The sequence below is a fragment of the Pseudonaja textilis genome, chromosome 1 (assembly GCF_049901715.1).
Source record: "Pseudonaja textilis isolate UNSWEBS1 chromosome 1, rPseTex1.2, whole genome shotgun sequence".
Lineage (NCBI taxonomy): Eukaryota > Metazoa > Chordata > Lepidosauria > Squamata > Elapidae > Pseudonaja > Pseudonaja textilis.
Window position 1 is genome coordinate 218,980,318 of NC_141990.1, and position 144,179 is coordinate 219,124,496.

The 144,179-nt window shown below is 40.5% G+C and overlaps 1 long non-coding RNA gene across 1 annotated transcript; it reads left to right on the top strand.

Moving 5' to 3' along the window:
* The first annotated feature begins 28,872 nt into the window (after positions 1-28,872).
* LOC148128024 (uncharacterized) lies at positions 28,873-90,013 on the top strand. The gene is made up of 4 exons (XR_015741312.1): positions 28,873-28,952; positions 41,030-41,159; positions 89,807-89,868; positions 89,954-90,013. It is a non-coding gene; the product is annotated as an uncharacterized LOC148128024 (long non-coding RNA).
* Positions 90,014-144,179: the final 54,166 nt, after the last annotated feature.

The window sequence follows — 144,179 nt, forward strand, 5'->3', positions numbered from 1 at the left end:
AAAAACCAACAAAAACCAACCGTTTGCTGCCTGTTCCACTCCACCTAATGGCAGGACCAGCCTACGTCAACCCTTCAAGGTTATTCAAGCTCCACAAGAAGACCCAGAACTAAGCTTTATTGAAATAGGCTACATCAACAGAAGCTTGCAAGTCTGATCGTGTCCCGCACACCAACCCCCTATTTTATTCCCCATTGAATCAGACTGAATCTCTTCTTAATATTGCCTTCTTTTTGAGGATTCAAAGAATGCTTCTGCCCTTTTTTGTTTTTGCAACAGCTCTGGATGTTTTCTCTTTCTTGCCCATCCATTCTTTCCTCCTGATTCTCACCCATCCTTTGGCTTGTACATCTTTTCTTACAGATAGTCCTCGACTTACAAGCATTCATTTAGTGGCTGTTTGAAGTTACAATGACACTGAAAAAAGTGACTTACAACCATTTTTTTTTTCATACATACGACTGTTGCAGTATCCCCGTGGTCACATGATCAAAATTCAGGCACTTGGCAACTGGCATCTATTTATGATGTGTCCAGAGGTGGTATTCAGCAGGTTCTGACCAGTTCTGGAGAACCAGTAGTAGAAATTTTGAGCAGTTTGGAGAACTGGCAAATACTACCTCTGACTGGAGATTTTACAGTATCCTTCCCCGCCATGCCCACCAAACCATGTCCATGGAACCAGTAGTTAATTTTTTTTGAATTCCACCACTGGATGTGTCCTGCGATCATGGGATTATCATTTGTAACCTTCCCAGCCAACTTCCAACAAGCAAAGTCAATGGAAGAAGATTTGCTTAATGATCGCATGATTCATTTAACACAACTGCAATGATTAGGTTAACAACTGTGGCAAAGGGTCATAAAACAGGACAAAACTCATTTAAAAACTGCCTCACTTAGCAACAGACATTTTTGACTCAAGTTTGGTTGTAAGTTAAGGACTACCTATATTTGGAATACTGTTTAAGTTTCCTAAGTGCTCTCATAATTATGATATGGTGCTTGATTATTATTCATCACACTTGTCATTGATCTGGACTGACATGAGATATAATGTAAGCTAGAGGCCCCTCCTTGATATCCCCTATGATCTTTCTATCACATTACATTTTTATTCCTATCTCCATTTTCTTTCTCTTAATATTCCTTACTGTACACTTATTTTATTACAGTGCCTTGCTCTCCATTGGAGAAACATCAGAAGATTGAACTTTATACTGGATTTTCCCCCTCAAAAATAAATGAAGGAATTGATTACTGCATGGTTTTTTGAACAATCTAAAACTTCCATTTTTTTCCTTTTAACAACCTTGTAATCCTGTCATGCCCCTGTTAGAACCTGACTCCAAGGGTGTGGAGGAACAGCTGACAGGGAATGGGAGTGTGGTTCTGGAGGTTGTGGAGGAAACTGGGGAAGGGCACTGGCTGGCTGGGCATTCAGAGGAAGACCCAGGCCCATCCACTCTTCATCCTAAGGCACGCAGAGAGGGGCGGATAAAGGAGAAACATGAATGGCGTGGTCTATGGGGGAGGAAAGGGCCTTGATCCCCTTCATGGGCTGCAGCTGTGAGGACTGTTTAAAAGGACAAACTGCACATGGGCCAGTGCTGGAAGCAAAGCGTGAAAATATTTCTAGTCTGTCAGTTCTTATCTGAGTTCTGGCATCCTTCCCAGTGTGTGTATTTCAAAATCTGTGGATGTCTTCAAGCCCTTGTCCTGCCTTGTCTCATTAATTGCTTCAGTGTGGTTTGTGTTGTTTTTCTTTTCTATTTATAATTTATATGTATTTTGAGCGAAGTTCTTCCTTTTCACAACTGTTTGTGGGGGAGTTTTTTCTCCAAACAATGATAATTGGACTTTTAAAGCCACGTTGAAGGAATTAAAGGGACTTCACCTGTTTTTTGTGGCTTTGTTGCTTTTGTATCCCACCGTGGGTTATCACAAATCCCTTGCATTGGGGTGGAGTTGGGGCAACTGAAGGGAGCTGAGCATGTACTGATCAGATGCCCTTCCTGATGCCTATGTGAAGTTCGCAGCACATATCTTTTTGTACCAGAGAGAGGAATATCTATCACTACCTATAATTGAATTCACAACCTCCTGATTGTGAGGTGAGAGCTTCACCTCTAGGCTACCATGCTGCTTACAATCTAAAACTTCCATGAAACTTGTATTTTAATCAATTAATTAAAAGATGCTTCTTTTTCCAATCAGTTGTGAAGCACTGGCTTGGTACAGAGACTTCAGTCTCAGGTCTGCCCTTTTACGCACAACCTTCTTCCACCAAAGCATTTTTTGTATGGCTGGGAATTCTGGGATGTATAGGTCCAAATAAAGTTCTAGGAACCATCCCTTTAAGGAAGGTTGATCACAACTTTACACAAATAGCCTGGATTGAGTTGGCAATGGAGCAATAGGCAGCTACAAGAGGCATAGGAAACATTAACTTGTAAAACATTTTGAGACATACTGATGGCATAGCTGAGATGTGCAACCTGATACTTTGCATGTTTACTTAGAAGTAAATCCCAATATTTGACAACACATTGTCTCCGTTGTGTGGGCAAAGATTCACAGCTACAGGGTGCTTCCAGATGGCGCTATCCATCAAAAGATGTTGTGAAGGTTTTCTGCCTTCCCCTCGTAAAATATTTTTCTCATGGAAAATGATGAGAAAATATGGTAGTCTCCCAAGTAGAAAACCATGCTACCTGAATCATACATGCATTCATAAAAAAGCTGCCATTGTAGCAAGATGACAGCACAACAAATCAATGCCTGGAAATGCCCTGAAAGGAAATTCAGATTTCCATACCGATCCCCCTAGTGAAAAGTCCAGTCACCAAATACATCTTGTATCAAACGAAACAGCTCATTTATTTAGGAATTGCTTGATGAATCAGGGATTCAGTGGGGAAATATTGGGAAACGAACATAGTTTTGCCTGCTAACTTTTCTCCTGGAGTCCTTGTTCATGGTGCCTGGAGCCTCATATCTTTACATAGTGTGCACCTCATGGTAAGAGGGAGCTGCAAGCATGGCCCTCTCTTGCTTGTCTTCATAAAGGTCAGTTAGTGGATGAGTCTTTTTTCTTTCTTTCAAGGCATTTGGTCCCATGAGTTTTAACGCTGACTCCCTTGAAAATGGAAGTCAGGAAATAGATGCATACATCCTACTAGACAAAATGCTGCTTGTTTGGTTCCGATCGAGTTAGCATGGGATTTGAACCTAGCCCTTGTGGTTTGTAAGCCATAGTTTACAAATTAGCACATAGTACAAACCCAGACAGTTGTGGATTATTTCATAAATCATGGCTGAACAAACAAAGACTTAGTGCAATGTGCAGTATAAGACAATATACCCCATTTCCTATCAAACTGTCATGGCCAGCGTATGTCCCCTATCCCCATGGCAGTAATGTGAGCCAGCAATTTGGAAGATCCACAAGGTGCTTGCAGATTTACAGAATGAAGAGGACCTGTGTGGTCATATGGTAAGTTCAAAGGTCCTTGATTCTGTTGGGCTTCTGAGGTTTGGGATTGGCTTGGCTTTGTGGAATCATAACAGCCTTCGAGACACTAGGCAGAGAGCCAGATGCCTGTAATGTCAACCTGTCATAAAACTGTTTATAGCTACAATCTTTCTTTACTGTAAACCTGCCATGAAGGCTCAGCAATTTGGCAGGGTAACAAGTGTAGAGGCAGATGTGAAACATCTGGAGCTGCATGCATGAGCATAATGTATATGTCTGGTGTTCTGCACTTGCTGAGGAATTTGGGGAGCTGACTTCTGAATGGACACATATACAAGTAAATGGAGAGAGATGACATGATGGAAACAGAGAAAAGGCCTGGATTAAAGGAAATCTGAGCAGAGATGGCATTTAGAGTTTAGGTCAGAGGTGAACAACTCCCCCAGTGTTGTTGTTGTTGTTGTTATTATTATTATTGTTGTTGTTATTTTGCAGCCAGCAGAAATGGTGAATTCATAAATGAAATTCTGGGCACAGCTGCCATGGAATGGACACATGGCTTGTTACATAGAAGAAGGAGAAGGAGAAGGAGGAGGAGGAGGAGGAGAAAGAGGAGGAGGAGGAGGAGGAGGAGGAGGAGGAGAAGAAGAAGAAGAAGAAGAAGAAGAAGAAGAAGAAGAAGAAGAAGAAGAAGAAGAAGAAGAAGAAGAAGAACAAGAACTTTATTGTCATTGTACAAGTACAACGAAACTGTGGATGCACACCAGCAACTGTTCGCAATACAATAAAACCAACGCACTTAAAGATGAAAATAATAAAAATAGAGTACCCGCGTCTCCATTTGCAATTAGAGAGTACAATATCTACGGATAGAGACAAATATAAGGAAACTTATAAGGAAATATAAAGAAAGGAAAAGAAAAGACATATTAACAATTGGCATATTTAACAACTCTCTTATACTGCTATAAATGACTAAAACAAGGTAGAGACAGCTTGCAGAGCGTCTGGGTCACATGAGCAGAAGGAGGAAGGAGGGGCTTTAAAGTGGAGTAGTTGGCATCATTCCAAGCAATTGCCCATCTGCCGCTTCCAAAGCTATGGCTGGTGGGTGAGTGTTTTCTGCATTATCCCCCCGCCCCCTCACTCTGCAGCCCTGGGTATGATCCAGCCTGTTTTCCAACCTGATCTTTCTTTAGCTAGCTTCTCCCTGCAACACCAAGTTTGGTCCTGTTCTATTCTGTTTTCAGAGACTTATCCTGCTGACAGACAAAGAGCTGAGCGCCTTTACATAATTTCTTTCTAACATTCCATGAGATTGGAAAGAACTGCTAAAAAGTACCTAGGGTAGTCATTTTTATTTAGGATGCACTTCTAAGCCTAAGTGTTGCACAGTACCAGAAAGCCAGTGTCTGTAATAAAGCGATATAATAGTGTCAGTACTATAGCACCTTTCCTAAAGCACACCAACACAACCGCAGTATAAAGTGATATGGAATAACAACGAAAGAAGCTACCATGCCCCCCTGATATCCTATTGCTGCTCTGCCTGCTGTAGGCTTGGAGATTAATTTAAAAAAAAAAAAAACACGCTGAACCAACTCTTGATTGCAAAATGATTAGCTACTGTTGGTTTATTGGAATATTGAAGGAAAGGCAAATGAATTTGCTGATATCCAGTGGCGGGAAAAGAAGAGGGAGTATCCTAACCAAGTATTACCCCTCAAACATTTTTTTTAACTTAAGTTATCAAGTATTATAAAATACAAAATACAAAAGTAAATAAAAGAGCAATGAGGAAGGAAGGGAAAGGGGAAAGAGAAGTGAGGAAAGGTAGGGAAAAGAAAAATTGACTTCCAACTCTCTCTCTGCAGTAAAATAAGGCATTGGCATCAAATCACAGCTTCTTGTTTTTCCATAATAATATGAACAAGTCATTTCTATAAAGATCTATCAATCTAATCTATAAAACCCAAAGTCAAAATTATATTCTTTTCCACATCAAGTATGAAATTTAGAAGCGGGTTCCATGTGGAAACAAAAGTACCTATGTTATTTTCTTTAATCAGAGTGGTCAGTTTTGCCATTTCAGCCAACTCGATCAACTTCTGCAACCATTGTTCTGTGGTAGGTATCAAAATGTCTGTCCATTTTTGCGCATACAAAAGTCTTGCTGCTGTCAACATGTATAGTAACAAAGTTCCAGGTATTACCAATGTTCTCTGAATGTCTTTTGTCCATCCTTATCACCCATCCCCTCCCACTTGTGACTGTATGACTATAACTTTGTCGCTTGTATCCTTACGATTTATACTGACTGTTTCCTAGTATGATTAGATTGCTTATTGTACCCTATGACTATGATTAAGTGTTGTACTTTATGATTCTTGACTCTTGATAAATGTATCTTTTCTTTTATGTACACTGAGAGCATTTGCACCAAGACAAATTCCTTGTGTGTCCAATCGCACTTGGCCAATAAAGAATTCTATTCTATTCTGCTAAAGTGAAACCTTTCCTCTTTTTCAGGTTTATGGTGTCTCTCCAGCCTACTATGTCTCCTATAGGATGTACCGAGGTGGGAAAGTCAGGACTACATTAAAATACAGTTACCAATGGAGTTGAACTGTTTAGCACTAAAGGTAGCCTTTGCTTACCAACCACTTATTCAATGGCTGTTTAGAGTTACAACAGTGGTGGACGAAGAGACTTACAGCAGGTCCTCAAAGGTGTGCATCCCCACAGCCACACGATCACAATTCGAGCACTTGGCAGCGGGCATGCAAGCTATGTAATCACCATTTGCAACCTTCCTTAGTGGTTTAGTGACAGAATTCCCATTCTTAATTATGGTCATTAACTGAGGACCATCTGGCTTCTGCTTTTGCAATAATGCTGCTAGCAAACCATATCCTGTGGAAAGTGCAGGCCAGCTACTAAAAATATGTATTGCATTCCAAATGAAAGAGGATAGAAGTCACAGACTGAAAAATTCTAAGAAAGATAAAAAGGAAGAAAAAAAGCAATCCATGCTAGACAGAGGGCCAGTGTACCGTTAAATGTATAACAGTCTCTCTAGTTCCAAAACACTCAGCACATATCAAAAAACTGAGGTCTCAACCCCCGCTACCCACATTACATAGTCCTATATGTAAAAACATATTCCTAAGATTTTTGAATTCTGAAGTTGTAATTTCTTGGGTGAACTAATAATTGCTAACACTGAAAGAATCAACAAAGGAGAATATTTGTAGCTCAGGTTTGACATGAGGGGTCCTTGGTGCTCTCTGAGCTTGCTTGTTTTCTTGCAGATGTTTCATTACTCAAACTACTGTAGGTAACATCATCAGTGCTAGTAAGAAGTGGTGTTTGCTATCAGTTTATATTCTGGTGTCTTGCCTGTCTGTATGGGTGGGGGCGGTCTTAGAGATTCTTTAGTTGGGCTATTTACTAATAATGGTTCTTTAGCAATTTCTTGATTGGGGTATTGCTTACTTGATTGTTGGTCTGAAGTTAACAGACAGGCAAGACATCAGAATATAAACTGATGTTATCTAGTTAGGGTAATGAAACGTTTGCAAGAAAACAAGCAAGCTCAGAGAGCACCAAGGATCCCTCACAGAAAGAATCAGATCAGAACAGAACATGTGGAATCAACAGTAATGTGTAGGCGAAATCTCTATGCAAAAGCAACCTCTTTCTATATGTTTGTATAAGAAAGTCCTGCAACTGTGACTTTCTTTCTTTCTTTCTTTCTTTCTTTCTTTCTTTCTTTCTTTCTTTCTTTCTTTCTTTCTTTCTTTCTTTCTTTCTTTCTTTCTTTCTTTCTTTCTTTCGCGACTGCGGGGTAATTTTGCTACCAGGAGCAGCAGTCGCAAAGCTTTAGAAAAGTGGATGTGTTGGAACGTGCCTCACAGCAGACTATTTACTAGCTGTGCTTAAATCTCAGTTTTCCTCCAGGGGCTCATTGGTCTCCCTCGACTATATATTATCGTTACAACCCTGGAAGGTAAGTTAACCCCAGAGATAGTGGTTGCCCCCAAGTCACCAGGTGAGTTTCACATCTGAGGGGAGGGGAGAATTTAAATACGGTTCTTTCCGGCTTTAGTTCAACACTCCAACCGCTACATCACACTGGACAATTTTCTGCTGGTGTGCTTTGCATTAACTGCAGGGGAAACAGCTTGCCATGTAATGAAGTTATAATGTCCAGATGCTGAAAAGAATGGAAAGGAAGGGGAAGGGGGGCATCAGTATGACAGAAGAGGGAGCCTCCAAGGTGCACTGAAAATGTGTACTTTATTAGGCTCCGTAGATTTGGAGTACAGAATTTTTGTCCAGGATACCACATTTTATAGTCTTACAATGACTTTGCAACTAAGGGTGCCTTGACAAGGAATCTTCCTTCAAACCACTCATTTTCAGTGCCCCCCCCCTTGGGGACCTTTGTTGCAGATGCAACACACCTGTAAAACCATCCCTGCAGAAGAGGGAAGTTGGGCTAATGTAACTTACAGTACAGGAGAATGCTGCTACTTAGATAAACAGAAACAAGACACCAGCTCTTTTCTACATAAGGGAGTCTTATGGGCAGGATTGGCAAAAATTGAACCTGTGGCATTACTAAAGGTATAAGGGTGTTTTCTTGTATGTCTGGTTATTGATTTATTTTTATTTGTTGGCTCTCCTTAAGTAATCCACTTGCCTTTTTGTTCTATATTAACATACTCCAAACCCTGAATCCTGATTGGTCCACACGGACCGCAACCTGATGGACAACTAAGCGGCGTGATTGGCGCTAAGAATCAACCGCGATTGGCTGAGCCGATCGCGGAGAGATTCAAAGCCCTGACATTGGCCGCCAAGCCGCGAGCAATCCCTATATGAAGGGTTGCCGTGGATCGCAGGTCCTGTACAGAACTGTATACTGAATAAAGAGCTGAATGATCACTTTTGGTCCCGCGTCTCTGTGGGGACCAATCTACCTGATCTAACACTTTTAATCAGGCTTAATGAAAAGGCTAAGTAGATTTGTTTTAAATATAAGCCCAGCAGTTGGCTATTAGATGGCGTTTGGCCAAATGTAAAGTATATCCTTTTTCAGATTTCTTGCATCTTTGATGGCAGTTAAATCTTTATTGTATGATGAGACATCAGCTGCCACATTCCCATTTATAACAAATGATTTTTTTTTAAAGGAATGGGGAACTAGCCAACAATGAGAAGTACAATATCAGCCCATTCATACAACTAGTTCACCCCAAATGATAGATTCAATGCATGCTACAGCTGAACAAATACACAAAAAGCCTCTATAATCTTGTGTCCCAAAAGATTGCCAAAAAGGCTTGCTTTCTCAGGCTTTGTGTCCCTCTGAAAAAGAAAGTTTTGTTTGATATTTATTCTCGGGCTACTTGAGAATCTTTTTCCATTTTTCTTGGTGGTGTGATTCTCTCATGTCTATTTTAAAACCAGTCTGCAGCAGAGGTGGTATTCAGCAGGTTCTGACCAGTTCTGGAGAACTGGTAGTAGAAATTTTGAGTAGTTTGGAGAACTGACAAATACCACCTCTCATTGGCCCTGCCCTCATCTATTCTCTGCCTCCCAAGTCCCACCTGATCGGCTGGGTCTTCTTTTGTTGCCCTGCACGAGAGAATGGAGCTGGAAAGCAGGTTAGTGGGGTGGGAAGGGAATGGGATTTTGCACCAACCTTCCTCCAGGAGTGGGGAGGGAATGAAGAGTTTACAGTATCTTTCCCCTGCCACGCCCACCAGGCCATGCCATCAAGCCACGCCCACCAAGCCATGCCCACAGAACCGGTAGTAAAAATCTTTGAATTCCACCACTGGTCTGCAGCTTCCTTGGCTGTTTCCCTTTTCCAAACCTTGGGTTTTCACTGGAGTGGGGGAAACCAGAGAGGCAGCAGAGGACATGATTGTATAATGATAATACAATGAAAAGCAGAACTATCACATGTCCCCAGGGCCCTTTTGTTGCTAAATTAGTACAGAGACATTCCATTCTACCCATGAGAGCCTCACCAAAGTTCTCTTTTCTTCTAAAAGAAATTTCAAAATTCTTTTTCATGACATTGAATGGAAATTGAAAGAAAAAAAAAAGGACACCATTTTTCTGCAGAACATTAATTCCTGCACTCGGATTGCTGCTGTTTGATACGTGATGAGATGGTGTGATGTGTTCAAAAGAAGACCAAGCTAAGACTGAGCTAACTAAAAAGTGGAGATGCAAAATCCAATCTGGGTCAGTCACTGGGATCAGAGGTTTAATTTTCTGAATTTTCATACTCATACTGGAGCCCATCCTCAGGGAATTTCTCTACCGGAATGTGTGTTTTGGGCTATTCTATGCTTCATATTTATGTGGTGCCTTCCTATTGATTGATTTGGTATGTTGATGGCCAGCAATTGGCTGTTGTTTTCTTGTGTTGCCAATTCCTTGGCTTATGCAATCATTTTGTTAGAGTCACATGCCATGGTTGTATTGTACCGAAAGCTTCATATATGAGATGTGATTCAGCCTTGACAATTTAACATTGAGGTCGGCAAACTCAGGGTGGGGTTAAGGAGAGGGGAAAGAAAGACTTTCTGTGCCTGGGGGGAGAAAGAACAATATAAGATGTTTGTCACAATGGATTAGTAATGAAGAAAAATTTATGTGCTGAAACTGGTATCATGCCTTTGCTTTATGATACATCATGCACACAGAGATCATGGCATAAGACTCTCCCAAATTAATGAAATATGTTGAATCCGTTGAATGCTTCCATGGTGTGCACTTCATATTTTGGGATCACTGTCATAGTTGCACTTTTTTTTTGGCATTCTTCCCCCCCCCCCCCAAAGGATTGGTGACACAATACAATGAGTCCCATCAAAATGAAAAACACATGAGGAGTTAAGAAAAGAATGTAGGTGTATTTCTTCCTGCCAGAGGATAGATTAACAAGATTAAGGTGATGGAACCAAGGATGAATTCTTTCTGATGTTGAAAACAAACTACTACATATAATATGGCAGAGTTTAAGAGACAAGGGACAGGGTTGCCACTAATTGAACAGAAGACAATTTTGTCCTACACCTCAAACCCAGAAATTTCCTTCAGGGTTTCTTTTCCTGGCATAGAGTTAAGGTTTTACCAGATAGAACATTATTAAGACCAGACAGTGTGAACAATGACATGATGTATTTATTTTAATGAAAAGCATGAACAGAAATGGGGTAATCCGGACCAGGACTACAACATTAACTCTTTGGCCTGTTCGCAGTTCTCCTATAAACTGGCATATTTCACACTTGTGATGCTAGGGCTATGCCTCTATCCACCCACATACAAAGTCAAATAAGGATGCTTGAAAAAAATTGGCATAGACTTTGTTCATAATTTTCGAAGAGTAGCCACTATCAGGAAAGTAACAAACAGTGAATTTTTGGCATGTTTCATTTTTTTCCCCTTTGATTTCATTGTTTTCTATCTACCTGCCTCTTAGCCATGTATATAATTATGCTCCTATTTTTGGGTGGTAATTCTGCATCTGATGAAATGACAAAATGTGTTCATTGTTAGGAGAAATGTTTGTTTGGTTTTATGTAAGAGGGGACATAACCTAATGCCAAGGCTCACATTCTCTTTTCTTGGTATATTGCATGCAGTGATAATACTGCATATACCAGCCAGTAGTGGGATTCAATTTTTTTTTACTACCGGTGGGCGTGGCTTGGTGGAGGTGGCAGGGTAAGGATACTGTAAAATCTCCAGTCAGAGGTGGTATTTGCTGGTTCTCTGAATGTTTCAAAATTTCCACTACTGGTTCTCCAGAACTGGTCAGAACCTGCTGAATATCACCTCTGATACCAGCATATTAAAGTGGAGAATGGTGCTGTTGCTGAGACAGCACTGTTGTCTCAGAAGCTGCATGCCTTCCTTCTTCACAGGATAAGTCAGAAACAAAGAAATTGGGCCTTCCTTCCTTCCTTCCTTCCTTCCTTCCCTGATTATCCTCCTCCTCCTCCTCCTCCTCCTCCTTCTTCTCCTCCTCCTCCTCCTCCTTGTCCTCCTCCTCCTCCTCGTCCTCCTCCTCGTCCTCCTCCTCCTCCTCCTCCTCCTCCCCCTTCCCCCTCCAAAGATAATACTACCTTGACAAATCTCTCCTGACTATGTGGCATTATGAGTTCACTATAGTTATTATGACATCCCTGAATGGGATTGTACACTACACAGAAAAGAAGACCTTTTTAAAAAGATACCAAAGCAGAGCATCTTGGATTAAAAAACAGACATACAAAGTAAAAAATTATACAGGGAAGACAGTTTTATCTCCCCAAAGATCAGATTTTACCTTAAATTGTACTTTGAGAATTTGGTATAGAGCTAATAAATATTTGCAACACCGGTAGTATAGTTTCACTTGTAAAAATGTTCAAAGAAAAACCAGGTCTTGCATAAGAATTGTTGCTCCTAAATCTTTTATCTTAGGTGATTGAGTGGTGAACCTGTGAAGTGGTTTTGATCTTCCTGGGGACTGATGCAAGGGCAGCAAAAAATAAAAATAAAAAATGGGATAACCAGATTCCACCCTTTGATGATGACTTTAACTATGTTCCAAAGTAGTACTATAGGGAAGGAGAAAGGAGTGCAAATGGGAATGGATACTGGAGTCCCAGTGTATGTTTACTTGAATATGAGCCAGCAGTGTATGGCAGTAGCCAAAAAAAGCTAATACAATTCAGAAATCATGGGCATTTTATCACTGGAGGTTTTAAAGGAGAAACTGGCCAGCCACTTGTCTGAAATGGTATAGGGTCTCATGCTTGAGCAGGGGGCTGGACTAGAAGACCTCCATGGTCCCTTCCAGCTCTATTCTATTCTATTCTATTCTATTCTATTCTGTCTGATGGAAGATATTAATAAGCCAACCACTCTCTTTAGTACAGGAATCCAAATTAAAGCAACTCTAGTAATTTGCCAGCCAGAATTTGCTTGTGTAAATCCAAGAAAGAGGAGCTGATGACATCTTTGAACAACTGGTTCTAATAATGAATTGGTCTTACTGTTAAGAAACTTTTTTAAACGTTTTATTAGAATGTCCCTTCTTGTGCTTTTAATCTCTGAATTGGAGTCTAGAGTGGTAGAGAACAAGTCTTGATATTCTTTCGAGAATTTCAAGAGTGCTGTTATAGCTTCCCTGATTTCTGTCCCCAAGGTTAAATATACCCAGCTCCTACAATTTCTCTTCGTAGTTTCTGGTCTCCTCTGTGTTCTTATTACTCTTCTCTAAATCTGTTCCAGTTTGTTTAAATCTGTCATTAAAATGTGATGTATGGAACTGGACACAATATCCTAGATAAGCTTGACTAATGCAGAATAAAGTGGACTGATTACATTCTGTGATTTGAAAACTGTATTTCTGTTGATGCAGGCTCCAACCAAATCTCTCTTTTTTGCATCCATATCACAATATCACCTGATATTCAGTTTGTAAATAACCATTCTTCCAAGATTGTTTTCACAAATGCTATTGTTTAGAGTTCTGCATTTATTTTTAAAATGTCATTACAGAATGTTTTTCTCAATCTTTCCCCCCACTAATTCTAATAAGATCATTTTGGATTATTTCTAACTTTTAATATTGACCAGTTTTCAGCCAATTTGTTGTTATACATATTTGATAAGTATCCCTTCCACCTCCTGGGTTATTGGCATTCTTGAACAATCCATATTAGTACATCTGTTGTTTCCGGGGCTATTTAGAGATGAGGGAGGGAAAATCCCTCATCTTGTGCAATATCAACAGCCTCATTCAGAATGGCTGCTCTTGCCACAGCACACATAACTATTAAACCACCAGAGGGGAAAGTCATGCATTCATTGAATCCAGATCTCCAGCACATATAATTTGCTACATATCCAATTTGCTCTGTAATTCATCATTTGATTCAGTTGGACTATCATTGCGTGTGTATGTGAATGTGAAGTAAGCTCTAGGTAAGAATGTGGTTTTGATGGAGAGCTTAATAGATGAGGTTGTTCAAAACCATTAGACAAAAGGCCTGAGTCAACACAGAGACATGAATACCTTAAGGTATGCTAACAAAAAAAAGGCCACTTGATTTTCTAGTGACTTGTTTTAGCCTGCTCTTGTATGCTGTTCCCTTTTCACTGATTTTGGAATTGCTTTTAATCACATATTTATTATATGGATTTGTTTTAGCAAAGTTATATATTGGGCAGTATATCTACAGAAAAGTGGATGAGAAATGGTTGAATGAGTTAGCATGGCAAAAATAATTCAGCCTTGTAGGTTTGCTTTCTTTTATAGGGTAGGATGGGTTAGTTAGTGTACTTATAATCTTGCAGCATATTAGCTGCATTATTGCACAATTTGAAGATAAGAAATCCTCTTTTCTTGGCCAGACTGACCTGTCCATTTTGCTTAGCTTTCTTTTTGCAGGGATTTAGAACAGGTGGAAAATCTCTCCCACTGAGTTTTAAAACTAGAGACGGCAATGATGGAGCTTGAGCCATTCTTCCATGCAACCAGTCCTTTGTCTGTGAGATTCCCCTCTGGAGCCAAATGATACGTTTGGGAGAGCCAAAACATTTCATATCAACGTATAATAAAAACGAGCTGTGCAAAACTGCTGTGAACTGCCCTGGAAGGCGAGATGACCTCTATGCCTCATTAGTTTTAACTATTCTACTGCATACCCATGTGAAAGAAACTTTTACCTAAAGACATGGAATTTTGAGGGTTTTTAAAAATCTACTTTTTACCACAACTTTCCCATTTGAGAGATGAAAATGACAACATCCCCCAAAGCAAAAGTAACTTCTCCAGCACACCCCCCCCACCCTTCTCAGTGAGCGTTTTGGTTCACAGAGTTCAAGACATCAGTTCACTCCTCAGAGTTAAGGCAGTTTCAGATAAGTTCATTGCCATCTGCTCGGCTCCATAGAGTGGCTTTAAATATTTCTAATGATATGGGGTGCCAGACTCACTGGAGCCAGTTTTTCCAGAAAAATCTTGTTGCATGCAGGCTGCATGAACTATATAATTTGCTACTAGCCTTTTAAAATCTGAAGTCAATATCTATAAAGGCAGTGGTGGCATGGGGAGGGGTAGGGAGAAACCTCTTTGGAGTCAGGGTGATATGATCACATTCCCTCTGCAAGGAACAGATTTCCAAAGAACGAGAAAAGGGGAAATAGCACTGATGTTCAGAATGACCCTGGCTTCCGATTTCTGGATCATTTTATGGCAGTCGGATGGCTTTTAAAGTGGGTATATTTATGTGGGTTTCATTTATGCTGCTTTTTTCCCTCCTCCTGGATATTTAGACTTCTTTTTTAAAAAAAAAATCAGGAAAATAATCTGGCAGTTGCAAAACCAGTGCTATGTTGGCTCCAAAAGTGTGCTGGATCCATACAGTCCTAGAAGAACCACAGAAATTGACTTGAAACCATGACTCTTGGGGAAATGCATGGCATTGTTCCAGAGTGTTGTCCTTCTAGATTATAGCACTTGAAATAGCCACCTTAACACAGTATGGCTCATGTGCCAAAGAAAAGGTTCCTGACTTACATTCAAAGTAAAGCAAAAGACAGACTTTTTGTTTTAAATAGCCACATACTAAGACAGGCTTTTCTTGTAACTGGGGCAGGAAGATTTGAATGAAACGTGGGCTCAGTCTTTCCATTAAATACTGCTTTACAGTTTCTGAGACGTGCTCTTCCTTTGTGAAGGAGGCTTCTATTTATCCCTTCTTAAGGTGCTTTGGAATTTCTGTCAGCTTTTCTTGTGTATTTTCAAGCTTGTTTGAGACAACAATGAGCACAACTGTTGCTGGTTTTTATTATACATTTTCTCCTCATTCTGAAGCTTCTCTGACTTTCCACAATTCCTTCTGAAAATGTCCCATGGGGGAATTTCCTTATGGTTTTTTTTAGCATTTAATTAGTTTGGGCAGCCAGTAAGGCTTCAAATCATTAGAGTGATGGATATATAATGGGAGATGCTTCACATACCTGCTTCATAATATATGTTCTGTGCTGAAATTTCAATCAAATCCAATTTTCTTTGGAAAAAAAAGTCAAAAGCATTGCAAATCCAGGGTAGCTGTTAGGATAGCCTTATTTTACATGCTTTCAAGCATCTGCAGAAGAAAAAAATATAAGAATCAGGAGATTTCTATGTGACTAGTGAGTATATACCACAAATCCAACAATGAGGCTTTGGAAAGATGGGGACTAAGTACAGGCACTGATACACCTCTGGTTTTGAGCAAATAAGAACCTAAAATGATTTGCGATGAATAAAATTGCTTCAGCTTCACTCATAGAACACTTTTGCAGATGATGTGTACAGTTGGTTTAAAATTTAAAATGTTGTATTTTTGGGGGTGGGGTGGTGGGGTGGTGGTGGTGGTTCCAGTCATGCATGTATAGCCAAGCATTTCCCAAATCAAACTACTGTTCCAAACTACTGAATTCAATGAATAAATCAACAATATGAATTAACAATAAATTTGAACTACACACCACTATTTTTTCAAGGTTCCTACGGCAACAAGAACTGAAATGGTGGTCTGCCCTATGCCTTTATATGCATTTTTCAGGCTTTCTTGTTGAAGAGGGGATAGCAAATGCAGAGGAATCAGGGCTGATGTATATTTCAAAATACTTGAATGATGCTATCGACATATATGTTTTTGGAGCTTTGTCCTGTTCTGCTCATGATCTTTTAAGATCTTGGTGATTCCCCAATCTTTAGTGCAAATAACAGTTTAAAAGGAGAGAAGGAAGTCTGCCTTTTTGATAAAGATACCAGAGACTTAAGAGTTAAAAAGCTGTGGATTACACTCCAGTTTTCCTGTGCATATGCTGTTACATCATTTCTCATTCCAACCTGGAAATGACCTCTAATCAAAACAACTTTAGTTTATTTATTTCTATTATGAGCGAGGCAAATCTGTATTTTGAACTGGTTAATTATGAGTTTTGTCAACATGGCTAGTCCAAATACACATTTCCATTTATCTCAATATAGCAGGTCCCTTACATTTATTCCTTTCTTGCTGAATTAGGTGAGTCTTCATCACAAGCAGATAACAAAAACATTATTAAAAAAATAATTTGGACTGCTTTCTTCAAACTGCAAAGCCATCTAATTCCATTACTGGGACTTTCTAGAAAAAAGAAAAGCCAAAATAAAAAAATAAAGAGCTCTTGCTCCCTTATTCATTATATCAACAAAGTCTTTAGCAAAGTATCCCTTTCAGACTTCTTCCCTGTTATCAGTCTCATATAAAGAAAATATTTACAAAATGTTCTGTCGCTGGCACCTCCCACCAGCAAGACTTGCTAGGACGTTCCCTAATATGTCACTCAAATGTTGGAAATGCAACTTTAGCCAGGGAACGTATTTTCACATGTGGTGAACATGTCCTAAAGCCCCAAAGTACTGGTCTAAGATACAGACATGGTTAGAAGAGATGACAAAACTAAAGATTAAATTCAATCCAGAGACTTTTCTACTTGGAATGACAGAACCGACATGGAGCAAAAAACACCAGCATCTGATATCACATATCATTATAGCAGCAAGGAAAGTTTTTGCTCAAAACTGGAAATCAACAATGACACCCACAGACCTGGCAATAACGAATAAAATCCACCAATGTGCAGAAATGGTTCATGTTATTAAAAAATAAGGAAGAGGGGGAGTTTTTTACAACTTGGAATATATGGTACAAATGGTTGTATAAAAAGGAAGTAAAGATGTTTAGTGAAACCGATTAAACAAACAACAAAGGAAAACGGAAATAAGGATAAATATATATATAGCTAGGCACATATGTAAAGTAATTTAATTAAATAAATATTGTATTATAATTGTAATAATAACCAAAAAAAGTAAGGATCTAGGAAACAAATTATAGATTTACTTGTAACAAATGACTTTAATTGACACTTAGAAATGTACACTGCTATGAAACATTCCAAAAATGTTTCTTTTTTAAAAAAATATACTCTTTTTTTGAAACTTTCAATAAACATATTTAAAAAAAAGACTGTTTCCCAAAAGAAGACAACATGACTGCTACCTTCACTGACAAGCTGAAGCAAACTCATTGCTTCTTTTTACCTGCTCTGAAATCCAACTTCCTCATTGCATGCTGCCTTCAACGCCTTCATTGCACGTCCCTACACTGAAAACAGCTGCACACCTAGGGATACAAGCACATATATAAATTCCTGTAGAGGCATGTGGGCAATCTCTCCCAAATGTCATATGCAACATATATTTGTGTTTTTTGATTTGGATATCACTTCTGGATTTTGTGCTAGTGATGAGAAAAAAAAACGTTGACTTTGGTTTTGCTGATTAGAGTTGTTGTTATAGAAATGGCTAGTTATATAGTAATGTGTAAAAGTACAAAGTTGAAGTTTTAATGTTGTTATTGTGTACTGTGCTAAAAAGAATCGGAAGTCAATGCCTTTTTCTTTCTTCCCTTGTCCCTCATATTTTCTTTCCCCCTTTCTCCCCCTCCTTAATTTCCTATTTTTATATTTCTTTGTGTTTTATACATCAATAAAACAATAAAAGTTGTAGAGTCTACAGCCACGATGGCAAACCTATGGCACGTTTGCCACAAGTGGCACGCAGAGCCCTTTGTGCTGGCACATGAGCTGCAGGCAAACTTACCTCACTGAGTATGCCTGCGCCTCACAGCTGATTTTTTTTGGGGGGGAGGGGTTGGTTTGAGGCCTTTTTCGGCCTCCCGGAGGCTTGGAAAAAGCTTCTGCAAATCTTCTCAGGCCAAATTATAGGCCCGTTTCGTGACTTCCTGTAATACCAGAAGTGATGAAACGAGCCTATAATTCGGCCTGAGAAGCCTTGCAGAAGGTTTTTCCAAGCCTCTGGGAGGCTGAAAAAGGCCTCAAACCAGCTAAAAAGTCAGCTGTGAGGTGCAGTGCAGGTAAGGGAGTGGGGGTGGGGATTGTGAGAGCATACGCAGGGGGCGTGGGGAGGTGGGGCATGCATTTCATTCTGGGCTCTGGCATGTGAATACGGGCGTGCTGCAGTGGTGGGATTCAAATTTTTTTACCACCGGTTCTGTGGGTGTGGCTTGGTGGGTGTGGCAGGGGAAAGATACTGTAAAATCTGCAGTCAGAGGTGGTATTTGCCGGTTCTCTGAACTACTCAAAATTTCTGCTACTGGTTCTCCAGAACTGGTCAGAACCTGCTGAATACCACATCTGGTGTGCTGGCGTGCTCGCAGTTTTTGGCACAGGAGCCCAAAAAGGTTAGTCACCACTGGTCTACAGCCTTCTCCTGTGACATAGATCTGCATGTGCATTCACCTAGAACATAGAGGCACAGTGATTTTGAGCCACTTTCCTGGGAAAAAGTGATAACCTGTAAGATTTATTCTTTTTCTTCCAGGTGGCAGACGAAAAGAAACTGGCATCAGGGCTGCCTGCAGACTTGTCTCTGGAGGGGAAAGTGCATTTGGTGAAATTTCTCCTTGGCAGCCCCTTGGCAGCCAGTAAAATGATCTGCGTGTAGAGGTCTGGCAAGCATAGAGCAGTATTGCCCAGCCAGCTTTCCTTATATTTTTACATTGCCACAGTGTGGGTTGATTCATGGGCTTTAGTTGTAAAGACACGCATTGCCTCTCAGACAACCACAGGGGATCTCTACTAGAACTGCATTTCAAGGAACTTTATCCTGATTCTTCTCCAAGTTTTTTCTCCAGCATTTTTCTCCAATGCTCCAAGTTACAACCTGCAAAAAAAGTGCTTTAAATCTATGAAATTATTCCAAGAATTAGAATATATTTTCAGAAAGGTAATCAGGAAATAATTTTGCCATGATAAGATCCTGGCCTCTTTTACGCATAAATGGGTGGAAAAAGTTGATGGTGAATGGTTCAAATGAAATAAATTCCTCTCCGCTGCCATAACTGAGCTGAGGCAGCTCCTATTTTCAAAACTCAGTTCCAGTCATCATGCTATGTGATATAACTTAATATTTAGCTGGGACAGCAGCCTTGTTTGGGCCATTTGTAAGCTAATTTTGCAGAATGGGAATATAAATACTTTAGCTAGAGCAACACCAAAATTAGAATAAGCTACCTAAGATTTATATCTTCTGTCACTGTTGCTGGTGTAGGCTGTCTATTTGTTAATAATATTGATGTTGGCATGAACAGAGAAGACGCCCTTGTTGAAAAAAAAATGATGTGGCTGGAGTTTTGCACCTGGGACGAGAAGATGTCGTCACAGTTAGATAACCTTGTGCTTTCAAAACCCAGCCTTCTGAAAGCCAACTAAACACATCCTCTGGGCAATTTAAATGTTCCTGGAAAGTTCTCCCAATAACAATCACATCATCGAGATAAACCCAACATGTGGCCTGCTGAATATCTGCCAAAATCAAAGCCATTAGTCTTTGAAAACTGCAGGGGGAATAGCAGAGACTGAAAGGCGTCATGCTGAACTGGCGGAATGAGATGAGGAATCTTCGGACAATGCTTTGGATGCTGTTCCGGTTTTCCAGAAAGCCAACAAATATGTTGGAGGTAAAATAGCTGTTTGGCTATAGAGGAGAGCTTGTTAGGTCTGTTAGCCGAGGCTAAGATTCTTTGATATGTGCCAGGGCTGTAAGGAAATGGCTCCTGCATTGAGGATCTGTATGTATTTGCCCTGCTTTTTGCAAGGCATTGTTTAATAGTCCCCCTCTCTGATATATATCTATATCTACATCTATTTCTCTGTCTATCGCAATCCTCCTAAAATAAGACCTACCCAAAATAACCCCTAGCCTGAATTTTTAGCATGCTCCTAATATAAGCCCTATCCCCAAAACAAGTTCTAGTTAAGGTCATCAGTGGGGTGTGTGGCCAGCTCCGGAGGCAGCAAGAATGTGGGAACTGATGTCTGTGCAGCACAGGAGAGTTGATTACCTATCCGCAGCAGGAAGAGGTAGAGACAGAGGCAAGGGGGGGCACGTGATCTGGACGCAATGTGTGGGATGCAGGAAAGCCGAGAGTTAGTGGGCCAGAGCAAGTGGGCTGCCATGCTTGTCTTCAGTGGCAGCACTGGCAGCAGATAGAGGCAGAGATGCGGGGAGGAAGGCAGGTGATCTCAATGTGCCATGTGGGCTGCGGGAAAGCCAAGAGACATAAAGACGAGCCTTGTATACCCACTCACCCACTCACTCTGTCCCACCATCTCTCAGCTTGCCTGCTTTGTTGTAGCTGCAAGCAAGCAGAAGAATTGGGCTGGATGGGGCTGCTGGAGTCACTGCCATGAGGCGAGGCAGATCTCAGGACGTGGATGGCCTGGCTGCTACTGGAGTCTGGTAAAAGTAATCATCATAGCAAAAACCACTGCCTGTTTTGCATCCCCATTCCACACTTTCCCAAATGAGAATTTATCATGAATTTAAATTTTCAGTGAAGCTATTAATCTTATTCCACTTTCTCACATGTAGGAAAGTATTAGATGGAAAAGGCATTTCTTATGATTTTAGATGGGAATGTCTGGAGTACCCATGGTGGCTGTTAGATGATGCAACCCAAACTCAGGAAGGAGAGTAGTACAGCTGCCTGATCTTGCTTCCTTCTTTAAACATTACTTTTCAAAGGAATCTTCAGCACAAACAGAGGCTGTCAATCATGTGAGTGACTCATGCATGACCAAACAAATCTTGCCCACTATATCTCAGGGCTGGGCGTTTTTCCTCAGTCCAACTTTTGTAGCTAGAATTCCAAGCATTGATTGGCTATGATAAGCACCGCCTCTCCTTTCCTATGAGGCAAATAGATGGGCTGTAAGGAAGCAACCCATTGCTGGCAGAGCAGGAGGCCTATTTTCTGGTTATAACTGGAGAAGAAAAAGAGGCACCTGAGTTTCTCCTCAATTTCAATCTCTGGCTTGTTTGTTTGTTGATTTATTTAATAAGACCAATACCCCACATCTCCACTATTTTTAAAACAAAGCCAGATCAGATTTTATGCCTTGTCTGCCAAATTTTATGGTTGAAATATGGAGACTATTTTCCTAATGTTAAATCCACCATGTTACAGTTCCTCACCTGGTATTATTGAAATTAATATCACAAGAGAGAAGTAGATATTAAGTTGCATCAAGTTTCATTTTAGACACAAGTGAGGAATAATATATTGTCAAGTAACTTCCCCCCTTCTTTTTATTATATAAATGTGAGATGGAAAGGTAATGCAATTCCCATATAGTTAGGTGATAAACCTAGCAATGGTTTTCTGTGAAACCAAGCAAATGCAGCCTATCTATTTTGTGAGTCTATTTGAGGAACAGGTTTGGTGCTGAAATGAATTCTTCACAATCTTATCTGTGTATCACAGAACCGCATTACTTCTTTCTATCAAACTTGGAATATGTTTTCCCTGAAGTAAGATATAAATGTGGAGAAGGACTGTGGTGCTTACTTCGGGATAAGAGATACTTTGCACATAATTAGGATCAGAACTGGAAATCAGTACAGAACAATCTTTTTATGGAAATTGATCTGGAACTATAGCATCATTAATTCAGACCCAAGGTGGCAGAGATGATTTCAGCAATACCCTTTGGGTTTACTGTTCTTCCTACTTTCCTCTCACAATAGCTCAAACTTAATTTATACCCAATTGGGTATAACTGGACTTTTAAACACCTGATTACACAAAGCTGAGTCAAGTTGGATGACCTGTAAGGCATTGGGTTGAAGTTATTCAACAGCATATGAAAGTAGCACACAGTTCCCTTGGACTTCAGCTACATTTCAACCCCATGCAAGTTATTAAAAAAGACACTGGGAGGGTCCTAACCTTTTAAGGGCGAGATTGCAGTCATGAAAGGTTACATAATGGAAGACATAACCCAATAAAAGTCCTCTCTTGTCATCTTGACTTTTTGTAGCAATAGTTTGAACACTTTCACTTTTTTTTTTGCAGTAGATCCCGGAAACAATCACGCATACACGTACACACACCAAAAGACCCAAATATAGATACACACCTGACAGTTCTCTGAAATAACTTACCTGATAAAAATCTCTTTCTGCCGCCAGTTTGTCAGGCTTTCAAACTCTATGGAATGTTGGCAGAACTAAAAATGGATGAAATGTCGTTTCTCCCAGCAGGCTCCCTTTTTCCCTCCCTCCCTTCCACATCGTTTCTAACACCTGCCAATGCAAGGAAGCTGGTTTAGGAGAAAATTAAGCACTCCTCTTTGCCAGTCACTGACAGAGCCATGATTAAACATGGGCAAGAAAATTTTTGACAGCAGCCTCAAAACTGGTTCCAACGCAGGTTGCATGTGGTTGTTTCAGGTTTCAAGGCAAGAGAGGGACATTCTGTTCAGTACACCCAAGGCTTGATCTGGGTGGGGAGCTCTCATCATACCTTGAGAGAGTTTCACATCTTAAATGTATTTATTTTTTTGCAGTTTTGTCTTTATCAACAAGGACACCACTGTATCTTTAGATCCCCATTCAGTTTAATGTTCAGCTCCTCCATCTATTGTGGTCCTCAGCTTTAACAAGATTTAAATTTAAGTTTTTCATTTCTTTCACAAGATTATTAAACTAATGAATGTGTGTTAAAATTACATTAAAACTAAATTCACTAAACTAAGCTTAAATTTATCTGGAGATGTAACACTGAGGAAAGCTAGTTCAATAAACCAATAGATAGATGCTTATTCCTTTCCTGCATTTTCCCTCTTTTCTTAAGTTAAAATGGCTCCCAGTGCAGAAATGCATAGATTGCATAGATTCTGCAAGGTTATGACAGATTTGTGATATGACTTTGCAGATTATTATAGGAGAAAATAGTTAATGTCTAGCATGATGCCATATAACATTAGAAAATTATATATCAAGAAATAGACATAAATGCATGACAGTAGTGTGTACATATTCTTCACAGGCATCAACTCCATTGCTACGAAGGTTGTATAATGAACTCTTAATTATCTTTTTATATCAAACAAGCCAAAGTACTATTCTGTTACTTGTTGGCCCTTTTGGTGAAATTTTTGAAGGATCTACTGTCTAGCACCCAGTAGTTCAATTGTGTCTGAAATTGATACTTTCTACATTGGCTTTGAGTTAGCCTATATGTTTTGTATAAATGTGAGAGAAACACAAACAACTGCCTCAAGAAAAAAGGTAATTCTACAACTGAGAATGGGCATGATAGGTTTGATGAAATTGATTAGAAGAAACCAGATGGAATCTGAGCCCAGGAAATTGCAACTTTTCTCCTGTCCTATGATCATTACTCTAGCAATGTTAATGCTACAAAGTCTATCATGACTTTGGATGAGAAGACACCGAAGCTCTTCATAGATATATTAAAAGGCTGTCCTCCTGTCCTTGAGTCAGCACAAATCATGTTGGCATGAGTTGCACTGTCCCAATAGCTGAACCCTATTTTTTTCAGTAACCAGACCAGCAAGCAATGGTATCCATGATGGTGCTATGCTTGCATGAAGAATGTCACAGAATTATCTGATATATCCGGATAGGATCAGAAAGTCCACATATGTGGATAGCTATAGGTAGTCTTTGATTTACAACCATGATTGGGCCCAGACTTTGGGTCATAAATCAGGGGAGTTGTTAAGTGTGTCACCATATAATCTGACTCAATTTTATGACCATCTTTATGATAGTCATAAAGGGAATCACTATGGCTAAGTGAACCATGTGTTTGTTGAATTCAGCATATCCAATGGGCTATCAAAAATTGTGGCCATGTGACTATGGGATGCTGTCCTGGTCATAAATGTAAGTTGGTTGCTACACACTTGAAATGCAGTGGCACAACAAGCTGCAAAGCATCCTTTCCAAGGCTGTTGCATTGTTAATTTGTCATTAAGCAGCGAGTTGTTAAGAGAGGACTACTTGTATTGTCAGCTAGATGAATCAGGCATACAATTTGGAACCAAACAAATTAATCTCAAACAGAGAAATAAATCTGCAGAGAATCTGGCAGAGATGAATTCATCAGAATGACCTTAAGATGAGAATCATAGTGAATATGAAGCTCTTAATTTGGCAACTTAATTTGTTTCTTATCTTTGGAACTTCAGAGTTTTCCATCTCTGCTACTCATATCCGAATGGAAGCATAGTTCATATAATACACAAGATAGCCAATGGTTTAGTTGACTGGATAATCATCAACCAAATGAGTAGAAGTGAGGAGCACTTGTGGGAAGCTGTTGAGATATGGTTTGAGATATGGTTTGCCAATCTATGCACCGTGGAGTCCTTGGTGTTCTCTGGGCTTGGTTGTTTGTGTGAACTCCATAATTCAACCCTTACCTACAGATATCCTCTCTCATTGGATCTAGCCACTGTCACACATTCTTTGCTTCTTCTTCCTATACAATCTGGATTATTGTAGTGGTTGGAGGTATAAGGCTTCATTTTGTTTCAATGTATTTCTAAGTGACTCAGTGTGTGGCTTTGCCAGAAAACGCCTGTGGCATGATGAGATGTTGCAAATAAGCCCTTTCAAGTGTGTGAGTTATTCACATACTTCCTTCTTTTAAAAACCCAGGAGAGAATATCCACAATTCATTCCAGCAGCCAAGAATTATGGCTTAGGCCTTTCACACTTAAAGCATGTGCCTGCTTCCTTAATCTAGATTAATATTACATAATATGCTCCCTCCAAAGGCTATGCTAAATGAGAAGTTTTTAAAATGTTCCCAATTTGTTTTATCTTCATGTAATGTGTCAGCTGATCATGATCATATTTCAAATATCTGCTCTGAAAGGAAGACACTTAGGGTATTCTATATGGGTAATAACACCAGGGAAGTTGGAAGGCCGTAATCCTTTCACCCTTCATTTTTCTATCTGATTTGTCATTCTTTTTAGCACCATATTAAAACATCAGCATGATATCAATGGGGCAGCTTCCAGAGAATATTTAACAGTTAATTATGTTGTACTTGAACATGCCATAATTTGATATGGTTGGTTCTACTACATTTTCAGAAATGTGAAACAGAAACAGAAGAAGAGGAAAATATAATATATCTATATAAGTATTTCCTATCCCGTTGCCCTCCAGATGTGATAATTCTCCAACTTTCTAACTTCCCAAGCTAATCAGTCTTGGCCATGCTGACTAACAATTCTAAAAGTTCCCCTCCCAATACATCTCATGACTCAGTTTTTAGGAGTCTATGAAACAGTGCTTGAGCCATAAAGTGAACTGTATATGGTAGACCAGGGCAGGGGTGGGCTGCTGGGGGTTCGAAGGGGTTTGGGAGAGCCCCTAGCTAAGATTATGTGCAGTTTGGAGAACCCAAAATCCCACTCCTGGCTGGCCCTGCCCACCCCACCCCACCCCTCCAAGGAGTCCCCATGTGGCCCATTTTGGATGCAGGTAAGTGCAGGGTGAACTCAGAGGCTCAGGGAGGGCAAAAATGGCTCTCCCAGAAGTTCAGGAAGACTGGAAATGGGCCTGTTTCCGGCTTCCAGACAACCTCTGGAGCTTGGGGAGGCTGTTTTTGCCCTCCCGGAGGCTCAAGGAAAGCCTCTGGAGCCCGGGGAGAACAAAAATGCCCCCCCCCATGGTTCAAGAGGCTGACTAGGCCATGCCCACCATGGCCACGCCCACCCAGCAACTGGGCAGAGAACCCTTTGCTAAAATTTTTGAAACTCACCCCTGAACCAGGGGTGTCAAACTTGCAGCCCATGGGTTGGATGTGTCATGTGCTGGCCATGCCCACCTCTATTTTAGCAAAGGGAAAAAAGTCATAATATATCACGTGATGTCATCAGGATGATGCGAGTTCGACACTCCTGCATTTTAACAGACAGGGTGAGCAGGAAAGGAAGGATCAGGGCCAGTGGTGGGATTCAAATAATTTAACAACCAGTTTTCTGCTCTAATGATTTTTTCCAACAACCAGTTCACCAAACTGCTCAGAAAGTTAACAACTGGTTCTTCCGAAGTGATTCGAACTGGCTGAATCCCACCATTGATCAGGGCAATTATATTATCTCTACTACTGGTTTTTGGATATCCTGTTTTTAGTCTGTATTAACTTGAGGAACAAATTTCCAATTCTTTGAATAGCAGTTTCTATTACTGTACATATTTTAAACGTGTAGTTTTCTTTCTTAAAGTAAGCATCTTTGTTTTATACCGTGGATCTATTGTCATACTGAAATTATTGCTGCTTTGTTTATATTTGAATATCACAAGAGGAAATTAGTGCATGAAGTCTTACGCTGTAAACGGTTTGTTTTTAATCCCATCCAACTTGGAGTGTATGAGAAAACCCATAGTTCCAAGCCCACAAAAACCAAATTCCATTATTAATTAAGATTATTTATAGATGTACTGTATATCTCAACATGCTTATAAACATTTCCAATGATTTAGACATTTTATTAGGTTATAAGATAAAATACAAAATACAAAAGTAAACAGGAAGACACAGTGGTGGGAAATGGGGAAAGAAAGGTGAGGAGGGACTGGCGAAAAGAAAAGAAGAAATGTTGACTTCCACTCCCTCTGTTGCAGTAAAATAAAGCATCAACATCAAACCACATAACCATAACATAAACTAGCCATTTCTATAAAAATATATAACTCTAATCAGTAAAACCCAAAGTCAAGGTTTCATTTTTTTCCACTTCAAGCACAAAGTTCAGAAGCGCTCTCCATGTGGAAACAAAGGTACTTATATACTTTTCTTTAACTAAAAGTCGATTTAGCCATTTCTGCCAACTCCATCAGCTTCTGTAGCCATTCATCCATAGTGGGAATCAAAATGTCCTTCCATTTTTGTTCATACAACAGTCTTGCTTCTGTCAGCATATATAAGATCAAAGTTCCAATTTTTTTCTCCAAGCCTTTTTCCATTAAAATGCTTAGCAACATTTCAATAGCAACAATTTCACATACTGTATAGGGAAAAAAATCCCCCCAAGGCCAGACTTTCACCTCCATCAAGCACTCTACTGACACTTCAGGTACCACTCAGAAATATCTCAGCAGCTTGATTGAGGTGAAAGTCTGGCCTTGGTGGGATTATATTTCCTATATACAGTATGTGAAATTGTTGGTATTGAAGGTAGATTTGATCTGTCTGCCCAATGATTGGAAAGACTCTATTGCCAAATAAATGAAAGCAAACTACAAACAGTGTTAGTAGATGTAAAACTGGATGTGAGTTTGATCTCATTCTTTTTCCAGTTTCCCTGTAACATTGACATGAAAATAAATTCTGTAGAAATTTTTCTTCCTCCCTTTGTTCGTCTCTCCCTCCCTCCCTTCCTTCCGACACAAGAAATTGGCACATAATGTTTTCAAATTATGTGGTCAATATCTCTGACTGACTGAGATCACGCATATTTATTTGGATATCCATAACATTTACTTTCACATAAATGCTGCCACGGATCAAATTATTAAAGTAGATCACAATATTTGGAATGTAGATGCAGCCATCCAACTGGCGAAGGCCTGAGATAACTTTCCAGGCATTCCCAAAGCTCCTCCCCTCTTCTGCTCTTATGGCGTCTATGGACTTATGGATTTTTACATGGCTCATTAAGAATATGTTAGCTTTTGGAAACCTATTGTGATGATTGGGGAGAATGTTGGCTTTTCAGCAGGAGAATCAAATGGAAAATAAGGGTGTATTACAATTTTACAAGTCTCTTGGAAATGTCATCTAAAAAGATCAAGGGAAGCTGAAATTGCTTTTTTTTTTTTCTTATGGAAAAGGCTAAAACCATTTCAGTTTTCTCTTTAGAAGAAAAACAAAATAAACTCAAGATGGACACAGGGTAAAGGTAACTGGAAGTATCAGCAGCATGACCAGTTAGGGAGCAATAAAATGATTTGGTGCATGCTAGTCTAAAATTCATTGTCATTTTATAGGTGTATTGCCACCTATATGGATCCACACTTGCCACTTATATCTGTGTAATGCAGACCCATGCTCCTAACAGCTTGTTTACAAATACAGAAAGCACAGGTGCCAGACCAAGCATGTATATGGCTTTTCTATCCAATTACTTTTTCTTCTAATAGGATAATGATTGGGTAGGAAAAAACAAATGCAGGGCTAGCCCCATAGAACCTCTAACTTTGCTTTGAATAGTAGTGGTTTTATAGGCATCCTTAAAGGACCATCAGAGATCTACTCAAGTATCTTGTATATTTCAATGCATGCCAGGGTATTCTTTAGTCAGGCATTGTGCATTTTCCAAGAACGATGCTTCAACTTCCCCTTTGACATTTAAAGGGACCTTGAGTTGAACTTCTCAAATTGCATTGCACAACTGTTTGGAGCAATGAGATGCCAATAGCTAGTCCTGGACAGATCAGTTCCCACTCAGTTGGTAATGGAATTCACACACTAGTATTGTAGCCCTGTAGGATCAAATCATGGAGGTAAGTATCAATATTTTCAGTGTTTTTAAAGAAAGGAGGAAAGAATGGATAATGATAACCACCTATGACTTTGTATTCAGATTTCTGAAGTGCAAATTTTGGTTAACAAAAGCAACAGATTCTTGGCAAATAACTGGATGAAAAAATATAAGAGGACTATTCTATCTTGCTACCCAGTTTATTGTTCTTGAAAGCTAATTTATGGGTTACATGAATCTTTGGATCAGTGTGTCCAACCTTGGAAACTTTAAGACTGGTGGACTTCAACTTCCAGAATTCCCTAGCCAGCATACCTGGCTGAGGAATTCTGGGAATTGAAGCCCACCAGTCTTAAAGTTGCCAAGGTTAGACAGCCTTGCATTAAATGTAATCCAAAGTTCCTTATGTCACAAAGTTATCTTCTTTCTAGAGAGTTTCACCACTCAAACAGAAATAATATGTAAGTGGCCTTTTTCTCAGTGGAACTGAGACTATAACTCAGCTTTCCTAACATTATCCAGATATATGGTCACTGGTTACCAACATCCCAATCATTATGTTGCCCAGGCTTATATCTTTCTGATTTAACGTATCTCGAAAGCACCAACCTGGGGAGAGCTATTGTAATATATTTCTTTCAAGCCTCTGTTTTGTGAACCAGGGACATGACTCTTGGGTAGCCACCTAGAAAGAACCAAGGGTGTGGAGGAAAAGAAAGAGCAATGCTTGTTCAATAGAAAATAACTCAAAAGAAAAGAAAAACAAGGAGATGGAATGTAAAGAGAGCTGACTGAATAAGCTCAAACTGACATCATGGATTCCTTTGTTCCAATGCTTTGTTCCCAATGGATACATTAATTACAAAGACTTCACTCCACTGGTGTTATGTCCTAATTAAAATTAGGCTGGGTATGTCATTGTTTCTGAGAGTCTTTGGCCTCATGGCTGGAATAAAGCTCCAAATGTTTGCAATACAATGGAAAGAAGTGAGGTGGTCAGATTTTGGCAGGCAAGAAAAGAGAAGGAGGGAGGGAAAAAGGGACATTGTAACCTGCTGAGAGTTTGGAGCTCAGTTTTGGGATATATAAAAATCCTCCAGCCGGTATGTTGTCAGCATAGACAATTCATGGTATGTGACAACTGATTCTTAACTCAGTCAAACTCCATATTTGTTTCGGGAAAGGAGAGTAGAAGGTTCTATTTTTTTTTAATGCTTTCCTGATTTTGGCTCATCAGTTTTTATATTCTCCTTCTTATTGCTGTCTATGGCACCTGTCTCTGTAATAAATTAAGTGTCCAACCGCCTTTAATGAATCCTAGGGGAAGGAACTGGAAAGTTATTGCAGGATGACATGTCCTTTTGACAACAGATATACCCAGGAAACACACACATTAAAATCTGTTAGTGTTATGATAGGAGGTGATCCATGTCTCAGCCAGTGGGTTTTAAAATATTTGCATTTAACAAACACAGACACACTTAATAGGTGGGGATGATTAACTCTGACATCACAGAAGCAAGTTGCTAAAATATGTGCTTGGATGAATTGGAGGGAAAAGATTACTTTACATTTCTGTGAATTTTTCTCTGGGTGCTACCTTATAAGAGGAGTTTCATTAGCTATTGTTCTAACAGAACAAGCAGTCACTCAACCAGACTTCGGTGGTGCCCTTTGGGACCAATCTCATGCTGTGGTTGCGCCATGCCATTTTACAAAATGAAAATCTTTTGGTAAATAAATACTGGGTGTAGGTTTTGACCATAGAATATCCTCTTTTGCAGAACCCTGCAAACCCCAAACCACATTTCGTGTTTCTGTTTTTGAAAGGTGGAACTTCCCAGGAGTTTTGGGGCGTGAGGCACAAAGAAGCTGGGAAGAGAAGAGATAAAAGGAACATATAGTTCGGCTCGGTCTCCATGGTTTTGCATGGAAACAATTCCTGCACGTTTGCAACTTTTTTGTTCTCAGAAAGCCACACTTTGCCTGTTTCTATTAATCCTGGTAATTCTGAGAAATGTGTGCAGTTCGTTCCAATCTTGCCCATAATGACAAAATGGCTGAAAGCAAGACGAGATGTTTCCCTCCCCCCTCTTCTTTTGTAACCTTTCTCTCTTTTTACTGGATCCATTCTCAGTGTGGTTTAAACTTTACACTCGCTTCCCTGTTGTTCTGGAGTGTTTGCATGAACTCCATGAACCTCATCACGTGTGCTGGTATTTATGTTGACACAGGCAGCTTTGCAAGCCTTCTGTTTGTCTTGCCACCACATCTATATGGTTTGGCAGGAGCCCACAGCTTGGTTTCGACTGCTTATAAATCAGCTTCCCCCCCACTCCCCATCCCCCATGCATACACTTTAGCACCAAACTTTTTTTTTTAATGTATCCAAGGCTGGGCTTCTTTCCCTGCCATGGCTCAAATGGACCTGCATTTGCAGTTTTGCTGGGAGTCTGTTCTGCAGGTAGTTGGCTTAGTTAATTGCTCCCCCCCCCAAAATAAATAAATAAAATAATCTCCCAGTTCTGCATCTTCCAACATGCTCCTTGTTATTTCAGTTAGGGAACAATTCTTCATCTCTGCCATGCCCTATTTTTCTGGGGTCGGGTTACTGTGGTTTCATGCACAGTCCTTTGCTATTTTTTAGATACATTGGGACCTGGTATATACTTTCCCCCATTGACTGTGCAATACTTTCTGCATTATCGGAAAGCACCACAAATCCTTTTTAAAGCCTCTAGCATTTGATTCTTTTGACTGAGAAACAGCAAAAGGTGGATTTTGCATAACAGTCTGTGGATCTGAGGAAAATAGTTGTTTCCACCCAGCGGGATCTGAGGAAGTAGTCAAGCAAATCCAGCATTGGGAGGATGATAGATGGAGCTTTGAATTGCAAGACGTATTATCTTTGAACATGGAAATGACATCGATGCATGTACAAAGGAGGCGGAGTTTGCAATATCACGCTCCATCTGCCATCATGCTGATTGTGATCTCTCTCTATTTGTTGCCCATAGAAGCCACTGGGTATTACCTGTAGGCCAGAGGTGGCATTCAGCCAGTTCTGACAGGTTCTGAAGTACTGGTAGTGGAAATTTTGAATAGTTCGGAGAACCAGTAAATACCACCTCTGACTGGCCCCTGCCCCCATCTATTCGCTGCCTCCCAAGTCCCAGCAGATCAGCTGGGTCTTCTTTTGTTGCCCTGCAAAGGAAAACACAGCTGGAAATCAGGTTAGTGGGATGGCTAGGGAATGGGGATTTTACAGTATCCTTCCCCTGGAGTGGGGTGGAAACAGTGATTTTACAGTATCCATCCGCTGCCACGCCCACCAAGCCATGCCCACCAAGCCACACCCACCAAGCCACACCACACCCACCAAACTATACCATGCCCACCAAGCCACGCCCACAGAACCAGTAGTTAAAAAAATTGAAAACCACCACTGCTGTAGTCTAGGGCTGTCAAATTCCTGGACCACGGACCGGATATATCATGCACTGGCCACGCCCACAAAGGTTTAGCAAAGGGGAAAAAAGTTCCCTTACATCACATGTTGCTGCCATGATGATATGAATTTGACACCCATGCTCTAGCCCTTTCGCCTTTATACTTTATGCACACCTGGATTGACTTATAATGGCAAAATGTTCTTTGGTTAAACATTTCAAATTACAAACAGCATCTCTGTGTCTCTGGAGGAGCTTGGTGCTGGCATCAGAATGATGAAAGCATCACACCACAAACGCCACCACTTTTTGACATCCCATTGCACATACAAACGAGGTGGCCCCTTTTCTCAGGATGCATTCATGATTGTATCTTCCTTTCCCCCTTTACAGTCACCACTGTCTTTGCCCCCTTTCCCAGTGCTATAAATGCATTTGTGTGACTGTAGCATTTTATTGCTTGCATAACAATGGCTGCCATTAAACCTCACTCTCGTTTCATCCTTTCTCTGTGATATAGTTTACTGAGAACAGACTAGACACCAGATCTGTTGAACTGAGCGCCTTTTGTCTAACGTGCAGTGGAATCTTACAGAAATTCTCTCAGCTGAAGACATTTTGTCCATTTGTCAAGTAAATGATAAATTTATGTTAATTTGGGTCAACAGAACTTTCTTTCTCCTTAATACAATTAGAGGTTGCTGTAGAATTAAAACAGATGCCATTGAGGACCCAAGTGCAATTCATTACTCTTATCTATCTTCTTTCTGACCTATTTTTATACTGGCTGATATGACTCACTACTTTTGGAATGCATTGTAGCAGGTTTGCTCTCTCCTTTTCTTGGGACAATCAGTTTGCAAATTACCATAATCTTTTGCATTTCTCCCCCCCCCCCCTCACCAGCAAACACATTTTTGTCTCCATCTTGCTCTTCTGGGCCATGCAGATTACACCTTTCCTTCCTCTTCCATTTTCTGCTGCATGTATCACAGTTTGTTAACGTCTAAGCAATGAATTCAAAATAAAAACTAATAGCAAATGTTAGCTCTCAGATAAACCTGCAATATTCTTTATATGAGTTACATGAAGATTTAGGCTCTCTCCCCTTCTCTTCCAGATGGTTATTGAATAGCTTTTGAAAATACCCATCTTAAAGCCTGGATATTTTCTCATAGAAGTCTGAGAGGTTTTTTTCAAAAGCCTTTGGCTCAGATTTACATTCTTTAAAATACACAATAGCAGAGTCACCACCAAGCAAATCATCTCAGCTCTTCTACCATTTGCAATGTCCCTGGCTCTTTTCTTCTATGGGTTTCTCCTATCCAGCACAAAGGCAATTCCCTGAAACTACAGGAACACCAAATGATCAGAGGGAGAATTCTGGTCCTTCCTGCTGCTCCATGAGTGAATATTCCCTGATTCCATTTTTGAAACTTGTCTGCTTTCATTTCTATTGTTTCCTTGAGCTGCTCGGTAGACTCACAATTTCTCTAGTCCACAACAAAATTCGTTGCACACATACTACAGCTATTGTAGCCCATAATTATATAGGTCATTGACATGTTCTCTCTCTCTGTGTTAATGTTTCTGAGAGCGAGAATTTAATGAGAGCAAGGATTAGTGAAGCAGATTTTATAACAATAACAATAAAATCTTCCAGTTAGGATTCAGGCCTGGTTATGGGACAGAAATGGCATTGATCAGACATGTTGATGATCTTTGGCAAGAGAGCGATGGGGATAGTGTATCCATCCTCACTCTTCCTGACTTCTTAGTGGCCTTCAACAATGCATGCAGGACCATGGTATCCTTTTGGGCTGGCTATGAGGGCTGTGGCTGGTGGCTTAGTCTCAGGCTGGTTCACCTCCTTTCTCCAAGACCAATTCCAACTGGTGTTAATAGGGAATAAGAGGTTCAGCTCGGCTACTATCTTGTGCCATGCTATAGGGTTCAGTATTCTCTCCACACCCCACTCCTTTTTAACATCAAGGTGAAGCCCCTGGGTGAGATCATCTGTCACCATGGGTTGAGGTATCAGCAGTATGCTGATGATAGTCAGCTTTACATCTCCATCCCTGGTGATCCAAGTGATGCTGTGGCTGCCCTTTTGCAGTACCTGGAGGTTGGGAAAGGGGAGGGGCTGGATAAGAACAGTGGGCTTTGACTGAACCCTGACGAGACTGAATGGCTTTGGGTACATGGGCCACCGAGATTTGGGACTTTGTTATCTTTAATTCTGGATGGAGTTGCACTACCTCATATGGATCCAGTTAGCAATTTGGGAGTTCTGGGGGTGGGGAGGTTCCCTGAACTCAAAGAGCAGGTGGGTCTAGTGGCTAGGAAAGCCTTTGGGCAGTTTTGGGTTGTGTTATGTTTGGGAAAAGAGAGGCTGAACCAGAACATGAGTGCAACAATACTTTATTATAACAATAAAGGGCTGACCGTGCTTGCCAAGCCGGGAACTGGCTCGCAGCGATCAGCAACTGGTTGGACCCCGCAGCCTGCTTTTATAGCTGGCTGCTGGGGAGAACCAACCAATGGGTAAAGGGAGAACGCCCCGCAAAGTGAATGGACCTGAGTGAGAACTCCTAGAGTCCTCAGGACATAACACCCCTTCCCCCAGATGCGAACACGCATAGTCCTTGAGGTAGGCAGGAGGTTTATGTTGGCGCCCGGGCGGCGCAGCTCTGGAACGCTGACTGTCCGCTCAGAGTCTGTCTGGGAAGGCAGAGCCGGGTATGTGTCACCAACGTGCCCCTCGGTTCGGGCAGGCCCGGGACTCGTAGGGTTGGTCACTGGGGACGTGCTCCCGTAAGCTGGATCGGGCTGGTCCACCGTCTGGGCGCCGCTGTCCGTGCTCGGGCTTTCTGGACTGACTGTTGGTGTGTACTGGTCGCCGGGAAGGATGTGGATGTGGGGTTGATGCTGAGACCTCCCGTCGCTTTGTGATTCTGGGTCCCTGCTAGTGTGGGTGCTGAGGCGCCTCCGCAGCTGGTCCAGGTGCCTTCTCCAGACCCGGCCGTCCTCCAGTCTGACCCGATACGACCTTGGTCCGGTGATGGCCACGATCTCGCCCGGGATCCACAGGGGGTCTCCAGCGAAGTTCCTCGCGAATACTGGCTCCTGTAAGATAAAATGTCTAACCCCGATGTGGAAGCGAGGGGAGAGTCAGGGCAGTATTGTGGGTGAAGTCTGTCCAATACAGTCCTTAGACGCCTGCCCATCAGGAGCTCAGCTGGGGACTTGTTGGTGGCTGAACATGGAGTTGAATGCTGGCTCATCAGGAAACGCAAGAGTTTGTGGTGCCAGTCATCCTTACTGAACCTAGCCAGGGCTTCTTTAGTGGTCCTGACGGCCCTCTCAGCCAATCCGTTACTGGCAGGATGAAAAGGGGCTGTGAAAATGTGGCGGATACCCAGGTTGGCAGCGAAACGGCTGAACTTGGTTGATGCGAACTGTGGGCCATTGTCGGAGACAATGGAGTCGGGTAGCCCGTGTGTAACAAACAGGCGTGTTAATACGTTGGTGATTGCTTGTGTGGTGGTCGTGGATAGCTGTGCAACGTCAATCCATTTAGAATAGGCGTCCCACGACCACTAGGAACATTTTCCCATGCAAGGGGCCGGCCAGGTCGATGTGGATTCTGGACCACGGAGCGCTGGCGCTCTCCCATTTAGTGGGGGTGGCAATGGGAGGAGCCGGACGGGATTCCTGGCAGATGTTGCAGGAACTCACCCAACTGACAACGTCCTCGCCGAGGCCTGGCCACCATACGTAGCTGCGTGCTAATGCCTTCATTCTCACGATGCCAGGGTGTCCCTCGTGCAACGCCTCCAGGACCCGGGTACGTAGTGAGGTCGGGATGACCACTCGAGTGCCCCACAGTAGACAGCCCTGCAAACTGGACAGCTCCTGCATGCGGGTCTTGAAAGGTGAGAATTTGTTTTCCACATTGCCACCCGGCCACCCCTCCTCACCCAGTCGAGCACCTGGGCGGCGTTTTGTCTGCCTTGGTTTTAGCAGCAATGTCCAGGGCAGTGATGGGGAGGTCCAATTGGGTTACCTCGAAAATGGCGTGGACAGGAGCAGGGTCTTCAGCTGGAGCCGGCAAGGGACAGCGGCTGAGAGCGTCAGCGTGGGACAGTGTTTTACCTGGCCGGTGTAAGAGTCTGTAGGAGTAGGCTGCTAGGAAGAGGGTCCATCTTGTCATCCTAGGGGAAAGGACTTGAGGGGTCTGTTTGTCTCCGGCTAGTAGACCCAGAAGGGGCTTGTGGTCTGTGACCAGCTCGAAAAATGGCCAAAGAGAAATTCGTGAAATTTTTCACTGCTGCAACAGCTGCTAGAGCTTCCTTATCGATCTGGCTGTAATTACGCTCTGTTGCGGAGAGCGTCCTGGAGAAAAAGGCAATGGGCGCCATGGCGCCATTGGGAAGCCTGTGGCTTAATACTGCCCCAATTCCAAAGGGGATGCGTCTGCTGCCAGGACTAAAGGAAGGTTGGGGTCGAATTGAATAAGTACCGCCTCTGACGTGAGTAGTGATTTCACGGCATGAAAAGCATGGTCTTCTTTGTGCCCCCAGTGCCAAGGTGACTTTTTATCCAGTAATCTGTGTAGGGGTTCAGCTACTGATGCTTTATGGGGCAAGAAAGACGCGTAAAAGTTTAATAGCCCCAAGAAGGCCTGTAGTTCAGTTTTGGAGGTTGGAGTGGGTGCCTCATGAATTGCCTTAACCTTGGACTCCAGGGGTGAATGCCTGAGGCGTCAATTTTATAACCCAGAAAGTCCACCTGTCTAGTGGCAATGGCGCATTTTTCTTTTTTTCAATTTGAGGCCATGCTGTCTGAACCTCTCTAACACTGCTCGAACTCTCTGGAAGAGTTGGGGTCTGTCCCTGGCCGAGACTAAGATGTCGTCGAAGTAGGGTACTACTCCAGGAGGCCCTGTAAAATCCGCTCCATGAGGGATTGAAAGATACCTGGGGCAACACTTACGCCAAATTGGAGACGCTTGCATCGGAAAGCACCCCTGTGAGTGACGATGGTCTGGAGTTCCGCTGTTTGGTTATCAACAGGGAACTGTTGATACGCTTGAGACATGTCCAATTTGGCAAAAATGCTGCCAGGTTCAAAAGTGTGTAATAAATGCTGAATGACGGGCACTGGGTAAGCGCTAACTTGTAGAAACTTATTGATTGTGGTCTTGTAGTCCGAGCAAATTCTCAGGCTACCGTCTTTTTGAGGGTGTGACAATGGCGTCTCCCATTTGGCGAAATCTGTTGGCTCAATGACCCCTTGTTTTAATAGTTTATCCAATTCAGCATCTAGTTTTGGCCGAATAGCGAATGGGACCCTACGCGGTTTTAGCCTGATTGGTACTGCCTGGGGTCGACTGAGAACAATATTGGGGTACCGTTATAACACCCCAGCTCATCGCTGAATACATCTGAGTAATCAGCGAATAAGGAGTCAGTGTCTGAGGTTGAGACAGCATGGACTCCTGTTAGGCCTAGGCCGAGATGGGGAAACCAATCGAGCCCCAATAAGGTAGGGAGATTGCCGTTAACTACCACTAGAGGTAGGTGACCTTTAAAAGCTTTAAAACTGACAAGGAACTTGCCTCTGCCGATTACAGGAATGGTCCTCCCTGGTAGTCCTTCAGGCTAAACTGGCACTTCTGGAGCCGGCTAGTTGATAGGCTGGGCTGGAGCCTCTTGAGGGTGTTCCACGGGATAATTGAGAGTGCTGACCCTGTGTCAACCTCCATGCGCACGGTTTACCTTCTAAGTAAACAGAGAGAGATTTTACTAACAGTGTGGCAAGTGTGCTTGGCACGGTGATGTGTGCGACAGTTCAATACTTGCCTGTGCGGCCCGAGTGTGAGACGGGGGTGCCTTTGTGTTGAGCTTTGAGGGGCTTGGCAGACTCTCGCGATGTGCCCCTTTTTGGCAGTTATTGCAGGTGGCTCCTTTAAACTTGCAGGTGGCCCTCAGATGAGATCCACCACAAGCTAGGCACAGGGTGATGTGCTTGGGTGGACCGATGTTTTCTTGTTTGGGTCCTACCTGCGGCCGTCTGTCGTTGGAGAGGCGGTGGACGTCGTTTTCATCACTCAGGGATTCCTCTGCTACCACCTCCTCGGAGTGGACTGGAATTGATGTCAACTTGGCAGTCGGGCCATGGATTTCGGTGGCTGAGTGCGCTGCCAGTTCTGCTGCTAAGGCCTCCTCGACTGCTTGTGCGAGATTGAGGTCTTTTTCACGAGGAGCGCCTTTGAAGGTGTAGGTCCTTGACCCCGCAGACTAGTTGATCGAGGAGCATGTCCTCCAGGTAGGTTCCAAACCCACAATGCAATGCTGCTGTTCTGAGAGCGGCCATATACTGATTAATGGTTTCCTTGTCCGCTTGCTTCCTCATACGGAAGGTGAATCTCCTGGCAATCTGTGAGGGCCTGGGGGAATAGTGGTTAGTGAGGATTTCAAGTAGCTCTGACCAAGGACGTTTTCAACTCACGTGGAGCCACGAGGGCTGTGGCAGTATCGAAGGCGATGGCCCCACAGTAGATCAGGAAATACGATTTTTTCCGATGTTCTCCAGCATCAGCAAGTCCAATTGCATCTATATAATGGTTAAAGCGGTTCTTGTATGATTCCCACTTCTCCTCATCCGGTTTGAGCGCTGGGAATACTGGATTGGAGTTCATGGTGATGGGGCCGGTAGAACAACCTGTGGAAAAAATCTCTCTGGGGCAGCAGAAAAATGCTCTAGTGCCTGTGGCAGGCAAGTGATTTCAGCTCTGGAGAGGCTTTTCGCAGTCCTCTCTCTCTCTCTGGGGTTAGCCAAGTTTGGCCGTCAGCCGTTGGCGGCGTTTGGTCGCGCCTGAGTGGGCGTTAGTGACTTGACTACGGCACCGTGCTGTGCCTTTTAGGTTTGAAATTCAAATGACAGCCGTTTGAATTTCGCGCCTAAACAATGAGCGGTTGCGGCTCGCAGCGCTTCACTTTCCCTGTAGCTGGGCTAACAAGCGGCTACAGACGCTTCTAACTTTTCGTTCTGACCGCTCTCTCTGGCCGTGGATCAGTGTTCGCTTCTATTGCTTGCTGGCGCTTTCTCTGTCAGCGGACCAGCGTTCGCTCTTTGTTTGCTCTTTTGCTTGCTGACCGCTCTCTCTGGCTGCGGATCAGCGTTGCTCTGCTCGCCGGCCGATCGCTCTCTCTGGCTGCGGATCGGCGGCTAGTGACTCAGCGGTTGCAAGGTGCTTCTGGTAGCCATCCCATCCTCGTCGCCAGTGTTATGTTTGGGAAAAGAGAGGCTGAACCAGAGCATGAGTGCAACAATACTTTATTATAACAATAAAGGGCTGACCGTGCTTGCCAAGCCGGGAACTGGCTCGCAGCGATCAGCAACTGGTTGGACCCTGCAGCCTGCTTTTATAGCTGGCTGCTGGGGAGAACCAACCAATGGGTAAAGGGGAGAACGCCCCCGCAAAGTGAATGGACCTGAGTGAGAACTCCTAGAGTCCTCAGGACATAACAGGTTGTGTGCCAATTGTGGCTATTTCTGGATTGGGAGTCTCTGTGTTCAGTCATTCAGGCCCAAGTCATCTCACGACTGAACTACTATATGGGACTACCCTTGAAGAACATTCAGATGCTACAGCTGTTGCAAAGCACAGCAGCACAGGCAGTTCCTGCAGTCTCAAGAATGGCTCATGTAACACCACTGGTCCACAAGCTGCATGAGTTGCTGGGCTGCTTCCGGGTACATTTCAAGGTGATGGTCATCATTTTTAAAGCCCTTCATGGCATAGGTTCAGTTTACTTGAGGGATTGTCTAATTCCATTGGGATTGGGCTGACCCACCTGTGCTGGTAACAGAGGCATGTTGCCAGCCTCATCAGCCCAATTATTCCAGCTGGTGGGATCCAGAAGGGACTTCTCTACCTTTGCTCCTGCCCTGTGGAACATCTTGCCCTTCAGTGTGAGATCAGCCCTGACCCTCCTAATTTTTCTGGAAGAGACTAAAATCCTGGTTCTGCCAGTTAGCTTGGGGCTCTAATGGGGGAGTATCACAGTGGAAGTGATTGATCCATTAACATCGTATCCCACCTCTCCCCCATCCCGCTTCCCTCTCCCATCTTTTAACCGGGCCATGAATTTCTGGATTTTATACTAACTTGTTTATGCTCTTAGTTTACATAGTTTTTATTTTTAAATTATTGTAAGCCACCCAGAGTTACCTTGAGGTAAGATGGGCGGCCTATAAATGTTATAAATAAATAAATAATAGAAAGGGGATTTGTTCACAGGAAATCCATTACAGAGAAAAACAAAGCTTGACACCTAACTGACCACATCCTACTAGAAAGAGAATCACAGCATGTTATGCAAGGTTGCCTGTGAAGAAAGGCAAATGTAAGTGATTTCCAAGTAGCAATCTTGTAAAAAAGGAGGCAGACAGAGTAACAGACAAAACAGGGTTACAGAATATATAATTAATGTTCTGTGCACACCCTGATATTTCCTTATGGTCAGTGGGTCCAGAGATGCTGAAGAATCCATGTCATTGAATTCATATCTCCCAAAGAACAAAGATCAAGTAGAATAACCATGTAAAGGTCTGATTATAACTCAATATGATTTTCCATTAGTGCGAAGAGTACGTGGCAATAACAAATTGTACAGATGAATTTATGTAGCTGTCAAGAAACTGCTAAGACGTGACAAACTTTCTCTCTGGAACCAAAATGATGAAAGATTGCAAAGCAAACATTGTAAGAGGTGAGTTTTCCATTTTAATGTCTGTTTTTACTACATACTTCATTAGGCAAGTTGTATTCCATGCTGATTCCACTCACTTGAAGCTCAAGATTTGAAAGCTTTGGAAAGAAAAAAATCAAGCGTTGTGCGTTTGTTTGACCTTGCTCCCCAGTGAGCCTGAAATATTCCCAAGAGGGAGAATTACCCATCTTCACAGGTTCCATAAAGCTTCCTTCTGATTCTTAGAAACTCGGGCCAAGTGTGTGTCTTCATGCATTTCTGCTGGTGCATTTATATGATTATTACTCACATTCACTTTTTTTTAAAAAAGAAAAAAACAATATTTTTCTCATTTTGCTGGGGAAAAAAAAAAGCAGAAACACATATCATAAAGCCAGTGAAGCAAAGTATCAACCAATCTGAAGTCAGAGTACAGTACCTATAAAATGATTGCAATGAAGTTCATAGATGTTTGATAAGAATTGACAGAAGTGGTGGGGATTTTCAATAGGATGAGAACTGAGAGGTTAGTCCCCCTCCCCGCTTTTTTTTTCTGCCATGGTAGAAAAGTTGTGAACTCAGACTGAAGAATGACTAAACTCTCCTCCTGTCAAATTCCTAGGAAGGGTGGGAGACGTTTTTGCTGCTGTTACCTGCTTTCTCATTTCCTTCAGCTATCTGACTTCATGATGTCTTGAAGCCACTTGACTGTTCTCACAGGGGGTGCCAGAGAAGGATTTGGTGAACCACAAAAAAGCAAACTGGTAAAGGTCAAATAAATCATGAGAATGCAGGATAAAGTTTTGCTTACTTTTTTGGAGGCTATATTTGGAGGGAAATAGGATCTGCTTATGTGAATGCACATCTATTAAATGTCTGGGAACTTTTTGATGGCTCTCAAATAAAAACTTGGAGAGGAAAGAAATACCAGTGTTGGAATGAGCCAGCAAGTATACAGTTTAGCATATTAGGAAAAGGAATTTTGATGGAGCTTATGCAGGAAATTCCAACCCTTCTCTTGCCATCTATATCTTCAGGCCTATTCAGTATTATTCACAATTGATTTCTGACATTCACTGAGGAGCTGGTGCCTTCCCAGTTTATCATCACAGCAACTTTGGAAGGTAGATCAGACTGGGAGATGGTTCTGCATCTATGGAAATCCAGCAAGCTCCGTGGCTGACTGAGGATCTGAATTCAACATTATCCAGGCTTGCTGTGTTATAGAATGAGATTCATTGTGCTGTAGAGAAAGTGATTTTCTGGTGTGTCCTTCAGGAGAGATTGAGAGAATAGGATACCTTGGGGAAAAATAACTGGAGAGCTCTCTTCAAAAATCATATGAATCTGTTCATTATCATCCCTAAATATAGACCATACAGTAGATTGGGTTTAAATTACAAGAAGGCAAATTCCAGTTGAATATTAGTAAAAACTTTCTTACAGCAAAGCAATTTGATATTGGAACTGGTTACCCATTGTAGAGCAGTGATATGCTTCCTATTGCTAGACACATTCAACAGAAGCTGGATGGTCATCTTTTGGGAGTGATTTAATTTGGATTTATCCACTGAGCAGATTGATGGACTTAATAGCCTGCATAGCTCATGCCATGGCATTTACTGCTTTTACAAATATGCATATTAAGTGGCATAAAGGAAGGGAAGTTGAGAGGAAAAAGATTGTTTTCCTCTTTAAATCATAAACAGTATACTCTAAATTTCTAGGTGTTGTATGAAAGAAAACACTGTCACAGTCTTGAAATTATAGCTGCACTAAGGTTTTTTTCTTTTGGATTTTAACATCATTCTCATGAAATCTATTAGAAAAGAAGTTGTTTCTGATCTTTCACTGTGTAAATATCAGTTTCATCATATAGTGATATCTCCAGCAAGTTTCTTTGGTTGAATAATCTTTGATTCAATCTGGAAAATAAAAAGGATAATGGAATCATGGAAGGGCCATTGGAGATCTTCTAGTCCAATCTCCCCACCCAGGACAGGAATCTTCAGAAGTTCCCAAACAGCTGTTCAACCTTTGCTCAGTAATGAAGTGCTCACAACTTTGAGAGAGAGGCTGTTCCACTGGTTAACAACCCTTAGGTTAGAAAATTCCTCCTTATTTTGAATTTGGATTTTCTTTTGGAAAACTTCCATTGATTTGTTCATGTCCTACTCTTAGGAGCTATGATGAATAAATCCATCTCTTCTTCTCTGTGACAGCCTTTAAGGTTTAGAAGAATGCTATCATGTCTTTCCTTAGTTTTCTCTTATTTATGCTAAATGTCTCCACTTCCTTTAAGAGTTCTTTTTAGCTTTTAAGACCCCTTCTCTCTTCTTTACATTCATCAGTTTTTCCAGTTCACAGACATCCTTCTTGTATTGCTGTGTCCAGAACTAGACATAGTATTCCAGATGTGGTCAAACCAGCAGAGCACAGAGAGGAACTATCAGTTCCCATGCTATTCCACTGTTGACAGCTCACAATTTCGTTAATTTTTTTGGCAGCTGAGCATCCTGCTAGCTTATGCTTGATCTGTGGTCTACCAGAACACCCAGAACCTTCTCACATGTAGTACTGCTGAGCCAGATACCACCTATCTGGTACTCAAGTTTCTGTTTTTTTTTATTAAAAAAACTCTACATTTCTTGCCATTGAACTGCTAGCAAGTTTGTTGAATAGGGCCCAATATTTGTCAATCAAATTCCTTTTGAACCTTGAGCCTCTTCTAATACCTCAGAAAATCAACCCTGCTCAAAGTATTCTTTTTGCTTGGTGTCTCAGTAATTGACAGGCTCCACAGACCTGTTGAATGGTCCCCCTTTTCAGTGATTCATTCTTACCTCACTCTAATCTTCGACCTCTAGCCTTGCCATTTCTCAGGTCAGCCATTTCTCTCTTGCCTCTCCCCATTTTACCACAGAGTTTCAGCATCCAGTTTCTGGAGGTTGAACCTTAAATTTTTGTTTTCCAACACTCTTCCAGCTGCCCTAGCAACATATAATCTGGGTTAAAGGGATTAGGAAAAAGTACAAAAAAAAGATGCTGAGACTCTAGAAAGGATGAAGAGAAGAGCAACAAAGATGATTATGGGGCTGGAGGTTAAAACATGTGAAGAATAGTTCCAGGACTTTGGTATGCCTAGTCTAATGAAGAGAAGGAGTAGGGTGACCAGCAGTCATCCCATATTTGAGAGGCTGTCACAGGGAAGAAGGGGACAACCTATTCTCCAAAGCACCTGTGGGTAGGACAAGAAGTAATGGATGGAAGCTTATCAAGGAGAGATCCAACTTAGATCTGAGGAGACATTTCCTGACAATGAGAACAATTAACTTGTTTAATAGTTTGCCTCTAGAAGTTATGAGTGCTCCATCACTGGAGATTTTAAAGAAAAGATTGGACCATTTGTCCAGAATGGCATAGGGTCTTCTGCTAGAGCAGGGAATTAGACTAGAAGACCTCCTTACAATTCTGTTATTCTGTATTCTATTATGTATATTTGTGCCTAAATTGCCATTTCCCATCACATTATCTTTACAATTTACAGGGGCTTTTAAATGCAATAGAGGAATAGTGGCAAGCAGTCTGGAGAGCCTTAATGCTTTTGTTTATTTTACTTTTTTCTAACCATCAACATTGCCTCACATAGCTTACCATCATCGCCACTTCTCAACATTTTTTCTTTCCTTCTGAGCCACCAGACAAATGCACATAAATACATTGAGGGATTGGGAAGGGAGAAGATTTCCTGAGATTAAGACAATGCTTTATTTCTGCTATGGGAAAAAATGCATAAAATGCAGAGATGCTAGAATCCTCAAAGAAGAGATGAAGAGTAGAAAGCCAGGGATTTGGATTGGGCAGAGGAATTTGTGGGCAAGGGGGAAGAACAATTTGAATCTATTTATAGCTTGAGACCTCTTCCCCAACCAATTAAGTGGGCATGCATTTGCTTATAGTGAAATGTCCTCAGTCATATTGTGTGATTTCCTTAGAAGAAGAAACTATTGAATTCCAGAACTGGTGAGTCTGAAAGGTAGATTTGGTGTGTGTGTGTGTGTGTGTGTGTGTGTGTGTGTGTGTGGTATAAGAGAGATGATTTTTGTTCGTGCAAGATTGGTGGCATTTCAGAGGGCATGGCAGGGGTTATTTTATGCATTTTTGTACTCTTTTTCTGGTTACCTGGAAGCTGCATATGGATCAGCTCATAATGTTTCTTGTGCGTTCCTTGACTTTCAGAATCAGGAGAAGGGAAAACTATCACAGGCAAATTTCACATTGTTTTATGGAGTAAAAATACTCTTGGTACACTGCCTTTAGAAATGCATACAGCTTTGTATAACTTTGGTTGCATAACAGAAAAAATAAATAGGGATTATGAATGATGGTAGGAGTATTAGTGCGTAACAATTTTTAATGTTCCCCCAGGATTTCAAACTGTGAAGAATAGTTATTATACATTATATTTGAAATCTTCACTACTGTCTAATTACGTAGTCCAACTGATACAGAAAGGCTGTGTTCCCTGAAACTTTTCTGGTCCTAGAATAATATATTTCTGGAGATATACAGAAATTTATAAAAATAAGGAATAAACAATGCAGATAAATTATTAACTAGGAAGGAGGAAGGTTAAAAAAAAACAAAGTTGAAGCTTGGGTTGAGTTAGCAAGAGACAGCAAGTAGACAAAATAAGGAAATAAACCTTAGCTAGCCAACAGCTGACAAGAAAGAATAGACAAAGTCATTAACCTGAAGTTAATGTGGTATTCTGCTTGGGGCAAGTTGAATTATTGTTAAAAATAGAAGTAAAAACAAACCAATCAACAAAGAAAAATAGAATCATCTGAAAAACCCAGCTGGCTGCTATATCTTCAGAAAAAAAGCTATCCATGTGGCTATAAGTGTGAAGGAGGGCAAAAGAAAGAGAGAAAGGGTTTCTTTTGATATAAGAGATGATAATAAATTCACCAAATGTATATTGGTGTATAGTTTTGTGGTGCTATTCCAGGAGGGGTGGTGGTGTTGGCCATTGGACCTCAGAGATACACTTTTCCCAGGGGGGGTTCCACAATTTTGGCCACTAAGGTAATTGCTGCAATAAAAACATTACCCATTTATCTAACATACATGTAGAAATAACCTCAAAGAAATAATGAAGTATATTTCCTGTTTCTGATCGATTGTTTTCCAACATACTAACCCATTTACTCTTTTCACAAAATAAAAATAAATGATGAATCATTTTTTAAAGAGACACACACACACACACAAATCAGCAAATGTAACTCTAGTTTTAATGCTCCTAAAATGTTGGCTGTTCCCATTATTATTGGGCGTATAATCAATCAATCTAGTAAGCAAATCAATTTCCCCCCGAAATGGCATATAGATAAATTAAACATCAAAAACTTCACCACTGAGTTCAGTAAAATTATGCATAGTGTAAAAATACAATGCGGAAAGGTTTCTTTTCTTTTCTTCTATTCTGTTTCATCCAGTGAAGGTTGGTAGAACTTTTAAAACATAAAAAGGACTTCTTCATAGTTTCCCTGGTTATACTCTGGAATTGTCCATTACAAAAGATAGGAAGCAATTGGATGACTTTTAACAAGACCAGACAAATTCATGAAGGGTGTGGCTCTCCATAGTGGTGGTTATTTTCTATCTCTGATGTCTAAGGGGAAATCTTCAAATGCGTATTTCTAGGAAGTGCGAGAGTGCTGTTGCCTGTTTGTGGGCTTCCTACAAACATTTGATGGAAATTACACTGCTGGCCTAATTTGCACACTTCTTATGTTTTACACCTGTTCTATAAAACCACTGAAGTTTGAATAGGAGTCAGAGGCCTTGCAATCTATCAGAGTGAGGAGTCTCACAGGGTCCAAATACTATGCACACCCAAGTTTTGTGCATGAGTTTCCATGTGTCACTTGCTCATGGTCCACACAGTTGAAAACTTATTAAATGCCTGAGGGCTGGAAGGACACAAAGAAAATATATACACTACTCAAGATTTCACCTAAATGTCTAATAGAATTTGAATGGAAAGATGCTCATATGCATTAAAGAGAGTGGCTAAAAATCACTATTGGGCCAGTGATGTTAATCAATCCTGAAACTGGAAAGCATTGAATGAGTTTGGAGATGGGTACAACTTATAGCTTGGTTGGTTTACTACAATCATCTTGATTATGCATGGATATTTTACACAAATGAGGTCCCTGCGATAGGATATTTATTTAGTAAGCAAACCCAATTTGTTTGCCACTGTGTGCTTCAGGACTCTTGGAGGGCACTGCTGATAGCAAGTATTGAATGTTGTTAATATGGCAGGAATTTAGATGCCAGGATATCCAGTAGGGAATGAGAGAAGTGACTTGGGATAATTTGGAATGGTGCATAGGAGGCAGAATTAAGCTATCCATACCTGGAAATTGGTAGCTTGTCAAGTAACAAATTTTATTAACAGACATAAACTTTCATGAAAAGGTGCTACTGGACTCCTCATTTTCTGCCACTGAAGACACTACCTTTTATGCTATCGATATCTGTGATATATGTTTCCCTGCCCTTCTGTAATTATTCCATTTTTCATCCCTGCTCTAGGCTGATTTCTCAATATTGGCCAACAAAAATTTATTAGCATTTTGGAATGGGACAAACTGTTGGACCATTTCTAGGAAGCATGATTCTGTTACTGCCTCTTTGTTGGCTTCCTACAAATGTCTGATGGGAAATAGACTCCTGGCCTAGGTAGGCTGTAATGTCCAGATATCTTACAATCTGTTCTGCAAAAGCTGAAACTGTTAGTCTACCAGGGCACAAGTTCATTGATGTCTGTAGCAAGCTATCATGACATTACAATTATAATACATTCATCGTGATGCATGTCATAATGTAAATGCCTTGATGATATTCTTGCTTCCTGACATCTGGCCCAAACACATCAGTCCCAACACTGGCAGAATGATGTCACCGTATTCATTTTTTCCCATTTGTCCCCACAGCCATGATTCACTGAAGTTCTGCAAGTAGAACATTATGCCACATTTTTCTCTCTATACATACTTTTGTGAGATTTTAACATCCTTGTTGAAAACTTACAAGACTGTTGTGTTGCCATTTGAAATCTCGTGAGATGCTCATCATTTTTCATATGTGCTTATTTTATTTTCTCCTTTATATAATTGCGGAATCCCACGGTTGTAGGATCTCATTAACTGTAGGGGTTCCATCAGGGGCAGGATTCTCCTAGTGTAACAACTGGTTCTCTAATCTCATGGTTCACGTGTGCACAGCTGTCACAATTACTTACCTTCAATGTTACTTCAGGGAAGTAACACAGCTGAGGTGCGGCAATCTGCCCTGCCGTGCGAATCAGCTGAGCAGATATAGGTGAGTACAGTGCAGGGCAGGCAGGTGGGCCCACATGTTCATCAGATCGAACCAGTTCAGAGCCAGCTGATCATTGCAGCTAGGGGTTCGCCCAGACTAGAGGTGGTATTCAGCAGGTTCTGACCAGTTCTGGAGAACCGGTAGCGGAAATTTTGAGTAGTTCGGAGAGCCAGCAAATACCACCTCTGACTGGAGATTTTGCAGTATCCTTCCCCTGCCACGCCCACCAAGCCACGCCCACAAAACCGATAGTAAAATAATTTGAATCCCACCACTGGCCTGAACCAGTCCAAACCAGGAGAATTCCCTCCCCCCTGGGTTCCATGGACCATAATGCCTACTAGTGTTACTGTATATTACTACCCCACAACTTAAATTGGGATCCACAAAAAATCTTTTGAATGACAATGTATTCAAAGACATTTAGGAATGAATGTTATAGGGAAAAAATGATAATAAAGAATTGGAAACCAAAGGGAACTATCCAACCAGTGTGGGATTTACATGCAAATTAGTAACAACAGGGAGAAAAACATGAGAACAACTGTCTTAAGCTTCAGACCTTCTGCCCTCCAAGTCTGCCTTCCACTTGGGAGCTGCACAAAATCTGTAGCAGATCTTTCCTCCATATCACATGCCAAGGACTGGATAGGTCCATTAAAGATAAATGTTTCGGTTATTTTGACTGGCTCATACTAAATATCCATTACTGAAAAACTTCATATCCCATTACAGATTCCCAGAATCATTTTGTCACCCTGCGTCACTGCAAGTTATTTTTTTAAACATCAACTGTACTAATAGCTATAGTCTGTATTTTGGTACACCAGCTGCTAAATGTATTGCATTCTCATTGTCTTATAACCTTATTAAATAAGCAACCAGGTTGATGTGGCTGCAGGGAACCCAGCACTGGGAGACCTCTATAACATTCCATAGAGGAAAAACATCTCCAGAATCCCATTCTACTCTCTATGACTTCTCTCCCCAGCAGTGCCACCCCACCCTCAGGACCTGGCTGTATCCCCAGACCACAGCAGGGTTGGCAGCTGCTTGGCAGCTTGAGAGGTGAATCCAATCAGGCATGGCTTTGATAGCCTTCTGTCTACGTCTACATTATTTCCCAAACACATAGCAGAGTCCAGAATCTCAGGCTGTTGCAATGCAGTGGAAATGTTGTCCTGTCTGGGAAATGCTAACGTTAAATGGAGATCAGAATTCAATCATTTCAATGTCCAGAAAACAATTCTTTTAAAGAAGATTTTTTTTCACTATGTTGGGCATGAGATACTTTTCTCTAACCTGTTATCTTCCATATGTATTGGACTGGGGAAGTTGCAATTTTACACATTGGGAGAACAGGAATTGGAGAAGCTGATATACATCTTGTAAAGTGGGGTGGGCTACATTGTTGGCAAGAGCTTCCTGTAACAGTCCAAAGAGCTAAGGTCTACAATGCTGTGGAACACTAGTAGTCTGTGAAACAAAGCTTGAGAACTAATGCTCTACAACATGAACATTTGTGTTTCATATAAACAATTGACTCAATGATTAATTTAGCTTTAGGCAAGTCCATGCTCCACACAAATGTAAAATAATGAAGCAAGGACATCTCCAGGGTGCATAGCTATGATGCAAACAAATCACCTGGCTATGTGTCCAATGCATCATTTAGCCATGTGTTAATTAAGTGGCTTCAGATAACCCACTCTTCTCTAGACTTTTGGCTGTTACACAGAAAGATACACATGCACACATATACCCACACACTATAGGGCTAGTCAAACAATGGAGACAAGTGAGCTGAGTATTTTACATGCCTCAACTAAGATGTTTGTGAAAAGATTAATGCAATTTTAAAAAAATAGGAAACCCTCAAACCCAAAAAGTTACAATCCGAGTAGAGAATCTGTTCTGACCACAACTTATTGAGACACTAACAAACACATGTTAGTCCCCAAACCCTTTTTCCTTTATTTCAACGGCTGTGAATTTTATTCATTCATAGCCCATAATGAGTCTCAGTTTGTAAAGAGTCCCATGGAAGTCTTCCAAAATTCTTCAGGATAAGTCTGATAAGCATGCACCTTTATCTTCCTTGAAATGATGCCAACGACTAAATTTTCAATTAGTTATACAAGGTCAAAACAGAGCACAAATTTAACACAGAGCTTCAGATTTCAAACTGACCAGTATGAACAAAGTTGCTTCCTGTAAAATGTCCCTTTGCTCCTCCTTTATGTCTTATGGGAGGGCCAATCACCTCCCAGCCTTACTCCCGAGCTGCCCCTTTTGTCTTAACTGTTCTTGCCTTCTGGCAGCTCTGCGCATGCCCGCGCTGGGAACAGGCTACCCTTGTTTCTCTGCCTCGCTGCTGTCAGATTCTTGAGGCTCTAGAGTCAGCACATAACTCCCAGATGGCCCTGGCCCCATCTCTGTATAAGAAGCAGGATCCTCGTCTGAGTCCTCCTGGACTGGCCCATGTTCCTCCCCACTGTCCGACTCTGCTGCTGTCTTCGTAGGCTGCTGGTGGACCACAACAGAATCATGTTATTCTTGAAGTTGTTTTCCCCTTTCATTAGAGAAACTAATTTGGAAAGAGCAGAAAGTCTACAGAGTTGCAAGGACTTTACATGTATGCCTTGGAACATGTGATAACTTTAGGCCTTCCTTCCTTCCTTCCTTCCTTCCTCACCCAGTCATAAGTGCACGGATTGGTTATAATCCACTTTTTTTCAGTGTCACTGTAACTTCAAATGGTTGCTAAATGAATAAGTTGAGAACTGCCTGTATACGTTAAGTTGGAGATGTTTCAATTGTAAACCCTGAAAGCAAGTTGGAACTCTGCCTTCATAGTGGCAGAAATTACAGATTCAGGGGAAAGATAACTGGGAATTGCTATTCTATCTCATTCTGCCTTAGAGAGCCTTCAGAGACATCTATGTGGTAGCTTTTGGATAAGATGGTCCTGCATACAACTTCTTTGGTTAACTTCTTATATGGACACATATAAGAAAAATAAAAAATAAAAGAAACAATAGGACAGGGACAGTAGGCACGTTGGTGTGCTTATGCACGCCCCCTACAGACCTCTTAGGAAAGGGGTGAGGTCAATAGTCCGACAGTCTAAGGTTAAAGTTTTGGGGGTTTGAGGAAGAAACCACAGAGTCAGGTAGAGTATTCCAGACATTGACCACTCTGTTGCTGAAGTTGTATTTCCTGCAATCAAGTTTGGTGCAATTAACCTTGAGTTTGTATCTATTGTTTGCTCTTGTCTTGTTATGGTTGAAGCTGAAGTATTCATTGACAGGTAGGACATTGCAATATATGATTTTATATGCTATACTTAGATCGGACCGAAGACAGAGAAGTTCTAGTTTCTAGGTCTAGAATTTTGAGTCTGGTGGCATAAGGTATTCTGCAACAAGTAGAGGAGTGGAGAACTCTTCTTGTGAAATATTTCTGGACTTTCTCAACTGTGTTAATATCAGATATGTAATGTGGGTTCCAGAAGCTGTATTGGAGTATTGGTCTAGCAAATGTTTTGTACAGTCTAGTTATTAGTGTAATATTACCAGAGAAAAAGCTCCATAAGATTAGGTTAACAACTCTTAACACCTTTAACACCATATAATACATAACTTCCATTCGGATTCTGCTTGGTACATTCTTAAACTACACACAGTATTCTTTCAAAAAAAGGAAAGAAAAAATTATAAATGTATATAATTAAAACAACATTCCATTCCAATTCAATTCTATCATTAATATTAATATTCATTGCAGTCTTAACATTTTTCACATTACTTTTCAATTAAATATCATACTTCTATGGGAGCAATTATAAACTTTCCATAATCAATTCCCCCCCCTCTTCACTTATATTTTATAAAACATTGACTAATTAAATTGTTCCCATTCCTTCCTAATTCAATTTTCTCATTTATTTTATTTCATTTACTTTATTCACAAACATTTCACTAAATTACACTAACCATTCTATCCCTCATTCTAATCATATGTTGTTTCCAATTTTCTAAAGTTATTTCTATTTCAAATATAACAACACAATCTCATGTACGTTTACAGAATCCCCCTTTCAATTAGATTTTTACCCATTATCTCTAAATGTTTCTTTATATCTTGCTCCAGATGGTCTGTAATTTTCAACTAGGCTGGGGTCTCCCTTTTTGAAGATGAGGATGACCGTGGCTTGTGACCATAGTTTTGGCAAGGAACTGGTCCTGAAAGATTTTTCAAAGATTATGCTTAGAGGTTCGGCTATGGCAGTGGATAGCTTTTTTACGAAGTATGCATATATTTTGTCCGGTCCAATAGATAAAGATGGTTTTAGATTGTGTAGTGCTTTTTCAACATTGTCTTCTGTAAAATCAATATGTATTAGATCATTGTAGTTGTCTGTGGTTTGACTAGGAAATACTGGGCATGATCCATTGCTGTTTACAAATACTGAGCCAAAGAATGTGTTAAAAGGGTTGGCTTTAATAGTGTCGTAGTTGTAGTCTTTACCATTAGGTCCTTTCAGGGGTGGGATGGACCTTGAGTCTTTTAGTTTGTTGTTTACAAAATTGTAGAAAGCGCAGGAATTGGTGCATAGAAGGTTTTCTTCTTGTTTAATGTGATAATTGGTGCATTCAGTCTTTATCTGGTGGCATAAATTTTTGTATTGGCTTTTGAAGTTGGCAACGTGACCAGATTTGTTTTTCTGCCAAAGTGATTTCTTTTTGAATTGAAGCTTCCTTATTGTTATGGGTAATTTGTTTTTTTTGGTTTTGGGAGTTGTTAATGGTACATATAGTTTGATGTCTCTTTTGACTTCAAGTAAAAATATGTTGTAATGGTCTTCTACAGTATTGCATCCAGAGAATAGAAATTGGCAATCAAGGGATGTGAGATCGTTGTTTATAAGATCATAGTTGCCTTTTTTGAAGTTATAATTGGGGATTGATGATGATTTTTGTGTGGATGTATGTTGAGACAAAAGTCAATCATGTTGTGGTCACTGTTGGAAAAGGGTTTTTTAATTTGTATTCCATAAATTGAATTCAAACTATTGAAGGAGATGAGATCGGGGCAGTTGTTAAGTCTAGTGTTCTTGATTACTAGTTGTTCTAGTCCCAGATTTGTTACTGCATTGTAGAAAGTTGCATGTGTGGGTTCAGTTGTACATTCATTAAGGGTCCAGTTAATATGAGGTAAATTGAAGTCACCAAGAAAGATAAAAGTGTGTGGGCAGGATGCTGCCATGTTAGTAGTGCGTTTAGCTTGTTTGCATGTTCGATTACTATTTAAAGTAGACAACTTTAAGCTAAAAGCCCAAATATGTTCACCTGGCATCAATCAAATTTCTATATTCATCCTGGGCAAAAAAATATATCCTGTTTTATGCTTCCCCAAACTATTCTTAAACCAGTTTCCTCAAAGGAAAGGTTGGTAGTATTTTTTCCCAGAAAGGGTTGGGATGAAGCTCCTTAAAGTATACTATCAGGACTCTTTTTAACTGAATAACAGGGTTGGGAGGAACATTGGAGCTCTTATTGTCTAACTCCCTGCTCAAGCAGGAGACCCTATACTATTCCAGACAACTGTCTTTTTTTTTAATTTAAAAAAACCCTCTGGTGATGGAGAATTCACAACTTCTGAAGGCAAGCCATTCCACTGGTTAATTGTTGTTACTGAAAGGATATTTCTCCTTGATTAGTGTTCATCCATTGTTTCTTGCCTTGCTTTCTAGGGCTTTGAAAAATAGGTTGATCCCCTGCTCTTTGTAGGAACACTGTTGGAACACTGTTGGTCATGTCACCCCAAGTCCTTCTTTTCACTGGACTGGACAAACTCAATTCCTGCAACTGTTCTTCATATGTTTTAGCCTCCAGCTCCCAATCATCTTTTTGCCTCTTTAGTCTTCTCAAGCTTACATGCCCACAAGTGGCTAAGTACTGCAATCCTTTGCTGGCATTTTCATCTAGTTTCAGATTTCCAGCCAATAGCATCTGGTCTATCACATTATCCCAGTGGATGTACTTGCCAAACAATAGGAAACCAAAAGAGCCAACTCTGCTGTTTCATTTAATGTGCTCACAGGGTGAGAGGAATAAGAAGAAGAGAGGATGGGTGATCAGAAAGTAGTGAAAATAAATGCTGCCCACTTTACTGGGAGAAAGATACAATCCCAACAATATTTGATTGGAACTTAAACTTGGAGAATATGCAGCAACGGCAAAACTAATATTCACAGAAGTTTAACCAGATTTAAGCAAACATAATCCCCATTCATACAATGCATCATGCAGTATCGGCATGCATTATCACAGGCTGGCTTCTAAGAGGACCCAAATGTCTACTAAATCAGCAGGTGTATAAAAACATGGAAATTAGAATGCTGACATCCTAAATTGTATTCAATATTGATAGACTACTTCGTCACTGCTTTATATCCAATAGTCTATCCAAACAATACAGTGTCAATCTTCAATTCATACCATCATTGTATTAAAAAACACAATACATTAAGGTTTACAAAAACATAATAATAAAAAGGGGGGAATCAAGTGTTCACCATTCTTATTTGGCATTCAGAGCAGAAAGTTTCTTATATATGTCCCCAGTAAACTTGAAATCCAACAGAAAGCATAGCATCAACTTAGTGTGTTTGGCTGAGAATAGTTCAAAATAGGTTATTATGGGCTTCCTTTTTTTATAGCCATGTAAGTAGTCCCTTCTCCATTCCCAACTGGTACAGTTTTCATGCAAGGGATGATAGAAACCATCAAATCTGTTGTTATTTTTTTGATGTGATAGCATTTAAATCCCATTCCCAACCTTGAAACATATAGTAAACAGCTTTGGACCATGAAAAAAGGATCTATAGAGACCAATTTGGTCATATCCCTCACCTTCCTGTTGCCTTTTAAATTGTTCTTGCTTAAAGGATTTATACTGAGAGGAAGTGGTGATATTTGGGAGCCCAATTCTGGGTGCCCAAAGGAACAAAGATATGGTTTAGTGTAATAGTTAAGGCATCAGAATAGAGTCTAAGAGACTAAATTCTAGTCCTCACCTTTGGCATGAAGCCTGCTGGATAATCTTGGGCCAGGCACTTTATTTCAATGTTAAGAAAGAGGTAATGGCAAGCCAATTTTTGAAAAACTTTGCCAAAAATACCACAGGGCCCTGTCTAGGAAGTTTCTGGGAATTGGACAATGGAATGGGGGAAAAGTCAAGTACAAATAAAAGGTGTAGTTCTTTTATTGTAGTCTTCAGTGGAGCTATGTCTACATGGAAGGAAGCTTGGGTATCTCAAGGTTCTGTCTAAGGCCGATACTCTTCAACACCTTCATAAATGATGTGAAGGGATAGAAGGGGAACTCATCAAATTTGCAGGCAATACCAAGCTGGTGGGTATTGCCAACACTTTGAAAGGTAGAATCAAAATTCAGAAGGAGCTTGACAGACTTCAGCGTTGGGCTCTATCCAGCAAGATGCAGTCCAGTGTTGAGAAAAGTAAGGTCCTGCACTTAGGCAGAAAAAAACCAAAGGCATATTACAAAATAAGTGGTACCTGGATCAACAGCAGTAACCATGAGAGGGATCTAAATGTTTTGGTAGAACACCACTTAAGTATGAGTCAGCAGTATGCTGAAGGTGCCAAAAATGCTAACACTGTTCTAAACTGCATCAACAGAGGGATATTATCAAGACCATGGGAAGTGATCTATAGTGTTCTGGTGAAATCGTACTTGGAATACTGCATGTAGTTCTGGTCATCATGATTCAAAAAAAATGCTGAGACCCTAGAGAGAGTATAGAGAAGAGCAACAAAGATGATAAGTAGTCTTGAGGCTAAATCATATGCTGAATGGCTAAGGGAACTAGATATGTTTAACTCAGGCTTAGGGGAAATATAATAGCAGTCTTCTATATTTGAAGTTCTGTCACAGGGAAGAAGCATTGATTTATTCTCCATAGTACTTGAGGGCAGGATAAGGAACAAGGGGTAGAAGCTCATCAGAGAGCAATTCAACCTGGAAATAAGGAGGAATTTCCTGACAGCAAGAACAATTGATCAGTGGAACAGCCTGCCACCTGAAGTTGTGAGTGCTTCATCGCTGAAGTTTTCAAGAAAAGATTGGGGTGGTATAAGAATTCATGTCTTGGGCAGTGGGTTGGACTAGAAGACCTCCAAGGTCCCTTTCAGTCCTACGATTTTATGATTCTATGGTTTTCAAAAATATTTGTGAACCAACTTCCTTGTAAAAATTCCAGGGACCTTTCCAAGAGGAAGTTTCTACAAAACTTAGTGGCAATAAATGGATGGGTGGAGCAGGTTAACATTTATAATAAACAGAAATGATAACTGAATCATGATGACCACATTGTGCATGGCAAGGATCTTCAGTATCATGGCCTCTATTATCTTTTAGTTGTGAATGGTTTGCACATCCTAAGTTGAGGGGAAATAGCAGCCCCTGGTTATCAGGATGCAATATGATGTTGGATTTGTTTTTGTTTTTTTCAGGAATTCCCATTGGCCATTCAACCCAATAAATAAGAAGGCATCTAGCAAACAAGACTTCTTGTCAGGTGTGATGTTCTGTGGTAAAGTGTCAGTTTCCAAACAAGGAAGGAACACATTCCCAGGAGGGGGAAGGGCAAGACAAAAGACAGCGCAGTCTAGAACTGAATCATGGGAAGAGGAAGAGATTTAGAATATCCATTCCCTAGCCTAGAATCTCCCAGGCTATGTTTATTAAGGTGAGAGCAATTAGGGTTTAGTCTGGCAAAATTCTGTCAGTTGGATCTAAGCAAATAAAGAATTGAACTTTAGCTGGATTTTTCTATGTCATTCTTGGGCTGGTCCTGACACATCAGTCTTCATTTGAGAGATCTGTTTTCAGGCCCAGTAGTGTCTTGTGTCAGGCTTGGAGTCTGAAGTATTTGTTTCTTGTTCTACTGCCATCGGATCTCTAGAGCTTTCCTCCATTCTGCTGTAATGAATAAGGGCAGAAGAAAACAGACTGCTCCATGAGCTTGAGAGAGATTGATCACCATTTACATCACACAACTGATCAGTGCCAGGACAGACTGAAGAGAAATTAAGTAAAGGTTTCTCAAGCCAAATTACATTTGTAAACCAAAATAAAGAGCAGGGGAGATCAGGTAACCCTGTTCCAAGCACTGCCTTATTAGACAGGCACACATAGGAAAGCAGGCAACAAAAACAGCTCACAGCAGAACGTGTAAGAAAAAAACATCGCTTCTTCCTACATCACACAAACAATTTGCATACTGGTGATATGGGCCAGGAGAGAGAGGGTTTTGCCCTCATTGAAAGTGCCTTTTGTTAAGTTTGAGCAATGAGAGGCTGAACCAGAGCATGAGTGCAACAGTACTTTATTTACAAATAAAGGGCTGACCGTGCTAGCCAAGCCTGGAACTGGCTCGCAGCAATCAGCAGCCAGTTGGACCCCGCAGCCTGCTTTTATAGCTGGCTGCTGGGGAGAACTGACCAATGGGAATGGAGGGAATAACGCCCACACAAGTGAGTGGACCTGAGTGAGAACTCCTAGAGTCCTCAGGACATAACACCCCTTCCCCCAGATGCGAACACGCATAGTCCTTGAGGTAGATGGGGTTTGTGTTGAGCCCGGAGCGGCGCAACTCGGGAACATTGTCTGACTGTTCGGCATCAGTCTGTGACGGTTGAGCTGGCATAGTGTCGCCAACACTCTCTCTGGACTGGGCATCCTCGGGAACCACCGGGTTGGTTTCTGGAGCCAAACTCTCGTGGGTTGGATCCGGTTGATCAACTCTCTGGGCGCTGTTGTCCGGGTTTGGGCTGACCGGAACGACCGCTGGCGTAGACTGGTCACTGGGTGCGATGTGGCTGGGTGGCGGATGGGACGGTTCCCCTACGACTGGAGACTCTGGATCCTTGTTTGCGAGGTTGCTGAGGCGCCTTCTGAGTTGGTCTATGTGTCTCCTCCAGACGCGACCATCCTCCAGCCTGACTCTATATGATCTCGGTCCGGTGACGGCGATGACTTCGCCCGGAATCCACAGTGGGTCCCCAGCGAAATTCCTTGCGAATATCGGCTCCTGTAACATAAAATGTCTAACCCCGAAGTGGAAGCGAGGGAGAGTCAGGGCAGTATTGTGGGTGCAGTCTATCCAATACAGTCCTCAGGCGCCGGCCCATCAGAAGTTCCGCTGGGGACTTATTGGTGACTGCACAGGGGTTGAGTGCTGGCTCATCAGGAACCGTGAGAGTTTGTGGTGCCAGTCATCTCTGCCAAACCTAGCGAGGGCCTCTTTGGTGGTCCTGACGGCCCTTTCAGCCAACCCATTACTCGCAGGGTGAAATGGGGCTGTTAAAATGTGGCGGATGCCTAGGTTGGCTGCAAAACGGCTGAATTCTACTGATGCGAACTGTGGGCCATTATCGGAGACCAAGGAGTCGGGTAGTCCATGGGTAACGAACAGGCGCGTTAACACGTTGGTGATTGCTAGTGTGGTTGTCGTGGATAGCTGCGCCACGCCTATCCACTTGGAATAAGCGCCCACGACCACTAGGAACATCTTTCCATGCACGGGCCGGCCAGATCGATATGGATTCTAGACCAAGGGGCGCTGGCGCTCTCCCATCTGGTAGGGGTGGCGATGGGGGAGCAGGACGGGATTCCTGGCAAATGCTGCAGGAACTTACCCAATTGACAATGTCCTCGTCTAGACCCGGCCACCACACGTGCTGCGTGCCAACACCTTCATTCTCACAATGCCGGGTGTCCTCGTGCAACGCCTCCAGGACTCGAGTACGCAGCGAGGTCGGAATGATCACTCGAGTGCCCCACAGTAGACAACCCTGCAAACTGGACAGCTCCTGCATGCGAGTCTTAAAGGGTGCGAATTTGTTATCAACATTGCCTCCCGGCCACCCCCTCCTCACCCAGTCAAGCACCTGAGCGAGCGTTTGGTCTGCCTTGGTTTTGGCGGCGATGTCAAGGGCGGTGATGGGCAGGTCCAACTGGGTGATTTCAAAAATGGCATTGACAGGAGCTGGGTCTTCAGCCGGAGCGGGTAAGGGGCAGCGACTGAGTGCGTCAGCGTGATAGAGTTTGCCCGGGCGGTGGATAAGTTTGTATGAGTAGGCCGCTAGGAAAAGCGTCCACCGTGTCATCCGAGGGGAGAGGACTTGAGGTGTCTGTTTGTCGCCGGCCAGTAAGCCCAGGAGGGGCTTATGGTCGGTGACCAGTTCAAGAAGTGGCCAAAAAGGAATTCGTGAAACTTTTCACGGCTGCAACAGCTGCTAGGGCTTCCTTGTCTATTTGGCTGTAATTTCGCTCCGTGGCCAGAGCGTCCTGGAGAAAAAAGGCGATGGGGGCCTCGGCGCCATTGGCGAGTCGGTGACTAAGGACCGCCCCAATTCCAAAAGGGGATGCGTCTGCTGCCAGTACTAAAGGAAGGTTGGGGTCAAATTGGATGAGCACTGCCTCTGACGTAAGTAGTGATTTGACGGCGTTAAACGCCTGGTCTTCTTTGTGCCCCCAGTGCCACGGTGACTTTTTGTCTAGTAATCTGTGTAGGGGTTCGGCTACTGAGGCTTTATGGGGCAAAAAGGATGCATAAAAGTTTAGGAGTCCCAAGAAAGCTTGTAGCTCCGTTTTGGAGGTCGGTGTGGGAGCTTCGTGGATAGCCCTGACCTTGGACTCCAGGGGTGAATGCCAGAGGCGTCAATTTTATAACCCAAAAAGTCCACCTGTCTAGTGGCAATGGCGCATTTTCTTTTTTTAACTTGAGGCCATGCTGTCTGAACCTCTCTAACACTGCTCGCACTCTCTGGAAGAGTTGGGGTCTGTCCTGGCCGAGACCAAAATGTCGTCGAGTAGGGTACTACACCAGGGAGGCCCTGTAAAATCCGCTCCATGAGGGATTGAAAAATGCCCGGGCAACACTTACGCCAAATTGGAGACGCTTGCATCGGAAGGCACCCTGTGAGTGACGATGGTCTGAAGTTCAGCTGTTTGATTATCAACAGGGAACTGTTGATATGCTTGAGACATGTCCAATTTAGCAAAATACTGCCCGGTTCGAATGTATGCAATAAATGCTGAATGACGGGCACGGGATAGGCGCTAACTTGTAAATATTTATTGATTGTTGTCTTGTAGTCCGAGCAAATTCTCAGGCTACCATCTTTTTAGGGTGTGACAATGGGCGTCTCCCACTTGGCGAAATCTGTTGGCTCAATGACCCCTTGTTTTAGTAGTTTATCCAATTCAGCGTCTAGTTTTGGTCGAATAGCAAATGGAACTCTACGTGGTTTTAATCTGATTGGGGCTGCCTGGGGTCAACGGTGAACGAGATGGGGTTCCATTATAACACCCCAGCTCCTCGCTGAACACATCTGCGTAGTCAGCGAATAAGGAGTCAGTGTCTGAGGTTGAGACAGCATGGACTCCTGTTAACCCTAGGCCGAGGTGGGGAAACCAATCGAGCCCCAATAAGGTGGGTAGATTGCCGTTAACTACCACTAGAGGTAGGTGGCCTTTAAAAGCTCTAAAACTGACAAAGAACTTGCCTCTGCCGATCACGGAATGGCCTTCCCCTGGTAGTCCTTCAGACCGAACTGGCATCTCTGAAGCCGGGTAGTAGATAGGCTGGGGTGGAGTCTCTTGAGGGTGTTCCACGAGATTATTGAGAGCGCTGACCCTGTGTCAACCTCCATGTGGCACGGTTTACCTTCTAGGGAAACGGAGAGAGAAATTTTACTAACAGAGTGGCAAGTACGCCTGGCAAGGCGGTGCGTGCGACAGTTTAATACTTGCCTCTGTGGTCCCGAGTGCGAGGACGGGGTCTTTGTGCAGTGCTTTGGGGGCTTGGCAGACTCTAATGTGCCCCTCTTATGGCAGTTGTTGCAAACGGCTCCTTTAAACTTGCAGGTGGCCCTTCGATGTGATCCCCACAGGCTAGGCACAGGGTGATGTGCTTGGGTGGACCGTGTATTCTTGTTTGGCCCCTACCTGTGACCGTCTGTCATTGGTGAGGCGATGGACATCGCTTCTCATCGCTGTGGCCTTCCTCCGCTTCCACCTCTTCGGGAATGGACTGGGAACGCTGCTAACTTGGCGCTTGGGCCCTGAATTTCGGTGGCTGAGTTCGTAGCTAGCTCGGCTGCTAGGGCCTCCTCTACGCTTGCGCGAGGTTGAGGTCTTTTTTAGCTAGCAGCGCCTCTGTAGGTTGAGATCCTTGACCCCACAAACCAATTGATCGAGGAGCATGTCCTCCAGGTATGTTCCAAACCCGCAGTGCAGGGCTGCTGTTCTGAGGGCGGCCATATATTGGTGATGGTCTCCTTACTTGATTGCTTCCTCAATCGGAACGTGAACCTCCTGGCGATTTGTGAAGGTCTGGGGCGTAGTGGTTTGTGAGGATCTCAAGCAACTCGGACCACGGAACGCTTTTTAATTCTCTTGGCGCCCACGAGTGCTGCAGCGGTATCGTAAACGGTGGCTCCGCAGTAGATTAGGAAATAGGATTTTTTCCGATGCTCTCCCGCATCCGACAGGCCGACCGCATCGATGTAATGATTGAAACGGTTCTTATACGATTCCCACTTCTCTTCGTCTGGTTTAAACGCCGGAATACTGGATTGGAACTCATGGTGCTGGAACGGCTGGGCTACCCGGGAGAAATCTCTCTGGGACTACGAACGCTCGTGAGTTACAAGTGATATCAGCTCTGGAGAGGTTTTTGCTACCCTCTCTTCTCTCTCTCTGGGTTACCACGTTGGCTGCTAGCCGTTGGAGGTGTCTTGATTCGCGCCAAAAAGTGGGCGTTAGTGACTCTCTACAGCGCTGTGCTGTGATTCCTACTGGCCCGAAATTCAAATGACACCCGCTTGAATTTCGCGCCAAAATGCAGAGCGGCTGCGGCTCGCAGCGCTTCACTTTCCCCGTAGCGAGACTAACAAGCGGCTACAGACGCTTCTAACTATTTGACTCAGACCACTTTCTCTGGCTGCGGATCTGCGTTTGCTCTTTTTGATCGCTCGTTTTTGCTAGCTGACCGCTCTCTCTGGCTGCGGATCAGCGTTTCCCTTGTTGCCAGCCGATCGCTCTCTCTGGGCTGTAGATCGGTGGCTAGTGACTCAGCGGTTGCAAGGTGCTTCTGGTAGCCATCCCATCCTCGTCGCCAGTGTTAAGTTTGAGCAATGAGAGGCTGAACCAGAGCATGAGTGCAACAGTACTTTATTTACAAATAAAGGGCTGACCGTGCTAGCCAAGCCTGGAACTGGCTCGCTCGAGCAATCAGCAGCCAGTTGGACCCCGCAGCCTGCTTTTATATAGCTGGCTGCTGGGGAGAACTGACCAATGGGAATGGAGGGAATAACGCCCACACAAGTGAGTGGACCTGAGTGAGAACTCCTAGAGTCCTCAGGACATAACACCTTTCATAGTAAAAGATGGACAGCTACATTTAAATAGTACAACATCTAGACCATACACCTGTGTTCTCCAACCCAGGATCTTCTGCTCTGGGGCACTTACAACCTTGCAACATTCATAACAATCATAGGAATTACAGTCCAGTGAAGCCCACAATGACCATACTTGGGCTGCAAAACTTCCAACAGGCAGTGAATGGCAGCAAAGAGACTCAAATAATAAACTCTGCTGCTACCTGTTGGTCATCTTGATTTTTGCAACTTAGTTGCAGTAACCCTAATATAATCTAGTTGGAAGGGAATAGCTTGGAGAAGAGTGTGGAAAATGGTGCTCAGGCTATTTCTCTGTCTGGCAATCAGCCTTGAAAATCTGAGAATCAGAAATGACTTGAGGTTCCATACAGCTGAAACAATTGTTTCCAGGAACCTAGGCCAATCTTAGCCTCCTGCAACACATTATTTATGTAAGGGGGTGGTGGGTAGAAAATGATGTGGAATTGCATCTGCAGCTTTGCTTAGACAACATGTCACTTTTTCCAGTAATAGATTCAATCTCCATAAATTTACACTGATACCTGAGGTGGCGAAAAGGCTTTGAATAGATGTCTCCCTGTGAAGACTTCCTGGATCCCTGAGCAAACTATGGAGAAGACTATGACACATTTAAATGCTTTTTTCTAGGAAATGAGTGCTCTGATTCAAACACTTCACCTGACAAAACAAAAATTGAAATAAAAACAAAGTATATATTTAATTTTGTATAATAGCTGCTGAACCACTGCCTTCCTTTGGCTCAAAAGTCTTTCAACTCTTCCATCACGTAACAGGTTAACTAAAGAATGGAGATTGGACTCAAATATGATGAGAAAGGCCTAATTTTAAATATCTAGCATACCCAAGATTGTCAGTTTGCATTTCCATTAATTTTAGAGTTATCTCATCTGAAATGCATCCTGCCCTATTTTTCTGCATCAGTTTGCAATTTTAAGCTGTCATATACATTTTCTTGATGTAGAATCATTATTTATAATCACTTTTTTTGCGTGCAGCTTTTAACTGTATGGATCTTTCATCCCCTCTGCTTTCTTATTCTGACAATTTCCTTGCAAAGTTCCAAGAAGTGCAAATATTGTCTTCCAATTTTGCATTCTTTTTGTTCATTGTTTCCTTTGAGCACAATTGGGCTCCTTTGAGAAATTCAGCTTTTAATTTAATAAGGAATTGCCACGAACTCCTTTCCCCACTTTAAAATTCTTGCCAATCTCTGTAATCCCCTCCTTTCCGGCATGATTATGAAAGAGGGTAGAGTGGACATCATTAAAATTAAAGTAAGATAAGGCACTTGCACTCACTTTTTGTGGGATCCTTCAGCACAGAAATTTGCACTGTTGGGTTTTTGTACACCACGGAGGGGATTAAGATTGCCCAAAGTTCCCCCTCCCTTGAGTTTCCTTTTAGCCCCATTCCCCTTCATTAAAGTAAATATGATTACAATTCAGGGATTAGGTTTCTTTTTTCTTTTTGCAAAAGTACATGTGGGAAAAACCACACACTAATTCCCATATTCATCAAGTCCTCAAGTCCAAGATGCATCACCATTCCTACTACTGATGAACACCCCCTCCCCCCAACTCTCCCCTTCCTGGTTATCCATTAAAAAGAGAGCCACATACTAGTTTGATCTGTGGATAGAACATACCCAGTGACTCATAATCATCCAAAGGAAGTTATCTCAGGATTCTGTACATCCCTAACAGCTGAACAAGCAGGGATACTGTGAAGCCACTGCAATTGGCACCTGGGAGAGCATTTTAAGATGCATTCACCAGATGAAGTGTTTTCCTTCTGGGAGGAGGAACGAAGAGAGCTGCTTGTTTTCTGGCAGGAGACACAGAAGAAACAGCCACTGAACAGGGCTCCTGCCCTCCACCCATCAAGAGAGATGTCAACACTGGTTATCTAAGCAGCACATTCTTTTCTACAACAGCAGAGAAAGCAATGGATTGTCTTCTTAAAAAAGCGACTTGGAGGCCACAAAAGATGCATTGTTTCCAAATGAATTGATTGAGGGAGGAGCTGGGTGGTTTAGAGGTAGGGGGCTGAATTTATGCCATCATTTTGTCTAATTACTCCTGATGTTTTCAGTGTTGTCATGTTGCTTACTACAAAGGCAACTGCCAGCTTATGTCCCTGAAAGCAGACTAAACTGTTATGCTTACAAGGCCATGAGGTTTGGCTTTGTTTTGTCCTTGTTCACCCGCCTGCTTGTCTTTGTGTCTTCCAAAGTACACACAACAAATGATTCCACAAGGTTCTCAAACAGCTCCAGACTGGCAATATGGCTTCTCTTCACACAGGCAATCTAGAAGCTTGGAGTTTTGAGGTAGGATGCTTAATTGGACAGGCACATATGCAGAAATGCAAAACCTATGCTGAAAACAATCCACACCTGAAATAATTTCTGCCTGACTCCTAGATTTCCACATGCAAAAATTCCACTTTTAAATAGGTAACAAAGATCTACTTGTTAATTGTGATTCTGCTAAAAGGTCCAGGAAATAATGTAAAAAAAATTTATGTGGGGCTCATGAAACAGAATACTTAAGTCCCTCTTTGGCCTCAAATCTATGCAAAGCTCTAGAGAATGCATCTAATGTACAATGTTGTACCAAGACCTCACAACTGAGAGGTTGAGCTATTAGTGCAATAATTCTGCCAGATAGGCTCCGCTACTGAAATATGCTTTTCAGAATTGATTTGCTAGTGCAGAAAAATGGATGAAAGTTCAAAGCCAGGAAGGGGCATGAATAGGGTGGAACAACCTAGAAAAAAAGCTTTTTTAAGCCTTATACAGCTCCATATCATGGCCATACCAATGCTGATAGCATAGTTTCCTAGTATTTTGCTCTTGATGCAGTACACTCTTTGTTTGGAGAAAGGAACATAGCTCCAACCACTGATGAAGAGTCTACCCATATTGCCAAGGTAGTGCAAAGGACAAGGTATAATTCAGATCCCAGTCATATACACTTTTCCGATGGATTTCTGGAGGGAGGGCAACCAATAACACACAGGTGATAACATCAGTACAGAAATGACATGACATGTAATTGCATAGGATGGGATTACATCATCACATCATTTATATAAAACTGTCATGTTGCACTGATCATCATTTTGACATCATAATTTCTTACAGATCCATGTGATCAAGAAGGTAATTCCAATAATAGACATGCCCATGTCCCTTGTGCTAGGAAAATTCAGAACTAGAGATTCTGATGAAGGAAAAAAGAAAAATCTTTACAATATCTCTAGGGATTTGAGCCCATTGCTCACACCAGGGATAGAGAAATTTGATAAATTTGCCTTTAAATGCAACATCTAATTTCATTTCTGCACCACACAACTGAAACTTAATTAATATTGGAAATTCACGGCTCTTCACATTTTGCAGAGTAGTTCATTACAAAATACTTTATGGAAAATCTTGTATAAAAGTGCACTTTTTCAAGAACATAATCTTATGTTAGAGAAAACTGTTTTCAGAAACCATATACAGTGAAACCTTGGGTCACGAACACTTCTGTTCGTGACCAAATCGGGCGACAACCAGAATTTTTGCTTCTGTTTTGTTTCTAGTCGCAAACAGATCTTCAGGTGGCAACCAAGCAAACCCGAAAATCACCATGGCGATTTTCCCTGCTGTGGCAATTTCCCCTTTGGTGCCATTTTTTGTTTGTTTTTTTGGTCTGCACATGTGCAGATGATCGTGCTTCCGGTCATGACCAAATTGGGTTGCAACCATAGTCATGGAACGGATTACAGTCGCGACCCAAGGTTCCACTGTATACCAGATTAAATTGCAAAGGAAAATGCAGAAACATTCACAACAATGTATATTTGTTAGTGAAAATTTAATAAAAAGAGTCTGACAACTTGATACTTGCAAAAATGAGAAATAAATTTTTTTACACCCTGACTCAATTTCCCCCACTTAAAAGCACCCAACACTAAATAACTGGCCATGATGGAGGGCAAGGAGAGGGCAATCTTACTACAACAGATGTGCATTTTGTGTTCTATCATTTTTGTGGGTTTTTAAAAGTAGCCATTAAAAATGGTAAATACCCTTTTGAATTGAGCCCAGTTTCTGATGACTAAGAGAAGACATCCCTGTTTTAATTCTTGGACATGATACAGAAATGATTGATCATTATTACTTCCTGGGATGAGTTTTGACATTCTAATCTAGTCTAATCCCTGGGATTACCTGGTGATCTTCTATCAAAGTACTTATCAGATCTCCTTAACATTTTAAGATCAGCCAAGGCTAGCTTGGTACTACCATTTGTAAAGGATTCCATCAACAGCAGGCTAGAAAGTGGGAGACCATGGGTTCCAGTCAGTGGTAGGATTCAATTTTTTTTACTACCGTTTCTGTGGGTGTGGCAGGAGAAGGAGACTGTAAAATCTCCAGTCAGAGGTGGTATTTGCCAGTTCTCTGAACTGCTCAGAACCTGCTGAATACAACCTCTGGTTCTAGTCCCAATTAAGCCATGAAAAGACAGCAAGGTTGGCACTTTCCCTGAGCCCAAAGCACCTCACAGGGTTGTTACTGTGTGAAAAATAGCAGGAGGAAAGTGTGTTTACCATCTTGAGTTTTTTGTAAAAAGGCACAATACAAATAGATAAATATAAAATAAACAGAAAGACACGTTTTCCCATCCTATTTTCAATTTAAATTTTCCCACAGAAGTGCACGGTTGTGATTCATTATTACTTAACAGAAGAGATAATGCCCAGAGGGATTTGAATCAACCGTTCTGTGAGAACTGGGGAAATTTATTCATTTATTTTATTTTATTTGCTTTGTTTGTCAAGCATGTATGAGAAAACAAGTATAAGTATGAAAATAACACATAAACATATAAGTATAAACAGGTAAAAGTATATTCATAATAAATGAGTATGAATAAATGGATAAATGGGAACAGTAGGACAGTAGGACGGTAGGCACACTGGTGCACTTATGCATGTCCCCTTACAGACCTCTTAGGAATGGAGTGAGGTCCATGGTAGACAGTTTAAGGTTAACATTTTGTGGGGTTTGAGGATGTAACAACAGAGTTGGGTAGTGAGTTCCAGGCATTGACCACTCTGTTGCTGAAGTCGTATTTTGTTTGAAGAGCTGGGGCACCATCTGATTCTTGGTATTCCTGCTGTCTTCAGGACATTTCAAGGAAAGAGTTGCCTATCTATCTTGAATTCCTAGGCAGTCATTTGACTTCTGAGCATGATTCCTGCTTCTCTTTCTCTTTAGACCGGGCTAGCAAAATTCCCAATGATCTTGTTGCTATTTCTTGCTTTGGTCCTCCTGCATCTGGCTTTATCTTCTTTGGAAAGCAGGTTTTGGAAATTATCCTGACATAAAGGCAGGATCACCTCCAAGTGTATTTTCAATAAATGATTATTCTGTCTAGATTGAATTTCAGTTTGATTTCTTAAAGCAGGGGCAGGCAAATGTCTGGCAGCTAAATACCATTGTTTGGTGGGAAATGGGGAGGGGGGCTGCAGGGGAAGAAGAAGGATGGTGACATCATATAATGGCCTTCAAATGGGCAACTCAAAGTTTTCTTTTTTCCTAATTCTTTAAGCAACTTTTCAGGTTTCCCCTCTCCCCTCTGCATTCTGCTGTTTTAGGTGCACTAACTCTATAGGAGACACAACTTATTTATTTAAATTTTCCACTGGGAAAGGGCAAGAAATCAACCACCAATTTTCCATGATTTTATGCCTTGTTTCAACAGTGCAGTACAATCACAAATACGTAAATTACATGTGAGCTTTGTGTTATCCATCAGCATTTTAAAAAAATAAAAGATTGACCATGAGAATCATAATTTGAAATTCAGTTATGCAATAAACCCAATCTAGTTTACAAGATATTCTTTAAATATAGATCAATAAATGCTAGATAGATGATAGGCAGACAGAGATAGAAACAGTGGCAGATAGAATAGAGATAGGCAGATAGATAGACAGTAGAGATAGATGATAGATTAGATAAATAGATGGATGATAGATAGATAGATAGATGGATAGATAGATAGATAGATAGATAGACAGACAGATAGTGTGTGTGTGTGTGTGTGTGTGTGTGTGTGTGTGGTGTATGGAACGCATTAAAATTGTAAAATCTCTGCTTATATTTATGCAGAGAGATCCACAGAGGGAAGATGGCATCGAAAAAGCCAAAATGTGCAATTCAAGCCCCTCCTCCTATTCATGTAGGGGTTCCAGCAGGTCTTACACAAATATGAACCTACAATGAGCTAATGGGGCTGTTTGATTACTACTAATGTTTGCATTGATACACAGCAGGACAGAGTCAGGCCCTCATTTTACCAACCTCAGAAGGATGGAAGGCTGAGTCAATCTTGAGCAAGTCAGGATCAAACCACTGTCAGTTAGCAATGAGTTAGCCTGCAATACCACAAGGATGTGCGAAGCTGCTCAATCCATATCTATAAAACAATATAACTACAGAGCAGATTGCATACTAAAAAACAGAAATGTATGCATGATTTATTTCTTTAGGCAAGGTGGGCGGCATATAAATTTAACAAATAAATACATAAACATGTATTTAACTATTTTAAAAGGAAATGCCCTTTATATTGAAAAAAATTCCTCTTGTAAAATAGCTATGGTATCTCATTCATTTGGGGAATTTCATGGCAATGAAAAGCCGGTAAAAACAGAAACACACAATGATCCTGCAAGAATGAGAATAATGAGGTGAAGTCTGTGTCTTTGGTTTTATGTGTTTATGTATGCGTTTATCACACACAGACATATGCAAAGAGACACGGTTAGAAAATAAAACAGCAGAAGCAACCATTTCAGGAAAGCCATAATATTTAGATGAACTGATTAAATCTTAATAGAGGCAACTGCTGTGACATATTGAAATATGCCAGTAAATTCAACAGTATTTAAGTACAGATAGGATGTAAAAGCAAGGAAACTCTCTTATCACCAGGTGCTTACAGTGATTTCAGATGGTGAGGAAGTTGGAGAAAGGCCTTGGATTATAGCAGCAAACAGAAATTGGACAGGGTTGTACAGTATGCAGATATAAGCCAAGGAGTCTAATGTGGCTGCGAAAAATGCAATTTTAGGCTGCATCAAGAGAATTACATTTCCAAACCATGGGAAGTAATTGCTCATCTTTGGTCAGACCTCACTTGCCTTGAATATGTACCCAATTCTGGACACTGTACTTTAAAATGACTGACTGAAGTATTTTGGACTGTGAATGTCAGGGGCCTGGAAACTCTGTTTTATGAAGAGAGATTGTTGGTAAGAGATATTTTTAGTCTTGAGAAAAAAAGTGACTGAGCAGGAATAGGATAACACCAAATACCTCAAGGAGAACTCAGAAGATAATAACCGGTTTACTCTCAGCCTACAATGCAGGAATTAGAATAATGAGGTTAAGTTATAGGAAACCAGATGCTGGTTGGAAGCTTGGAGAAACTTCCTACTAGCAGTAAGAGAATTTAACAGTGGAAACAATTATTGGAAAAGTGAATAAATGCAAAAAAAAAAAAAGTGGATAGCCATCTGTCTCAGGCTTTAATAAGCATTTTTACAACAAACAGGTGTGTGTGGTGTGTGTGTGTGTGTGGCCTAGTTATTTCAAGTTATGATTCTACCAGCCCAGGGATTGATTGATTTATTATTTAAATTTATATAGCCATCTTGCCTTTATATGGCTTACAAACAATTAAACCAAATATATATTAAAAAACACCAATAAAAAAGAGCAATTATACACCAGAGGTGGTGTTCAGCAGGTTCTGACCAGTTCTAGAGTACCGGTAGTGGAAATTTTGAGTAGTTTGGAGAACCGGCAAATACTACTTCTGACTGGAGATTTTACAGTATCCTTCCCCTGCCACGCCCACTAAGCCACACCCACAGAACCGGTAGTAAAAAAATTTGAATCCCACTACTGATCCACACACAGACAGACAGATAGATATAGATTAAATAGATAAATAGATAGATAGATATAGCTATAGATGCGGATGTAGATATAGGTAGATATAAATATGCTATTGAGGTAATAAACCTAGCTAAGGAATTACATCTAACAATAACTCTAACACAGCTATTGTGCTGACTCTACCTCGTTCATTAATCCCCATACCCCTTTGCAAAACATACTGTTAGGGTTCTTCGAAAGGCCAATAGAAATATTTTCTTTCCCTTAATTACTTCTTTTGGCATATTACTTCTTATTCCTGATTTGATCAGAGCAAATAATTTGAAGTTCTTGGTGCACTCTGAGCTTGGTTATTTGTCTGAAGATGTTTCTTTATCCAACTAGGTGATGGCACCTAGTCAGATAATAAACATCATTGATGGTGTTATCTAACTGGGTAATGAAATGTCTGCAAACCAAGCTCAGAGAGCACCAAGGATTCCACAATTCAATCCTGAACTACACATATTATCTTCTATTGCAGATAAGTTATCCTGAGAGATATCTGAATGTATATTTATACATAAAACATGTCTATATTATTTGGCCAATTCCACTGTCAGAGTTAGCCAGCTGGCTTTCAGGCCTAAAGCAGGATTAGAAATCACAGTCTCCTTGTATCGAACCTGGTGCCTTAACTACTACACCAAAGTTTACTCTCATTCTATTAAATTCTATTATGTTATTAATTGTTTTATTAATTTCTATTAAATTATCTCATTCTGTTAAATTCTATTAAAGCCACCTTTCATCTTTTCAGCAAATAGTAAAGGTATCCCATTGCTAGCTAATATTTCATTTGAAATGATAAATATAAGGCTGTGGGACCAGGGGTGGGATTCAACTCGTGTTACTGCCGGTTTGCTGACTACGTTTTGCGTGCTCATGCAAAAAACCTTAAGCTGTGCTGCCTGGACAGCTGACAAGCACTGTGTGAAGGTGCGCAACGTTTGAAAATCCTCTTCTTTCCTGCTTTGTCAATTTCAGCTGTGCAGCGCAAAGCAGCTGAGGTTGAGAAAGCAGGAAATAAAGGACAGGTAAGAGCCCAGGTGGGTGGGTGGGCCAAACAGCAGCAAACACAGAACTGATTCGGTGTCTGCTGCTCTTCAGAGCTACCAGTTCTATAGAGCTGGGAAGAACCAGTAGCATCCCATCCCTGTGTGGGACTAGTTTTACGTCACAACCTTTTAAGTCACAGTCATTTTGCTAAGTATGTTGGCAGGGTGGAGTTGTTTGTTAATGCGTTTTGGTCCAGTGCATGTGGCTGTGAGAGTGAAAGTGAAGCATCAATTGTGTTTGGGGCCTGAGTGTATTTCTTCCAGTGGTGGTATTCTACCACTTTGGCCCGATTTGGCTCAACCGGTTGCTCCGAAGATCATCTGTGGGTGAACCAGTTTACTCTGACAATCAGCTGCTGGGTCCACCCGCCTGCCCACCCCGGCTCTATATTGACCTTTATTTCCTGGTTTTGAACCTCAGCGGCTTCACACGGCACAGCGGATTGTCGGGCGTCAGCTGTTGAACACACAGGGAGAGTGCAGGATTGCAGGAGAAGGTCAGTATCAAATCCTCTACATGCGTGCAAAGCACACGTGCGTGCGCAAAGTGCGCCCATCAAGCCCCACCCACAGAACCGATGGTAAAAAAAAAAGTTGAATTCCACCACTGATTTCTTCCATTTTTCCTAAAGATAAGTTGGAAGTCATTTTTGCTCCATGAAAGAGAATCTGGAAGTTTCAGCTGGTGCAGAATGCAGATGTTCAGGCAATTCTTGGAGGGCCTAAGGTGGCCTCTATTACACCTCTGTTTCGCATGTTGCACTGACTGAGGGTTTGCTTCTGGATCCAAGTCAAGGTGTTGGTTATCACATCTTGAAACCGCTTCATGGCATGAGTTCAGGCTATCTGAGGAACTGGCTCATTCCAATGGGACTAACCTGCCATGCTGGCAGAAGGGGTATGCTGCAGGCCCCATCCATCAAGGAATTTTGAGTGGCGGGATCCAGAAGAAGAGTCTTTTCTTCAGTGGCTCCCCCACCAAGAATATTGTACCCCTCTAGGTGAGTTTTGGACCCCCCCTTTTGGCATTCTGAAAAATCTTGAAGACATGGCTTTGCCAACTAACCTGGACTGCTAGTGGGGGTGTGACATTTGGGAGGTGGCTAATGGGGTAGATAATACAACACCTCCTCCCTGTACACATTTTGTTCCCTCCCTCTTTATGCATGTAAGGTTTATTTTAACTGAATTTTAAATTTAAATTTTAAATTTAAGATATATTTTTAATGTTTTACAATGCATTTGAATTGTAAGTCTGCAGGCAGCCTGGAGCTGCCACTGGTGAGATGAGCGGCATACAAGTTTAATAAATGAATAAAATAAGTGTGGATCTGTTAAAAACTAAGGACGGGAGGTGTCTGAAAGGAAGGAAGTTAGAGGAAGGGAACAAATGACAAAAAATAGCTGCACCTTTTTGTAACTGCATTGTGATTTCTCACACAGCTATGAAAAGGTGAAGCTTGTGCTGCAGCAGCACAATGCGGCTTTCACCATTTTGTCAAAAGTGCTGTATTCTGCAGGTGCCTTTTGTCACAAATAATCTCCAAGCCAGAAACCTATGGAGATTCTCTGTTTATATGGCTGCTCTGAAGAGTCTAATAAAGGAATTAATTGAATTTACAGCTCATGTATGTAACTCTGGGCATGTATTATTATAAAACAACAATATAGAACAATTAAAAATGTAAAATAAATTAAAATAGTTTCAAGCACAGATAGAAATAAAACTATGAGATTGTGGAACCAGCATACTACAGTTTAGACACCTCTAGGAGTTTGCTATTTCTCTGGGATCCCACAAACTTGTTGAAAGTACCAGGTTTTGAGACACTACCTGAATACAAACAGGGTTGGAGTTTATTCTGAGTCAAGCTACATGTTGTGATTCCTATGCAGTATTCTTTTTACTGTCAGTGCAAATAAAAAGATAACTGATGTGAAGATCCCCTGATATTTGCCATAATAAATTCATCCACAACTTCTGCTTCATTGAAGTCTAAAATATTTGGTTAATTATGCAATTACTGAAAGTTCATTTTTCACCAAGATTATTAATCATTGTACAGGGGATATTTTATTTGTTTGTTTTTATTTGTTTAGTAAATTTATATGCTGCCCATCTCACTGTCTGAGGGGACTTAATTTCACAAACAAGTTCATAAACCAAGAGAATGGATGATCGCTCATGCTACAGAGCTGTGCTATCTCTCTCAACACAACAAATGTGAGTTGTTCTTAGAAAAGATGCTGAGATACCATCTAGCTGGTGGGGTTTGGCAAAGCCAGAGTTGCAATGATTTAAGAAATGATTCCACCCAGTGAAATTACATGATTGCAAATCACAACTATCAAGGGGGCAGTGACTAATGTAAATGTCATCTACTGTATTTCAAGCAGATTAAAAATTCTGGGAAAACAATCAGAAGAATATAGGAAATACATTCATTGATGACAAATTCTGAAGATGGATCCAATCCATGCTTAGGGTACAGACAGTTGCATCCATGCTCTGGATGAATACTTAAGGATGTGGAATGTAGGTTTCATAAAAAAAACCCAGACACTTGAGTGAATTTGATGTGACAATTTATAAGAATGAAGTCAAACAATTGTTCCAAGGGGTCACACCATTTAATTATAATGTAATTTTGTGGAATGCAGTTGTTCACTGGGTGATAAAGGCCAGCATATTTAGAATGCCAGTGGCAAAATATCTTAGGATGATAGTGTCAGATTGTACAAATGTTCATGCAGGACCGTTTATTAGCTGCATGAACATGGAACGTGCTCCTTGCAGTCCAAATGGTAACAGTTGGAATTGTAAACACCCCAGGGGGTAATTGAAAGCTGTTTTCCACTCATCCCTCTCCTTACACCTGACTTGGTACTATGTTTCACATATGTCCATTTTCGTAAAGATTTCCCCCTTGACTAAGTGGGCTAGTATGTCCTTCATGCTATAGTAAGCTAATATTGCTCTGCAATATTCTGCCAGCATTGAAACCTAATGGCAGCATGAGCCGAGGTTATAAATGCATTCTAAACAAGACACCAAGCATTCATACTCAGTGTCTATAACAAGTCAGTTGTTTGGTGTTCTTACTAGAGAATGTATTTGCAAAAGCCAAAGAGTGCCAACAATTAGCTATTGATGTTGCTGTAACAGATTTCAAAACAATTGTCACCCAATATAAAGTCTTATGAGATAAAGTTCTCTACTCTGGAACTTCAATGACTCTTGGAACATTGCTGGAGTCTCTATATTTTAGAAGGAGAAATATTTTGATTATGTTGTGATTATGACATCAATAGAATCTGTACCTGAATTCAGGAACTTCTGGATTATTTTGAAATATGTAGCATCTATATGAAAAGAGATGTGTGCAGTTAGGAGTTCTAATGTTTTGAAGCTACCATACCGATATTTCAGTTGTTCATTCAAACCAAGGAAACAATCCATTATTCATTCTTCCCCAAACAAAGCAGAGGATTGAAACGGTCATTAAAAAGTTAGTTTCCCGTGTCCAGTCATGTCTGACTCTAGGGAGCGGTGCTCATGTCTGTTTCCTAACTGAGGGAGACAACGTTATCCAAAGATACTTCTGTGATCATGCGGCTACCACGACCATATGCTGAGCATCACAGAACACTCTTCCCTTTTTCACTGAAATGGTACCCATTGATCTATGCATTTACATACATTCAAACTGCTAGGTTGGCAGGAGCTGGGGCAAGTAATGGGAGTTCATCCCATCATGTAGCACTTGGGTCTCAAACTGTTAACTTTCTTGATGACAGCTCAGTGACTTAACTGCTAGATCACTGCAATCCCCTCCCCCTTATTCTAATTGTCATAGAGCTCCCAAATTTTATGGTGTTTTCCTTCCATAAGAGGCAATTATGGATGAGCAACTTCAAAGCAAAATAGATCCATGGCAAATAACTCATCAACACAAAGATGATTTCCAGAATATCAGTAAAATATTATCTTCAGATTGTCTGCTTGAATATTGCAAAGAAAAGAAACCACTACTCTACTGATTCTTATTGGTGTTACACTTGTGCTTCACAGACTTACCTGATAGTACAGAGATTCCTATTATTTATTCTAGGATAGTTCTTCAGGTGAAGAAACTATCTACAATGGCAACAAACTTATTTTATCATAGAAGTCAAGGCATCTCACAACCTTCTCTACAGTAATCTCTTTGTAATTCATTCTGAGCACAAATCTTTTAAAGGAAAATATTTGTAGCTCAGGGTTGAAATGAGGGGTCCTTGGTGCTCTCTGAGCTTGCTTGTTTTCTTGCAGATGTTTCATTACCCTAACTAGGTAATATCTAGCACTGATGATGTTACCTAGAGTAATGAAATGTCTCTATCTTCTCTAACATCAGGTCTACTTTCACAGTGTCATTTTGTATGCAGCCCTGGGTTCTTTGGCTTACTGTTTATGATTATACATTTGTTGATAAGCCAGGAAGAACAATATCTATCATCTGGTAGTCTATCATGTCAAACTCTAGATTTCACTGTGCTGTTGGAACCTTTGCTCTTGGAGGCTCTACAGAATGCAGTTTTTCAAGATAATCAATTGCAAGGCTGACCAAATTCTCAATCTAGTTTGTGTTTTAAAACGAGCATGGAAGAGTTGGCCAGCTAAGGAGTTGCCAGAAGAATGTAAGCTATTTGAAAACCATCCACATGAGACGGTTGCCCATAAAGAATACCTTCAATGGAGAAATCATGTTGTTATTCCAGAAGTGGGGTTATAAAACCATTTTAGTACATTCTTGAACCTGAAACCTTTGGCTAGAAGTTGTATCTAGTAGTCTGGAACTGATTTGGACACTCAACCAACTGTACATGCCAAGCTACTTAATGTAGATACCCAGGGCATTTACTTTCCTCTTGGAAGTTACCAAGAAGTCTTGATTTATAATTCATATTGACTCCGTGGGACTATTTCAAAGAAGGAATTATTCTAATTGTGTTGGACTCTTACACTAAATAAGTGTAGGTAGCTTTATAACTAGCTCAAACATCTCCTGTAATGATCATAGCACTATAGTATTGAATTGCCATTTTTTTAGATCTGCACTCATGTCATGTGAATTAATGTAATATGTAGTCAGAATGTTTAAGCTGTCACAATTCTATTTCTTCATCCCCAAGGACTTGGCAAAGCCAAATTAATGATACAAGTAATCAAGGATGCCCTGAAGTAAATTGTTGTGGAAGTCAATATATCTTGCTAAGCTTCTCCTTGCATACAACTAATCTATAGAATGAAAAACAGCTATTGTGTCATAATTATTCTTTCCCCATACCATTTGCCCACTGATGGGCCTCCTCCTTTACCCTTTCATTATTATGTTGAATAAACATCTTTGTTTCCATTGGAAATCTTGAAAAAAAAATATTTGGATAAGGTATGGGCATAATGTGGCATAACCAAATGCCAGCTCAGCTCTTCATGGACTAAGAAAACACTGCCCTCCACTTAGCCCCAGCAATTTCTATAGAAGAAACAGGTAGCTTTTCTTTAGGCATATTTGGGAATTGGTATAAAGCAGTAGAGTACGGAATAAGGAGTGTTTGTTATTGTAAACAGTTACTCATGTGTTTGCTAGGATATTTCATTTCTTTTCTCATTTGGCTTGGTTTTCCCTTCTCAGTAATCTTCCAGCCTGGGATAAACTTGGTTCTCTTGTGGCTGTTTTCGAAATCTTTTCCCTTGGGATTTCAGCTCCCAAATCAATCTTTCCCATCAAACCTTTGGTCCTCCCCTTCCTTGTGTGTGGATGGCTCTCTTTAGTTGCATAAGAGCAAAACTTCAGAAAGCAAGGGGATGAAGTCTGCACCAATAATTTATTGGCTTTTGGTGCTGGGTCTCTGTGACATTCATATGTACCAGCCAGTTTACTGGTGTGCAGTTTGTGAATCACACAGCAATCACTAGCCACAAACTGTAACCAACGGAAGAATGTTCTGCAGAAGCGTGCAATACTGCCTTCCCAAAATTACAAGCTATCCAGTTCCCTTACACGTAAATAAACAGGAACTTTGTTCTGTCAAAGCCCCTCTTCTTTCCAAGGGCTTGTTAAGCCATGAATTGGCTGCCCATCCTATCATCTTCAAGATTGTCCTGTGCCCTGGAACATTGGGGATAGAAGCGCTAAAGTTTCACTTTGCAATGACTTTGTTTACAAAAACATTTTTAAAAAATGTGTCATCCTGTTCACCAACATCTTTAAAATTGACTTGGGATCCCACTGTGTCAGCTCCAGCCCCAAGACTTTTAAAGCTTCTCAGAAATGAGATTTTGAGATTTTGTGGCAAGGTGAATGGAAACCAGTAAAGGTAATTATGATTAGCTAGTGGTTTACCATGGAAGTTAAGAATAAAAATACACTTAAAAAAAATCCCCTGTGTATTCTTTTCTTTCTTTTTCCTTTTTTTTTTTTTTTGCTAGTAAGCCCCTTTGACTCAGGACTGATGTTGGCATTAGAAGGCCATTGTGTGGTTAGCGATAAGTGGAATGAATTTTGTGAACTAGACAAGCTGGCATGAAGGAGAAGGCATGGAGCAGAGGAGAGCTAGACTCCAGCATATCCAGGCAGCTGTGCCTAGAGGAAAGTTTTGTTAAAGAGATGTGGCCTATTTGGAAAAACCATAAAACCCTGAAGGTCTCTAACTCTAACCCTATAATTGGTGCACAATCTACTAAAACATTTTGGATATATGGGCCTACAGTTTCTTCTTTGGAGCCCTTTAGTGAAAAGGAACATCTTCCTCCAAGAAGCAGATTCCTCCACTAACATTTATTAGTTCTTATTATAAAGACATTTCTTTTACTGCTTAACTTAAATCTACTTCTCTAAATCTACTTCTCCAAATCTAATTTTGATCTATTGGTTCTGGTCTGGGCCTCAGGAATGGTAAAGAATATGTCTACTCAGGGGTGGGATTCAAATTTTTTAACAACCGGTTCTATGGGCATGGCTAAGTTGGTGGGCATGGCTTGGTGGTTATGTTATTGGCTGGGTGTGGCCAAGTCAATATTACTCACATCGAGGCATGCATCTTCTCACCTTGCCTCTCATGACTTGTGGGGATGCTGCAACAGTCGTAAGTGTGAAAAACAGTCATAAGTCACTTTTTTCAGTGCCACTGTAACTTTGAATGGTCACTCCACACAAGCAAAGTACCAGCAAAGGAAGGGAAAAAAACTCCAGAGATGTTCCTAAGACAGGAAGTTTAGTCCTGCCAAGACTGAAATAAGGGTTAACGGAGAGGCAGTTTCTGTAAGCAACACCAGAATGTTTCCTTCCTGCCTTTCTTACAGGATTAGGCCAATAATTTCTTCTAACAACTGGTTCTCCGAACTGCTTAGAATGTTAACAACGGGTTCTAGCGAATAGGTGCGAACTGGTAGAATCCTACCCTTGTGTCTACTCCTTTTTCCTTGTAACAATCCTTTTGATATGGAAAGATTGCTATCCTATCTCTTCCCAGACTAAACACACCTACTTCATTTAACTGTTCTTTATAGGTGTTGGTTTCTAGCCCAGCGAATATTTGGTATCCCTCATTTGAATTTGCTCTTCTTCTTAAATTCTAGACCAGAAGTGGATATATTTTTCCAAGGGGGAGGATTGTCTGACCACAAACGAATTAAGAGTCAGACAATAACTTCCTGGGATTTGGACCTGGAATTTTTGTATTGTATCCCAAAAGTAATATGTGCCTTTTTAGCAACTGCATCATACTAACTAAGATAAAATTGGGAAATTATTTATTTACTGGATTCTTATCATGCCTTTATTACTTTATAAGTGACTCAAGGTTGTGAACATGCAAAACACTCCTGTCTCCTTCCCCCCCACAACACAATTTTGTGACATGGGCTGGGGAGAGGGAGGGAGGGAGGGAGGGAGAGAGAGAGAGAGAGAGAGAGAGAGAGAGAGACTAGCCTAAAGTCACCTGGCTGGCTAAATGTGCATTCAGAAATAACATTATAATGCTATTTACTATTGCATTACAATCTGATGGTAATTTATACTTCCTCCTTTTTCCTAAAACTCACCTACAGCCATTTTTATGAGTGGTGATGATGGTATCTATTCCTGAAAGGAACTGGAAACAGTCACTAGTTCTTTTTCAGGCACCAGAAAGGGCTCCTTAATTTCCAAAGTGTAAGTAGGCAACCTTAGTTGAGAGATGGGCCTCTAGCTAAATCAGTTCCCTTCTATAAATGTTGTTGACAAACTGGAGGGAGTTTTGACAAAAGTAACCAAGGACTTGTGTTTATGGATGGAAGAAGAAGATTGATTTATGACATTTGGCTCAGCAGACATTAAGGCAGTAGGAGAGCTTTGGAAATATTCCAGAAAAGTGACAGGAGGAATTACCACAAAGTGGGAGGAATTCTCACTATCTGAATTTTTCCCAAAATTGAATATAGTTTGAATGAGCATATATCTATCATAATTAACTAATAAAAATGGACACAGTTACAGCCATCTGATAGCCAACGCAGCTGGTTCAACTTTAGGTTTTCAAAAGATGATGAAGTCACAGCAGATGGCAACACCTGGCTGACCCTGACTGATCTTGAAAAAATTGAAAAGTGTTGGACTTAGTTAAAACTTAGATGCAAGAGAAGGACACTGAGAAACCCTAGAGGATGAGGAGGTAGAAATCACATGCCAGGGGAAGCAGGAAAACTCATGTTGTTTCCAGGAAAAATATATGGACATGTCCACAGGTGTGGAATTTGATTTAAAGGAGTGAATAGCAATGACAACAGCAATCTTAATAGTACGTACTTATTGGTATAAGCATATTGATTCAGTTATACCTATGACTATGGATCATTACATGGCCAGGGCAAAATTTTGCTTATTTTCAAACATGCCAAACATTCTTCCTTATCAAGTGTTATAAATGAAAATGATCAAGGACTTGCTTTAAAAAAAATTTACTAAAGGATTTTGCAATCATTTTAAAAATGACAAAAACAGAAGAAGAAATAGAAAAAAAACATAAAAGAAAAAGTGAAGAATAACAAAAAAGAAAGAAAAAGAAAGATGATAAAGAAGTAGCTTCCAATCTTTGCAGCAGTTACAAACATAGCAATTACCATTTCCATCCTCCCATATTACCATAATTCCTTTCTTCCCATAAACAGACCTTTTTAATCACTAAATCTCCACATTAGTAATTTGTTTTTTTAGAAAGGTGTATAAAGGGTTTCTAGTTTTTATCAAAGTAATTGTAATTCCTTTCTTGATCGAACAAGTCAACTGAACCATTTCTGCACAAACTCAGCCATCTTCACAATCTATTGTTCCATTTTTGGAAACAATCAGTGTCTTATTTTAAGGCTGGCATCTCATACAGATTGGATAGACGGTTTCTTCTTCTGCTGAAAAAAAGTCAAAAACTAAGCCAATGGTTGGCAAATTTGTTTATGAATTCTTTCTCTCGCTTCTTCTAATATAAAATAAATGTTTGTCCTGGGCCATAAAATCTCTTTAAACAAACACAGAGAGTAGTTTGTAGCCATGCTTCTTGAAAGGAGACATACTAGATGCATGCTGCTAAACTTCTAATGAACTTTCTATAAAATCAAGATGGGTGCACTGCTTATCAACTCTGATCTAATACTTTTTGGATTTGCATGTCCATGTCTGTTAGTTTCTGACAAAGCCTGTTTTATTTTGCAGATTTGGAGATGCAAACAGTATATTACAATATGTTATTCATAATGTCACTGGAGGTTTGAATGAGCATCTAAGAGATTTATTAAGCCACTTAGTACTGAGGGAAGCATTCGGTTCAGACAAATACAGAGGTTAGTCTTTATTTGTCAGATTGCTTCCTGCTTGAACAGTAATAAACTATCCCTCAGTTTATATTGTGAAATTCCTAGGCTAACAACCTTTCAAGCTACACTATTAGCAATATAAACTACCATATGCATCCATGTTTTGATCTTGTTCAGGGTTGTAGTTGGCACTGCCTAGGTGCACTAATGATGTTACCTAGTTTGGGTAATGGAACATATGCTAACAAACAACAAAGCTCAGAGAATATCAAGGACCCATCATTTCAACCATGAGCTACAAATATTCACCTTTATCAATAGAATCAAGATCACTTGAAGTGTTAGCACCACTTTATACTGCCTTGGTAAAACCACACTTGAAATATTGCATCCAGTTTTGGTCACTACAATACAAAAAAGATGTTGAGACTCAAGAAAGAGTGCAGGGAAGAGCAACAAAGATGATTAGGTGGCTGGAGGCTAAAACATAGGATGAACAGTTGCAGGAACTGGTTATGTCTAGTCTAATGAAGAGAAGGAGTAAGGATAACATATAGCAGTCACCCACGTCATGGTGGCACAGTGGTTAGAATGAGGTACTGCAGGTTACTTCTGCTAACTGCTGGCTTCCAGAAGTTTGAAAGTTCAAATCTTACTGGCTCAAGGTTGACTCAGCCTTCCATCCTTCTGAGGTGGGTAAAATAAGGACCCAGATTGTTGGGGGCAACATGCTGACTCTGTAAACCCCTTAGAGAAGACTGTAAAGCACTATGAAGTGGTATAGAAGTCTAAGTGCTATTGCTATTTGTGGGGCTACCATAGACAAAGCACCTGAGAATCAGACAAGAAGTAATGCATGGAAACTGATCATAGAGAGATCCAATCTAGATATTTCCTTCACTTATCTGAATCACTTGCAGAAGCTGAAAGATGCTTCTATGCAAGTACTGCCTATGTGTATAAACCTCTTCCACCTCTCATTTATGAAATGTACATGCTGGATGCTGAAGAAAATCATGGCAAAACAATGTGATAGCTTCTGATTGCTTTTAGAAGGAGAGGGATACATGGTTTTTCCAAACAGCAATGCTCAAACCTTTATTGAACTGAATCACCCCTCCAAAGATTAACAGTTCTGATATTTCTTTTAGAAAATATGTTTACCAGTATTGAATACAAACTATTTATAGTCTACATTGCAACCCACAAACAGTTTCCTTACGCCTTTGATAAAAACTGAAAAATATTACAAGAAGGTTGCAATACTACCCATGCTTATTATAAGTTCCCATCATTAGATTCAATGGGACCAAGTTCCACAGAACTATATTTAAATCAGAACTATAACATTAGTATATGTATATATCTCCCTTTCAGGTATCTTAATTCTCTGGAAATTTATTGTGCTTTTCCTGTTCGTTAGAAGCAGTGGTGGGATTGGAATAACTTAACAACCAGTTCTCTGGCTGGTTGGCGTGACCTTTTGGTCATGTGACTGGGTGGGTAATGTCACCCATTGCACCCAGCCCTGCCTCCTGGCCACTCGCCTCAAAGACAGAGATAGGATTCAGCCAGTTGGGGCTAATTCCACCACTAGCTGGCCCCACCCCTGCCCATTTTTTGGCCTGTTATTCGGCCATTTTCAGGACATTTTTGAGCCATTTTTGGCCTGGAAAAACATCCTGGAAATGGCCCAAAACCAGCCCAAAAATGGCCTGGAAATCAGGTTGAAAAATGAGCAGGGGTGGGGCCAGCCAGTGGTGGGATTTTCTGGTTCCCCGAACTGCACAGAATCTTAACAACCAGTTCACCCAAACTGGTGCAAACCGGCAGCAGCCCACCTCTGGTTAGAAGAGAACTGAAATTATCCCTTCTTGTTTTGTTATAAGCAAATGAATCATAATGGTGGCAAAAAAAAATCAGGAGTCTGATAGCATTTTTTCCAATTACTAAATTATATTAAAAGGGAGAAGCTTTCATGAGATGGATCTGATTGGGTTACATGTTGTGAAAGCTTATGTCTTTTAATAAAATATGTTTCCAGAAAGGTCTTCCTTTTAATGTTTTCCTTCTAGTTTTACCACGTATGTGATATCTGAAATTTAACATCTCTGTTTGGTGCAGGCCAATACAGAATGTGACATATTTTTAATTGGTAGCACAAAATGTGTAACAAGCCCTATCCTCACCCCCCCCCCCTTTTTTTTATAACATTGAATTCTAGGCCAGTCTAAACAAAATGAGCAGAGAACATGATATCATCTCAATGGCCATAAAACGCACTTCTGGGCTGAAGAAATGATGGCTGTCTACTTTCTGTGCTCAAGGTCAATACAACCAGGAAAGAGAGACAGGTTTGACCAGTTGTGTATAGCTGATTTTGACCTGGAGAGTGTATTCAAAGTTTTGGCTGCTTCTATCAGCAAGGGGGTTTGGAAACACATGCATTTGATTACCTTTATCCCTTTGAGGGGAGTGGCACCATTCTGCGTACTCCATAGGCTATCTCTGGGTGGGCCCACCATACCCACTTGCTACCAGCACTCCTTGCATTGTGAGTGCAAGAAGCTCCCTCACAACTGATTGCTCCCTTCCACTTCACCCTGTACCCTCTCTTGGAACCCTTCCTCCTATTGTGTCAGGTGAGAAAAATCAGGAGGACACATTACGTTCCAGCTCAGAAGATAAGAATTAATGGAATTCAAGGTGGGGTGGACTGGACTTGAATTGCTTATGGCAGCAGTCCTCAACCTTTCTGATTTTGTGGACTGGTGGTGGCAGCTGCGGTAGTGGGGATGTGGGGGAGAGGGGATAGTTCTGTGTGAGCAGCGAATGAGTGCGTGCATGTGTGCAGCTTGGTTTGCATGTGTGGTGGGTGCACGCACCTGCCACTTGCACAAATGGAGCTTTGTCTGTGAATTTGTCCATTACTCACATAAGTGGAGCTATGCCCACTGTTTGCACAGACAGCTCTGAACAGGCAACAGACTGGTACTGGGCCGCTGTCTGGGGGTTGGGGACCCCTGGTTTATGAGAATAAAACAATGCTAGACTGATCCCTATCTTGATGCCACCCCTGGATTTGCCTTTTCTTCATCTACAACTGAGTCATCAGAGGTATGGAGGAGAAGCATGGAACACCCACTGTTCTTTCCAAGTCATGTTTATCTGTTTCTCACCAGTTGGGTTATTTCTGAACAGAGGTATGGGATATTTTTGAAAATGTGCTAAACCTTTCTTGAGAAATAGTCAGCTGGCAGCTGCAGGTGTGGCAGCTGTGCAAGGATGGAGCAGGAGGGTGCATTAGTAACATCCCATCTCATTTCACCCGGAAACTATCTTCTGCAAGGTTGACCTGGCAGTCAGGTCAGGTCATTAGAGGATGTAGGATGAGCACTTTCTCAGAGGAAACCTAGGTCTGTTTTCAGAAATTGCCAAACCGGTTGAATGCTCAGAGCTTCTTCATTTCTGCAAGACAGAGACATGAGTTCAGACCACCACTCAAGGCTTCCCCCACTCCCATTCTGCTTTTTCTGCTATCAGGGGAACAAGCCAGGGCTATTCATTAGTGCCATTCTTGGAGAAACAGAAATCAGGTATCAGGGTAGCCAGTTTTATACTAGCTGAAGGACTCATAAATTGCATTTTAACATACCCATAGCTCCAATTATTCTAAAGGATAGAAAGCTTGATCCTGGTTTTTTTTTTTTTCATTTCTGTGAAGAAAGGAGAGATTCCTTATCAAAGTAATAATAACAAAAGAATAATCCCAGGGATCAGAATATTGATTTTCTTTTTGCTCCTCTCTGCTTTGAGATACCCCAACATGGGAACAGAAAACCTTTACTTGGCAGTAGGAGGAAAGAAGATGTGCATGAAAAGACTTGGCATTCATCAAGCATTCAAGCACTTGGCTAAGGTTGAGTTGCTGTGCATTTTCTGTGTCGGGGCTTAGAAAGTGTTGTGATTTAAAGGAATAACATGGGGCACGTATGCCTATAAATGGAAGCTGGGCTCGAAACGAGTCAGGCTGGCCTCTGCCAATGCAAACAAGAGGAAAGCAGCTGGTCTCAGAGCAACGGGAACCTAGCAAAATCCAAGTCTGTTGAATCATAGTTTTACGTTAGTTTTTAACTTCATTTGAAAGCTACATAAACACAGGCTTTGTATTAATAACAAAGTCAGCTCGGAAGTATGAAGACCTTCTGGGAAGCTCATCCTTCTGGACAGAATTAAAGGGAAGGAATGACTGTTAGTGGCCCTTTGTAAAATTTTAAATGTCTGGGAACAGTTGCAGCATGAAACTGTAACAAGGCATCAGCGGGAGTTAATAGTGTTGCTTCTAAGTAGAATTTAGAGCAGCACTCTGTGCATTCGTATTCAGAAATAAAACTCATTTTATGTGATAGAAATTATTTTCTGGAGATGTATGTATGGTTTTCATCTTGGAAGCATTACTAGGGCTTTTTAAATACATAAGTGAACCAGTAAAAAATCTTGAGCTGAAATGGATTGTGTCTATTCAATTCTCAGCCAAAGATAAGAATTCGTATTAAATCAATATCCATGCATCTTGTGAGATAAGCTATGATCATTCTGGATCTTCTGTAATGTCCCAATCCAAGTTTGCTGGGAGGAATTAGGGGGAGAGGATGGAAGTTACTCCAGTTCAACATCAGAAAACATTCCAAGCCATGGTTGCCTTTTTCTATCTGAGAAAAAAAATATATAATTAGAACAATTATCCTCCTCTATCCTAAATACCTACACATATTTATTGGACATTGGTTTGGTAGACATATATTCCAACACTGCTGTTTCTCAAAGATTATATGTCTGTGAAAGAGATGCCTAGCTTTCTACATTATTTTCCACCTTTTCTTATACCCCCTCCTGTTTTTCTAATCATTTCTTCCAAATTTCTCATGATGGTATTTTGAGCTTGCTTTTCATTGGCACTGGTCATGTGTACCCCTGCTAGGATTCTTGTCTGTTACAATACAGATCTTTCCATTTCTCTGCAACCTCTCTGGCTGCTTCCACTTCCCCATCTGAGAACTGCCAAGTTATGTTTTCCTTGGAATTTAATGGAAGTAGGGAAGCTGAGAAGGTTATTCTGATTCCCAGGGATACAACTTTTTGTTGACAAGCAGGACATTTACAAAGACCTTTTGTCAAAAGGACTTATTGTTAAAGCGAATTCTCATATTTCAATTTGGATATGAACTTATGGGGGAAAATGTGGGGCATTTTTCTGTGGTACTAACCTATCTCTGAATCCCTTGTTGTGTAGCTTAGGCCTTTCTGCCCAGGTTTCAAAGGCTTGGTGGAGAAAGTACTCTCGGATCAAGGGTTATAAGCAGAAGCAATGTATTCTAAGCAAAGCACTTCAGCTCGTGTAAATGGAGCATTGAAGTTTTCTGATTGCTCGATATTTGCATTTTCCTATTGGGTGCTTGGACAGATTATATTTCTGTTTGCTTGATTTGTATAATATTTATATCAAGAGAGATGTTGCAACCCTATTCAATCAGCATTTGGGCCAACCCAAAGAAATAATGAAGTGTATGAGAATATTATGTTCTGACTAGAGCTAGGGCTTTTTTCTTGGTGTGGTTTGATACTTTATATGAAATGTATTATTTTGAATCAGTGAATTTATATAATTAAAAAATACTTCCTGTTCTGCTGCTTGATCTCAGTTATTTTCCTCTTCCTGAGATACTGATGTGGATTAGTTTTTGAAAACAATTTTCCCTAATATCAACTAATCAGTCTGCAGTTTCTTTCAACCAATCAGAACATATTGACATAATGATATGTAATCAGTTTGACTTATAATGACATAACTAGAGCAAACAAAGATCTTTCATTACCTCATTTTTAAGACTCATCTTATCCAGGTAATTGGGGTGATGCTCCATACTTTGTTTTGGTGCAGTGAAACCATTAAGGATCAATAGCCCAATCTTAGAATTAGACTAACTTTATTGTCACTTTGACTGTACAGTAATCGGTACACATTAAAATGAAATTTCATTGCATACAGGTCTCAAAGGGTCACCATGGTAGAGGTACACCAAAAAATACTAATTGCATTAGAAAATATGTGTTGAAGCACTTCAGTTCACTCAATGTACCAAGCCATAACTAATTTGAGCTTAACTTAGCATGTAGTATGAACCAAACCAACTCTGGCTGATTCAGTAAACATGGTTAAACTGGCTTAGCACTATCTATGAATTAGATTTTTAAAACTAGACAACTACCTGCTGTTAGCTTGGGGTTATCTAATAGACCTTGATTTGCCTTACCCATGGGATATTTCAACCTCACCCTGATATTGATTTTCACGGAAAAAATGCTGAAAAGTTGGGGAGGTTTCATTTTATGAGAGATGTGTATGAAAATGCTCATCAGATGTTCTCAGGATTTGGCTTAGCATGAGTCCTGGCAAACATGACTTCCAGCTAATTAAATTAATCAATATTCTGATCCCTGGGATTATTCTGAGTCTCTCAACAAACACAACAGTTTGCAAAATTCTGACTAATGCATCTCAAGTGTATGATTTGATTTCTACTTGAGGCTTTTGGAGTGCTAGCCATTGGTTTCTCTTATTAAGTTACAGCTCACTGCACTGGATATTTTCCCAAGAGCAAGAAGAAAGGACACTGTGGTTATGATGTTATTGTAACCTGAATTTGGGGTTGGGAACAAATCTTCTACAAAGCAACTTTTTTCATCTTCTGTTTCAGCCAGCACTGATCAGATAGCCAAGGACACTGTTTTTATACAGCAATTATTAGTGACATGGTCTCTTCAGAAACAAGCAATGCTGTCTTTGTAGGAGCCGCCTACAATGCTTTTAGATGTCTGTTTCCAGAAAGGGAGATTTAGCCATCTCTTTTTCTAAAAAGTATATTTCCTATCCTCTAGAAAAGTCTGTGAACTGAACTGATAGTTTGTTTTTGGTGAATCTGCTCCTCATTTGAATTCATTTCACATCAGAACTCTTACTAATGCATGGTGTGATTTTGATCTATAATATCTGGATTGGATTCTTGGGAACTCCGTACTAAGATAGTGGGGAAAGTGGAAATTAAGTTCTTGTTACTTTCTAGAGCATTTTGATTTCTTCCCGTCTTGGGCCCAGCAAATATGGCCAGTGGCAAGGGCTAGTAAAAATTGTAACCCCAAATACATGAAGATACCAAGGCCTATTCTAACCCTGGCTTAAACTGACGACCCAGCAACTAGTTCTGGACTTGCTTAACTTTATAGCATGCACAACCTCTTGATCTGTAAAGTTAGCTCACATTTTATCTTCAAACAGGGCAAGGAAAGTTAATGCAAGGAATATTAATTAGCTCCAGATTATCCAGTCTGCCCTAGGGCTGTGTGGAAACTTAAATCTGAGTCTCCTGGGCCCAGCCCAACCCTTCAAGGTCATTAGTTGGCAAGTAAAGGAAGTAAAGACATAAGAATCTCTCCTGTGTGAAATGTGTGGCCTCCAAACCAGCTGGGGGAGGGCAAGAAATTCAAGATAGCACTCTGACTGCATAATTGAAGCCTGACTTCCTTTTTATGTGCATCACACATTAAAAAGGGGTCAAGGCTTTGATTATGTGGTTGTAGCCACCATCTTGACTTTTTTTTGAACTTCCTGGGTCACAGCAGAAATCATTTTCATATATTGGGCAAGATTTGAACTGTCTATTTCCAATATATCCTAACCTTAAAAATTGTGTTCCCAGAAAGAAATTATGCCACCAAAGTCCCAAACTCTGAATCCAGAAACATTTCGTCTCCTTTCCCTCTTTCAAACCCTTTTCTCTCGGCCTCATCTTTTTTCTCTCCAAGGAACCAAGCTGTGTCTCTGCTGTTGCTTTTTTCACTGGACAAGTTCTGAACTGTGAAAACAGGTAATTTCCATAATTCTGCAAATATTTGTTTCTGTGTTGCTGAAGTGCACTTATCTATCTCTTATTTCCATGACTTCGGTGGCAGATATCTTACAGGAATTAACAACTGAAGAGTTTAGGAGCATGGAAGGAAATAATACAAAAAGTAAGTATAAAAATATAAAAAAAAATTATTCTGAATCAGGCTATGTATATCTCAAACTGGGCAAGGCACCAACAAGGACTTGGGCAGATACTCCACAAGTTGCTTCTTGAATTTGAGATGACCTTGTTTGAACTCAAAGCATGGAAAAAACAATATGAGCCAGTTTGTTCTAGAGATTAAGACACTAGGCTAGAAACTTGGAGACAGTGAGTTCTAGTCCCACCTTAGGTATGAAAGGTAGCTGGGTGACTTTGGGGCAATCATTATCTCTCAACCCATGGTTGTTGGTGGGGAAAATAGAAGGAGGAAGGAATATTAGGTATGTTCACTGCCTTGAGTTATTTATAAAAATAAAAAGGGATAACAACTAAATAATTAAATAAATAAGTGCTGCACCACTAAACTATGAGCCCAGCAGCATTTTTTTTAAAAAAAACAACAACACTATGCATCTATTAGGTTGAATAGGGTTAGTAGAAATGTCCATGTGCATCCTATTATTAATTTAGATCTTCAGTTTTCTGATTACCAGTTTTAATTCTGAGATCACCTCTGTATCAAGAAAAAAAATCCAGGATTGTCCCTGAAATTAACTCAAGGAGTTAATTTCAGCAGGAAAAAAGACAAAACATGATAAAGGAGTGAACATAGATATTCTATAGGTGGCTATTGAATGTGGGCCTCTCATGAGGAGGACCATATCCTGTTTCTTACCCAGAAGCTAAGGAGCAATTCTACAAGAATGTGAAAAAAGGGTGCTTGGACTTCTATCTGTAATTCCATATTCTATATCAAACAGATGATATGCAGTATTTTTTAATGAATAATTTTTTTATTAAAAATTATTTTACAAATATATTTTTAAAAAAACTACAGAAGCATAGAAGAAGAAATAGAAAAAAGGTGACAAACATGAGAAAAGGTGAATAATAATAAAAAAGCAAGAAAAAGATTATAAAGAAGCCAAGTCCAATCTTCTCTGTGACAGTTACAAGCATAGAAATTACCATCTTCACCCTCCCAAATTGCATATTACAGTTTTTTTCTTCCAATAAACACATCTTTTTAATCAATATACTTCCAAATCAGTGATTCGTTTTTATCCAATTTCAGCAAACAGTCTCTAAACGGTTTCCCATTTTTAATAAAGTAATTGCCAATTGAGCCGTTTCTGCAGAATCTTCCCAATCCATTTCTTCATTAATGATGCCTTCCATCTTTGTGCATGTTAATAGCCTTGCTGCAGTTGTCCATGACCTTGTGGTATTTTCTAACAAACTAGAGAAGAAACAGTTCAGTGAAGATGCCATGCATGATAAAATAGAATGGGAAATGGCTCAAGGAAGTAAAATCTAAAAGAAAGATGCAAGATGGAAAGAGGGGCCTTTGGTGCTCTCTGAGCTTGCTTGTTTTCTTTTAGATGTTTCATTACCCAAACTAGGTAACATCATCAGTGGTAGTAAAGAGTGGAGTTTGCTCTCAGTTTATATTCTAGTGTCTTGTCCTATCAGTATTGCTGGGGGGATGGTCTTAGCGGTTCTTTGGTTGGACTGTTTGCTGTTGACTTCTTTGATTGGGGTATTGTTTACTTGGTTGTTGGTCTGATGTTTATCTTGGAGTAAATCTATATTAATCTGGGGGCTGATTGATGGTGGAGAGGTGCTTGAGTTTTTTTGTTCCTTTTTTGGCTAGTTGAAGATGAAAATACTATCTTTAAAAATCCCTGCAAAGGACTACTGAATGTCATGTTTTTATGGAACAGTTGTAATGCCAGATTGCTGTGGATTTTCAAGGTAGCCTTGCAAGTGATGTTGCCAGATTTCCTTGGAAAAGAATGGATGGAGGGTGCTTCTCCATCTCCTGTCTGCAGAGAGGTGGTTGAAAAAAGTCCAGATGGTGGCTACAGTCAGACCCTTCCTTTTCCCCCCCTCATATACAGTATAACACATATAAAACAGGATATGGTTTTGATGGTATGGTTGTGGCTATCAACTTTACTTTTTTTGGATTCCCCAACCTTTGCTCTCATCTCATTATTACAGTTGTAGTTACATTAGTTAATATTGCATTAATAATAATAGTATTAAACATTAATATTTTATTCTATGATACAGTGATACTTCTCATTGGAAAATCAATGAAACAGAGTTAGTAGTAAGGATTTCAAATTTCATTTTTTCCCCTCATAAATTCTACTATGGACTTATAATAAAGTCAGAAAATATAGAAAATGGAACATATCATCAATCCTTTGTGACAAGGCCAACGTGTGAATATTGGTTAAGTTTTTTTTTTAAATGAAAATAGCAGATTTTGTACACAGGTAGTCCTTGATTTATGACCACAAATCAAGTTTGGAGGTTTGATTGCTAAGTGATGTGATCATTAAGTGAGTCATCACACAACTCATCTCAATGTTACAACCATTTTCACTGAAGTTGTTAAGCAAATCACTGTTGTCGTCACACTACTCATGTACATGTTAAGTGAATCCAGCTTCCCCAATTGACTTTGCTTGTTGGAAACCAGCTGGGAAGGTTTTAAATCATGCTCCCATGACCACAAGACAGTGCAACTGTTGTGAACGCTAGCTGGTTGCCAAGTGCAATCATGTGACCCGGGGGTGGTGTGACAGTCATCAATTTGCGAATGGGTTGTAAGTTAACTTTTTCTGAAGCTGTCGTAACTTTGAAGCATTGTTAAATGAACAGTTGTAAGTCAAGCACTACCCATATTCACATTTCCTTTTTGCCAACTGCATCTTTCTTTTTGATACACACCAACTTAAAAAAACGAACAAACCTGTACTCGGGATTCATCTCAGAGTTAAACATGAATGCCTCCTAGCTTAATTTCATCTCAGCAGAAAGAAAGTAAACAATGAGAACAAATGTGAATTGCATCTCTTCCTCTCTGTAGTGCAAAGAGAGCTTAGACAGGGTTGCATCACTTTCCCAGAAGGGCAGTGATAAAACTCCTACAAAAACCTATTGCTTCTGATGAAGCTTCCTGCTTTAATGAAGAGTAAGCAGAAAAGGCTTTTATTTTGCATTACAAAGGACACTTGTTTTAGTAGAGCACATTTCCTGGACATAAGTCTTATTGACCACAATGAGGCTTCCTTCTTCTGAGTCAACAAGTTGTGTAATGCTACACTGCAGATGTTTTCACGTGATGAGATTTTTCTCTGTTTAACCAAACTGACAACTTTTAAAAAGGGATACACAGTAGGGTAAGTTAGTTTTCATCATAGAAACATCGATGGTCCTGTTAATGATTATACTGGGTGTGTTTTAAACAAATATATATGCGTCAGTCTATATATAAAACAAATCGAATGTTTTTATTTCTGCTTTTTTGTATATATATTTATTGATGGGCAATGGTTTGATTTTTTTCTTTCTTTTCAAAGCAAAAAAACCTCCTGCACATTCATAAGCTTTCATCAGACGTTGTTTCTCCTTTAGAAAACTTCCTGGTTTTGATTAGGTTGCCACAATGAGGGTTGACTCATACATTCTCACACCTGAAGCCAAGGTAATTGGCTAAGAAACTTTAATCATAAACTTAAGAATTAAAAAAAATGAAATAAAAAAGCTAAGTAAGATTGTTGATTTATAAAGATAAGTAGATTGTGGGTCCAGATAAAATTGGAATATTTAAACTTTTGCAATCAAATATTGGAATTAGCTATAAAGAACAAACAGCTACTCATGGGAAATAGATTCTGTTTTGGTTTTTACAAGACAAAATGAAGTCAGGCAATATCATGATTTCAGAAAATGGATTCTAAACACGACTACATTTTTAGGGAGAGGAAAAATTTACATGCCGGTAGGATATTTCAAAATGTTATAACAATGAAAATATTAAAAGTGACTTGAGTAATGGAATATGGAATCAGAAAATAGTAGCAACGATGTCAATAATGATGTCTACTTCTATGAACAGATTATCCCCAAAATATGTTATTGAAGAAATGACAGATATAGGACAAATTTTACATGATAAGGAGTGATGGTACTGGAAGTGGATCTATAACTAAAAGGCTAAGAGAATGACTTAGAAAGGGAATTCACTGAATTTAGAAAAGAAACAGGCTATTTTTTTTTTAATTTAAAAGGGAAATGCAAAGAACAAAATGAGAGTGCACTAATAACTATTTCCTACTGGAATTACAAAAAGAGGCTTGTTAAAGCCTTAAAGAACTTTGAGATGGGACAAAGAAGAAATGAAGGGAAATCAAATCCTATGACAATATTTGAATGAACTAAAGATTAAGACTCTTAGAAGTAAAAGGAAGGAATAGAAAGTTTATTTGATCAAGGTTAAAACAATATATGCTGTTACTTCTGGCAACTCTTTATGGACTTTCTGCTGACACCAGGATGGAAAAAATAACGATGTTTTATCGATTTGTTTATAGATAACAAATGGGTTAGGGAATGAAGACATAAACGTATGTAATCTGAGATGGGTGAAGTATTGTTAAATTGGTTTATATTCTTGCACCTTTCACTCTTTCTTTCTCTAAGTTTAGTTTGAATCAGATTTTATTTTATAGTCAAGTTTCATACATACATATACACATTCACACATATATGCACACATACACATATCTATATAAAATCACATATGTCCCCCTTCTCTAACAAATAAAACAAAAGACTATGTATTTACTTCATGATTCAAACTAATTTTACTTCTGAACTGCTTGCTTTGACATGAAGCTATTTTTTTACTCCAACAGAAGTTAGTAACAACACAATAATATTATAAGAAGATGAAGATTGTCCAATTTTGGAGAAAAGAAGTAACCCTTTGTTGCTAATCCCCTTTATATTTTGGTAATGTTTATATTTCGTGGCTGGCTTTTAAAGAAAAATACTTCTAATTGTAATTGTATTATATGTAATTGAGCCCAAAAGCCGTGGTGGCGCAGTGGTTAGAATGCTATATTGCAGGCTAATTCTGCAGATGGCCACTGCCAGCAGTTTGGCAATTAGATTCTCACTGGCTCAAGGTTGACTCAGCCTTCCCTCCTTCCAAGGAAACCACTTAGAGAGGGCATAAAAGACACTGAAGTGGTATATAAGTCTAAGTGATATTGCTATTGCTACTGGCAGGCATTGCTGCCCCTTCAGTAGCAATACTTCCTCTCAAAGTTCATCGATTGACAGGATGAGGAACATTAGTAGAAAAGGAGCATTTACAAATTTGTGGGAAAGGATCCATTCCACTTACCCCAACTCTTAGAGTTGGAAAGGCTGGCAAGCATGGGAATGCAGCAACAGGAGAACAAAAGGGTATGACAATAAGGGCAAAATCTTTGTGTGTCCGATCATACTTGACCAATATTTCTATTGTATTCTATTGTGTTCTATTCCATTCCATTCTATATGGGGACAAAGGGCCAATCTCTGTGGAAGACACAACTCTACCTTCTGAGTGGACACAACTCTACCTTCTGAGTGGAAAAAAACTAATCATTCCCTCTGATTGTAAGGGAGCTTCCAAGCACTAGAAGCTCCTTCTCATTCTACCAATCCTAGCATTTTAGAGAGAAATGCTTTCAACAACTGATATGTGATATTTGTCTTTCTGCAGTGTGTGTTTTTTTTAATCAGGGCAGCCTGATCTGCCTGAATATGGGACAGAGCATACTGCTTCCATTTTAGCCTTTCAGCCCCAATCCAGGAGCCTTCGCAGGCAGTCGCTTTCGCGACAAATTGTTTTTATGTTAAATTTATATTTACTGACAAAGAAATAAAGGCCAGTGTTATGTAGTATAGACTCACTTAGGAAATATCAGTTATTGAATCAGTTATTGATCAGTTATTGAATGCTTTATAGGCATTCTGTTTCCTTTTTATGGCCAGGAACCTGGGACCAGTCAGCTTAGATCTCTGAAATCAGGGCAATTATCTCTCTCAACTGAGTGCCCAAAGAAGCGTTGCTTGCAATCTAACCTCAGTGGGTGTATGGGTGAATTAGATTCCCACAATAAAGGGAAATAGTTCAGTTCTCTTCTCTGCCCATCCTGATTCATTCCCATCCGCATCTATCTATGTTTTTTTTTTTAATGATGTAAAATACCACACCTGGCCCTAGAAATGTTTTGTAGAGATTCTCTTTGTTGTGGCAATCTGTTCTCCCAGCTTTCTGGAAAGAACCGTGGGACATTTCCAAATGGCAAGACTTTAAAAAATTCTTTGATTGTGGTGGATAATCAGAAGTATAATATAACTCTTCTGAAATGTTCCCATGTTGTAATCAATTAGTTGACAGTTTGGAGATGAGCACACAATAATCTCTTGCTTTTCCTACACTTGCAACATATTGGATACTTTTAGCCAACATTTGGTACACTCCCACTCTTTGCAATCCTTAATAGAGTTACGTTTTATAATCTTCCAAGGTTTACAATTCTGATAAACCCTTCAAGGATAAATCTGTGCTGCCCACTGATTGTTACTTCCTGCTTTATTTTCGCAGGCTGCATTCCACTGTCATCCCATTTATTTTCCCTGAGATTTTCTCACTGTAACGAGAATGCAATCCAAATTCAAGTGTGAGAAAACCCTTAGTCTTTCAAGGCTAAGCTGAACTCCTGTCTTGTTTTGACTCTAGATTTCCTTTGGAAGTTAAAACAATATCCTTTGTCCACAGGCTGAACACATCCTCCTTTGCTTTCTTGTCATATCAAATAGAAACACTCGACTACTTCTCTTAAAGCTGAAATTTGGGATAGGATGGAGTAACCTGTCACCTTCCTCAACCTGAATTTCATCTGCCACCATCCTTTATTGGCTGTAAACATTATTTGGGGAATCATAAGTTCCCAACCTGCAACTTATGGACTTACTCTGAATTTAGCCTTCAGGTAGGACTGGGCTGTCTTGTATTTCATTGCAGCCATTTAAGAATTATTCAAAGAATTCACTCCATTCCTGTTTTTATTAAAATATTGGTAGGCTACTGATTTGAAAGGACAGTGCCTCAAGTTTTCTTTCGGGTTGGGGATAGAGGGAGGCAGAAGAGATTAGCAATGTATACTGTGCCCCATTTATGAAAAACAATTTCCACTAAATTTAATAGGAATGTCAAGAAAACACATTAAAAAACCCTAGAAAAATAAACCAGAAAAAACAAAATGTTGGAAAGGAATGTTTCTGTGAAATGTTTTCTTCTCAGGCTATGGCATAAAGAAGCCTCCAGGAACACTGCAGCAACACAAAAACAGAAGCACTTTTGGCTAGCTACAGGGAATGTTTTGAAGCTGGTATTTCTGTGAAGGGAGGTGTTACAAAGTACTGTTTGAAAGGGTACCCAGATTTCTGCACCTGCTGTATTCACTGTTTTGTTGTGTTGATTGGGTAAACAATTGCACAGAAATAATAAGTAGGCATAGACATTCACAGAAAGATGACATGTTAAACCATGAAGAGATTGTTTCAGACTCTGTTCACTTAGGGAGTCATTGTAACAGAAACTTTGACCAGGCATGTCTAAACCCCTGTCTTCAACTGGAGCAAAATGGAATCTCTGTTTATAAAGGCAGGACTATTTTTTCCTCAACTTTGTGTTCTGCTTTTTGAGAATTCAGCATCACCTGGATTTTTATCTCATGTACAACCCATTTCTCTGTCATAGTCTGATCCTAGATGACAATCTTGGAGCTGAGGAACAATTAACAAAAAAAAAAGTCTTTGGTTTGTTATAGAACTCAGAATGGAGCTCATGTCAAGAGAGAAATCCCTTGTATTTCTATTTTGATGTGAATTTGCTTAATTATCTTTTTTTTTTTAAACCGTTCACATAATTTTCAACACAATTTCTAAGTCAAAACAAGTGAAGTATACTAGAAATCCGTGGGCCTGAAATGGAAGGCACGTTCATATTCTAGTTGAGATCTGAACAAACCATCATGTTTCAGAAGTTCAGAAACCATCATGTTTTAGAACTTCTGAAGTTGTTTGAATTGGCTCTAGCTCAGTGGGAAAAAAAATCAGGAAAGTTTTGGTTTTCCAGGTTTCTGATGAAATAAAATTCAGATGGCATCCTGAGTGAACTGAGTGGGGCAAGATTGGTGGGCACTGCTCCTTTCTCCTGTACTCTTCTTGACATCTTTTCCCAGGATATATTGGAATCCACTGGCGTTCAGCAGCCAACAAATTTCAATAATAATAACTTTGTTATTATTATTATTAAATAAATTTGTTATTAAATAATGATATTCTCCTCGCCTGCCTGTTCCCCCACTATCTGATCCTGCTACCACTCCTTCCCTCCCTCTATTTGTTCCTGCCACTTATGTACTGGTGTCTGCTTCTGTCCCTTATTGCAATACTCTATTGTACTGTTTTGCAACTTTGGCAACTTCATGGTATGTGGACTTCAACTCCTAGAATGCTGATTGGGGAATTCTGCGAGTTGAAGGGCACACTTCTTGAAGTAACGCTACTTTGAGAAATGCTTATCTATTTGTATGGAACAAGGTACTGACCTGCTAGATCCCGCACCAATCTTCCAAGCACCTTCCCTTCTTCCCTTCCTTCCTTCCTGGTCCTCACCTCAGCCTTTACCACCACATTTTTTCCCCCAAATTCCCCCCAGCTTGTCTCCATTGCTGCTTTGAATGACTATGTTTTTCTTGGTATCTAGAACAAAACACATCTCAACACATCTGCACACGTTTCTATGCATGAAATGGTAACAGTAGTAGTCATGGCACTATTAAAATAAAGTCCAACGGAAGGAGTTTCTTCAAAATATATTTCATGGGACTTGGGCTTTTTCAAAGCACAACATGAGTGCTTAAAGTGACTTCATTCTGAGTGTTTTGTTAATCAAAGCTCTGTGATTGGGTAGTTGTTTCCTGGCTTATAAATAGTTGGGTTTTTTTCCCCCAAACCTTTTTCCAGCCTTTTTAGTAACAATGGAAGGAGGCAGACTGGGTTGCTTGGTTGAGCTTTGGCAGGTATGTGCATTGTGTCTTGTTCCTGTATTATTCATTTATGCAATGAAAAAGAACCAAAAGACAAAACACCATGCCATTTTGAATTTTCAAGGTTGGAACACAAACAACTTGAAATGTTTGAGAGAGAGATTTCTATTTTATGCACCCCTAATCCCTAGCACTAATAAGAATATATATTAAGGAAAATATGCAAAAATTGAGAAACTTTGTAAACTTCACTGTAGGTTAGGGAAAATGCATTAAGAAGATATTACCTTAAGTGCAAAGCACATACATTAAGGAAAATATATATGTATAAATCAATATGTTAGAAAAAAGTTGTTTTGTGTGTGTGTGTGTGTGTGTGTGTGTTTGCATGTACACTCCCCCCCACAAAATAAGACCCAACTGGAAAATAAGCCCTAGCATGATTTTTCTGGATGCTCATAATATAATCCCTATTCAAAAAATAAGCCCTTGTTAAGATCATCAGCCAGACAGATACATTTTAGTACCATATTTTCCCCAGAATAAGATCTAATTGGAAAATGAGCCCTAATATGTCTTTTGGAGCAAAAATTAATATAAGATATTAATATATATTATTTTGGGGGAAACACAGGTATGTGTGTATATGTTTGTGTGTGTGTGTGTGTGTGTGTGTATTCCACAGTATATTTGAGAACATCAAACTAAAATATGCACAATATTTGTTTTTTTAAAAAATAGATTACAACAATATTTTGTGCCCTTTTAAAACAAAAACAAATCCCAAATGAAAAAAAAAACCCTGAGTGAAGCCAACTTCAAGGATTCCACCATTTTCAAGCATATGTCTTCCATGCTTACATTCCATTTTGTATCCACAGGTCTCAAAGCTTTTATGAATCAAAAGCATAAAAACCAATAGTTACACATGAATTTCAATCCCTGTTACATATTCACATTACTTTTCTCTCCTCTAAGAGTCACATTTCTTAATGCTTTATTTTCATGCTGAGATAAGCAGAATGAACTCCTGTCAGAAAATTCTGATGTTGGAATCACTGGGATTTGTGACATCTGGCCAACAGCACGTTAGCAGGATAGCCTGAAGGCAGAAAAAAAAGGTTTTTTTGCATCTTTCTTTCCTTTCTGACAATTGTTTTAAATATAGTTCTTTTTCTGCCATTGCAAATAGTGCTATGATCTAATTATTCTGCGGGCTTTAAGGTGGAAACCTGGGGATGTATGCTGAATTTATAGACTTTTTCAGGCTGCCCCTTCCATACCCCTACCTTTTCTGATTTTAGCATCTCCAAAGCTGGAAAGATTTAAGCTTCCACAAAGACAGACAAGCAAATCTGGTGTTGGATTGTTCTTTTCTGAGGATGGTATTTTTCTTCCCTGCAGCTTGGAGGGGGAAAATCTGACTAACCCTACAATCCTGAAACTCTCTTCTTGAGTGTCTTTCTTTTTAACATGCAAGTAGCCTTTAAATGCAAGTAATCTTCTTCTGATAATTAAAAGTAAGTCCAGAGTAGCCCAAAGTCTCAACTTTAGAAGATATATTTTTTCTTAACACATCAACAAAGAGGAGGAATTCAATTTAATGTCTGGAGTGATTCTTCTAAATCTCTCTCCTCTACATACACAAAGCATCCCAGGCTAAGATATTCTTATCTGAGAAGATACATGTTCAATGAAAGATTCATTTATGATCCAGCACACTGGACTTGCTCATTAGACAGTTAGTGGACTCTTCAATAGACACAGGTAGTGCTTTTCTTGAAAATATGTAAATGCCCAGAAATACACATTTTATAGTTTACTCACTTCCAGTTAAAGGAATAACATTATAGCTTCTCATTTCCTCAAATACATGCAATGCCATTGGAAATCAACTCATTTGTTCAGCCAAATTTAATGTCCTTGACTGAACAAACACTTCATTGGCTTCATCATCTAAAATAGTAGCCATAAAAGTCTTGGCAAGGGGTCTCTCTCAATCTCTCTCTCTCTCTCTCACACACACACACACACACACTCGCTGCCTCTCTGCCCCCTCCCTCACACATACTGTGTTTGTTTGTATCACACTTTGTAAACTCTTATGGAATGAAGTTTCTAAAATTAGAAACTGCAGGAGAATGCCATTTCATTGTAGGAGGAAAAGAGCAGAAGGCCAGGGACTGCAACTTAATGGCAGGACTTTTTTCAATGTCAGAATTGTCAACTGAAGTTAATGGCCCAAGACAGAGCTTTGTGTGTTATACTCCTGAGAAAAGAACAGGGTTTTTTTGTGTGTTTTTTTAACATTCTGGAGTATTCACAATGCAACATGTTGGGAAACCAAAACTAACATGTGTTGAAAAGGTAAACAAAGTTTGAGTTTGTTAGGATGTGGATGGGAGACCAACTGGAAATCCAGGCTAAATTGATCAATTGAAAAAAAAAATGTAGGAAATCATGTCCATGTTGCTGCCATGAAAAGCACATATACCACTTTACAAAGTGACAGAAGCTGAGTTCAAATTAAAGATTTTATTGTCCTTATGGATTTTTAAGTTTTTAAAAAGTAAGGGGTAAACCTCTAGGCTACCCACAAAGTAATATTATAATGTTTTAAATAGTCCCATTTGGAGCAGGTTGGGAACAGGTGAGTCCAGATCCATGAAATTTGCAAAACATTAATTCCATCTGAATATAGAAAAGGGAACATATTCAAAAAGAGACTGACCCTCTGGATAAAATATTGGTATTTTTAAGTATTTTTCTGGGAACCACTGAGTAGAAAATTGGCTGCATTTCAGCAGCAGGAAAGAAATGTTAACATTCTGAATCACTGTGAAACACAGAGACAGAGATGAAAAAATGCTATTCTACTCGTTAATCTTCAAATTCTGTGTTCTCTCATAATGAGGTTCTTTAAATCATTTCTCTGTTTCTTCTCTTAATCTTATGCAATGTATTAATCTGGTATGGTGAGGTAGGCATCCTGTGCTCTCCATCTGGTTTGGGGTTTTACTTTCTACAACCCAGTGTTGTTCTTATTGGCTTGGGGTGATGGAAAATGTAGCAATAGCAATAGCAGTTAGACTTATACACTCCTTCATAGTGATTTACACCCTCCACTGTTTACAGAGTCAGCATATCACCCCCAACAATCTGGGTCTTCATTTTACCGACCTCGGAAAGATGGAAGGTTGAGTCAATCTTAAGGCAATCAGGATCGAACTACTGGAAGTCGGCAAAATTTGCCTGCAATAGTCCATTGTGACCACTGTGCCACCGCAGATATAGGCCCCAGTTACCCCTCCTTCCTCTGAAGTACCAAGATTTTGGGGTTGGTGGGTTTTAGAACAACCTTTGTACTTTTGTAATGTTTTAAAATGATTTTCTTTGTTCAATTTTATGTCAGGGCCAGCCCAACCACAAGGGGAAAAGGCTTTGTCCAACTTAGTTTCAGATTTTTGAGAAGAGTGACAAATGCTGGTTGTACCCAGGACCATCATTAAGACAGGCACTGGAGAAACTAACAGTGGCACCGATCCAGCAAAGATTATATTTGCAGAAACTAACTCCAGCGTTTTCTCATTTGACAACTGAAAGCCTAGCTTAGTATCTTTGTGCATTGCCATCCCCACTGCATTCTTCACTGCCTCGGCAGGAAACCCTTGATATATCAAAATCTCTGAATATGCATATGTGCACACACGCTCCTTCCTTCTCCCGCCATACTTAGGTTGCAACCATGACTCTTTCAGAGATTCCATCAACAGATAAGTTGTTGTTGATGCAGACAAGGCAATTGCTGGCTGGTTGAATCATCTCGGTCACAGAGTCTGTGTATGAGATAAGGCAGAAATAATTCCACAGGAAGAGGTGATAGCCAGCATCCTGGAGCCCTGCAATAGAAACATTGACATTTATGAACTCAGGCATTCATAAACAAAAAAGCTTGCAACTTTGGCAAAGAGAGAAAGTGGAAGAAAGAAGGAAGAACAATTGTGGCCTCTCTGGCAATCTTATATCAGATACTGGAATCTTAAGGAATCTCATTAAATCAATGATTCTCTCAATTCTCTGCATCCTTATGCTGAGTTTTTAAATTCCACTTGGAATCAACACCAAGCCATCAAAGTAAATTGATAGTTCTTGTGCTTAACCTTTTAGTCCATGCATTCTGTCACTATTTTATAATATAATCCCACACTGGGGAATGAACCCATGGCATGAATGGAGCTTAGCAATCACCATTTTGACCTGGACACCATTTTCTCATCAGAAGTTTTGTGCCCTTGAGAAATTAAAGACCTTTACTGTATATAATAATTTTCCATCAATTTGAAGGCTCCCTGCCTTCCAACATTTCAGTTTAAATCCCAGAGGAAGACATGATATAGAAAATCTTCCCATGGAGTTTCTTAAATTGGGAAATGAGATTGTCCAGGAATTCTGCAGAATCAGATATGTATGCAACAAAAGCAACAAAATGTCACATGGTTAAACAAAACCCAAAATCAGCCCTCCAAATCAACCTCCTGTTTAAATATTATTGCTTTGAGTGGAGTTGAAAAGGGGAGGGGGGACTTTTGTTTTGTTTTTAGCCTTCCTGAATCTTAAAGTTGACTCCAGCAGGGAATTAAAAGCCTTAAAAATGTTTGCACTACATTAAACTAGGTCAAAGGAAAGATTATGCATCTTCTTGGATTTTCAGTAACAACAAAGAAATTGATTCATGGATGTGAACTGGCCACTGTTCAAATAACTCTAATATGTTCATAGAATCTAAGTTCCTTTTTTCCCTCTATAAACAATAGAAAAAATAAAATTAATATTAGATAAAAGATATGGCAGTATTTTTCTTCTGAAAGATTTTTCAGAAAAAGATGTTTAAGAGTGACCATTTCTGAAATAGATTTCCAAACAAAAATCCAACAAAAACTTTACAGAAAGGATGGCTGGGACGTGCAATTTGCAGCTCACCCATGTACAGACTCTTAATCAAGGACCATTCTGGGTGTATCTGTTTGTGACTTTTGCAAAATCTATTTCCATTTTTTTTAACATTATGAAGTCTAAGTAGGAATCTAGAGAGCAATACCAACATTAGACTGCAGTCAACAGTAGAAACTTCATGCATACCCAACTGAAAAGTAGTTAACTTTAAAGTCCTTGGCTCTGTAGAAGTAAATAGATTTGTATTATTTCTGTACTTCTGCATCAGATCTATCTCAGCTTGAACCTCTAAGCAAGAACAGTCCTTAACTCCATTCATTGTAAGGTCTGGCCTATATTCTTCCATGAAGCCCTGGGTGTGGAAATATTTCAACTCTTTTGTCTCTCCATTGAACTTCACTTTCAAATCCAGTGGTCATTGATCACCTCATCTTCTGGGATGGCAAGGGCCAGTGGCACTGCAGGGGCCGATGGTGCTGGAGTTGGTGATGCAGCAGCTTGCCTCGGTCTTCATTCAGGAACTTTGTCCTGTTGTTCTGGGAGTTTGTGAGCTATAAGTTTCCCAAATCTTTCTCTGATGAAATTGACCACTTGGTCAATTGCTGCAGCCTGGGCTTCCTTTTTGGGCCATCCCAGATTGGGTCTTCTATCCTATCCTATCCTATCCTATCCTATCCTATCCTATCCTATCCTATCCTATCCTATCCTGTCATGCCTAAACTATATATCCTCCTCTTATAATCACTTGCGCATCATATTACTATTATTCTGGGTCCGCATATATAATAAAGATTCAATTTGATCCAGTAGTACAACAATGCCAATAAGTGCAAAAGAGAAAATCAGTCTATTAGACCAGTGGTGGGATTCAAATTTTTTTACTACCGGTTCTGGCTTGGTGGGTGTTGTTGTAGTTGAGCAATGAGAGGCTAGACCAGGGCTAGGATGCAACAAGACTTTATTGTAGCAATTAAGGACTGAACGTGTTAGCTCTGCCTGGAGCAGGCTCACAGCGATCAGCGGCTGGCCGGACCCTGCAGCTGGCTTTTATAGCCGGCTGTCGAGGGAGGCCAGCCAATGAGGGGCAGCAAACGCCCCCGCAGCATGAACGGACCTGGGTGGGGACTTTGGCAAGTTCCAGGGACATAACACCCCTTCCCCCCAGATGCGAACACGCATAGTCACTTAAATAAGCGGGCGGTCTGTGCTGGCGCCCCGAGCGTCGTAACTCCAGTGAGTTACCAAGTGTCTCAGAGTTCAAGGAACCCGGTGGGGTTGGTGATGGGGTGCAGCCTCACTCTGAGGGTTGCACAGGCACCGGTGTGGTGCTTCTGGTTGGCGATGTCGTGGCCCCGTCTACTGGTGCCGGTGGCGGACCCATCGGGCAGTCCCGGTCTACTGCCAGCTCCCCTGGTCCAGGTGGTGGTGGCGCAGAGGCTCTGGCATGGTCTTCGATGGGAGCTTGGTGTGGCACCTGGGGGTCGACCTGAGCCCACGATCCGACATTGGCAAAGGTACCCTGTCGCTTCCTTAGCTGGTCCAGGTGTCTTCTCCAGATGCGGCCGTCTTCCAGCTGGACTCGGTACGACCGGGGGCCGGTGATGGCTACTATCACTCCTGGAATCCACAGTGGGTCTCCGGCATAGTTCCTCGCAAATACATGTTCCTGCAAGACAAAATCTCTGACCCCCGTCATTGAAGCGAGAGGGGTGTCACGGCAATAGTGAGGGTGGAGCCTATCCAACACAGTTCTTAGGCGTCTACCCATTAGAAGTTCAGCAGGGAATTTGTTGGTGACCATGCAAGGGGTCGAGTGTTGGCTAAGCAAGAAACGGGAGAGTCTGTGATGCCAATCTTCTTTGCTGAATCTGGCCAACGCTTCTTTTGTGGATCTAACGGCTCGCTCTGCCAGTCCGTTGCTGGCGGGATGGAAGGGAGCCGTGAAGATATGTCGGACGCCAAGATTTGTGGCGAAACGGCTAAATTCTGTTGAGGCAAACTGGGGGCCGTTATCCGAAACTATGGTATCTGGTAGCCCGTGTGTTACGAATAGGCGAGTTAGAGCCTTGGTAACTGCTAGCGTGGTGGTCGTGGATAGTTGGGCCACGTCGATCCATTTTGAGTATGAATCTACGACCACCAAGAAGGTTTTGCCGTGTATAGGACCCGCTAAGTCAATGTGTAGCCTTGACCAAGGCGCGTTGGCGCTCTCCCACTTTGTGGGGTGGTGACTGGAGGGGAAGGTCTGGATTCCTGGCAGGGTTGGCATGAGCTTACCCACTTGACGATGTCGTCGTCCAAGCCAGGCCACCAGACGTAGCTCCGTGCCAATGCCTTCATCCGGACGATGCCCCGGTGGCCCTCGTGTAGTGCCTCTAAGACTGGTGTGCGAAGTGAGGCCGGAATAACAACCCGAGTGCCCCACAACAGGCAGCCCTGTATGCTAGACAGTTCCTGTTGACGGGTCTTAAAAGGTGTGAATTTGGCTGCGAGGTTAGAGCCCGGCCACCCCCTCCTCACCCAGTCCAGTACCTGGGTGATGGTTTTGTCCGTCTTGGATTTGGTGGCGATGTCGAGAGCGGTGACAGGAAGGTTGAGCTCGGTGACATCGAAGATGGCGTGGACCGGGGCCGGGTCTTCTGCTGGAGCTGGCAGGGGGCAGCGGCTGAGGGCGTCTGTGTGACTTAACGTTTTTCCTGGGCGGTGGATGAGCTTGTACGAATAAGCCGCCAGGAATAAAGTCTACCTCGTCATTCTGGGAGACAACACTTGGGGAGTCTGCTTGTCTCCGGAAAGAAGACCCAGGAGAGGCTTGTGGTCCGTGATTAGCTCAAAGTTGTGGCCAAACAGGAATTCATGAAATTTCTTAACCGCGGCCACTGCGGCTAAAGCCTCCTTGTCTATCTGACTATAGTTACGCTCTGTTGCTGAGAGCGTTCTGGAAAAGAAGGCGATCGGTGCCTCAGAGCCGTTGGGTAGTCTATGGCTTAATACGGCGCCAATCCCAAAAGGGGAAGCATCCGCGGCTAGTACCAGTGGAAGGTGTGGGTCAAATTGAATAAGGACTGCGTCAGATGTGAGCAGTGATTTGACTGCGCGAAAAGCGGTGTCTTCCTTGTGTCCCCAGTGCCAAGGTGCTTTTTTATCTAAGAGCCTGTGTAGAGGCTCTGCTACTGATGCTTTGTGAGGTAGAAATGATGCATAAAAGTTCAATAATCCCAAAAAGGCTTGTAGCTCGGCTTTAGTGGTTGGCGTGGATGCCTCATGAATTGCCTTGGCCTTGGACTCTAGGGGGTGGATGCCTGAGGCGTCAATTCTATAGCCCAGAAAGTCCACCTGTCTAGTGGCAATGGCACATTTTTCCTTTTTTAATTTGAGGCCATGCTGTCTGAACCTGTCTAACACTGCTCTGACTCTCTGGAAGAGTTGGGGTCTGTCCCTGGCTGAGACCAATATGTCATCGAAGTAGGGTACTACACCAGGGAGGCCCTGTAGTATACGCTCCATGAGGGATTGGAAGATGCCCGGGGCAACACTTACGCCAAACTGGAGACGCTTGCACCGGAAGGCACCCCTGTGGGTCACAATGGTCTGCAGTTCGGCTGTTTGGTTGTCAACAGGGAACTGCTGATACGCTTGTGACATGTCCAATTTGGCAAAAATGTTGCCAGGCTCAAAGGTATGCAATAAATGTTGAATGACCGGGACTGGGTACGCGCTAACTTGTAGAAAGCGGTTGATTGTTGTTTTGTAATCTGAACAAATTCTCAGGCTACCATCCTTTTTAAGGGGTGTGACAATTGGCGTTTCCCATTTGGCAAAGTCTGTCGGCTCAATGACCCCTTGCTTTAATAATTTATCGAGCTCTGCGTCCAGTTTAGGCCGAATGGCGAATGGGACTCTACGCGGTTTCAGCCGGACTGGAACCGCTTGGGGGTCAACTGCAAACGAGATGGGGGTACCATTATAACACCCTAACTCATTGCTGAATACGTCTGAGTAGTCAGTGAATAAGGAGTCAGTGTCAGAAGCTGAGACAGCATGGACTCCTGTTAACCCTAGGCCGAGGTAGGGGAACCAATCAAGCCCCAGAAGACTGGGGAGGTTGCCGTTAACTACCACTAGAGGCAGGTGGCCTTTAAAAGCTTTAAAATTAACAAGGAACTTGCCTTTGCCGAGCACTGGAATGTCTTTTCCCTGATAATCCCTCAAGGAGATCTGGCACTTCTGGAGCTGGTTTCTGGATAGTCTGGGCTGGATTTTCTTGAGGGTGCTCCAAGAGATGATTGAGAGCGCTGACCCCGTGTCAACCTCCATACGACAAGGTTTACCTTCTAATAAAATGGAAAGTGTTATTTTACTAATAGAGTGACAGGTGTGGTTAGCATGGTAGCAAGTATGACAATTTAGTACTTGCCTTTGAGGCCCAGAATGGGAAAAGGAAGGAACTTTTTGTGCTGAGTTGTGCGCGGCCTGGCAGACTCTAGCGATGTGGCCTTTTTTGTGGCAATGGTTACAGATGGCACCCTTGAATTTGCACGTAGCTCTCGAGTGAGGTCCGCCACAGGATAGGCACAGGATGATGTGTTTGGGTGCACTGTTGGTTTCTTGCCTGGCTCCTGCCTGTGGTTGTTTGGCATGGGTGAGGCGGTGGATGTCTGTTTGATCGTTAGGGTCGTCTTCGTTGACTACCTCTTCTGAATGAACGGTGGCGCAGCTTTGTTTGGGAACGGGACCTTGAATTTCAGTGGCTGACTGGGTTGCCAGCTCTGCTGCCAAGGCTTCCTCGACGGCCTGGGATAAGTTGAGGTCCTTCTTGGCGAGTAGTCGCCTTTGGAGGTGAAGGTCTTTGACCCCGCAGATGAGCTGGTCGAGGAGCATGTCATCAAGATAGTTCCCGAACCCGCAGTGGAGGGCTGCAGTCCTCAAGGCGGCCATATATTGGTTGACGGTTTCTTTTTCCGCTTGCTTCCTCATCCGGAAGGTGAAACGCCTCGCGATTTGTGATGGTCTGGGGGAGTAATGATTGGTGAGAATCTCTAGCAATTCTGCCCAGGGAACATTCTTTAACTCACGTGGAGCGACTGTGGCTGTATCAAAAACGATGGCTCCGCAATAACTGAGGAAGAATGGCCTTTTTCTGTGCTCCCCAGCATCAGCCAGACCGATAGCGTCGATATAGTGGTTAAAACGATTCTTGTATGACTCCCATTTTTCTTCTTCCGGCTTGAACGGTGGGAAGGCTGGGTTGGAGTTCATGATGAGGACTCCTGCGCGTTATGCTGTTGAAAAATCTCTCTGGGACAACAAAATGGCACTTGTGCTCTTGTCAGGCTAGTGACTACAGCTCTGGAGAGGCTCCACAGAACCTCTCTGCTCTCTCTCTGGGCTGCAATTGTGGCTAAGCTGCAACGGCTGTTGGCAGCGTTTTGAATTTCGTGCTCCTGGAGAGTGTAGGTGGTGATAGCTTACCGCCTCTGATAGCACTTGAATTTCGCGCCTGCGTAAGTGTCAGTGACTCGGAATAACAGCACCGCGCTGTATTCCGGCTTGAAATCCAAACGACAGCCGTTTGAATTTCGCGCTCTTTTGTATTGAGCGGCTGCGGCTCGCAGCGCTTCACTTTCCCCTGTAGCTTGCTAACAAGCAGCTACAGACGCTTATTACTTTCGCTCTTGCTGACCGAGCTCTCCGGCGGTGCGGCTGCGGCTCAGCGGTTTTAGTGATTTCAGCTGTTGCGAATTGCCTCTGGTAGCTATCCCACCTTCGTCGCCAGTGTTGTAGTTGAGCAATGAGAGGCTAGACCAGGGCTAGGATGCAACAAGACTTTATTGTAGCAATTAAGGACTGAACGTGTTAGCTCTGCCTGGAGCAGGCTCACAGCGATCAGCGGCTGGCCGGACCCTGCAGCTGGCTTTTATAGCCGGCTGTCGAGGGAGGCCAGCCAATGAGGGGCAGCAAATGCCCCCGCAGCATGAATGGACCTGGGTGGGGACTTTGGCAAGTTCCAGGGACATAACAGGTGTGACGTGGCTTGATGAGCGTGGCTTGGTGGGCGTGGCAGGGGAAGGTTACTGCAAATTCTCCATTCCCTCCCCACTCCTGGGGGAAGGTTACTGCAAAATCCCATTCCCAGCCCACCCCACTAACCTGCTTTCCAGCTCCGTTCTCCTGTGCAGGGCAACAAAAGAAGACCCAGCCAAACAGCTGGGACTCGGGAGGCAGAGAATAGATTGGGGCGGGGCCAGTCAGAGGTGGTATTTGCCGGTTCTCCGAACTACTCAAAATTTCCACTACTGGTTCTCCAGAACTGGTCAGAACCTGCTGAATACCACCTCTGTATTAGACTCTAGCAAATAAATACAATTTCACACAAAGAGTCTAGCAACTTATTTGGACTAAAATGTTTATTATTAATATTTGATCTGCCAGATCAATTTCTAATACTGCTTCAGTTTCATGGCCAGTCCCATGGCCATGGCCACTTAGACACTCACACCTAGCCATGCCCAGAGAACTGGTAGTAAACGTATTTGCATCCCACCCCTGTTTCTAGTCACAAATGATCATTCTGGAATGCAAAACTGTGAATTACTACATGGTATCTGAAATTACCTTCCTCAAAGTAGACTCTTCTTTTATAGATTATATTAAAAATAAAACCTGCACTTTTGTAAATAAAAAAGGCTGGGGAAGGTTCTACAAAATCCTTAAACTTTGGGGGTGAGTTGAATTCATGGATCCACTATTTTCATTGCTTCAAGAGAAAAGAGACTTGGAGATTTTAATCTCGTGCAGCTGGAAAAGCTGTTAAAGACTAATTTTTTGCTTTATGCTAGAAATCCCACAGTTGAATTACACCACATGCTTTTAGCAAGTTAAGTTAAATTGGAGCTACTATCTGAATAGTCTTTGAAATGTATGATTCAAAAATATTGGGAATCAGGAAAGCTATCTGCAACTTATTGACTGAATGGTTCAAACAAACAAAAACAGGAAATCCAAGGAAGTGTCTAGAGTTATGCTAGCAATGGTTATGTTAGCAATGGATAAGTATAATTAGAAATAAGTATACTTATTAATTATGAAATCTTATATTTTATACACTGTTATACAAACTGGAGATGTTTTGTAACTGAACAACAAATCATTAATTTGGGAGAAAATACTGAAATTAACAGTATCTGTCAATGAGATTTAAAAAATCCAGACATAAGCATTGTTATTCAAAGAAATTACAGATAAAATTCACATTGTGAAATTGCAGAAAGCATTATGTAGAATCTTTATAGACTTATTGATTTACAAGAAATGGTCTAATTTTCTATAGTTCCTCCACTGTTTTATGGAACTTTTTTTACAGAAATATTAAAGCCTGAGAAAGATGCTACTAGATGTGCAAATGACAGGCTTATATCTTTGTTTGCCGTGGATACCAGATGATTAACTGCAGCATTATCCAGGAGGTTTACAGAATGTAACATCATCCATAACTTACCTCAGCTTGGTTTTAAAAAAATAGACATGCATCTGAAAATAATGAATACTGCAATTGACATTTTGAACATCATTCTGGATAAATTAGAGCCAGCTGATATAATCTCATTAGACCCTGAAAGAGCTTTTGATCTTTCAGACTTAATTTGTGATGTATGCTGTAAGAAATATGAGATTTCACCATCTTTTGTTTATTGGATTACAAGTTGTTATTTTTACCCTATGGCCAATGTCATTATGAATCCATTCTCAATCCATTAAGTCATATTCTAGCAGTCATCAGGGATGCTGTCTGTCTTTTTCATCTTGTTCTTGACTTTTTAGCCTCTCACATTGGATAATTCCAAGATATTAATGGGTGTGGTAGCAGCTAATACTGAAAATAAATTGTTTTTATGTGCTGATAATATTATAGCTATTTTAGATAATAATTATTCAATATTGATTATTTAATATCATTATCAAAGTATGTTGAAGTTGTGCCACAATATAATTTGGTTGGAATTTAATTCAATTGCAGTTGGAAAAAGTCTAATTTGCTACCTTTTCAATATGTGATGACTACTATGAAACAAAATATTTAAAATTTATTATATGTATGTAGTTTCTTACCAAGCATATCTAAATTATATTAAAGTAACCCAAATATCTTTACAATCCCCAAGGCATGTCACAATTTTTGAGCACCCCTAATGTTTGGAAATAGAAAGTTGAAAAATTTGACCCACCCTATGTGCAAGAAATGGGGATTTTCAGTCTCTATAAAATATAGTACTTGGGTTTATATGTTCTTGAAATATATCACAACATGTTGAATAAATATTTTTAAATCTGTAGTTATGATTTTGATTGCTACACCTCAATGATTAAAACCTCCACTAAATGAGACTTCCGGTGGCATTTCCATCATGGACGGATCAAAGTCCGTGATCATGCGCAGCTTCGATCCATGCTCTCCCCATTGGAAGGCTCCAAAAGAAGCTGGAACCACCCTGTAGAGGTGGTGAAGAAAGGGGAGACCACCTGTCAGGTTGAGGGGAGCTGCATCTCCTCTCCTTGATCAGGTAAAATCCCTCCAAAAACAGGCTGTAGCAGTGGTCAGAAATGGCCACCCTGAAGATGGAAGGCTATTCGGGAAATAAGATGCTGGAGCGGTGAAGAAGTGGGCAGTGTGGAGACTAGGCAAGCTAGCTGACATATGGACATTAAGGTTCCCCAGAATTAAACTAAAAAGAAATTTTAAGAAAGATTACAACAGCGGCAACTAGAGAAATCGGAGAGAAAAATTGGATATAAAGGAAAATGGCTTTGAACTTTGAAACAGCTAAATTGAAGGAGGAACTCAGAAAATAGAAGAAAAATTTGTTTAAATTGGATAAATATGTTTTTGGCACTAGATAGGCACAATTAAGGGCTAAACTTGAAGGTGTCAAAAAGAGAAAAATTGATAATTGGATCTATTGAACTATTCAAATTTAAAAGCCTTAAACTGGAAAAGAAGGTGAAAAGAAAGGGTGGAACTTGGACGTAACAGAGAGTGCCACCTAATGGTATAGGAAAATTTTAGTGACTTTTTAAAAAGTGTCTGGTTCTTTTAAACTTGGCAATTGATACAAACTTGATACAAAATAAGAGAAAATTTGTTACATTACTAACATTGAAACCCTGAAAAGCAAAAACATAGAATATTAAGACAAAAGAAAAAAATGTGAAGAAATTACCTTGGGTTTGTTTGGTGATTTTGGCACAAATTAAAACTTATGGTTATTGGATTATTTGATGGTTTTGGAAAAACTCAAAGGGGAATTAATAGAAGCTGATCGTTGGAAATAAACATCAAAGACGCTGCTTGAATTAAATTACTGGATAACTGGACTTAAATATTAAAGAAAGGGATAAAGAAAATTTTCTTAATTTATATACAGATATAACTGAAATAAATATGAAGCTATGATAAGAAGATGAATTATATTTTATAAAACAAAGAATACAGTTGAAATGAATTATGAGGATCCTAGTGAAAAGACTAATATCAGTCTCTATACCTAATTGAATAGATCAATATAGTTGAAGTAATAAATGATTTAAAAAGTAATTGAGGGGAAAGAATACCATGCGGAATCTTGTTTAAAATACATATATGCATATGTGACATGTAGTAGTTAGATTATTTTTATTAAACTAGAATGTGATAATTATATTGTGATTATATTATGATAAACTTTGATTATGGATCAAAGGGGAATAAACTGAGGGATGTCTAAGATAAAAGGGTGGCACACTCTAGTTGGTAATTAAAGAGGGAAATTTTTTGGAATTATTTGATTTAAGATGGAACTTACTGAATTAAAAGTATGTGTTATATAACTTGTGAGTAATGGTAAAAAAAAGGATAGCACAAAAGATTGTAACCAACTGACACACTGTATGTATATAATTGAAAGATGGTTTTATGTTTTTATGTTTTGTTCATACGTTTGTTGTAAAAAATAAAAACTGTTTTTTTTAAAAAAAGAAATAAAAGTATGTGATAAAATTGCAAATGTGACAGATAAAAGTATAAAGGTATAATGAATTTAGAATTAGAAATTGAAATGGATATAATAAGTGTATAGAAAATAAGAATAATGGAGAAAACTTATTGGAAAATGGAAGTAATGACTTGAATGTGAAAGATAAATATATATTAAGGTCATGTTTGTATTGAAGTGTAAAAACCTGGAACTATGTTGTTCACTGAAAGAGATGTTTTTAAAATATAAAAAAAAAAATGAAAAAAAAGCTTCCACTAAATCTTGGGCATGTTTAATGCAATTAAAATTAATATTACATTAATATTACATACATACAATGTATGTTTTTAGAAGAATTTCACAATTAATCCCTGTTATTTACCTTACAAAGACAAATTACAGATAACCCTAAATTGTTGGTAAGTAGAAAATCATGTGACTACAATGAACTTGTGATGTCACTTCTCATTTGGTCATTAAGTGATTCACTGTGGTCATTAAGTAAAACCTAACATGACTATAAATTATGGTTTATTTTAACTCCATTGATTCTGCCTGTTGCAAGCTGGTTGGAAAGTATATATGCAAAGGTGATTACTTGACTGTAGTTACTAATGCTACTAAGGTTTTCCTAAAGGCGCATTGAGGTAGGGGCTGTTATATATTGGGGATATTCTTCCAGGGTACAGAGCAACCACGGAAAATTCTTCTCACATCTTATAAATTGACAAGATTTTAAAGAAGAAAGCTGGAATTTGCCCTCCCTCTGGGAGCATGTGGGGAGGGCAGATGTTCTTGGGTGAAGATGCACCCTTAAGGAACTTGTCCTGTGCCATGTATGCCTTTAAAGGTGACAATCAATAGGGAGGCCTATTGGAAACTGGTGCAATTGCTGAAGAGCAGTGTTAAATGGGCATAGTGAGATGTACCCATAACTCCCCACACTGCTCATGCAGGACTGATTGAAGTTTCCAGATGATCTCCAAGATCAGCCCCATGTAGAGCATGTTGCAACAGTCCAATTGAGAGGTGACTAAGGTGTAAGTGACCAGGAGCAAATTTTATTATGTTATTTCGGGTGCCAGTGTATAACCTCGTGATAGCGAACCTATGGCACTCATGCTGGAAGTGGCATGCAGAGCCACTTCTGCCAGCACGCGAGAGGTTGCCTGGAAGAGCCCCACTGTGCATGTGCGCATGCCCCCACCAGCCAGCTGATTGTCAGGTATCTGCCACGCATGCATGGGGGAAGATACACACATGGGAGATGCGTGCACATGCACAGAGGCATGTGCCAAGTGTGTGTGTGGGGTGCATGCACAGGGGGTCGGGGGAGTCGCACGCGCATTGCGACATGGGTGCAGGCACACATGCACACTTTTGGCGCGCAACGTGGAAAAGATTAGCCATCACTGGTATAACCCTTTTTGAAACTTTCACAAGTTTTAGGGTCCAAGTACAGTCAAGTAGGAATTTTTGTTTCCAACCTTTGACCATTTGAAAATTAAGCAGCTAAGAATAGAATAAAATAACAGAGTTGTATGGGACCTTGGAGGTCTTCTAGTCCAACCCCTGCTTAGGCAGGAAACTCTACACCACTTCAGACAAATGGTTATCCAACATCTTTTAAAAATCTTCCAGTGTTGGAGCATTCACAACTTCTGGAGGCAAGTTGTACCGGACGTTGTTGATTAATTGTTCTAACTGTCAGGAATCAAATAAGGAATTGATGGTGTAGAATAATCCAAATGTACAGATGGGGATAGGTAGGGAAAAGATGTTCTACTGGATTGTCTGGCAAACCATGAGATAAACTCCTTAAATTGGTTGATTTTTTTTTTTTAATGGTTGAGAGATTATGTTCTCAACATGATTCCCCATAACATCTGCTGGTCACATATGCAGTTGAAACACATACTGACAAAACACTATGTCTCAGACATTTAGCAGCTTGAGAGGTACCTGGAATCTTAAGAAATGAAGTGCTTGAAATGAAATGAACAATTTTCTATTGAATTAAAACACAGCATGAAAGTTTGCATTAATTACAGTGTAAAACGAAAAATTGGAATATGAAAAAGCAACAGATTCAGATTTTTAAAAAATGTAAAACATACTTAATTTAAAATGAAAGTAATCCATCAGAAAATATTATTTTGTGTTTATTAGACCTTTCAAAGAACGTTTTAAAAAGTTGAACACTAGATTTTTATGCTGGCATTGTAAGAAATTTGAGGGTGATAACTCATTTGATTTGATCTTATTGAAATAGAGCTTTGTTTTGGTTTCAGATCATAGTAAATCTTAATAAATTTTAGCAAAAAATATAATAAAGACATAAATCTGAAGTTAAATGTGTGTTCTGAAAATATAGAATTGGTCATTTTATGAAGATTATGGCTCTACTGAGTTTGGGATTCAGCAAAATGTTACTAATCCTCTTGATATGAAGGAAAGAATTCAGGATATAAACTAATACTTGAATTTGTTATGACTGTTATTTATTTTGGGAAAGTCTGTTATTCATGTATGTCTTTTGTATTTTTTCATGTTGTAATATTTCCATTCTTTCCTGTAAAATATGTTAAGAAATACATATTAATAGTTTCTTTAAAAATAAAGCATTTTATCATTTTTTAACAAGTATTTTTTATTTTAAGAATGAAAAGATGAAAAAAAACAATTGCTTGATTTAATGACAAGTGATGGACTGAATTAATTCCATGTTGACAGTAATTGGATTTTTTCATTCTTTTTTCCTGTTGTTTTCAATTTAATAACTATAATGTATGAAGGTTTGTTTTTTTAATTGTATACTTACCACTGCATTTGTTGTTGTTGTTTGTATATCATTATTTTAAAAACAGTATTAAAAATAGCAAAGGATATCTTGAGAAAAGGATATCTACTAGCCTGGTGGCTTGCTGTGGTGGAGCAGTGGTTAGAATGTAGTATTGCAGGGCTAACTCTGCCCATTCACCAGGAATTTCAGGGTTAACTCAATGTTAACTCAGCCTTCCTTCCTTCCACTGTCAGTAAAATGAGGACCCACATTGTTGGGGGAAACATGCTGCATCTGTAAACCACTTAGAAAGGGCTGTAAAGCACTATGAAGTAGTATATAAGTAGAAGTGCTATTGCTATTACTTAGGTAACCTTTATTTCCTATTGCTGAGTCAGGGGTTGATGTATAAGGATCTTCTAAAACCATCCCATTATACTACCAAATTGTAGTTCTCTGCCAGCTAACCAAACAGGGTTACACATCTTCTTCTAGGGCCGTGATGGCGAACTTATGGCACACATGCCACAGGTGGCACGCAGAGCCATTTATGCCAGCACATGAGCTGCAGGCAAACTTACCTCACTGGGCATGCGTGTGCTTCACAGCTGATTTTTGGCCAGTTTGAGGCTTTTTTTGGCCTCCCAAAGGCTTGAGAAAGGCTTCTGCAGGCTTTGCAGGCTGAAAACTAGCCCCGCTTCATCACTTCCTGTTTTTCCAAAAATACTGGAAGTGATGAAACAGGGCTAGTTTTCAGCCTGCAAAGCCTGCAGAAGCCTTCCTCCAGCCTTTGGGAGGCCGAAAAAGGCCACAAACCAGCCAAAAATCAGCTGTGAGTTGCAGTTCAGGTAAGGGGGAGGCATGGGTGGGTGGGGATTATGCGTGCATACGTAGGGGGCGTGGGGGCTGTGCATTGCCTTCTGGGTGCTGGCACGAAAGTGCGAGCATGTGAGCGCACAATTTTTGGTATAGGAGCCCAAAAAGTTTGGCCACCACTGTTCTAAGGCATAAGGGGTGCCAGCTTGCTGCAAACCGGTTTCTGGTTTATTGAGATTCTGCAAACCACGACCAGTTAAGTCTATAAAGTAGGGGGGAAAGATCAAGGAATCCTTGCAGATTTTATTCCACTAGTTGTTACTGACTATAGGGAATAGTGCTCATCTCTATTTACAGGGCCACTGAGCCACAACTATCCAAATACATTTCTGTAATATAGCCAGCATGATGTCATAGAGTGCTATTATCTTTCCACCAAAGTGGTACCTATTTATCTACTTTCTCTTTCCTATTCTTCCTTTTCATATTCTTAAACATTCTATTTGGCAATTTGTTCTACACAAATTAACACTTGCGCTTGTCACAGTAATAATCGACTAACCCCGAAAGCAAAACCTGCTCTACCATTTTACAAAGTAATCCTGAAGCTAACTAATAACTTAGTATTAAACCTTCTTCATACGAAGAGTTTTAATCTTCAAACGAAGAGTTTTAATCTGAAAATAATTAAAAAGAATGCATCAATAGTTGTGTGCTGATCTTCAAGTCACACTGATTGGATATTAAAGCATTATATCTTCCTGAGAAACTCCATGTTCATGTTCCAGTAACTCAAGATAATTCATTTTCCTACTAAAGAGAGAAACTACTTTTTCTACCAAGAGTAAACAATTGCATTTCACATAAAAGAGTAAACAATATGCATTTCACATAAATACTGTCTTCTGTAGTTCTTCTTTGATTCAGAACAAATGGTAAATTTAGACAGAGCCTTTCATAGGCAAAAATCACACTTTAGAATGATTTTCCAAGGAAGGCTTATCTTGAGCCAGTATTTATGTACAGTATTTCTGGTGCCACATGAAAATTTATATTTTCATTCCTTGCATTATGTGTTGTGAGGAGGAGGTAAATAGTTTAATGTTAAAAGGACTGTATAGTACACCTTATCAGTGGTTCTTCTCAATTTTGTGGGGAAGAATTCCAAGCCAAGATAGACTCCTGGTGCATAATTTATTCAGTGATCCAAGGTGACCTTTTGTGAGAAAGACTCCCTTTGTTTTCCTGAGGTCCAGAGGTTGAAACCATTTTCATAGTTATCCACTGCTGCTAACTCTGAAGGTCAAACTGAGCAACAGCTATGCCTAATGTTGTTTTGGAAATATTGTTTTCTAAGCTTTAGATACATTCAGTATACTATTTCTGAGAATTAAAGCAGGATTTTGTTTGTTTTGCAAAGTGACAAATGAGAAACTATTTTTTCCCTTGAACTAATCAGATATGGCAGTCAATTTGGAATTTGCTAATTTTTATTTCTTAGAAAAATATTTAAAATCTCCCGCAGTTCAGTGGATCATGGGGTACATGCCAGGAAAACAAACTGCAAACATAATATTTAAAAGACAAAACCACTTAAACACCAGAGTATGAATTAAGACCAAACTTTGTTTACTAAGATTCTCAAACTTGGTGAATAGCTAGTTTTTTTCCCCATCTAGAATTGAAATATTGGAGCCAGTCTCGTTTCTATGGGGATGAATCTTGTAACTTGGGGTGCTGTTTAACTAAGTAGTTTAATTATTTGGATATGGCCCTAAGGGCAGGGGTGGGATTCAAATTTGTTAACAGCTGGTTCTGTAGGCGTGGCTTAGTTGGTGGGTATGGCTTGGTGGTCATGTGACTGGCTGGGTGTGGCCAACTCAACATCACTCACATCGAGGCATGCATCTCCTCGCCTGGCCTCTTGTGACTGTGGGGATGCTACAACAGTCATAAGTGTGAAAAACGGTCATAAGTCACTTTTTTCAGTGCCATTGTAACTTTGAATGGTCACTCCACACAAGCAAAGTACCAGCAAAGGAGGGGGAAAAAACTCCAGAGATGTTCCTGAGATAGGAAGTTGAGTCCTGGCAAGAATGTAATAAGGGTTAATGGAGAGGCAGTTTCTATAAACAACACCAGAATGTTTCCTTCCTGCCTTCCTTACAGGATTAGGCCAGTAATTTCTTCTAACAACTGGTTGTCCGAACTGCTTAGAATGTTAACAACCGGTTCTAGTGAATAGGTGTGAACTGGTAGAAGCCCACCCCTGCCTAAGGGACAAAGTAATTCCTAGACTTTATTTCAGTTTCCATTTTGTTTGTTAGTAATTGTTAGTTATGTCTAGGAAGAGACCCCATAAAGCTTGTCTCATAAACTTTTCGCATCCCCTTCTATTACATGTTTGCTGAACCATTCCAAAGAAGAATGTAGTTATGGAAGCACCAGACCACACAAGATTTAAAACCATGTCTTTGAACCACTAGGGGATTGAGTCTCTGCAGACACTTCTGGTTGTGTATCTACTTTATTGCAATTATCTACAGCTGCATATGCTGATCAATTTATGAGTTTGGCCAGCTAACAGGATGGAGCTTCATATATAGATCTGATGGATGTAGATCTTGGTTACTTGGAGTGTTGGAAAGAAGTTAGGGAAAGACACCACTTTGTCAGGAAATCTTGCTCAAAGACTTTACTGTTTTTTATGATGCCATCTTACAGGAAATAAGAACTTGTTTATTTCAGCCACACATGACATTTTTGTTTTCCATTTCTCATTACTCTTTTGGAGTTCCTTGGGACTCCATCTAGGTTTGGATTCAACTCTTCAGAAATGTGTTAGGCAATTGTCTCATTTGGAGTAATTTCTTTAGAAGGCCCTATCCCTAAGTATTAAACTCAATTTGTATATATTATTTTTGTAATAAATCCACAGCTGGTATTGCATTGGAATTGAACACACTATGGATGATTAAAAACAGGCACTGAACACATTCAGGAAATACCTGAAACTATAGTTTTCAAATACATTTTTAAAATAATACATGAAGCTAATGGCATAGAAACAATCCATTTCTTAACACCGAATAATGACAATGGGCAAGTTGCATGCTAACAAAGAAATCTTCAACTCTTAACAGTCTAAGGAAAATTGAATCATTCAAATCATTGAAAGAAAGATAAAGAATTAGGTCAGAGAAAGGCAAAGGAAATGGGATTTAAGATTAAGGCCTCTTGTTGCAGCAAATAAAACCAATAGTTAAAAGATGTTAACACCTGAACCTGAGACTATGTCACCTCTTCTACTTCCCTAAACCTGTTTAGATATAAATATAATCAAGATGGGCAAGGGCAAAGATATAAACTGTCCCTCTGCTTGATTGAATGGCTATTACATGTGAGCAACCCGAAGAAGAAGAATGGATCATGAGAAAACAAGAAGGGGATTGAGAAAAGATTTCCATGGTCCATGCAAGCCCTACTATCCCAAATTCTGTGGATGTGGAGAAAGTAAACTTGGTTGGTAGTGTTTTTCCCCTTAAAGAATAGCAGAGCTCTTATGGAAGAGTTGTCCCAACCCTCTGTTTCTCAGGATAGCTGAGCAAAAACCCAGCCTTTCCATTCTAAGAAGAATATTATTAGTACAAGAGGCAAGAGCTACTTTGAACATTTCAAAGTTTTTTTTTTGCCATAAGAGGATGTTTACCACATCAGTTTTATGTGAGGAAGCTTTAATTTGAATAGAGCCTGGCTGTATTCACCTTAAATATTTTCCGTATGACTATTCTGGCAAAACCACATGCTGTTTCCCTCACAGTACTGTTATTCGGCTTAATTCTTCTGTGGCACTATACATGCAGAATTTTAAATCCGGAGTGGGAGAAACACTTTCTGTTACTTTCTCACAGTGCCCAACACAACTGCCACCTCTCATTGTCCATTGCTATAGAAATACTCCCCTCACCCCCGACATTCGTCACGTTCTATAATTCTTCCACTATAAAAATCTGACTGGAGAAATCTACAATATACAACTCATTCATATTACAAGCTAAGGGGTAGTACCAGCATGAAACCTCCTGCAATGACAGAGACTCTAACACCTTCCCTCTTAGCATACTGTTCTTGTTGCAGCCCAAAACAATCCAGAGACTCTCCTTCAATGTTGTCTGATCAGTCTGATAGTTTTCCTGTTTTTCTATCATTTCACTAGATGCTAGATTGTGTCCCACCAGTCATTTTTAAAAAAATATTCATCTACTTCATTCTTCTTCACCTTCCCTTTGAAAACTAATTCTCTTTTGACCTCTCTCCCATGCAGATAGCTCACCATCAATCTCAAAATCACACACAATATTTTCATCCAGAAAAGTAATTTCTCCAGTATATAAACTCTCAGATAACATAATTCAGGAGGATCTTCTAGATATGCCAGAAAACCTTGTGAGACAAGTGATCCAAACTATGGGACATTCAACCTGGGCAAAGAGAAAGTAATATCCTGCACTGTACTGTATACAGTCAACTATAAGCACATATCATACGTCCAAAGAGATATGGCTCATAAATCATATCAAGGAATGAAAGGAACCAAAATCTGATCCACAATCTAGTATGCTGATCCAACCAAATACGTGCATCACAAGATGTGCAAGTTGAGATATGGCCAATCCCTTGGCCTTTTCTACTACAGAAAACCTACAGCAATAGCAGTACACGAATGCTAAGATTATGCAGCATTTTAAGAAGCTTGAGAAAGTTTAACTTGTCAGTGACTCACAAAATCATTTCAGGACTCCAATCCAGTCACATCAGTATCAAATCCCTGCATGTTCATGGAAGATAGTGGAGGAAGAAATACAACATACAGGCCAGGAGGATTGAGGACTCAGTTTGTAAGCAGCAAATAATCCAATTGCCTTGAGCAAGAAACATGAAAAATAAACTCTGTGTAACTGTAGAGAGCTTTAATGGAGATCATTTTGCGTGCTGCCAGAACCTCAGCATTATCAATATGCTCTATTTCCCTTCTGGCCAAGGGACCTTTGGCTGATCATACTGTAGTTGCAGTGATGGTTATTATTCAGAATTGAAGTATAATTCCAAAAATCTAGGGAGATTTCTAAAGGATCTATTGGTTTTAGACTAGTGATTAAGGCACCAGGCTAGAAACTAGGACATTGTGAGTTCTAGTTTTGCTTTAGGCATGAGAGCCAGCTAGTCATTCTCTGTCAGCCCAACCCACCTCACAGGTTGTTCTTCTGGGGAAAATTGGAAGGAAAGGAGTATTAAATCTGTTTGCTATCTTGAGTTATTTATAAAAAGTAATAAAAGAGGAAAAATAAATAATTATATAAAAAAGCCAGTCTGGCATAGTATGCTTGTGAGAAATCCATCCTGCTTCCTGTTTAAGTGAAAGTAGGTACTCATTCATTTGACAGAACTTGTGCCAGTTAAAAATATAATGTTTTTCTGTTTTGTATTTCATACACTGTAATTAAAAAGGTGACAATACAAAATCCTAAGGACTAAAAATGAACATTTAATAGCAGAATGGTTTTCAAGTTGCTAATTTTACTTGATTTTGCAGGTCAAATCTGCAACATTAAAGGAAGTTACTATTAAATTACAGAGACACCTCCTCCGCCAATGTAATTGACAGGCTACCATATATTGGAGATTCGTGGTGTAAGCATATATCTAAAATTATCTAAATAATTTAACTTGGTTTGTTTGCCTACCCACAAGAATCTCAAGAGTATATGCTTGCTCTTAGGGAAAACAATTCAAAAGCCGTTTCTTTTCCACGAATCAGAAGAAGTATGTATAACGAAAAAGTGCAGATAAAAAAAAAATCAACAGACCACTAATGCCTGTTAAAAGCATCAGGCTGTCAGAAGGATTAAGAGCTTTCTCCTCTTTATTGCAACAGCACAGATCAACCATTAACAGGGCGTATATAGCATGGTTTCTATTTTATTTGGGCTCTGAATAAAATTGAGATTACACAAACTCAGATTGTATGAGTTCAGAAGGTTGCTCCTTTGCAAACAAACTATTGACCCAATGGAAGATATTATTTCACAAATTGTTCAGTTGCTCTCTCACAGCAGGTTAAGCAGTGAGACATGCTTTATCTTCTCTGTTAACAGTGTTACTTTTGGTCATAGTCCACAAAAAAGAGAGGATAGTGTGCCATATCAGCAGGCTGGCATTTTGAATGCAGCCCAAAATTCTGCTGGAATGGAATGTTTGTTATCTTAATGTGAAGACATTGGTATATTTATGAAACCAAAATGATTTCTAGTGTCTTCCTTCTAAAATATTTTATTTAATTTTATTTGGCTATTTACTTATATCTACTACTGTGTGCCTTCACCTTAAAATGATGACCAGAAAAGAAGGGCTCCTGTCTGGAATCATACCACATTAGCAAAGCAGTCCAAGACAAGGCAGATAAACCCATGATAATAAAAATATTGTTATAAGATTATAGTATTAGTGGAGCTAGAATGAGAGTGCTTTAATGGCCCTACAGGATGGACAAATATTGACTTTGGAAATGCCAGAATAATAGTCAGTAAGATAAATGCAACAATAGAATATAATAAATTGTTAATGATTGACAAATGGGCTCTTGTTTTCATAATTTGTCATCTTACGCTTTACACTTGACTCATGCTGCTCCTCCTATCAAATGATATGGCTAGTTTGGATTCCAAAATGTATGCAATCTTTAGATATTATCTTTTTATTTTCTCTCTCTAAGAACTTTATAAATTGGCATTCATTTTTAGAAAGATTGAAAAAGCAGCAGATAGCTCATTATGTGTCATAAATAGATGGGGCCTTTTCCTTGAATAATAGCACATTTGATCTCTTGGTTGCCTAGAGCCATGTGCTTTCAAATCTGAATGTTTAGAACAGATTTCCTCACCCAGATGTCTTCCTAATGAGTAGGGTAGCCATTCCCCAAATGTAGAGCCATCATTGGTTGAAAATTTTAGGAGTTGAAGTCCAACACATTTGGAAGTTGCCAGATTTGGGCAGGATATTTTAGTTTTTTTTTTTTTAAAGCAGCTGGTATTAGTTGAGTAATAATCATGTTTTATTTTTTTAAATCTTTATAATTGAATTTGTGGGTTTGTTTTGCAAATGAGAAAGCTCTGTGCTTGCTAGGAAACAGATTCCAATGTGTGTGGGCTCATCTGGATGCTGTATGATTTGCACAAAATGTAATGAAATTCATGCAGAAAATATCAACTGGAGTCACCTTGTATAGGACTAAATTTGTATCGGCTCTTCTCATGAAATTTTATAAAGTATTCAACCACAACCCGCAAGGCAATTATGAAGCATGGTGGTGAAACAATTCATTGTTCATTGAATTAAAACAAAAACAATCAAATGACTTGGTGACTGAGTATAAAATTCCAGAATGACTTCAAAATAGCTTCTCCATACTTATTCTCTTGAAGTTGGCTTTTTTGGTATACAGTTTAGAAAAGTGAATTTACATAGAATGTATTTTAAAATATACAATTAATTAACTTGGAACCTCGTATAGTGCAAAATGGGGCACCAGACTCCAATATTAAATTCCAAGAATGACTCCAGTCCAATATGGGCCATCTGGTAAGAACATCTCAAGAAGGCTACTTAGAATTCTTTATCACCACCATCACCAAAAGTAGCAACAGATCATGGAACATGGGTGAAAAAGTAGGCTTTTTCTGTTGTCTCTTTCACCATTTGGATCTCCCTACCACCAGACATTTTCATAGTCCCAATTCTTATAGTATTTCAGAACACCACTAAAACAGCCTTATTTCATCTATGCTAACGTGAGTTGACCGCTAGAGGCATCCATTCTGTGGGATGTATTTAGGGTTCATACACTGGTTTTCATGTGTGTATGTGTGTATCTGCTATAAGTTGCTTTGGTCTTCTAATTGGGTGGAGTTATCAAAGCTATAAATAAACATATGAAGTGCCAGGTGTGGCCATAAGCCTCCAAATGCTAGGGGTCTTGCTGAAAACATGTCACTGGACAAATTAAAAACAAAACAACAAAATACATTTGAGCTATAACTGGAGGGCAGATGTCAAGACAATGTCAATGTTTCTAAAACCATTGACTTGATTCCAGTGTAAACATCTAGCTAGGTCTGGATGCCTTTCTCTTATCCTACATGTAGAAACTAACTCAATTGGCAGCTGAACCTTTCTCTGACATGGCATGGTGACAGCACAGCTTTTTTCCCACTGCAATTTAGCAGTGGTGGGATTCCATTTTTTTTTACTACCAGTTCTGTGGGCGTATGGCTTGGTGGGCATGTCAGGGGAAGGATACTGTAAAATCTTCAGTCAGAGATGGTATTTGCTGGTTGTCTGAACTACTCAAAATTTCTGCTACCGGTTCTCCAGAACTGGTCAGAACCTGCTGAATACCGCCTCTGCAATTAAGGGCAACTAAGTGCTAATTCAAGAGACTGAATATATGGACAAGACTTGCAATCCTTTCCAAGCACTTAACACCTGCACAGGCTCAGCTGCTTCAATTGACTTAGAGAAGGGCCTCTGGCAATTCTAGGGGAGAAGTCTGAAGCCAGAAGGTGAGCCATACAATTAGGAATGAGTCTAAGATGAAGACCTAGAATCACCCTCAAGGACCGTACTTAAAAGCAAAGGTTCTTAGAAATTCCTGTACAAACGTTGGCAGCTATCACAAATGTAATGTGCAGCATGAATCAGAACCTATACAAAATCAATTACTCAGTAATTGTTTAAATAAATGTCTAGATGTGAGAGGCTGTGGGAAAAAAGGTTTTAAAGAAATCCCACTTTAATTAACGCCAAGAACATTGGAACTTATTTTACAGTTTTCAAGCTTCTGTTTTTACCCTAGACTAACAATAATATCTTCCTGAAATCTGATTCCTGCTTCCTTGGTTTTTCAGATGCATGGGAAATTTTATTTTAAGATACTGTGAGTTTAAGACTCCTCTTTACAACTCACTGCTTTCACAACCTACATTTCAAATCATGGTACAAAGCTGATTCCTTTTAAAAAGCTGTAACTTCACACCAAGATTTGGCTTTATCAAGTCCCACTCTAGTAAATCAGCTGGAGATATATTACAATTCCCTGCCAGTTTTAGTAGGGTTTTCATCTATGGGCTAAAAAAATCTGTAAGGCTAGATTACAGTAATGAGTTAATTATTTTCTATTTGCTTCCATCTGATTTTTGCAGCTCATGGTTTGAGAGTTGTAATTTTTATTTATGTACGCTATTCAATTTTTGCACCATGAAAATATATTGGGTCCTACAACTTCAAATCAACAAATCAATACTATGTTATTTATTAGTGTTGGAACTCATAAATACAATGACAACTCCTAAACCTTTGTAGGAGAATAAAATCCAATTAATTACAAATATGTATCGTGAAGAATTTTGCATTATGCTGTACGAGTGCAGGATCTTTTTTATTTATGCGCTTATATATTCCACAGCCATCAGCAAGATGGATTTCTTTGTGATAAGAATGATAAGAAAAGAAAAAAAAAACGCTGGCTGCATGGGCTTTATAGAGGTCATCTTGATAACTTGGCCAACATGAGGAAGTAGTAAAGTTAGCTCTCCCAGATAAAAATAGGACTGAACTCCTTATCCTCACATATTGCTGATGTCTTTCCTTTTCCTCTGATGTAATCTAGTCAATATTGCATGAACTGCCTAAAAATAAAATTTCTATTTATCTAAAATCAAGTGTGATGCTCATGGTCCCTTAGCAACCTGGAGAGAGGTTGCCAGAAACTCAAATTAACAACTCTGCTTCAGTGGAATAGGTGCTTCATGCTGTAAACAACTCTGCAAAGGAAAATGTAATTAATTAGTTGAACTGTGTGAAGCTCCAAATGAGTAATTTGATTCAAAGTTCAGGCTAAACATTGCAAATGATTCAATATCCTGAATCACGTCCTTTCAAATTTTGTAGAGAATGTAGGTGATGTAGGTACTTTGCTAGATTTTTAAGCAAAGTTTCAACATCCTTTCCATATATAGACAAACTAGCTCAATACCCATGCTTCTCTACGAAACTATGGGGTCGAGCTTAGCTTTGGGGAGGAAAATGAGCGGGGAATCTGTTTCTGCCTACCAGCATCCACCAGTATTCATCTGGCTAGCATCCTGTCAGTGTGTGAGAGATTTGAGGGCTGTTTGGAAACTGAAACAGTATTTGCTGTGTGAGCAAGAAGGAGACAGCAAGGAGCCTGGGCATGGCTTAGCTCAACTGGTACTGGTACTCAATTTGGTACTGTGAAACTAAAGCTGAAACTGAAACTCCTCTCTTCTGCTTGTGTTTTGCATATATTCTGCTTGTGTTTTATATATATATGGTATTCAGCTTTGTTCGGGTATTTTCCCACGTCATTGTAGTTGTGCTTTTAAAGTTGTAGCAACGTTTCGGCAGAAGCTCGTCTGCCATCATCAGGCTTCTGTATTGTGTTCATCTGTGAGTCAGACTATCACAGCCGTTTCAGTTTTAAATTTGGGGCAGCCTACTGCTGTGCCAGAATGTTTTTTTTCTTCATCCTGATTGGTTGGGAGTCTTGGTCTGTGTTTATTGGTCTTGGAGTTTGCTGTGTTCTGCTTGATTGGTGTTTCTAATATCTTCTGTCTGTTTTGTGGCTCTTTTTGTGTCTTGATTGGCTGGCAACATTGTGTTCCTTTATTGGAGGCCTTTAGTGCAGCTTGGCTCTGAGTAAATGGACGGCTATCATTTGTTAGGAAGCTAAGTTTCATCTGGGTGCCTGGTTGGGGTGTGTTTGATCTGGAGGTATTAGGGGGGATCTGTTTGTGCCCAGGTGTTTGCCTGGCTAGTGGTGTGGAGATTTTTTTGTTTGTGAGTGCAGGCTTCCAAATGATTAACAGTCTGGAGGAATCATCTCTTCTATTCATGCTTTCAGGTCTTTTTTCAATCTCTATGGCTTCTCTGATGATTCTGTGGTTGGGGTTTTCTATAGTGGCTAGGGTTTTGGTGCCATTGAAGTCAATGCTATGACCTATGGCTTTCATGTGTTGGACTAGTGAGGAAGTGTGTTCCAGCTTTTTGACTGCATTTTTGTGTTCATCCAGGAGGGTACTTATTCTTCTATTGGTCTGTCCAATGTATGTGGCAGGGCATGATGCACAGGGGACTTCGTATATGCCTTGGTTTTCCAGGTCAATTTTATCTTTGGGTTTTCTAAGGATGGCTGTTATTTTTCTGTCTGTTTTGAAGGCAGTCTTGATGTGATGCCTGTATAGTATCTTACTGATTTTGTCTGTAGTACCTCTTATGTAGGGCAGCACAGCTGTTCCATAGGTCTGTTCATCTTCTAGGTCTCCATTATGTCTCAGTGTGTTTTTGTGGATCAATCTGGTGATTTTGCTTTTGTGGAAGCTGTTGGCTGTCAGTACTTTAGTCAGGGTGCATAGTTCAGTCTTTATGTATGTCTTGTCTGCCAGGCATTTGGTTCTGGTGATTAGTGTTTTGACCACGGAGTTTATCTGTGCTGGGTAGTGGTGGGCTTGAACGTTGAGATAGCGGTTGGTGTGTGTTTTCTTCTGGTATATGGTGTGTCCTAGTGTGCCATCTGTTTTTTTGTAGATTAGTACATCTAGGAATGGTAGCTGTTTGTTTCCGTTTCCATGGTTTTTACCCACCAGACTGTCAATCATTTGGAAGCCTGCACTCACAAACAAAAAAATCTCCACACCACAAGCCAGGCAAACACCTGGGCACAAACAGATCCCCCTGATACCTCCAGCTCAAACACACCCCAACCGGGCACCCAGATGAAACCTAGCTTCCTAACAAATGATAGCCATCCATTTACTCAGAGCCAAGCTGCACTAAAGGCCTCCAATAAAGGAACACAATGTTGCCAGCCAATCAAGACACAAAAAGAGCCACAAAACAGACAGAAGATATTAGAAACACCAATCAAGCAGAACACAGCAAACTCTAAGACCAATAAACACAGACCAAGACTCCCAACCAATCAGGATGAAGAAAAAACCATTCTGGCACAGCAGTAAGCTGCCCCAAATTTAAAATTGAAATGGCTGTGATAGTCTGACTCACAGATGAACACAATACAGAAGCCTGATGATGGCAGATGAGATTCTGCCAAAACGTTGCTACAACTTTAAAAGCACAACTACAATGACGTGGGAAAATACCCGAACAAAGCTGAATACCATACATGTAAGTACCCACGAAAACTTAAGAAGAGGGCACAGACTGAATGTGTACGTGTTGTAATATTGATACACTGATATTGACAAATCTACAGCCAATGGATTTTATTATTTTTGTAAGTCCTGCCTATCAAAATACTTGGAGGGCTGTTGCTCTGCTGTTTCTCTCTCTCATTCTTCTGCTCAACTGTATTCAGGCAGGTTTGTTTGGTGAGAGCAGAAGCAGAATGAGTGGGACTCAGATCAATTCATTACAAAAAGCAATCAGTAGTATACATTATACAGGGTATTTATTTCCACTGTAGTATATCATAAATGCAATGTCTCAGAGGTGCTTTTCAAAAGGCAACTAACTGGACTGTTGTTTTCCTTGAGGAAGAAGAACAAAATGTTTTGTTTCTCAATCAAGAAACTTCATTAGTTGTAATGGCGGGGTGGTGGTGATAGAAGGCTTGGTACTGACAGTTGAGTTTGAATGATAGGGGGATGGATGGAGTGGGGGTGGGGACTGGATGGTGGGTGGATGGAAGGATAGGTTCTGACCAGTTCCAGTCAAAACCTATCCTCCCATCCCCCCACCATCCAGTCTCAACGGTCAGTATCTATCCTTCTATTCCCCTTGCTATCACAACTGATGAAGTTTTTTGGATGAGAAACAAAATATTTTGTTCTTTGAAAAACTATCTTTGATGACTGAGAATCTCCACAGATAAAATGCAATGCTAAAAGCAATCCTGAGAACCTCAGTGGAATGCAGAGCAGGTGAGTAGATGGGCTCTCCATAGTTCTTCTCCAAACAAGGAGAGGACATGAGATTGCCCACAGATGCTCCAGACCAGAGAGTTGCTTCTTATGAGAAAGCTGCAAGACAGCAGTCGCTGGTAGGTTTATTGCTCTGAAAGATGAGGGAATAGCTATCTTGCTCAAACCATGGTTAACACCTTCAAAAAAGATGCTGGGTTCACATACTTCCTTTTCTAATCACTTTTGGAAATTGCTTGTTGACTTTTTCTTAGCTATTAGAAACCTTTGACTCAACAAGACTGAAGACACCAGGTAAATTTTCTTCTCTTTCACACACAAGGAATAAATATTAAAGGAGTGATTAGAACTTTCATCAGAAATGATGCACAGCAGAGGTGGAATTCAGCAGGTTCTGACCAGTTCTGGAGAACCGCTAGAGGAAATTTTGAGTAGTTCGGAGAACTGGCCAATATCACCTCTGACTGGCCCCACCCCCATCTATTCTTTGCCTCCTGAGTCCCAGCTGATTGGCTGGGTCTTCTTTGGTTGCCCTGCACAGGAGAATGCAGCTGGAAAGCAGGTTAGTGGGTTGTGGAGGAAATGGGATTTTGCAGTAACCTTCCTCCAGGAGTGGGAGGGAATGGAGATTTTACAGTATCCTTCCCCTGCTATGTCCACCAAGCCACACCACACCCACCAAGCCATGCCCACAGAAGCGGTAGGAAAATTTTTTGAGTCCCACCACTGATGTGCAAGGTACACAAGAGGTGCCTTGTGAGTTGAGGAGATTGCACAGAGGGGGATGGATCTGGTTGTGAAGGGTTCGTGGGACATGCAGGTGTTCGTTCAATAACTGGTGCTGTTTTCATCCCATTTTGCCTGAAACAGTGGCAAGTGTTCTGATATTTATCTGCTAGAGACAACGGCCAAATCTTTTTATTTTATCTCAGTTCCATTTGAACTAAATCTGATTTGTTTTCAAACCTCTAAGCACAGATCCACATAGAATCATGCAATTCAAATCTGAATCAGACCTTGGCTGATTTGTTCTTTTGCCATTTATAGCAAATGCAAAAGTTTATTTGCTTACAATATTTAAATACATGTGTACATTTTCCCAACCTCTAATATGAACGTTGTTTGATAAGTCAGAGGAAATGTAATTTATTTTAAGTAATAGATGCTTCCCCTTACTATGACAAAGAATTGCCATTTCAAATATTTTATTTCATTCCACAGTACAGCAATACTTTGGCTCTCAAGGAAAGAAGCAAGGGCTTATACTCCTTACCAGTTAAAATAGCAGCCTTCACTAATCTACAGATTACGCCTACCGTTCAACACAGAGTATCTGGAACTTTGTCTCATTATATATGGTAGAGCACATTCTGAGACCGGGCTGTAGACTGCAGTCAAAGCCAATCAGTCCTGTGACACATGAACAGTGGGCTTGTGCTGCGTCATGCACTGTGATGACAGAAAGCGAAGCTGCACTGGCCTCAGAATAATCCTACACTCTTATATGATTTTTGTTTTTCTCTCTGTGGAGCTTTAGATCAAGATTTATTTTGAAGGAACCTTGGAGATTTTCCAGTCTGGTTTTCCTGCTTTGACCAGCAGATTGAACTATAGATGGCCTACAGATTCCCTCTGGTCTGTGAGTCATGCATATTGGTTGAGTATTTTCAACTATAGCATATAATTTCATTTATATAAACTGCTTTCCCACATTTTCTCTGTGTTCCGCATTGTCTTCACAACAGCCTCTTGAAGCCAATTGCACTGATAAGGTGTCTTCAGATTTTCTGCAGACTATGAGAGACAGAAATGTGACAGGGCTGAGCATGATGGATCCACTCAGTGGTGGGATTCAATTTTTTTCAATTACCAATTTTGTGGGCGTGGCTTGGTGGGCATGGCAGGGGAAGGATACTGTAAAATCTTCAGTCTGAGGTGGTATTTGCTGGTTCTCTGAACTACTCAAAATTTCCGCTATTGGTTCTCCAGAACTGGTCAGAACCTACTGAATACCACCTCTGGACCCACTTTCTGTGTTTGACCTCCCACCCTTCCTATAATTCCAACCTCCATTATTACTGAAGGTAATATTTGTAAAGCCCAATTCCAGTATCAATGGCACCAGAAGACAGTCCAAACCTTTTGTAATCTATATCTTCACCCACTGACTCTTTTAAATATACTAAACCATTCAAAATCTAAGCCTTCACAGACCTCCATCTTGTCTTCGCACCATTAGAAACACACACACAGACTCACCTTTCTGACAATGTCCAACCAGAAGTCTCTGGGAGTAGGAACAGGTATTGAGTGGCATTATATCCAAATAAATAAATATATGTATGTATGTATGTAATTAATTGTCTGCCCATCTTACTACAGCTTAGCAGCTTACAATATTAAAAAGATAAAACTAAATAAATAAAATACTATAAAAGATCCAATTACTCAGCCCTAACTAAAAGATGGAGAGGGAGTAGGATGAGTGGGGTGGGGAAAGTAGGATCTGTTTTTAATCTATCAACTACCCCCAGTGTGAAACCCCTCATTTGGAGCCCCAAGCTCTTGCGGAAGGTCAGGTGGGTTGGAGCCAACCTCACTCTGGGGGAAAGAGGTTGGAAAGGATAGGCACAATGACAGAGAAGGCCCTTTACCTGGACCCAAATAGCTGGAATACGCTGGCTAATGGGGTTCACAGCATGCCTTCTCTGCCAGAAAAGGTGGGATGAACCAATCCAAATGGGATGAGAGAGTCCCTCAAGTTTTGAATGTTTAACGTTAATAACCCCCGACAGATCTGTCCTCTCTCAACTTATCTAGTTGCTGTTTAAAACTAACCAGGCCAGAGTGATATTCACTTAAATAGACCATTATGTCTGTTTAATTTAATAAACCTATAGTGCAACACAGTTCATAATTCAAAACATGTGCAGTATACTTTCCTGCTTCATGGCCATCCTTTTATTCCTCATCCCAAATGAAAATGCCACAAAAAATGAGGGTGGGGATGGACAGTAATTCCACTGCCAGTTAGTCTGCTCCCTTGCTAGCCAGGTGGATGGACCATTTCCCTTTCCTTTTCTGATCCACTGAAGCTCCTAAGAGTAGCTGTGAGGACCCTCACTCAGCCACAAGAGAAGCACAGCAGCATCGAGGAGGAGTAAGCACAATGGCGGAGAAATGCCCTTATTGCTTTGAATGCTATGGTGGGATCTGTATTCCTTCAAAATGGGCGTTCCTTCAAATTTAATTGCAGGCAGTACATATCCTAACTTCCCTCAATTTTACAAGAAAAATCCCCTTCTGTCTTGTTCTATCAGTATTATGAACTGATCAGTTTTGGCCTGAATTATGCAGGCTTAATTGTTAACTTAATGTCTTACAAAAGAAGAGAAAAAGGCAACAGCAATACATGAGATTGCAATCACATTGCCTTGCAATGTTCTTGTCAACACAAATGAATTAAGGCATTCAAAAATATGGTGGGATGAATGATGGGACTTATGAATGATTTGAAATATCTCTGTCTCTTCTTAATATTTGTGAAAAGAAGAGAGAGATAAAAGGAAAGGACATATATTTATGTATGTATGTATGTATGTATGTATGTATGTATGTATGTATGTGTATACACACACACACACACACACACACACATACATATACATATACATATATCTATATCTATATCTATATCTATATCTATATCTATATCTATATCTATATATATATCACAGCTGTGAAAGTCTGACTCACAGATGAACACAATATAGTAGCCTGAAGATGGCAGATGAGATTCTGCCAAAACGTTGCTACAACTTTAAAAGCACAACCATAATGACATGGGAAAATACCCAAACAAAGCTGAATACCATCTATATATATAACAAACGAGTGCCTAACATGAAGAATGACACCAGACCCACACCCACGAGGGCCACACAAGATGCTACCACCACACTTCCACATAGAAAGGAGACTCGCACCCACACAGATGCTGAGACACGACCACAGACCAGAAGCCATACCACAGCTACATCACTACCCGCTTCAAACCCCTCCGACCCATACATGAAGTGAACGGACGCCCACCATGAAGGTGTGGCACGACCACAAACACAAAGCCAAACAACAGGATCACAGCTCACCAGCTCAAATCCCCCAGCAGCTAAGACGAACCTGAGCACAACCAAGCCCCCACCTGAACAGAACACACCCCTAGCCAATCAGAACACAACCAACTCCCCCAACCAATCAGAACACAGCCAAACCCCCAACCAATGAGAACACACCCCACCCAATCAGAACACAGCCAAGCCCCCACCCAATTAAGCCACACCCCCACTAGCAGTTAAAAGGAAGAAGCAGCTGCAAGCTCACATTACTCCGAGAAGCACAAAGCCGAAGACACAAGCCTGAAGATGATGTATGAGATTTCGTCGAAATGTCACCAGGATACTTCCAAGTTTACGTGGGAGAAAACCCGAATAACCAAAGATCCACATACAAATACCCGCGAAAACCTCAGAAAATGAATATCATTTTTAAAGTCCAGCATTAAAATTTGTACAGTGTATAATAATGCAGTGCAGTTTTCCCATTTTGTCAGACCCAGTTCGTGACTGAGAATAAATTCATGCATTTGAAATCATAAATCTGGTATGGTGGTTTTCAATTATTATTGTATATAGGTTTGTGTTTTGTACACATCTTTATTCAAAAAACCTATAACTCTCCATATAAAATAGCTTCCAAATTATGGTTATATTTCCCATCACTTTCCCATCCTTCAAGTATTCCACTATCCCTAAAACCCTATTAACCTATGATTATGGATATTAAAGCAAATGCAAATACTCTGAGCTGAAAATCAACAATTCTCCCTATAATTTCTTGTGGCTCAAATATTAAAGTGTTTTGAATTTCTTCCAACAGAACACTTAAGCTGTTTCAAGCTTTGTTCCATTGGAAAACAATCTAGCTGAAATATTCTGCAAAATTTTGTGTGGCCTGCTTTGGTTTGTTGTTTATTTGTTTGATTCATACCTCTAGTGCCAAAGCATGCGTGTGAAGAGCTTGCATTGCACGGTCATCTCTGCAGTGGTCTAACAAACTCCCTGGCTTTCTCTGCCTTCATCATTGACAGATACTCAATTCAGGCAGATATTCTCCTTGTGATTATATCCTCTGTGAAATGTGCAGGTTAGATGATTTTGTCTGCAGATCACAGCCACTCATATAGACACACAAAAGATAGGATGCTTGTACCTCCAAAGTGGGCTAAATTATTTCTGAAGACCCTTGTTAACTGCCCTGTTGAGCTGTCTTCACTTTTGTAGAACTAGAGCTTGAGATGATCATTATGACATAGCCCTTCAGAAGGATAGTCACTTAGATGTCATAATGGCTGTGCTGTGGACTCAAGGAAATTTCAAGACAAGTTAGAGGCAGATTGATACCACCAACTAAGCCAGCTATCTGACTCCACCTGGAGCAGAAATCTACCACACCTATGTAAGATAAAAACATGTCAAGATTCCGCCGATATCATAGACATCGCAGCAACAAATGTGGCAAACCTAAAGGGAAAGCACGTAGGAAAAAGAAAGGCCGGAAAAAAAGAAATGGACCCCGACACACAAAAAAAGGAGGTGATGATTTAACAATAATGTTGCACTCCCTGAACGTATAGGGTATCCTTCTAGAAAGCAAAACACATGGAAATGAATGGTGTTAAAGGCTAAACAATCCCTTGCAATATAGCAGGTATTTTTTAACCTAGAAATAATCTCTATTAATAAATAGGCATAGATGCAAATGCATGCAATGTGTGCTAATTGTGGCCTTCATAGAATTCCTGACTTTTAAGACAGTTAATGCATAATTCAGCCATAGAATGCAGTAGTGAAAAACTCCACTGTTCTTTTCAGAATGATCCTTTAGAATGTTTCATTCTATGAGGTAGTCATAGATCTCCTCTGGATACTGATGTTATCACATGAATTATTGCATCCATTAGAAGAAGAACCAGCAAGCAGGAAGACATACTGAAAATTGTATTATTGTTTTCAAAGCCCTTGGAATCTTCTGACAAATTAAGGATGGATGAAGCTTAAACTATTGCACACTCTTTATATCAGAGAAAAAAGAGAGTGAGAGAGCATAGATGCAGTCTGGTTATGAATTATGGAAGCTGAAATCTATACATCTGGAGGGCGTCCAGGTTGGAGAAAGCTGGATTAGGCAGATAGATGGCAGGAAGCAAGGAAAGGAATATTGTGTGTGCTACACATGTGTGAATAGATGGATGGTTGATGAAGAAAGAGAAAGATGGGGAGAGGGAGAGAGAAAAAGAGACTTAACAAGAGAAAGAAGTGTTCCTTGCTAGGAATATAAAATAAAATCCTCACAGATGTCAGTGAAACAAAATGGAATGATCTATTCAATTGTCTCATTGTGGCATAGATAGGCTAGGATTATGAATTACAGAATGCATAATCACTCTCATCAAAATTTCATACTAATAAATACATACTAGAAAATGTGTCTACATTTCTGTTGTCCAAGGAGTTGCCTGCCAAACTATGGATGCATAGAAAAACTTTTAAACCACAATGAACATAGGTGTTTTGCTTTTAAAAAAAGAAATCACATGAAATCAAAATATAAATGAAAATCTCTGGTGCTATCTGGACTGAATTAAGGCTGAACCACGAATACTTAGTCTTCACCCACTTCACTCTTTGTTCCCATCATCTTTTGAAGATTTGCCCTGGATTTATCCTTGAATCACGTTAGTAAATTTCAACCATTTTTTCATAAAACAATGCAGCTTTGCACTTTTATCTGAACAAGGTAGAGTATTCTGAACTATTCACATTGCCTCATCGTGTTAATTTCATGAAAGCAAAGAATAGATGCTGCTGTTTCATATTCACAGCCATTTTACTGGATACATCTGGCTGCACATATATCTGTTGTCTTGAAACTGAATTATGCTTTCCCCCCCACATTGGTGCATGTTTACTTTGATTTGGGCCAAATGCACTTATCATGTATTTGTTCTAGTGATTAACAAATACATTTGTGCTATATAGTATAAGAGTTGCAATTGTACTTTATTTTCAACTTGGCTAGATTGAGAAGTGCTATATATTAGAGACAAAGCTGCTGCGGATAGAAGTAGAATCAGAAGCTGTTACAGTGATTGCGATGCTTCTGGATTCTAGAACTTTTTTGGGGGGGATAAGCAGTATTCCCAAATTTTTGGCTGCTATTTTGGAATCCAGCACTGGAACCAAACAGAAAATGGAAGCAGTTTTAAATTGCTATTAAACATTCAAAACAAAAACCTGTTGCTAAGCAAAAGTTTTTAAAAACTTTTGCAATAGAGATTAAATGCCATGAGTTACATAAGAAAAATATTAAAGGTAAATGATCTGTTAAAATCATGATGTCAGCTTGCAAAGATTGGGACAAGCATGAGGTAGCCAGCTAAGGGAAGGATAAAAGTATCTCTGGGGCTGTTGAGTACTTGTCTTGATTTTTACAGCACAACTCTAGTAGCTCTACTAAACCTCTTTGACACTTTAATCTAGCTTTGGTTTAGACTCTCAGAGTTTAATTCTGAGACTAATTCTGTGCTGCCCTGGGAAGGCAGCTGAAGGTCACTTCATTCTGCAGAAACTTTGCCCCTTATTTTAGTCATCTTCATTCTTCTCATAGCTAGAACAAGATGTTGGTGGCAGAATTTACTTTCAGACTTGGAAGAATCTACAGTGAAACTAAATTAGCTCATTTGGCATGTTTTCTATGTGGTCTACCTGGTAAGGCTGGCAGTATCTGAGCAGGGGATCAAAAATGTCAAGATGGAAGTATCACTTCTTTTATGTGCAAGCTTTGATGATCTTTATCTGGACCTTGTTGACCCCACCCTATGAAGGCTTCTCCTTCCTAATTATCCTAAGTTCCTCCCATCTTGATGCCGTATCTCTGTTGAGGTCTTCCTGTCGTTTGAAGATTGGCTAGCTGTAGAAGATGTTTTTGTAATATTTAATTATACTTTGGCTGTTTGTAGCAATTCATTTAACTCCCTTGATTTCTAGGCCCCCTCAGTTTATTATGGGTCCAAGGATTTGTTTGTATAATGAATCTAATTTATTTGATAGGGGAATGTGTATTTTTGTTTCTTGATGGGATATTCTATAAATAACTAATAGCAAAGAAAAAGAGGAAGACAAAGCAGGCAGGCAAGATGTATAATGGGAGTCCGAAATTTCAGACATTTCATTATATAGGAAGATAGAATAGTTTCCTTCCTTCCTTTTCCTCCCTCCCTCCCTCCCTCTCCTTCCTTCCTTCCTTTCTTTTTCTCCATAAAATTAGATGAGGAAGATTATTAATGTACCAATATAATTCATTTTCCTCTCCTTCAAGGTCATCACCACTATAGGAGGTGTGTACTATATTAATCTGGAACTGTGAAGACCTGGTGAGAAGAAATTATTGCATGATCTGAACTGGGAACTTTCTCCAGACATAACATCGACATTAAAAAAAAAAAATCAGGAAATGATGTGGATCATTTCCAAATAAAGCCTCCTTGAAATGTTTGTGTTGTCTGTGCTATCTTTTTATTATAACCTTCCTCGTTTTCTTAATATTATCTTCCATACTTACTATATTCCTGTCTCCCATACTGGATTATATTGTAAAGGTGTTAGTATCCCCTAACCCTTCTGGAGTAGAGGGAGGCAAAGATAATATTGGTGAAGGAGTGCAAGACCATTAGCAGATAAAAGGGATCTGGGAATGTAGTAAGTATAAGAAATAGATTTAAAATAACTCTGCTTTGATTCCAGACTTTCAAAACTAATACCAGTCCTTCAAGGTAGGCTTGATGAGGATTACTGAAATTACTTTATTGTTTTAGCATATGATAATAGACCTCTGAAAGCTCAACAGAATCAAGGCACAATATTTTCAGTCTATTATGTTTACTATGTTCTCAGGCTGAGATTTCATTTATATCCCCTTTATATGCTAATGGTCTTGCATTTCTTCACCATTATTTCTGCTCCCTCTATACCCTCCACCAGGGGTGGGATTCTACCAGTTCGCACCTATTCACTAGAACCAGTTGTTGACATTCTAAGCAGTTCGGAGAACCAGTTGTTAGAAGAAATTACTGGCCTAATCCTGTAAGGAAGGCAGGAAGGAACATTCTGGTGTTGCTTACAGAAACTGCCTCTCCATTAACCCTTATTGCATTCTTGGCAGGACTAGACTTCCTGTCTCAGGAACTTCTCTGGAGTTTTTTTCCCCTCCTTTGCTGGTACTTTGCTTGTGTGGAGATGACCATTCAAAGTTACAATGGCACTGAAAAATTGACTTATGACCATTTTTCACACTTACGACTGTTGCAGCATCCCCACAGTCATGAGAGGCCAGGCGAGGAGATGCATGCCTTGATATGAGTGATATTTAGTTGGCTACACCCAGCCAATAACATGACCACCAAGTCATGTCCACCCAGTCACATGACCACCAAGCCATGCCCACCACCTAAGCCAAGCCCACAGAACCGGTTGTTATTAATTTTGAATCCCACCCCTGCCCTCCACCTGAATTTTGTTATGCAGTTACTTTATTAAATTCAAGTTAATAACCCTGGATTATTTCTCAGATCTCCCCTTTGAAGCCAGAGAGAAGCTCCTTCAATTGAGGGAAATATTTAATCTGCCAATCCTTGCAGACTCAGCCGCAGCCTTTTCTTCTTGGATTTTTGAATTCTAACATCAGGAAGAGAAAAAGGAGATGGGGGAACAATCACTGGACCTGCATGGATAGACTGACAAATACTGAAGATTCACAGGATCCAATGTTCCCATATTATTCTACTGTGTTAGCAGGGTTAGAGGAGATGAATTTATATACTTATATACCCCTCAATATGAGCTAAAACCAGAACAAGAGAAAATAAAGGCAAGAGAAGATACCTTCTCTGTTGTATATAGACATTTGCATACTCGTAATGCTACATTCCGATTGGACAATCACTACCACCTAGCGATTGGTGGTTAACAACAGTTAATGATTGGCTGCCCAAATGGCGGGAGGTTTGAAATAGTTCCATTGGTTGCGAGCCGCAAGCAGCCGCTATAAAAGAGACTGCCACGGCTCGAGTTTAATTGAAGTTACTGACAGTTAAATAAAAGAGCTGAACTCAACTCCAGTGTCGAGTCTATATTGTTCTGGCGATAGAACACTGGCGACGAGGATGGGATCGACAGGACAAAGACTGTAAGGACGTGGTGAAGAGAGCGAAGAAGTCAAAGAGATGGCTGGAAATAATTCACCACCTGCACCATTCAACCCAGTCGAAGAGGACTGGGAATCATATATCGACAGGTTCCTGATGTTCCTAGAGAGTAACGAACTACAAGGAATCACGGATCAAAGGAAGAGAGCTGTATTCCTGATGCATTGCGGACCTACGATTTTTAAGATGGCCAAAGCATTGGCAAAACCGCATGATGTCAAACAGATGGCATAGCTGGACCTGAACCGGATGCTGAGAGCCCATTACGCGCCTGTTGTTTCCAAATCTTATTCGAAGACACAAATTTTATAAACGGGATCAACGAGAAGGCGAAAGTATCAGGGATTTCGTAGCAGCACTAAGGGACATAGGAGGAGCATGCGAATTTCTCAACATGGACAAAGCCATGAGAGACTGCGTGGTTCTCGGACTGAGAGACACTACCCTCCAGAGCAAACTACTAAATCGACCCAACATCACCGTAAATGAAGCCATCGCTGAGGCAACCGCAGCTGAGGCAGCGAAAAAATCTGCGGCGCAAATGTAACAAATGAATATGGCCAACAGCCCAAGCCAGAGCAGAGAAAAGAAAGCGGAAGGTACCCAGAAGCACACTACTGCAACCACCCACCATGAAGACATCGAGTCATCAACCGACTCTGAGGACGAAGACAAAGAGGTACATAGGCTCCAGTCTGAATGAAACCGGTGAGAAAAAAGAGGAAGGAAACCTGATTTTCAGTGTGCCGGATGTGGAGGAAATCACCCGTGTTCTGAGTGCCGTTTTTTGGACGCCATCTGCAGACACTGCGAAAAACGGGGGCACATTGCAAGGGTCTGCTGAAACAAAAAGAGCTATAGTCCAAAAAGACGTAGCAGCACCCCCCTCCCCCCAGAACTAAGGAGAAGCAAACTGGAAGTCATTGGAGCCAGGAAAATAGAAGTCAGCGACTCAACGAGAAGGAAGAAACACACCAAACAATTATCATTGGGAATGCCAGAGCAACTGATGCTAAGAAGGTTTGAATAAACATCAAAATAGAGGGAGAGCCATGTGAAATGGAAGTGGACTCCAGCTCATTTCTGTCAATGGTATCATGGAACACAATAAAAAGCTTGATACCAGACATACGAAGAAACGAACTCGAAGAGCAAGGCCTGACATTAAAAGACTACCAAGGAAACAAGATTCTGGTAGTTGGACTGGGGCATTTCAAGGTAAAATTCAAGAAACACACTGAAATTCTTCCATTGACCATCGTTGACCGAGACCGCCCCAGCCTGCTTGGTTTAGAATGGTTTGCGCCTTTGGGGATTGAAGTGACAGGAATCAACAGCATCACCGAGACAGACTGGGAAGAAAGCCTGATGAAGGAGTTCCAGGATGTATTCAACGGGATGCTAGGTAAGTACCGTGGGACCCCTATCTCATTTAGCCTAAACCCAAACATAGCCCCCATCCGGCTTAAAGCCAGATTCATTCCCTTTGAGTTAAAGCCAAAAATCGATGAGCAGCTGAACAAACTCATCGCACAAGGGAATCCACCCCACCAAAAAAAATAAAAAAAATACGAGCGATAAAAGAAGCACCCAGACCCAAAAACAAAACAGACTTGCAGGCATTCTTGGGACTCATTAATTTTTATAATGTCTTTTTGCTGCAGAAGGCAACAATAGTGGAACCACTGCATAGATTACTCGATAAAAAAGCCATCTGGAAATGGGGCCGACAAGAAGAAGCTACATTCCAAAGAATTAAGGACTTAATAACATCCAAATCTGTATTAATCCAATACAGTGACACACTACCACTGTCTGTCACCTGCGACGCTTCACCATTCGGCGTAGGAGCAATACTTAGCCACACACTACCTGATGGCAGAGAGGCACCGATCGCCTTTTATTCCAAAACGCTGTCAAAAGCTGAAAGAAACTACAGCCAACTGGACAGAGAAGCCTTGGCCGCTATCTTGGGGTAAAACATTTTCACAAATACCTTTATGGTAGGACATTTTCCTTAATTACCGACCACAAGCCACTGTTAGGAATCCTGGCAGGAGACAGGGCCACCCCCAACATCCTATCTCCAAGGATGACAAGATGGTCGGAATTTCTTGCAGCCTACAATTACAAGCTCATCTATCGACCAGGAAAAGCCATACCCCACGCCGACGCGCTGAGCCGCTCACCCCTACCAGACCACGACGACGACCCAGCTCCCACCACATGCACTCTGCAAATTGAAACAATATCGAACCTGCCCATCACCGCATCAGACATCACAAGGGAAACCATAAAAGACACACTAATGGCCCGACTCTTGAACTGGGTAGGGAGGGGCTGGCCCGAAAATGACAAAAATGAGACTTTTAAACCATTCAGAACCCAGAAAACTGAGCTGTCAATTGAAAAAGGATGCATATTGTGGGGGGATAGGGTTGTTGTGCCAAGAAAATTACAAGAAAACGTGCTGAACATGTTACATGAGGGACACCCGGGCATGGTAAAAATGAAGTCCCTGGCCAGAAGCTATGTCTGGTGGCCAGGAATAGACAAAGACATTGAAACCTGGGTAAAAACATGTAATAAATGCCAGTCGTCCAGACCTACCCCCCCTTTAGCACCGATCCTTGACTGGGAGACACCCAGAGGCCCCTGGTCAAGGATCCACATAGACTTCACCGGACCCACAAAGGGATATACATTTTTAATCATCGTTGATGCCTACTCGAACTGGTTGGAGGTCAGCATCATGAGTTCAACAACGACTGAAGCCATCACTAAACAATTAAAGAAATTCTTCGCCACTCATGGATTACCAGATGTGTTAGTCTCGGACAATGGCCCACAGTTCATAGCTTTAGCTTTTGAACAATTCCTCGCAGAACAGGGCATACGACATGCCCTGACGGCACCAGCTCATACAGCGGCAAACGGGCGGGTGGAACACATGGTTCAATACATGAAAGAAGAATTAGAAAAAATCGAAGAGGGCGACACGCAAGACAAAATAAATACAATGCTCACAATTCAACATATAACGCCGTCTACATCAACAAACAAGAGTCCAGCTGAACTTTTAATGGGCAGAAAATTGCGAACATATTTGGACAGACTACACCCCACCTACAACCCCGAGAAGCCACTAGACTCCTCCAGTAAGTACCGCACATTTATACCAGGCGACCTGGTATACGCGAAAAATCTTATAGGAGAACCATTGTGGTTACTGGCCACAATAACACAAATAACAGGCCCCCGGTCATACTGATTGGAAACGATGGACGGCAGAACCTGGAAAAGGCACATAGACCAACTATG